Below are 118501 nucleotides of genomic sequence, written 5' to 3'. Positions count from 1 at the left end.
AACTCAGAATGTGAAGTATATATGCGTACATTTTGATATATACATTCTCTGGCAAGGGCTTTTTAGAAAATACAACTCCAGCTCAAGGTCAATAAAAAAACGAATAGTTTAGTCCAGGAGATTTATCTGCTAGTTTTTAGAGAACAGATTTTGACCCCTTTATGGAAGTTAATACATCACAATTAGCAGTGAGGTTTGGTCAGCATCAGCCAAAGATGGAGCAGAGTCCTCAGGGCCAAAAACACCACAGGAAACACACTGCTTCTTCCCTTCAAACCTGGCTGGATTATAACTGCAGACAGAAAACATGGTCAGCTAGATTTTACAATATTTAAGAATCATAAAGACTGGTATATTTGAAGATTATTTCCAAATATTGACCCATATAATAGGGCATGTTCTTGTACATGGATACACAACAGTATATATTGATACACAACAAAGTCTCAAAGAGTACTGCTGCAAATTTCCTTTTACTGAGCTTTTCAACAGTGTCTTTCAGTGTGTTAATCTCTGAGTTCACAAGTGATGTAAGGAATTTGGGTTCACGCACCTTCCTATAGTGTTGAATTTCAGTGGCTACAATGTTCTCTGTCTACTCTCAAGCACCTTAAAAACAATCTGGAAAAGCTCACACAGCTGTGGCTGGCACTGCTTTTGCTCTGCATTGTGAGACTGAGTGCTACTAACTTGTCATAGTTGCTTTTAATCTGTTGCTCCTCTTCATCTAAAAATCTGATGTTTGAGTCTTGAGGTACCTTTTTTCATTGCAATCAATACTCTGAGCCATAGTGGGCATGCTCATTGACAAGAAGAAGAAGAAGAAGAAGAAGAAGAAGAAGAAGAAGTAAATCCCCAAATAAATCTCTAGGACTGTGAGCAAGTATGATTTAAAAGCAGAATACAGCTGTATAAAAGGAAGTATATGTTATTGTGCATTAAGATAAATTTCAATAGAAATGAATTTCTTATTACTACTTTATGTTCCAAGGCAGCAGAAACTTTGAAAAATATATTATCTATATTCTTAATAACCCCTAACACTAATATTGTAAATATTAGGAATGAAAATTTAATGTCAAACAGGATAAGGATACTTCTCAGGAAGTATATGCATTTAAGGACTACTGTAGGAACTGGCACCTCTGCATTAGCTCTAGACATGTTATACTTGGCCACAGAAAATACACATTAAAGAGATAATGATGATCCTGTTTAATATTGCAATAATGAAGGAAGGTAAAATAAACCGATGGTTATCCACTTCTGGCTGGGCACTGCCTTTCCATAGCACTGTTCTCTGGAAAGGTCCCTCTTTGTCATCTGACAAATTATCTATATGTATCTATCTGTAGCTGTTGACAGCTACAGACCCCTGATACAAGCAAGATAAATTTCTAGGTTTTAGATCTACCCAACTGCCTGCTAAGATATTGTCCTGAAGCTTTGGTAGTTTAGCTAATTTAGTGTGAGTTCTATCCAACATTTTAAAAGATTAAAGCACATACTGTGAGTTCATCTATGGGGATTTTTATGCTCCCAAGTATTAACTGCTGAGGGGTACAGGAAAACCTTTCTCTGGTGCTCTATTTTCTTTCTGAATTCACTGGGAACAGCAGAAGTTCAGAATCTCTGAAAACAATCCTCTGTTATTTAAGTCAGTTAAGCTGTTGCAACTCTGAATCTTGTTGACAAAGTTCATTAATTCAAATTAGTGTAATAAGTTGTGCATTTTAGGGTTGGCCAAGGGAACATTTAGAGTCTTTTTTGCCTATAGATTCCTCAGATGCTAACCATTACAGTTTGTTTTCCTGTAAAGTAGTCTATGAATAGTACAGAAACAAGGAGGATTTGACAAGAAACAGAACTATGTAACACAAAACACCAAAATACTCATGTTCTCCCTCACCTCCACTAAGGGTTTCTTTTTCTGTTTTTCCCTACCGAAGAAAGTATAACTGTTGAGCCAGCACCCACAGCCTTTTTAGGAGCTTGTCTATAAGGGCAGCTGTTGCTTCATTTAGGACAGAGAACAGAAAGACTTCTTTCTTTCCCAGATATAGTCATAAATCTCAGTAGAAGGCATCAACTACAACTTAATGTGCCACAAGGCTGACTTTTGCATTTTCTTGGTTTCTTTGAAGTCATCTGAGCAGATCTGGGACATAGCTGTGTCCTGTGATGAAACCCATTTTTTCAGAACTCTGAAAGTATCCTCAAAGAGTGTGCAAAACAGTCACATTACTCTTCTGTTCACTTTAGCACTCATTCGTTTGAAGATATTACTAATGTCTTGAGTGATCTATTCTGAGTAGCTTTTTTTTTTTTTTTTTTTTTTTTCCCTAAAGAAAAAGGTGCAAGGCATGAAACAATTTCATGTCCACACCTCTAAAACACTGCTGTCAGCTCCATTGGAAGTAGAGTATTTATGACGATACTGTCCCATGAAAGAAAGGCAACTCTCCTTTAAAGTCTACATACAGGAACACAGAGGCATTGCTGTACTAAAGAAATAATGACATGCAAACCAACCAAGAATGCATAGCTAAAGGTCAGGGACTGTAGTAGTTTTATGCCCCGGAGATTCTCTGGAGTGTTATGGAAATTAAACCCAAATCATGTGGTGTGGATACTCATGAAGCAGAACAATTGAGACTAGGAGAGATGTACAGATCCTGAACAACCAGGAGTTTAGTCCATAAAGAAGCACCCAGAAGGCTGGTTGCTGTCTCCTAACATCCTTCTTTGATGAGCAGCAAGAGGACAAGATGCAGCACATGACCCTACTACATTCCCTGTCCTGGCAAGTAGTTAAATCCATTTAACTACTGACACAGCTTTTTAATACATAAAGCTCATACAGACATGTTTAGATAGAAAAATGAAGGAAACATTTATTCAGCCATTCAAATTATCTGTATGCTCAATGAGGAAGAAAGCTCTGCCTTCCTTCACATGAATAAATAAACATCATGTGCCTGAATTCTGTCAAAATTATAAATATTTTATATAAAAATGTTTCAAGGCAGGTGATGCTTCATCTAAAAATAAAAATAAATGCTATTTCATTTCAATGAGAAACAAAAACATAACTGAAGGCATTCAAATGAAAAAGAAAATTATTTGGGGAAGCTGCTTCAATTAGAATGACATCAAAGAGCTCATTACTGTATCTCTAGTTAAGTAAGCATGTTGTCAGTCTAGCAGACTGGTTTTAATTTGTTCGAACCACCCTGTTGTGATGATTTATACCCCAATATTTCTGGCAAACATACTTAAGAGACTTAATTATCTTTCCTGAAGGGCACAGCAGCTTGCATTGACAGACTTGAGATGCAGAATATCTATATTTATGTTCAATATAATAAAATGAGCTATTTAAATAGGTTATTCTAATTAAGTACCTCCAACCCAAATCAGAATCTAGCACTTTCAGTAAAAAAAAAAAAAAAAAAAAAAAATTTTTTCTGAATTTGCATGTGGTCTTCACTGTTTGGTTCTGGAGAAAATTTATGGGATAGACTAAGAGCCATGGTGACCACACAGCAACTCTGCTGCAGTTTGCTGTCCCCTCAGACATACCAATGCAAGTCTTTATGAGAAGGGCATTTTTGCCTTTTTTTGTTGTTGTTGTTAATAGAAAAATTTCAGTAATTAAGCTTACTGAGCAGCCCCACATGCTGTTGTTTTTGTGCAATGAGGATGAGGTTTCTCAACAGATTAAACCAATCTATACTGGCTTTACCACAATCTTCCCTCCCTTTCTCTCACATTCTCCATTCCTCTTACGCTGGCACTGATGGCTCCCAGTGACTTGGATCTGGTTCAAAGTACTTAGCAGAAACCCATCAGGGCTTTCTGTAGAGTTTCAGAGCTAGTACGAGAGGCAGTGGGGGAGCCAAAACAAAGTATTAAGATGAGACCATGGCTATGCTGACACAGATTGGCTTAATTTGCCACAGAAGTGCAACCTGAGGGTATGGCAAACACTAGCATGAGGGGTGAAAGCCACCAGGGCAGAGGAGGAGACTGGAAACTTCTGAAGCCAGCTTTTCCAGCAATGCCAACATCTTGAGTAATTTCAACCACAGGGCTAAGATCAGCATAGGTGGAGCCTGGAGCCGCTCGCAGCATGTCCTCTCACAGCTGGGCCCCCTGCATGTCCCCATGCCACTTACGGCAGAAGGCAGGGAGTGGTGGGGTGGAGAAGACCAACAGATCTGCCGCAGTTAGAAGTCTGTCCTCTAAAGGAAATCTCTATGGGTCATGTTGAGACAGTTTTTAGATTCTTTGCCTCTCTTAAGTAACACAGTTACTAAAGACACTGCCTGTTATATCACTTCACCAGCTGAGTCATTGGCTTTCTACTCTTCCACCCATTGCATCTGCAGTGTATTAACAAGTACTAACTGCTAGTCCCATTATTTGGATTCTTTCTTTGGGTGATTTCTCTCTGGGATCGTTTTTGTGCCTTGCAAGCAGAGCTGCAGATCAGAGCAAACATTCTGGACATACGCTGACCCAGTGAAGGCTGTTCATGCTCACGCAAAGAAAATACAGTCAAGCCTGCAAGGATAATGTCATATCTCATCAATGCAGGAGGACTCTGAAGTCCCTTTGCAGACATAGCAGTGCTAGAACTAATTCACAATGAGCATTTCAAACCCTCTTTTAATCCGTAAATTTAAAAAACAAGGATTGTCCCATTCTCAGAATTTATGTCTTTAGGGGTTAGTAATTTCAGAACCATTTCAGGGTTGGAAGAGATTCTTAGAAAATTCCTAGACAACTCATCAGGGACAAAATCAACAGTATCATAGAGGAATTAAATTATGTTCCATTCAAATTAATCTAAATAGCTAGGGAAGGAAAAAGAATCAAAATGATGGTACTTAAATAAGTTGCTTGTTTTGGCAAGCATCCTCCTCTATGTGATTCCATAGGAGCTGCCAGAAAGTTTATGGAAGGTTTAATATTTTTATTTCAATGCTTTTGGCCCAATTCAGAGGACAATGACCTGTGGGAAGCATTATGCATGCTTACTCAGAAAAATGTCAGAAATACCACTGTTCACTCTGGCTGTTCAAATGAGAAGGAAGAATGATTTAACTGCTGGTCATGACCAAACATGGATGACAATAGTTAATGTGGGATTCCCATCTCAGTAGAAATTTACTTCAGCATCTGCGACATTCAACAATAGAAGGAAATAGTGGAAACCAATAGCAGGATTTCCTTTGACAATTCACTTTTATTCTTTCTTCCCTTAAATCCCTTTATTCTTGCCTAGTAAAAATTGTATACATCAGTAGCAGCTGGAGGGAACGCAACTTCAGATTGAAAACACTTCAATCCATCAGCAGAGAGGTGTGGCAGCTGGTCACTCTGCTGTCACACAGGAAGGAAGCTGTAGCCTTCACTCTGAGTCACGAGAAATGGGCCAAGGAGGGAAACATCTATGCTTAAACAGTGGGTAGAGTGGGGTCAAGATCTGGAGGAAAGCTGTGGCTAAAAGGTATATCACCCTGCAAAGCTGCTTAGTCACTGGTTACCAGCAGACGCCAATGTATATATATGTTCACAATAAGAAACCAAAATACTGACTGTATTTACATTATTAAGCAGTGATTCTAGGATTAAATAGGAGCATCTCTTCAGAGAGCAAAACTTACTCCTGAAGACACAGCTTTTCTATTGCATTTTCACATCTGTGTGAACACATTATAAGCCTGGCTAGATCTCATCTTATGGTTTGAAAGCTAGCCAGTTTGGTCAATTTAGTGGTGTGCTCTTGGAGCGAACAAGCTGCAAAAAGTGGGGATAACAGGGGACTCTTTTCAGAAGTGAATTCCTGATATAATCTAAAATGATAAAACACATGCTTCTATGGCAGTGGATTTTCTCCTGATTCACTAGTGAATGAGTAGTGAGATCAGAGTCCTGATAACTAACAGAAAAGAGATATGCTGACCTTGGAAAGGAATTACCAGCAATGGTCCTTGGAAGGACTGATCCTATCACTTACCCTGGGGTCACATCAGAGGGGTGCCTTCTGATCAGGAGGTGTGAGATCACAGATAAGATACTGCTGAGAATACCCGAGCAGCTATGGCATGACACAAGCTCTCCACTATGACCAAAACCACCTGTGCAAGAGAGTATATAGCTTAAGCACATAATACATCTCCAATGAAAGCCTCTCCTATCTATCAGCTTTACAAGCTTTTTGAAGTTACTTATGAACAAAGGATTAAAAAAAAAAAAAAAAAACAGCAGAGAAGAATATTATGTTCAGAGCTGGTGAAAACTAATACTTTCTGTTCCATTTGTTGTTGAGAGCTTATCATATTGCATCATAGTAGTACAAGTGCAACCAAGAACATTTGGTTGCACAAGGCAGCCGAAAGACACTGAATCAGCTCTTAGTCGGCTGCCTGGCTTCCCCTGAATTAGCAGCAGGCTCCAAAGAAAACACTTTGAAGAGTTCCGAAAGACTACTGTGAATAAAAATATCATATGTGATACTGTTTTCTATCCACTGCCAAACAGTCCTAAACCCAAACCTTTGGAAATGCAAGTCATTTTTCTTCAGAAGACTGCAGGAAAAGTGGTGCTTTCTGGAGGAAACATGAAAAAAAAAAAATAAAAAGGGCAAAACTGATACTATGTCCCATCCTGTCAACGCATCATATAAGAAATAGAAAGAGAGACTGATCTTACACTCTGACCTGGCTATATTTGATTGTATGTTGTACAAAACATAGTTAAACACCCTATTAACAAAATATAGTTAAACAGGAATGTTATGAAAACCAGCCTGTATGTCTTGTATACAGACAGGGAAAGGAAATTTAGAATTATGGCTGAAACTCCAGTCTCCAACCATACAGTGATATTCAATGACTTCTTTTACAAAACTTGGGATGTTTGTATACTTAAGAATATGTGGACCTAGTTTATTATAAGAAATCCATCTACTACTGTAATTTCTGATTTAGCAAGCTCCTTAAGGAGCTTTTTTGTTTGTTTGTTTTCATTTCATTTGTATGTGTTTTTTTTTTTTTTCATGCAGAAAATAAGCTAACATAAACCTTAGGGGTTAGCTACTGTCATTGTTCCATTAATGAATGTATGTAAAGATGTAGATTTAAGTTCTTTATGCATCATATGGGGGAGTGGGGAGCATCAGGATCAACTGAATCCAGTATAAAAATACAAAAATACACTGATTTTACTGGAACTGAGATATTCTTGGGGTTCATTAACAGAACAGAACAGGGACTAAGAGCAGGTCTTTCTTTTATTCTTTTCTTTTTAACTTCCTGTACCAATATCTGGATATTTGACTTCCCTGGTAGTCAATTCCAATACATACCTAACTGTGTTTCTACTAACTCCCCTTTATACACTACTTAGATTTACCCAGTAGCAATGTCAGGCTTCCTAGTCAGTAGTTCTCCAGATACTTTGGAGGAAAAAGGGAAGAATACATTCCAACCAAAAAGAATTTCACTGTAGTAAAAAGCTTTATTTTAAGATTTATTTATCATTTATTATTTTTATTTATTATTTTTTGCTACTATTATTTCAGTAAAAACACATTTTGCAAAGTCTATGAAGTTGTGTAATCAATCCCTGCCTCTCCACAACTGCATGTTCCTAAAGCAATACTCACATGACCATTCTCATTGATGTTAAACAAGAAAACTTTCTCTGTAATGCTGCAGCTCTTTCTTTTGACCACTTCTACAACCAATGACTTCTGAAAATTTTCAAAGTCAGATTAAGTAACAAAAATTCTGTGAGTTTTATGTCTATTGAAAGGGACTTCTTTATGCCTTATCAGCTTCAATCTTTCCATCAGAACTTAGTGTTGGGGGAGGACAGAGGGGGACAATTTGCACACTGGGATGGAAGCATGTGTACAAACATAAGCACACACTTAGCTGTTAAGTCATCCTCTGTGTTCTGAATGTGATTAATGAAAGCCGTTTTTTTCCACCAATGATCAAAGCTTCCGTTAAAACTAAATGGCTTATGTAAAACTGAACAAAATTGCAACCCAAATCCTCAAAGAAAACTTCCAAAGCATGAGCACACGCGCAGGCTCCCACACACCACCACTTTTAAAATGTTTCTCACTTACTATATCAGAGAAGATCTGTGGATATATTGAATCTGATATAACCATGCTGCAATTGGACTCTTCATAAAGGGTTTTAGAAGAAGCAAATGGACACATGTGGCTGAACTCTCCTGTCATGCTCATATCAGTTCAAATTAAGACTAACATTGAATTAATTTTTTTGACAAATGACAGAATTTGTTTCAAAGAATCCACTTTCTAGGAAACCAAAAGCTTTTGGAATATTGTGTTTTATATGACAAAACATTTCAAACAAGTACGCATTTTTTGGCACTTTGCTCGGAAAGCATTTACAATTTGAAACTTTTATATATATACATATATATATAAAGAAAGTATAAATAAATCAAAAGTATGCCCAAACTTTGTGGACCATTCCTTTTTCATTTTTGCAAATGGGAAAATCTTACTTAAAGTTGTCAGTTCCATTTATATGGTGCAAAAAAAATATGACAAACATAATTAAATATAATTCCCAAGTCAGTTCAGTATCAACCCTTTGCACTACAGTAGTAGCGTGTTCTTGTTCCGTGGGTCAATTTTGCTCAATGCCTAAAATCAATATTTTCAGATTGTTTAATTTTACACATTAAAAATGGCATCCAGCAAATTTGATAAATTCCTTAAAGATTTCTTTCATTTAAACAAAGGAAATTACAAGGAACTTTACAGAAAATTCAGGCACCCATGAACCCCAATCAAAGACAACAGATTCCCACTTACATTGAGTAAATTTTTTCTTGCTTGAACAGCACAAAGTAGGTATACTCAGTTCATTTCTCTTTATCTACACTTTAATTAACCATCTCTGTCATAGAAAGGTGCATCAAGTGAAGTGAATCAAAACCTAAATTACGTTGCCATTTTTGCTTGCAATAACTTTTCAATAATATGATAGTGAATAATATAATAATGAAATACAGGTCAGTGCTCTCAGTTTATTTAATTTGAGACGACAACTTTCAGAGTTTTCAATCTAAATCTAGTTTGATTGGTAAGAAAAAAAAAAAAAAAAAAAAAAAAAACTTGAATCATTGGATATGATATTCTTTTGCCACTAAGCTTTTAAAAATCTTTGTAAGACTACAATTATTTCTGAATTCCAGTCTTATGTTTTTTCCTCTGTAACTCAAACCCCATTTCTGCTAAAATAAAATTTGCATACGATGACAGTTTGTTTACTGGAGACTCTGTATAAGGGCCTGGCCCTCTTAAAAATTTTAAATAAAACAAACTAAAATAAAATAATAAAGAAAAAATAAAGTGTGTACACCTAGCAGTTTACCAATAAATGATACAACATTCTTAATTACCGAGGACATGTTAACATATGAGATTGCTCCTCCATGCACACATACACACCCACTTCACCTGGTTCACTTGAGAAATCTTCAGCCCCATTATAACTACTTACTAGTATCACTGACAGCCAAGGCTGCATAACGCAGCAAGAGAGCTGATCTAGTGTCCTCTAATGGCAACATTAATCTTCCCATGCTTTAAAGGATTGCTTCATAATTTCCTTTATAAATTAAAGAAGACTTTATCTTCTATGCTTAGACTTCCCCAGCTAACAGTTTTTTTAGGGGTTAAATAGCCCCACAAACTGTAGCATGAATTGATATATTATGTTTCAAGAGCTGGTAAAATAGATGCTCTTGTGATTTTATTTTCTTAGTTATTTATCAGTCTATCTAGGTTAGACAGATAGATAGCTATCCAGATTAGACAAGTTGATATCTAGCAGGAAGGAAGGGAAAGAAAAAAAGGGGGAAGAAAAAAAAATAAATTAAAAAATAGAAAGAGACTTATTTCATTATGAGGACAAGAAGCACCAATTTCAAAGGTCAGAAAATTTAACCTCCGTAACAATATTATAGTCCTAGACAGACTGGATGGATTAAGGGCATTATTATTGGTTAAGCAGTTTAGAGATTTTCAATCACAAGAAAATCTTTTAGAAATCTCTTTCTTTGATAGAAAGGTTGAAGAATGACCATGGCTTCAAGATTCTAGATAGCTTTTACCAGACTAAGAGCCCATTGAATATTGTCATCACACTCATAAATTACTGAGAAAAAGCATGAATTAAGTCATAAGAATGAGTTCTGCACTGCCAGCTTTCATAAGGAAAAAAAGGCTACTGCCAGTCCATTGCCATTAACAAGTTCTCAGACCTTTCATGCACACTGTGAAGGACTAGGTCATTGTGTTGGAGCTGCAACGCATTTCCTTCCCAAACCTGAGACAGGAAACAGAAGCACAAGGGAACAAAAGAAGCAGCAGAAGTCCAGAGATAGTTCCATTATAACCACATGTGACACTGCAAAGTATTTCCCTTCTCCTCTTCCATAAAAATATCTATATTAAATTGAGCTATGAACCTGGACAAGAAAGAGGACTTCACTCCTCCTTGTGAAAAAAAAAAAATTAAATAAAATAAAATAATAAAAAAAAAAGTTGTCCTCTTGTACTCTGTTCAGACTTTTGACACATGATTAGTATTACCTAATCTTTCCTCTCCTGCCAAGCAAAAAGCCTGAAGTGCCTGACTAACCAGCCAGTAAAGACTGGCAAATTTGAGAAAGTCTTCTGGATTAACTTTCTCTGATTTTAAAGGGAATTTAACAGATTTATTGCTTTAAAATATAATGTTTAAAAATTGCTTTTCTTTTCCTCCTTTTCCCTGAGGAAAAAAAAAAAAATCCTCATTTTTTCCTGGAAAGATATCCAGCCTAGGCTAGCAACTGAATCAAGATTAATAAGTCAGTGTTATTGCTAAACTAAAGACACTAAAAGAATATTTTTACTCCAGGCTTCCAGAAGGCTTTGTCCCAAGATCTCTAGGGGAAACACAGTATGAGCCTAAACAGGTTTTCCAGTAATCATATTTATTCATGCTAGTGCAGTAAGACACAATGATGATAACTTATTATTAACCAAGAATATTTTTATATTTCTAAATATATTTTCCCCAATTAAATGCATAATAAAACAGCTTAAGTATATATTATCAGTTTAATAGTTTGAAAGTTTAATAGTTCCCCTCAGTATTAATCATTGAAATATACACAAAAAAAAAAACTAATTCACACTTCTACTGAAATGGTTAAATACCAATATTTAAAAAGGACCTTTACATAACAGAATCCTCTAGTATTACTTCTAGTTTAATGCATACTGTAAAGGAAATCAAAAGAGGCTGAAAAGCAAAAGTAAAAGTAGAGCTGGCTCTTACTGAGTCAATGGCAAAATTCTTTTACGCTGCAGTAAAACAAAACCAAGACCAAACAGCCTGGATTCACTACAAAGCCAAGAGATATTTTAAAACATAAGTAATAAAAATAAGGAGCAGAAAAATAACTATTAATACTAAAAAGTTAGAAATCACATTTATTAATATTTACATTAATTCTCCAAATGCACATTTTAATTTGGTTTTAGGATTAGTATGCATATTATTACTACAAAGAAGGATCTATCCTTTTAGTCTATTTGTTTTTTTCTTCACAGTATACATGCAGTATAAATGAATTCATATTTGTATATATCTGTACCATGTGTGTCTTCGGAGAGGGAAGGACCATAGTTACATGGGCAGGAAATAGAAAATGTTCCATTTTCCAAACTTATCCTTGCCTCCAAATCATTGTAATGCCAGATTTTATCAGGAACGCTTCTTTAAAAAAATTAAAGAGAATTTCAGTTCCAGATGGAGTCTACAGTGATGTTACAAAGATAATATAAGGAAGAGAAAGTGGAAACAGATGTGTCATTTTTGCAGAGATGGATTACATTAGCGTAAAACTCTCCAAATGTTATGTGAGTTGTGACATCTGCAGCAATATGTTCAGACCTGGGTAGATCTCTTCCCCTCCCCCTGTGGATTTCCTGGGTTGGATGGACACTTCTGTCTTTACAGCTTCATAGATTCTAAGGGACCATTGTAGCCTGACCACCTCACAGACTGCATGACTTCCTAAAATTAGTTCCCAAAACAGGCTTGCCTTGAATTGGCACCAGTAGACAACCCATATCTGTACTTGCTATCTGTACTATTGATCTTTCTGTTGCTAGATTGCAAAACCATTTCTTCTAAAACTTCTTTTCCCCACATATGTGTTTGCTGGGTGCAACCAAGTTCCCATTTATTCTTGTCTGCAATAATTTAAATAGCTTCTGCCATAAACTCCACTTTTCCATCATTTTCATGATGCTGAGCAGCAGTAGCAGACATGACAGAGGAACCAGGAAAGCAGCAGACCTCCCACCCAGGTGCATGGTATCATGCACTCTGCTACTTGGGACCACTCACTAGGGGATCTGTTGGTCCTTCAACCCTTTCAGGAATAAAGTCCTCAGACCTGACCTCCTGATCTTCTTCTTTATGGGCCCGGTGCATTTGGAAAGAAGAGCCATCTTCTGAGACTAATTGAAGGATTACCACTGATTTTTCACAGCCATTAGCTCCTGTGTTGTATTGCTGTTATTTTTTATTCTTAGGTAAATGACCTTCCATTTAGATACATGAAAATAGATTATCCTCTCTCTTTGCATCAGTACTCTGAGATTATTTACTTAGCATACTTTTCTCCCTATCCAGTCTTAGCACCCTCTTAAAAACCTCATCAATTTTCTTTTCTTATATCAATGATGAAGATGTATAGGTCAAGAGCAGCCCTTCCTCTGGAATTATGTTCTCCTATTGCCAGTTCCCTGAGATGTTTATAATTTGAGACCTCTTACTAGGTTTTAAACTACACCATACTACCGTTTGGCCCCTTTCATTCCTTGACCAGAATGCCAAATGTCAAATACTCTGGTGCCACTGTCCTTAGCAACAAATTTATCTCAATTTTTAAAAGATAAGATATCAAAAGCTGTTTTGTTGGTGTTTTTTGTAGACTGATGCTGAAAATCAGACCCTTCTATTTTTCACATAGAAATTGTTCAGCACCCTACCACAATTCCTCCAGCCATTGGGATCACCTTACTCTTTTAAAATATTGGTGCTGGATTAATTTATTCCCAGCTCTAGATGACAACAAATATTTAGATTGAGGTTTATCAAGCTAGCCAATTTAAAATTAAGTAGTTTGAATAACAGTGCTAAATGTCGTTCTTAAATACTGTATGACTGCTCTAACTATATTTCCTGGCTCTTTCTCTGTACTCAGGACGTGACTATTTACTGAGTAGTACTACTGCTTTGTATCATTATATACAACTATATCACATTGTATAATACTACATGTAATACTGCATATAATACATATAATACTACAATTATATGATACTATCCCTTTGTATCATCATAAACAATTCTACCAGTTTCTTTTAGCAATAGACCAATATAATCCTTAGATATGTTCTCAACATATTTCAAAACTTCCTTCTGACTCTCTAGAAGTTACCCAGAGTTCTGTGTGTGTTTTTTTTTCTCTTTCTTAACAAGTGCTGAACAAGTCCTGCCTTCTAACTTGTACTACTATCAAATTTCCTTTTCTTCCATTCTTATATAAATTCACTATTTTTTTTTAATTCTGTTTCCATTTTTCCTATGAGTCAGGGTTTTATTTTGTTTGTTTAGGTATTTTTGTTTTTGTTTTTAAACCAATGTGGCCTTGGCTCTCAATTGTGGCTTTTGGGGCATTTGGTAATATATTCCTAAGCAGCTCCCAATTATCGTTCACATTTTTCTGTTCAAAAGTTTTCTCCCAAAAGATTTAGCTCTTAATTGTTTTCAGATTTATGAAATTGCTCTTTCAAAGTACAAAGGAGGGGGGAGGAGGTGTTGAATATATATATTTTTTACAGTTTTTGCTAGTTTGAACACTGTCTTTCATATACCTAATGTAATATTGATGAAGATGCATAGCTAAACATCAGCTACAATAGTAACAGTAGGTTTCAGTTTCCCTTTTGCCTATCAAGGTAAAGTGCAGTAGAGGGCTCAATGTTCTGGAAATAAAATTTTCATAATTAACAAATAGGGAAAAAACAAAAACAAAAAACAAAAACCACTACCTTCACAGTGTTGAAAATAGCCATTTAAGTCATTTAAAGATCCAGTCATCATGTTCAGTCCTATGACTTAGTGGTGCAATATTCTTACTCAAAGAAGACCAAAATTAAAAGCAGGGTTTGATTTGTGACTTGTTACCAGATAAATAGGTAGATACTCTTACTGCAAGACTGGACAGATATTTTCAAGAGACACACTCACCACTGCACTTCAGATATCCCTTTTTTCTGAAATGTTCCTGAGGTATCTTGACTTTTGCTGAATGCTTGGTGAAAAGTCAGCCAGGCTTTATAACAGAACAACCAATCTCTTTTAAGAGCTGGGGAGAATGGGTCTTGAGAGAGCAACAGTAAATCATTTTATATATCCAAAACCAATGAAGTGTATACATTGAAAAGAAAAACACAATAAAAATTTGATTTTCATATACATGTACACTACATCTGATCAGCAGGTCAACAGTCAGGCTGTTTCATCAGGATGAGTTGTCTGATATTTCACTTTGTTCAAAAGAATTACAACTGGGCAACAACTTTTTTATAGAAACCATCCAGTCCCAAACTTCTAAATCAATTATTTGGTAACATGGTGAAAAATAAGGAACATAGACAAAGCAAAACATTCTTCTTTGTGTTCATGGTCAGAGTTAAATACATGTACATTAGAAACTGATATCCATGGCTGACCCTCTGGAGCAGTACAAGCAGAGAAATTTCTCCCAAGTGTTACATAATTCAATTATGGGCTTTGTTTAATGATTCAGAGCACACTTTAGATCATTTTTCCAATGAGCTCCTTAACTAAATAATCACTATTCTCTTCTTAACAGGATTAAAAGATATGCAGTAACTCACATGAATTACAAGAGAATTAGTTGAAGTAATCACTTGAAGAGATCCAGCGTGGAATAGGCAAAAGTAATTTGTGTGCCAGGATCAATTTCCTCATTATTGTAAGGAAGGAGGTGCTTCTGAATCTAATGACGCTGAATTGAAATACAGTCAAGATTATCCTGCCAAACTGTTATTAAATTAGTTTGAAAGGGTGCAGGATGGTCACTTATAGGAGACATGCCAAAGCAAGTAAACTTCAGGTTTGCTGACGTATCAAAGAATGGTTGCAGGCAACATTTAGGTGTATGGTATGGATTCCTCCTTTGGTATAATCAATGACTTGTCTCAACAGTGGTTTGTTTTGTCGACACCGGTCAGCAGTAACATTCATTAGGGAACCTGAGCAGCTGAGGGAGGGAGAACATCTCTTTAAAGTATAGGCATGGAGATATTTATTCTTCAGTGGCAAATGCTTTGACACAGCAACAACTCTTTGCTGAATGTTCCTAGTCCAGGGCTATTTCAACAGTTAGAGCAGGTATTCTGGTAAGTCACTTCCACTTTGTGTGCCAGAGGAAAGGCATAAATTTTTTCAAATTAGTCCTCAGTTTACTTGCCATAATAAGAGGTGAATGATTTTAGTAGGTAAGCAGAAATGTTAAAATATTTTTTTACTCAGTTTGGTGTCTGACAAGGAGAATAAAACAGTGTAGCATGGTCAGAAATAAAAATGTTGTTCTCGAAAAAAAAAAGACTTTTACAAAGAGGGCATCACTGACTGAAAGTTATGTTTTGTTTAGAGAGAGAATTTCCTTCCAAGTATTTGTAGTAAGAGACAAAGAAAGAAAATCTAGATTTAAGAATAATCAGAGGTTCCTCTAATAACTTAACAAATAAATTTATCCCTACACATATAAAGAATTTGGTCCCATTTATTAAAGAATTTTAAATCTACATCACCTAGTCCCTTAAAAAAGGTTTGAATAGCCAAGCTGTAGACTGGTATTAAAGAGCATTTGCTCATTCTCTCTTCACTTTTCCTCACTTCATATTAAAACTTGAAGTAATAATTAGAAATAATCACAGATTGGAAGTCTGTTTTCCCATTTCCCCAGGTGACGGACTTAATTTGTATGCTGATAAGTCGCTTTTCTGTGGTTCAATAAGTACTTAGATTACTTGCACAAAGCAAAATACCTCCTATAGAAGAGCACAGCCTGTATCAGGATACCTTGGAGGAAATCACTAGAGCATTCCTCTGAGTGCCGATTGTCCCTTTTGCATGTGCAATGTTAAAATGCTTTTGAATTGAAAACTGTTTAGGATCTAAATCACCCATTTTCTGTTCTCTGACTTTTGGCTATTAGTCAAAAGACTGCTTAAACTCAATAAGATAAAATGAACCTCAGCCAAACTGAAAATAGAAGAAAGATTTGAAGAAGTATCAGTGGGGAAAAAAATACAGTAAGATGTTTGAAACCATTTGATTAATGACACTTCAAACACTCAGACTAAAATCAGAAGTAAAAATCCCTTTTTAAATTAAAAGTCCTACTTAGAAAATGCTTCTCTTGGGAAAAAAAAAAAAAAAAAAGGTAACATTATAAAACTGTTCACTTTTACTTTTTATTTCCTTTAGCTGTAGGTTTTTGTTTGTTTGTTTGTTTGTTTGTTTTGGTTTTGTGAATAAAAAGCACTATCAAAAGGTATTAAAGTTTTCCTGTTCATGGAAAAATAAAATAAAATAAAATAAAATAAAATAAAATAAAATAAAATAAAATAAAATAAAATAAAATAAAATAAAATAAAATAAAATGAATTCTTAACTTCACTGAAGTGAATGGCAAAACTGTTTGTAACCATTGTAGTACAGGAATGTCATCCATGCTTTTCAGAAGGAACATTTGAAAAAAAATGTTCATCTTTTTTCATTCATTTGTTTCATTCAGAAGGAACAGATTGAAAAAAAAAATAAAATGAAGAGATCCTGATAGATTGTGCCAGTTTTGCTTCTAATTCAAAATTGTCTCTAGTGTAAATTTGAAGTTGACATGTATGGAGTAATAATGATTAGGAGAAAATAGAGAGCAAATGCCCATCTAATTTCATTCTCATTTTGTATTGTTATGAGTCAGCTGGCTCTCAAAGAAATTAGGCAGTGGGAGAGATTTAAGAGAAGTTATCTGAATGACAGCAGTTTCCCAGATTAAAGAGGAAAATCCATTTTGTTTACAAAAGCTCAGCTGTTTCAAAGTGGCAGAATGTATCTGCAAGAAGAAGCACCTATGGTGAATACAGTTAGGAGACAGTATGTATTTCAGTTGCTCTGCAACTGAAAAAGCCTCCCATCTAAATGGATAAGACAGACAGGAGCTCTCTTTCCTGTGCTGGTAATGGGCACAGACAGCACTGCAGAGCAGAGCAGAGTTGCCCCTTCCCTGTGCTAGTGACAGCAGTGATGCTGCTGATGAAGATGAGATTTCTTTGGATGTACCCAGTATCCAAAAAGCAAATAGGAAGGGACAGCATCAGTGAGTTTTTTTAAGAACATAGGAACACTGAAGAGGCTGTCAGGGAAGATAGAAAGCAGGGGTGTGGGGGGGTACAGGCTGCACTGAAGACTAAAGCTGATGTCTTGAATTGCTGCAGTCAAGGACAAAACTTCCCCTGGCATCTTTGGGGCAGAATCTTGCCCTCAATGTGTAAAACAAAAGGGAGAGAGCTTACACTGTGCTGACTGCAGAGCCCAGCCAGGCTGCTCATAATGGCTGCTCATAACAAAAACTGTTCTCCTAAGATATTCTCATTTCTGAGAGGCATGGCACATTTGCCCCAGTTCTATTTCTTAAAAAACAGTGAATTCAACTTACTACAGGAAGCAAATCATTTCCACATCAGAAATAATTTCATCAAGAAATCAGTATCCTCAATAAACCTTATATGATGATTTAAAAGCAAATCTTCTTATTGCCTGCTAATAACAATGTAAATGAAACTTAAAGGAACCATGAAAAAGAAGTGTCTTAAATTATAGAGAGCTTGATAATGACAGCATGTTAACTTGTGACAGAAGTTACTTCTCCCTAAACTGAGACATTTAAAATAAATTTCAGAGCACAGCACCAGTATGTCAGTCCTGGTATATCAAGGAAGTTGCATCCAGGGGCCAATATGGGTGAGGGTCTTACTATGATCTAGTACAATTAAATAATGTATCTGTAGCCAGCCTTTGTCAGAATGCATATATTAATCATTCAATTTTATTGAGTAACAGGAGTAACTTTATCACTGAAATAAAACATGTAAGACGGTGTTTAGGAACACCAGCAACCCAGAAAAGAATTAGCTTGGATGAAAAGCTTACATCCTAGCTTCCAAAAGCTAAAATCCACCCTAGCTTCTCCCATCACTGCTCATTTTCCTCTGCTGAAAAGTGACAGTGATTGATGTCTTCTCCCACCCAAAGTATGCCGCGGTTGTAGCTCCTTATGGTTAGAATTAAGCTAACAGCCCAGCTCAAACACTCACCCATTTAGATGAAGTATTTATTAGCCACGAATCCCTCTGTTCTTACACCACCTCAAAGTTCTCGTGTACGTCACTGAGAAAAACAAAGGGAAGGTCTCTGGCATTCAGTCGGAGAACTCCAGCACCAAACCCTCTAATAAGGCGAGCAGGCATGGAACGACTCAGAAGGCCCAGATGTTAAAACCATATAAAGCTGAAAAAGAAAATAAAGAGCAGCTGAATTACAAAGGAGGGAAGGATACAATGTTTGTCTATGGTTAAACTACTGTAAACTTTGAAATCTGTATTATGGAATCCATTATAAAACCCATAATTCTGATTTAAAAGTAATAGTCATAAGATTTTTACTTTGCCATTATTTATGGAATAATAAGAAGGTATGTTAATAGAATCCCACTAAGTAAATAGATGGATTTCATTAAAATTGTCCTGATAAAGAGTCAAATCAAAAGAAAAAGGAAGTAATGATTTTTATTTGACGTCAATTTATTTTCATAGAACACCTTGTGCCACAGAAACCTAGGAAGATGAAAAGAGACGGAAAACTTTTTCTTTTCCTCCATAGCATAAGTGGAGATTTTTAATGGCATTTGAAAGGCGGAAGTGACCTATTTCCAGTTGCTTCTATATTAAGAATCCAGCTACATATTCAATACTTGCCTGAAGAATCAAAGCAACATACAAATTCAGATCAGGATTGATTTGTCAACACGTTGGCTAAATAGAAAATTTGTTGCAAAGAATGCGCTGGAAAAATGAGTGCTTGAAATTCTGCCCCAGTAAGGTCCTTCAGGGACATACCTCAGATGTTTGCCTTGCTCCCTCCTGCTTGCCCCTCCTCTCTCGTCTCTGATGGCTGTCCCAGAGAAGCAAAAATCACAGGAGAATTATATGTTTGTGCCCCTTCTTTTGGGTTGTCCCTTCACTCCCTTCACTCCAATGGCCCACAAACCAGGTCTCTCTAAAGTGAAAACAGGACTGCTGTGGGCACCATGCTTCTCACAGGGATCCCACTCCCCACTGGATTACAGGAGCCCTTGAGGCTCCAGAACTTCTCTTGCCAGAGGGGTTTCTCACACATGACAGAGCTCTTCTATGAAGGCTACCATGACCAGATAAAAAAAAAAAAAAAAAAAAAAAAAAAAAAAAAATTGGTTTGGGTTGGAAGGAACCATAAAGTTGGAACTGCCTGGTTCCAACCCCCCCTGCCATGGGCAGGGACACCTTTACACCAGACCAGGTTGCCCAAAGCCCCATCCAGTCTGGCCTTGAACACTTTCAGGGAGGAGGCAGCCACAACTTCCTTGGGCATCACCAGCTGAAGGAGTCCTGAGGCTTGGAGGGGCTTTGTCTCCTCACTGGGAAACCAGCGCTGCACCAGTGCAGTGCTTGCAGTGGTAAGGCTGCTCTCCTCTCCCTGTTCCCCAAGAACATTATGTGGTGGTTTATCCTCCTAGTATTATGACACAGAGGATATGTCACGTAGCATCATTTCTGGGACTGCACCCACCCCATGCAGAGTGCAGACGAGAAATAAATGAATCATCCAACATTTGCATATGACTATCTCATTGCATAGAAACACAGGTAGGACACAGGCCCTACTGAACTGTTAACTCTAGTCTTGTGTTATAATTAAGGGCATTAACCACATTACATGTATATTCTGTAGTTATGGTACAAAGTGGGAATTCTGCCCCCAAACTCCATCTCTCTAGTTTCTATTTCAGTGACCACTTCCCCCCTACTGGTTCTGTGTTGCCACTTACCTACATCTTCAGTAATGTTTCTCCCGTGCTGCAGTTGGCTTCCCCAAGCGTGCCAGTGCTTTTCCACTTCCAGCCTATGCTCACCGCCTCTGAAGGTGAACAACCAGAGCTGGGTGCAGCCTTCCAGGTGAGTGCTCAGACAGCCTCAGGTCAGAGGTGCTAAAGCTCTTCTGGCTTCACAAGAAACACTTCTCCTGTTTTATTCGAGGCCATACTTACATTTTACAATGACAGCATAGCTGCAGCTCATTAGTCTACTTTCATAACTTGAGCTTTCTTCCATTCACTTGTTGCCTACTAATGCACTTCTGGCTTATTGTTCCTATATCCAAGTATTAGCATTTCATTTTAGTATTCACATCCCTTTCAGAGAGCTGGAGGCCTCACACTCATCCACCTTTGTGGCACTGCTTTGCAATCTTTACCCATATAAGCAATATTTTCCAAATCTGACACCCATTCATGTCATAATAGCCTCTGACATGTTGTGTTGAGACCCACGGCACAATGCAAGATGAAGTCTGAAAACAAATCAAATCTCACTGAATACCTGAAAAAATAAATGTTTTTGTTTGCAGCTTTTCTTTATGCAGTTGCATCCAGTGGTATGCACGTGCTTCTCAGATGTATGCCTGCGTGACCAGAATATTAGCATTAAAAGTGTGGGCTTTAAAACTGCATGGTCATTTTGCTGATTTCACAACTATTAAGCTAGTGGTCTGAGAAGCTGAATTTTCTTTGGGATGAAATGTTCTCAGGCTGTAAAATCAAATTAAGGAGAAACTTTGATGCTCCCATTTCTTGTTCCCGTTCTAACGTTTTATGCTGTTGATATTGATTTATTAGGAGTTAAATAATCACTGCAAGAAAAAAGAGCCATGAAGTCCTTTTCACGTTTATTTTTAAATCTACAGGCTTTTTGACCACCATTGCCTTACAGTGACACCTTCTGGAAAAGAGGGGAGAGAAGAGCTGCTCAGTAGAGGAACAGAGTGGGGGAGACTAGGCATTGAGACAGTTTTGGAGTCCTAATTCTTGGCAGGCTTCTGATGTTAAAACACCTGTAAAGAGCAGTGTCAGAGCCACGCGAAGGTTTCAGCTCTTTTTGTGGTGCATGGCTTCATTGCTTATGGTTTCAACACTCTTTAAGAAAAAGAATCTACCACAAAACAATCATCCTGTCTATATTCATGCTCTCTATAAAATAATACTCAAATATAGGGTGGCAGTAGTATCACATGTTGCTTAGAGTCTCATGGAAGTAAAAGTAAGCAAACAAATAGGAAAAAAATACATTTTTAATGGATAAAATATTCTTCCCTTTCAAATCCTTACTCAGAATATTGCTCTATTTTGAAAGGGGCATGTGTTAATACTAAAATTCTTTAACATAGAATAATAATTTAAGAATATGTACACTTCTAGCTAGGTTGGCAAGCAAAACAGGAAAAAAAAAAATCAAAGTTCCTTAGAAGAGTATAGCAGAAGATATAAAAATACATTTTCCATTTCTGGACTGCACTTCAGCTGCTGACAATCCACTGTCATGGCACAGCTCCCAGTTTCATCTGATGCTCCCTCAGTGTTAACTCAGAAAGAAGTTATGCCAGCAGCAACAGTAGTTTCTTAGGCCACTCGCAATACACTGTTGCAAGAGTGGCTCTGTTGTGTCTTGCTAGGTTCACAAACAAGAAGGCTTTGAAGTTGGTTGCTATTGAAGAAAATAAAAGTTTTACAAGTAAGCTCTGGGATCCTGGGATAGTGGCATCCTTTTTGTTAGCAGTGATACTCTAAATAATAGCTTCTGTCAAAATGGCATAGGGGCAAATACGGTGTACTATAAGAAGCTGAAATCTAACAGAAATCAGAGTACTGGCCCCCCCAAATAGTACAGCACTGTGATTTTCCACATTCTCAGATGTGAACATCACAAATGTTCACTCCAAAATGGCTCAGCATTCGTAACCATGCTGTCAGTGGTGACCCCCAGTGCCATGAGTCTACATTCATTTGTATAACAATACTGCCTGTAAATTTCCAGCTTATTAGTTAGTATACGTAAGCATGAAATCAGCACAGCCATACTGATTTAAACCAGATGAGGGACTGACCTTTAGTTTGGACACAGAATCATGTGAGAGAGGAAACTATTATATGGCAAAGAGCCATTACAACTATAAAAACAAAACCTTCATCAGGTGACCTCAGCTAAATGTGTAGCATCTGAACCCTATGCCCAAACCTACCAAGCTGACTGGTACTCACTCAGCCCAGAACACAACACATTGAGTGTTGTGCCCCTGAGAGATGAGGCAGGCTGGCAGTACAGTGTGACAAACCTTGACTTGCTCCATCTAGGTAAATAGCCTGTGCCCAGATGTATACCACGAAGACATCCCAGACTTCTGGTCTCCAGAGCCATTCAGGCTGCACAGTTGGCCCATCTGGTCTTACCCAATGTGGAGCCAGAACATGGTTAAAACCTTCATTCAGTCTCAAGAAACTTAAAATCACCCCAGTGCTACCAGCAACATATGACTTCCGTCCCCAAGAGTCTACTAATTTCACAATAGAGATCTTCCCAGTTGGGCTGCTTACCCCCAATTACTCATTTCCAAAAGGTCCCATTATCCTCAGCGTTTTGGTACTTTGTGCTTCTGATTCCATCTGAGAGAGGACTTCAGGTCCCTGAAATAATTCTACTTACCTTACAAAAAAGAGTAGGGTAAACTGCTATGCAGACACATGTTCCAGAAGACAAGAAGGCAAAAATCTGTAAAGCAATAAAAAAGATCCCATATAACTAGGGTTGATCACAGAGTCTAAAAATCCTGAAATTTCCAGACTTCTTATTTCCAACCACCAGAACTCATTTAGCTAGGTCTTCCAGCCTTGTCCAGAAGGTGAGGTGCTCAGGTGACAGACCAGAAACTGGAGAGTCCAAAATAACAGGTACTGTAGGATTTGCAATAAAACAAAGAGTTTGCAACCTTGGTTTTATATCTATACAAATGTAATCTGACAATTACTCACTGTAACTCACCAGAGCAAAAATGGGAAAGAGGGAAAAGTAGCAGGAATGGTCTAAGACCAGGCAAGAGATTAGCACAATGATTTAAGTAAAAGGGGCTTAGGGCTGGAATGCAAACAGATGGCTATCTTAGAATTAGATTTTCTTAATACAATACAATACAACACAATACAACACGATACAATACAATAATAAAATAAAATATAAAATAAAATAAAATAAAATAAAATAAAATAAAATAAAATAAAATAAAATAAAATAAAATAAAATAAAATAAAATAAAATAAAATAAAATCAGATTTGTCACAATAAGCTCAAACCATTTTTTGAGGACTTGCTATAGCTGCCCTCATTGAGACTCTAGAAACACCACCTCACTAGAAATGCTGGAGAAACTGTAAGAAAATGTTTTTTTAAAGATCAGCTTAAGACAGTGAATACCGGTGTTTCTTTTTTCCTTGAGATCCACTGAAAACAAAAACTATTCGAGATGCTATGGATGCATGCAGTTTTCACTGATAACTCTGAGAGTCACATGGCTATAACAAGAAATTATTTTGTCTGATATCTAATCTACTGGTCTTGAAACCACAAAACTAAAGAGAGAGGGAGGAAGAACCATGAAGAGAAATACAGAGCATGTGTATTTGCAAAAGGGCGCGATATGCCGGCTGGTATCACTCAGAAAAGGACAGTAAGCTTTCTATACTGTATATATAGTTACTATATACTGCCCCTCATAAAATATTTAGATGCAAGTTTCTTTCCCATTCAATCTCAAGGAAGGACTTGTTTACTGTAATAGCAATCCATATTAATTTACCACAACAATAACAGAAGTCAGTTTGCCAGTCGGTGTTTTGTTTATACTATAAAGCTTGAAATGGAAACTGTGGCCTTGATGAAAACTGTAAAATTCCAGTAAATGGGATTAGTCATCCTTTTGTGTGCCCCAGTTCCACGTATCAAATAACAAGCAGTGACACCCTCAGCTACCAAGTGGAAGCAAACATACTTCAAAAAGGAATAAAAAGCCACAGAGGGGATGAGTAACATTTGACATTTTCATGACCGGAATTTCTGTAAATGTCTCTCTCCCAGAGGAGAAATATCTTCCAAAATATTTAGTCCATTGTAGTATTTCTCTTTGATAGAGCACTGTGAAATCCAAAGGGGGGAAATACTTAATGAGAATGTCCTAATATTTAACTCTTTGCAACCTGTAACAATATAAGGCATTTCAAATCAGTATTATTATAGCCAATGGCAAAGGTGAGTGGATTTTGATCTAACAGATTCCTGACAGCTGTGGAGCTGTCAGGAGCACTACATGCACTACATGCTCTCTCCCCATTCAATAGTCTTGAGGCCTTTAATATGATCCTCAAGAGAAAAATTCCATCAAACAAGAAGCTGTTGATCATGCAAATATTGTATGCCTAATCCCTTTGCTTTCGACAGAATATGAATTACATCAGCCTTCAGAAAGGGTTAGCATTTCCTTGTTAGAGCTCAGTGTCCCCAGTGGAATCCTTAAATATTTGCATTCTGCACACCTTGGTCACACAGCATATTAAGCCAAATCTCGATGCATTCCATTGCTTATGCAATCCAAAACAAGGCAACTGGTTTGAAAAGGTTGCATATATGTTTTTGAATTGTCAGTTGTTACTGAGGAAAGCACCTAACTTTCATAAGATTTCAGCATACTGAATGGAGCTTAGACAGATTACCAATGCAAACTTGCTGCCAAGCACGTTTGCCTAACAGGGTTTAATTACTATTATATTCTGTGAAATTGCATGACAATAAAATCACATTTTAAAAATATAATTGCAAATTTCATAGCTTGGCTAAAAATGAAATCAGCTGTAGCAAAACTAAATCTTTGCAAGTGTTTAGTACTTCTGTTATTCTGACTGCATGCCATGCATCAGAAGAAAAAATCCCAATATAATACTGGGACATTGGTTAAATACATAACATTGGTTAAATCCTCATGAAGAATACAGGTAACACTACAGTGTTGGAATCACCCAAAGTCATTTCTCTCCATCTTCTAAGAAGGCCATGCTCCACAGCAATCCCACACTTCAGCCTGATGAACAGGGGTCTGCCTACAGAAATTCAGCCTGTATGCCTTCCCATATCTCTTCTGTGATGACAGGATATGGCAGCAGAGCATTAATGCTAAAACTGTACATCCACTCCTACTTCCAAATACCTGTGAATAGCCATGGTAAAAACACCCTCCCCAGGTGAGTCTTCACAGCTCCCATGGCAGCTGGACTGTGGGATCATACCAGGAATTTCACACTGCCGCCTTCGCATGGCTAGTGCAGAGAGTACAAATCCAGTAGGACTTAGGGGACCCTGTTGTCACCATTTGGAAATCAGCATTGTCATCACCTTCCTAAAATCAGACCACTCGAGATTTGTTTCCATCCCACAAATTAAGCTGTGAAGAGTCTGTAGGTGTGGAAAACAAACCTGCCTGTTAAAGAAATCACATGTCTGAGTTTAAAAAATAATTAAAATAAAAATTTCCACTTTACCTGATGCTTCCTACTATGTCTTGAGGCAACAGTTATGTTTGCTATTTTAGGATGTCTGTTACAGACAGCATGCATTGGAAACAGGCAGACAGTGACCTTGCCTTTTTGTTACCTGCTGCAATAATGGGCTGCCACAGAGCTGAACCCTGCAGGGCTGGCTTTGACCTGGGACATTGTGCTAAGTGTGCCTAGTGCTGCTACCTGGCAGCACCGTGAAATAAAAGGAAGAAGTCACTATCCTTATTACTCAGTTCATCCCCAATTTAGTACCATTGGCACCACTGCAACCACCTCCGTTATTGGGTTTTAGTACCGAATGTTTGGAGCTAGTCCCTGAAGCAGGCCACAGAGAGGAAGAACATAACTGAGGAGGGATGCTGTGTCACTGACCATTCATTCTCCCTGAGCTAAAACCACCTCTTCTCCTCTCAGAAAGGCATTGTGCTTTTGCTGCTGACCTAGCCACAAACCACACCACATTCCTGTCAGGAAGTATGAAATTTTGCCTTGCCTTTTAAGATGAAAAGGAGAATCCATACCACCTAACTGAGCATTTCATAGACTTTGGGTTGAAACACACAGTATTTTACTGTTTCATTTTTACAAATTTATGCTGTACACTTTCTGAATGAGTAGGAATTTGAACGAATAAAACTAAAGCACTCTTCACTGCATTCACTCACAGGCTGTGCCAGGTAATGACCATGCACAAAAAGACAGCTGACATGGGCTGGCCAAGGTAGCTGATAGCACAGAGGAGAGGGCTGAGATCCCCAGGCTCACAGCAGGGAGGGCAGAGGCAGCACACGCACACTGCACAAAGCCCAGCAAACCCAAGCAGGACTGCAGGAGAGCTGGCAGCGATGCCAGCAGAGCAGCCCTCACCCCTTCAAAGCCCTCCTTTTATGCTACAGCTGGCTGCCAACTGTTCAGCGGCTACGGGGAGGAGGAGGAGGAACAGGGAAACTTTACAATTGAACAGCGTATAGCTTTGTACAAATAAGTTCAGAAGGAAATGCAGAGAGGAAGAAAATACATTAACCACATTGCCCTCCTCCTTATTTTATAAGGAAATAAAAGACCTGCAGGAAAATGACACGGTCACTTACAAACATGAGGTTCCTACACCAGCTGAAAGACAACAGAACAGCACAGATCAAGCCATTTGCTAGCTGGGGCAGGGACTGCAGTTTAACTTCCTAAGAATATCCAGAGGAGTCTCTTTGAAGTCTACAAAATACAAATAAACAAAGCCCAGAAACTCTGGTATTTAAAGAAAACAAAGACATACAAACAGATGATTCAGGACACCTGACTCAGGGCACAGTTATGAAGCTGAGCAAGACCCATCAGTAGTTCTCTATGCCCATAGCATCTGTTGAGGAGATGTATCACCCATTAAGCTAAATTAAGATGCACACAGGAGGAGTGGCTTCTAGGAAGGAATTTCCAGTAAAGCCACACTAGCATGAACAGCACAGATCACGTAGTCTGACACAAAGCAGACTTAACGACAGAAAAAAATCAGTATCAGTGCTTCCCATTCCCCAGGCTGCCTCCTAAAGGATCCTAATAGGTATGGTGCAGGAAAGAAAACCCCAAGCAGCATGGTGCTGCTTTTCTAAACATACTGATATGGGAGATTGAAAATCATACACTGATTTTCTCACTAGAATAGCACTATTGCACTATTTGCAGACTGAATTACTATTCAGCATGTGCATTATGTCCCTAATCTGGCCCTTAATAGGAACATATTGATACACACTCCACCAGACGGAATGCATTAGACATTAAATACAAAAGTTGTTTTTGCTTTTAGAAGTCTATGTAACTTCACACACACACACACACACACACAAAAAAAATAAAAAAAAAAAATCCCACAGACTATATATTAATCATGTTTACTGATCTCTGGAGAGTATTAGCACACTTTGAAGTTAGCCTACTGTGCCAAGCCTCTGTCAGTTGAAGGCATAAATTTTCTTCTTTGCTCCTAGTGTAACATTTTCTTTCTTCCACACACACTCCCAAATGAAGTAAAGTTAGACTGGAACTAGATGCTCTATATTAGCCTGCAAGAGCTTACTAAGATGTGTGAATGGGTGGCTTCACTTTGAATGTACATGTTCTAGTACAAAAAACATCTTTTCCAACCAGAAAATATCTCAGTAAGACATTTTTTTTTGAACTGTTCTGCAGCAGAATGAATTTTTTTCAAAAATACAGCTCCATCCATTACCATGTCATTAGATAGCCAAGTTTCAAACATAAGGCAGCAAGTTATCTTTGCAAAGCAGTGATTATAAATAAAACATCTGAGATATGACTTCCTCCACATTGTGAAGTATAGTAATAACACTGAATAGGAATTCTGTGTCAAATATATATATAGGTTCCACACAGGGAAAAAAAAAAAAAAAAAAAAAAAAAGACAGCTGTAGAACATAATGAGAAGATGTGCTGATAAAACTGAGCACAATCAGATAGCAATTTCCTTCCTTAAGACACAATGCCATCTAGCAGTGGAAAAGGAGTGATCATTGATTCATGATTCAGCCATCAGATGGTGAAGGCATGTGCAGCCGTGGCATCAGCACAGCCACGGTATCAGGCAGCCAGTGTTCCTGGCTGCAGATCCTGGTAGGGTACGAATAACTCTCGAGAGTTATAACACTGAAGAGTTGCTGAGAATTATTACAGATGTCATGCATGAAAGGACTTAATGGAGACCAAAGTATAAGCACAGATTGATAGGAGTTGCTTAGGAAAGTCAGTCTAATCTACAGGTGTTTCCACCATTAACAACATCTTCAACAAAGCAAACAAGTAAATGCAATACTACAAAAACATAGTCATGTTCGTTGACTCAGAAAAGAATCACAGACTGCATACAGACAAGAAAGACACAAAAACCTCAACTTTAGCTAGCAAAGAATTCAAAGTTAAGGAAGCAAGATGGATTTTCCTTGCAATTGCATCAGCATAAGTGACTTTTTGTGGCTATACATCGTCAATATCTATACCAATCTACACTGCATTTGAAAATTTAGGCTTCTGATTTTTGCCCTGTAAACTGTACTAAAGCAGGATGACTAGAGTAGCCTGGATGCACATACATCACCCTAAGTATGTTTTTCATAGCAAAGAATGGATGTTGTCACAAGTAGCCCTGATTTCGGTCATTTAAGATCAAAGGAAGATATCTCAATTAGGAAGGACAAAATCAGACAACCTGAAGAAAGTAAATTGGGAGTCTTTCTCCTTTGCCTTCCAAAAAGACAGCCTATCCATGGCCAATCAAATAGAAATTGAAAGACAAAGCCTCTGAAGTTACTGGTAACACCAAAAATATCAAAGCTAGCAAAACACACTAGAGCATTATAACACGTTAATAGTTAGTTCTCACTTAACTTTACAGGGTTGCTTTGTGATGTTCTTTTTTTGCATGAAGAGATTTTTTTTCGCAGACCCAGCTTAAAAAGTCAATCTGTAAGAAGTCCCAGTGAACTTGCTCCTTCAGGATGGACTCTTCTGGAAGAAAGAAAGTCAATTCTCTTCGTCCTCTTGGAGCTGCCTGTTCTATACTGTGTCTGTAAGTGGTGGATGCCCAAATCTTATCCCAACCTGGGATCCTCACCATTTTCTAAATTGCTTATCTTCCAGCAGATTTCTGGGGACAAGAACCCGAGATTTTATAAAGGAGTTGTTAAAATGTTAAAGAAAAATGCTTCATTCATTTTGAAACTCTGAATAAATCTTAAATTTTCTAGCCCACTGTCTTCTCATATCACCCTAAACACACTGGGAAAAGTTATGTGAGGGGACAATCCATAATACATATTAGTGGGTCAGACTAGCAGGCATTACACTGTTGTGCCATGAAAGATCCTGCTGCTGAACCAAATGCAGAGTAAGGAAGTATAATTAAGGTAACTACAAGGTACCTGAATTCTACATTCGCACTTTGGGACTTTGTGTCTGAGTTTTAGCCTGGCAGGAGTATGATTTAGTGCATTAAACAGAACAAACTCTTGAAAGAGATATCCACCAGCACACTGCACCAATACAAGATCTCTCTCTCTAGTCCTACCATGTCCAGAGTGTACATGCTCTCATCCACAGCACAGTAAGAACAATGATAGAACATCAGAGACATCAGAGAACATTGGAGGGCTTTAGAATTTGTTTGTACTCTGAGTGGGTTAGTTATCAAGGGTACAATTCCATTCAGAGGCAGTTTTCTGACGAAGCTGAAATGGCCGCTCTCCTGGGCTGGGAAAGGATGTTACTTAAAGGGCTCCATTAGTCACCAAAGCTTTTTTCTCTTAAATTGTGCAAGTTTTTGACCTCAGAGGTCAGAAATAGACTGTGCATCTGTTGTTGGTTGGTCTTCCTGAGGTCTCATATCTAAACGCTTGGGCTGATGTTTCCCTAATTGCATTTCCTTTTCAGAACAAGCCGCCATGGCCCCATTCAAGAAGGGGCTCACCCAGGCTGGAAGTGCTTTCTGAGGCACTCAGGGACAGAGTCTGTTCCATTATTTCTGGCTGGCGCAGACCTGCCAAGCAGAGCAATCACAGATCTTCACATCCCAGCGAAATTAACCAAAGGGATCCATTCAGAGTGGGGTGGGGGAAAGGAACAGTAGTAAAACACAACAAAATCAGAGCCATCTCAGGGTCTAGTCAGCATATGCTGGGCGACAAGCCCAGCGCTTTGCTCTTTGTTTGCTCTTGACTACAGGCAGCAAGCTCTTAATTTATGAACAAGAGTATACAAAAGGAAAGATAAAAATTCCTACCTAAATCAACAAAAACTGCAGGAAAAAGAAATAAAATTATTTTCTAAATAATTTGGCAAACAGTAAAACGACAAAGAAAAAAAAATCTCTTTTCACTAGAGACAAATACATAAGAGCAGGAAGCAAGCAGTGTGACGCATCAGGGCAACTATTCTATTTTCCAGTAACTATTTTCATCTCAAATATGCTCTTCAGATGGCTTAAATAGCATATAAATAAATAAATAAATTTTAAAAGAAGCTAAAAATCTCCTGCCAAATACAGACAAACAATCATTTTTCCTTGCTTTTTCTTTCATGTTACCTGAGTCATCCTTTGTGTGAGTGTGTATTTTAAAACAAACACCTTCAAAGATCATATGCATTCATGCCAATTGTGATGTACAAGGCAAAACACTGAATATTCTGTATATACCTTCTGCCTGTGTGTAAGACCTAATGTTTTGTAGTAGACACAGTCCACATCTCTGTGCAAATATCAGGCTGTGACAGGAAAACTCAGTTTCTGTGTAACCTACCAGCTGAGCATGTAGTTAGTAGACAAGACAGTGCGTGAAGTCATTAGGACTTGTTAAAAGTCACCAAGTTGAAAAGCAGTCCCTCTAGAAACAGAAAGCAGCCCCTCAGATCACCACGGAGATGACAGATAAAACATATAGATTCATATTTCAAATCAAAATTTGAAAATTTAAAGTTCCTGTTCCTCAGTAAAAGTAAGCAAACAAATAAATAAAAAAAAAAAAAAGTCCAGCTGTACTTGATTTCCTGTTGTCATAGCCTTAAATCCTGGCAGTGAAAATATCATTCAGGACCAGCATGAAATGCATATGCTCCCCCTAGACACATAGAGAGCATTCAGCCTCATTCACTAGGTGGCACTATTAGCCCGTCCTTCATTTGCTAATGAAATTAAAGCCCATCGGCATTTACTCCTGTACGTGGTGCAGATGTCTGTCTGAAAAACAACGTTATGTTTCTAAGCCTTTTTTAAGAGTTATTCTGGGTTTTAATAGCGTGTTTTGTCATCTTCAGCATGAGAACAGTTTTTCAAAAGACTATGAGTTAAAACCTCAATACGCATCATATATTATATTTATGATGACTTGAATGGTCATGTAACCACATAAAAGATCTAGCATGGTGGGAGGGAGAAACAACTAATGTGTATCTGAAGTTTGACTTTAATGACTTATACTTAAATTTTCCATGGAGAAAATATTGGGGGAAAAAAAAAAAAAAAGAAAAAAAAAAAAAGAGAGAGAGAAAAAAAAAATAAAGGTCGGGGGGGGGGAAGAAAAACAGAAATCTGAAATGCTGAGCCACCAGAAAGTTTTACCACTTCTAGATGTTCATTTATGGATCCTGAGCTATAATAATGATATATGATGCATAGTTTATTTCTAGCCATTTGGTTGTTGCTTACTTAAGCTTAATTCAATAGACCATATAACAGAGGTTTCCTGGTCTTCACTGAGAAAACTATGTGAAAAGCAAGGGACCTGAAATTTAGAGTCTGCCTTTTCTTGATCTGCATCACTTAATAGTGCAGGACTGCAACTTGCTGCACTTTCCACCGAACACAATAAACTAGCGTGTAGGGCAGCTGTGTCAGCCAAAGCACTTCCCATCAAGGAGTGCAGCGAGACTGAACATGCAGTAAAATGTTCTGAAACCCTGCTATGAACTCCAGCATTGGTTGGGTCAGTAAATCAACAATTCACAATGCTGATTTGAAAAAAGGAAGGCAGAAAGAAAAAAAGCTGGTTTTGCTTTGAAGGCTAAAAAAAAAAAAAAAAAAAAAAAAAAGCTCATTTTTAGACCCTACTGCATGCCTGTGCTATTTCTTGAATGTGCTTAGTGGATTACCTTTCCTGGAGACCCCCACAGCTTGTCTCTGGGCCAAAGGCATGGTGGGAGCAGAGTCAGGAGATGTCATGGTCTTTTCCCAGCACCAATCCATGGTGTAGGAAAAGCCAAATAAAGGCTAAAATAAGAAATAGCTGTGGTGCTGCTAACTCCAAACAAAGGCCAGTGGTTTTCCCTGAAAGATCAGTACTCATTCCCTGTGGGAGTCTTCTCGATGCAAAGGTCACAGGCAGGTTCTGATATTTCTTTCCCTTTCTAATGGAGAAAGCCATGAGTTGTCAGAACAAAGGGGTCAGCATAGACCTCATAGCAGCCCAGATGCAAAATCTTGTGCAGACCCTACCTGGGCAGCTTTCCCCAGCCTTCGTATCCAGCCAACACACACCCATCTCCAAGCACACAAACATCGCATCCAATGCCCAACATTATCATGCAGCTGAGTTTCAAGTCATATTTAGCCAGAGCCATTAGCAAAGGTGGAGAAAACTCTAAAGTACCCATCTAAGAGGATCATTGAATGGGGCAAGTGTGCTGGTGTCCTGTTGGATGCAGCTCCTCTGGCACCTATCCTTCAGGGATGTGGCAGAAGAAAAGGGGCTTGAGGAGGGGTAGCTGGTGGCCAGATGTCAAAACTCTTGCTTACAGGGGGCTATATGCACAAAGAACAGTTTTTAAGTGTTGTTCTGTGATCTTGGCACAAAGACAGCTCACAACCAGGGCTGCTGTATGCGAGACTTGATGAGGAGAGGCCAGACCGGTAGGGCAGATCTGTCAAGTGTCCAGCACCTAGGGAGGAGGTGCACAAACATTTGCAAGTGCTTGTGAAGGCCAGGATTCACATCTAATTGTTGTGCTACAGAAAAGTCCATTCAGACATGTATCCCAGACTCCCCAGAGGACAAACTCCCCCCTTGCTCAGAGAGCAAATTGTGTACCAGGTTTCTGAATGGCCAAGAAGTCTTTAGGATCATGTTTTTGAAGGCACTTACCAGTTACTTCTGAAAATCTGGACCACAAGTGATGAAACAAGAGATACGATAAATCTGCCTAGATGGAAGTGTCAGAGTAATAAATATTAAAGCAGAAAACCCCTGCTGAATCATCTCTTCAGTCTTTCCAGCAGTTTCATGTGGAGTCATTTTTTATTGAGTCAGATATTAACATTCAGAGGAACAGTTGCTTTTAAGTAATTTCTGAGGTCCTTTAAAAGTATTTATTTGAATGTTTTCCTTCTTCCATTTTTGTCACTTGCTCACATATCAGACGTTTAGAAAAAGACACAGAGCACCACAGTGCTTGCAACCAACTCTCTGAATAGTCCCTCTGCAGCTGTAACTCAGCAGGAGAGCTGAGCTGCTCAGATGTGTTAATTAGTTGGCAGCTCTCCGCAAATTTTCAGCAGTAATGCTTGGTGTTATAGGTCTGTCTCCAGGCGAACACTTTCATTTTGCTGTTTCACCAAGCAAATCCTGTAAAAAGGAGAGCAAACATTGGGTTTAATAGGAGTTAATGCATTACTTTACAAGTTCTTCATGGCTGAGAGTCTGAAGTCTTCCCTTCAGTGATGTAATTGAGACAGCTGCAAAAAGCCACTAATGACCTCAGCTAAATGACCCTGTCGGTTGTGTCCAGCTCCTGGTAGATAAATAACCGCAGATATATCTACCCTTCAGCTATTTGGCCCAGAATTTGGGAAGGAAATGCTGTATATGAGCCTCATCCTTCTGTGGTTAGACACAAGAAGCTGTGTGTAAGTGAGCAAGGTGATTAACCCTGTAACCATGACCCTGAGGCCGCTGAGCACCTGGGTGCTGAGCACCTGGGTGCCACCAGCAGACCAGCCACTGGAGAGCACCAACAGTCTGACACGACACTCGGCTCATCAAACACAGAGCCTGGGCAACTCGTGCTGTGCTTCTTGCAGTGCTAGGGGCTCATTGCATCACCTCAGCCAAATGCATAATCACCCAAAACAGTAAGATGGAGACTTTTTCTTTAATATAAGTAGTATCTGCAATGAACAATTAGCTCAAATGGTTCTAACCACAGTGTCTTTCAAAGTAGCATTTTTAAACTGCTTTACATAGTTAAACACATTTTAGAGTATCGTGCTTGATCTCCTCAACACCAATGACATCTTCAGATTCTGGCACATAGCCAGAATCTTCCAAGTTTTGTGTACCACAGGAGGTTATCTGTTTTCAAAAACAACACTAGACAAAAACAGAGTCACCTGTGAGCACAGGAGGTGTCCAGTTTCCAAAAGACTGAGAATTTTCATTTTGTCTTTCACCAATAGGCAGTAAGTAATGGTCACTCTCAGTATTATGTCTACCTTTACTTTCTGGGTTCCATTAGGAAAAAACACATTGAAAAGATTTCTGTCATGAACAGCTTCACTTCTGCAGCTTTCCTTATTGAAGGGTAGCATGAGAAGAGGACATCAGTCAGTTTTATGTACAAATTTGAATTCAGTTGGCTTGACCTGAAGTATTGTAACCTACAATCATATATAATTATTTGAACTGTTGCCAAATAAATACATGAAATAAAAATAAAATACAACATCATTAACATATTCAAAGGTCAGCTAAGGTAAATGGAATTTGCATGATTTTGTTTGAATGATATCCTAAGCATATGAGAAATGGCTGAATAGGATAAGCTACCTCCTTAGTTTGTTTGGATGATTATGCAGCTTCCGTACAGCCTGCCTGCTCTTCCCTTACGCTTGAAGAAAAGAGTGAAAATTATTTACTCTGAATAACTTTGCATTATGATGGTATAGAAAAATTGCCATTTCAGGTGGCATTCAAGCTGTAGAAAACAACAGGTAATAAGCTTTTATTTATTCTATATGACCCTGGTATTCAAGAGCTTTCAAGGGGACGCAGAGCTGGCCACAGTGAACATCCATCCACACCACAGTCACAGTGGCTTCTCTCCTGGAGTACCAGGGACTGGCAGTGCGGACACCCCATCCCGGACCTGAATGTTGGAGCCTACTGCACTTTGCTGGAAAAGCAGACATTAATACTGTCTGCCAAATACTTAAATCTGATTTAAAAAAAATCCCAACTGTAATGCAACTCACTCATCTCGACTGCTTTTCCAAGGCCTTACCAGATGGTGGCAATCTTGTTTCATGTTTGTGCTGTTTCCACCCTGACTTGCAGGAGGCAAGAATGAAAAACCAGCGGATGTAAAATTGGCAGCTACAGGCTTGTTATAGGCACAAAATCAAAAGAAAATGAAAAGAAAAATCCTCATCTCTAGTGACAAAAAATATTACACAGGTGAGCTTCCTCACTGAAACCTGCATCTTTAAAAATTTTTCTTGTTTGGTAGAATTATTTTACAACATTGCTTTTATTTATAGCTACTATTCAGGACTGAAAATCTGATCGTAGCCCTATTTTTATAGGGAGGGCATTTTAAGCTTGCATAATGATAAGTTTTTATTTCTTTATCAAAGGTGTGTTTTTATTTAAAAAAAAAAAAAAGTAGTGCAAAGGAACTTTGTATGGGAATGACTCCATACATTTTGCTTCCTGGAAGAGCCTAGAGTAACACAAGAATAACAGGTGTCTGAGCACACAAAAAGTTGTTTGGATAGGTATTTGAAAAATGAGCACACTGCAAAGCAAAGTGGCCCTGGTTTCAGAGAAAAAAATATAGACAGATAGATATTATTATATATAATTCCCATGACTGAGAAGAAGGAGCCATTTCTTGTGCAGGGCCTAATCCCACCTGCAATACATTGCTCTGAGGAAAACTTCATGACGTAAATGGGAGATTTACCATAGCAAAGTCTGTGATCCCTTTTGAACAGGAGGTAACACAAGTCCATGATTATATTTCATGTATCAGGCCTTTCCTTTGTGTCTCATGATAATTTGGCCATTCTGTCCTTCCACAGTCAGATACAGATACAGGCAGAGGCACACTGTGCACACAGAAGTGAGGCACAGAAAAGAGTTGAAAGGGGAACTCTAGCAGGAGCCACAGCCACACGCCTGGCTATGACTTTTACCGATCTGAACGCTCTCTGGAAGGACTATGCATTTATTATTTAATTTGGTATTTTGCACCACAGAAATCTTATCGAAACAGAGGACCTCTTGAAAAAAAAAAAAAAAAAAAAAAACTAATCAGGTAGTAAGTAAATATTTAACATTTTAGAGACTTCAAAACTTTTTACTTTAGGCGAAGAGTTTATCTACAAACACCAGAAGTCACCTGCTTCTGGTCTGGTTCCTCAAGAGCATCCAACAATACACCCACTGCCAGACTTCCTATTGCTGCACTGCAGACCCAGATCGATCCAGGCTTCAGTGTGCTGGTGCACTTCTGTCCTTCAGGGCTGAGGCAGGCTGTTTTCTCCAAGACCCAGCCCTTGTGGTAGAAGCTTAAGTAAAATTACAATATTTCTTGTCCTTTAAGGCATCGCCCATTCAAGTCATGCTCTTCAATCAGAGAAGCCTTCATCCCCTGGCTCTGACAATACTGGATTAGTTGTTGACATGTAGAGGATGTGTTTATGCTGGTGTCTGTTAGAGTATCAAGCTCTCCATTGGCTGTGAGTGCTTGTGGGCATCAGTACAGCAGGATAACTGTAAAGGATTGAAAGCAAGTATAAGGCCAAAACTCCTGTGTGCCAAAACACAACAATCATTATGTTACACACAGACATTCACAGTCAGCTTAATGAAGCGAGAGTGAAGGCCCAAGACCAAAGGGTGTGGAAACATTCAATCTCCTGCAGACATGTAACAGCAGCAACCACCCATCTCAACATAGGGCCAAAATAAATCACTAAGATAAGAGAAGATTTCTGCAGGAGACTGAAAAATATGGGAACATCTGGACAGGAAAAAAAAAAAGTTGAATGTGTGTTTTGGATGCTTTGTAGGAAAAATATCTGCAAGAGACTGTCTTGTCTGTAAGCACTGAACACTGAGACCGAGGACATTTCCTGAGGATTAATAACTACCTAGGAGAGTTAATGACCCAGAGGAAAGCTGAGGGTCATTTAAACCAGTCAGTCATCAGCTCGTTGGGAAATACCCTCCACTGAAGTTTGTTACCCTTGCTGCTTGAACTCCTCCCTCTCAATAAATACCAAAAAAAAAAAAAAAAAAAGAAAAGAAAAGAAAAGAAAAGAAAAAAGATCATACTGCTTTCTGCATAGCCAGAAAGCTCTACAGCTATGCCTCTGCACAGAGAACAAAAAGTCTTCCTTTGAATTTACATTACATCACTTAGAAAATTAAAACAAATAAAATAACATTTGTTATTTGACTAACAAGCATTTGACTAACAAGGTACCTGATGAGTTGTGGAGGGGAGAACATCACTGAGGAGTGCAGCACGTCAGCGTGGGGCAGCAGCTGTGCTGCTGCTACAGGACAAGCACCGCATTATGGGCACCGGGGAAGGGATGGAGAAAACTTTCTTCCAGCCTGACTGACATTATGGAGGAGTTTAAAGCAAACCACAGAGATGTTTCTAAAGATGAGAACGACTTCTCCCTTCTGTATCTTTTGCTCACTGTGGGATTACAGCACATATCTGAAGTGAAGACCTGCTGCCGTGTGGACTAAGCACAGAGCACTGCCAGCCACAGACCCAAGCCTAATCTGGCCTGTAGATAAAGTAGGGAGAAGGAAGAGTAAAAGCGTGACCTAGAATATATGGTAGCAGCATATGTTTCTTGCAAAGTTTAATGAAGATAACACTTTTTTGTGATATTCCCTTAAGGCTGGGGCATAGAGATGCACCAGAGCAAAGGTATTGCATTATGAAAGAGTGAATAGACCAAAGTAAGCAGCGACACAAATCCTTGAGAGAAAAAAAAAAAAAAAAAAAAAAAAAAGTATTTCATCTTTAAAATGAGATCTGCATGGTAGTCATATATCAAGGCATTTCACAACCTTATAGTTTGGGAACATAATGTGTGTGTGTTTCTAACATGAAAAACAGTATTACTGCATCATATCCCAGTGGCTTAACATTAGGCAAAGTTGTGCCTGGAAAGCCTCAGCCCTCTTTTCACTAAATACTAGATATCTGTTAGTTTAAGTATTACTTATTTAAAAAGTTCTTTACATAAAATATTAACTTATTAATAAGTGCACTTGTGGTTATTAATAGCACTTTTATCTGAACAAAGAAAGAACAGGTTTATGTCCTAAGGCACTTAGGTTACTTGATCTCCCTGATTTGGCAGTGAATACTGGGAGAAACTCACTTATCTGAACTTTAGATTTGTCTGAATGCTCACCAGTAACAAGGGCAGGTAGGTACAAGAGAGGCAACAAATACAGGCACCTATTTCCTGCCTCTTTTATACTCCATGGTAGTGCTGCAGGAGCTGGTGGATAAAGTCAGGATCACTCTGGAAAAGCACTTCCAGGGAAACGCATATGCCTTTAAGTTAAGGCACTTGAGACAACAAAGTTGCTTTTAACAAGTAGAAGATCTGGTAATGAAGCACATCTGATCTAAGCTGTTTAATTTTACCCTGAGCATAAGCAGTAACCAGGTAGGAGAAGAAATGGTACTGCTGGTGCTCCAGTCCCCTTTGTTAGGAGGGCCAGCCTGAAAGTTGAGCATCTTTAACTGTCTTTTGCAAGGCAGCTTTAGCAAAGACAGCTTGAACAAACAACAGTTGGCAGTTGCAGCCATTGAAGGACCTTCAACACTTATTTTATTTCTCAGCCATGCAGAAAGGTCCAAGTGGGCACTGACAGACAGTCACGACAAGGGCAGCCCTGAGGAGCTCTCACCCTGCTCTCTGACCTGCTGGCAGAATAGAACCCCAGGCATGTGGCGCCTGTGTTGTCTCCTTGTCTTGACTGTCGAACTGCTAACTGCTCAGCAGCAGAGACCTAAGATAATTTTGCAGCTCTGGAAAGGTCTACTGAGTGTTTCTCCCACCATGCTGGGGTGGGCAGTGGAGCTGTGTGAGCAATTTAGGAAACACAGGGAAGGAGTTGTTCATCTCAGGCAGAAATACATACACACACACACACATTTATATATTGACATTGAAGTACCTATATAGTATGGATATTCTGTAACAGAGAGTCTGTTCTTTTACAAGCCTCATTTTATTGATTTATTTGTGTAAATTATTCCTAGTTGGTAGAATGTCTATTTTTTTTTTCTGTATGAAATCTTGATGCATTTTCAACTATGAAACTTTCTTGCTTCTCTTGACTGAAGCTGTTTGGCTCTGGTCAAGAGGAATGTTCCACCAAATTTCTCTTCCTCCCCCTCCTGCACAGGAAGAGGATGCCAGGAAGAGGATGCACTGCTTCTCATGACAAACTTTGTTTGGACGTTACCCCTCATGAATTTTCAAGATGTGCTGGGGATGAAATACTCAGGATAGCAACTTCTCTTTTACTACAGGAAAGGGAGAAGACTTATTTTCAAGTGGTCTTACTTTTGAGCCAAATGTCTTAGTTTTTTTCTTTCCTTTTTTATTTGTGTTACAGAATTTCTCTGCACTTTGAAAAACAAAAGTTCATCAGGAGACAGAATGATCTTTGGACATTCAATCCATCCAGCTCTCACCAGTGCTGATTTCCCAAGTGTTTATTTTCCTTCCAAGCTTCATTTTTATTTCTTGTATCTCAGTGTGACAATCTTAGGCTGCACCATCCTCTATGAGATCAAATGGAAGAGAAATTCAGCTGCCTGCACAGATGAATCCTCTCATATGGGAGTTCTACCAGACATTCCTGTCATCACTGATAGGCTAACAAGTACAATAAGTATTTACTGTGTCAGCCCTGTGATACCTTTCTGAAGGGACAGGGTTCAACATGAGGGTTGAAATAAACATGGAAAGGCAAGGCAAGGGAGAAGGAAGGCTGCCAGCAGTTCCCGTGCTTGCTCCAACTTTTTATGTAAACCTTTCACTTTCTGAGTTAACTGAATATCTTTCAAGATAGAGCCCTATCACGAGCACATTTTTGACTCAGAATTGTGGCAATCAGCACAAAGTGTGTGGAAATACAAGAAAATAAATAAGTCAACTAATGGTTCTACAGTGGCATACCTGCAAGAGCAGAAGATAAGAAAAAGATTGAGATTCAAAATGCAGAAACTTCCTTTTTTAAAATATTTTTGTCAAATACCAGGGGCTACATGTAAAGCAGATGTCAGCAAAACAAACCTTTCTCACATGGCAGATGGACCTGTCACAGCACCCTGGGGTGCCCAGGAAGGCAGCACCAGGTCCCTCACCAGCAGCAACAGATGGGCTTGCCAAGAGGAGAATTTGCTGTATATAGATAGTAGATCTAAGAGAATTATAAAGAAGTACAGCTGCGAGAGACCCTTTCAAGGAGACACCCTTAAAAAAGTCTCCTGCAAATCAAAATGAGTAAGTGATTCTCCTAATATATGGCAAAAACTGGCAAAGATGACTTTTTCGACTTTGTTTAGGGATCTCTCTGTAGTTTAATTTCTCCTGTTAGGATTACTGTTTCTACAAGTTCTAGGCACGTATTGTGACAGCAGCCATGGCATGAAAGCAGAATGATAATAGCTTAAGTCAAAAATATGTTCTTTGTGACAGCACTCTGAAGAGATAAGATTACACTTACCAAGACCTGGAGAAAAAGCAAGCTACAGTAACCTATACAGTGATAACCTTGCAATGAGGTAAGGTTCGAGCTTCGAGCAATAGCTGGCTGTGACAAGACTGACTTTTCTAAAGATTCATCTTTCATCATCACGTGTAAGCCGAGACTACCTACAAACCAAGACCTAAAGATTACATGGCTGTTTCTTCTCAAACAACTGTCCCACAGCCATGGAGTACATGCAGGGAGAGGGTAACATTCTAATACATCAGCTCTCTAGCACACCAGAAGCTTTTAAAGAAATGTGGAAACAAGAAACCTATAGAGAAGAGCAAGAAGGAACAATATACAGTTTTGGAGGGTAGAAAAAGTTTCCAAAACCTCTGTATACCCCTGAGACCCAGCAGGACTGACAGATAGCCACAGCTTCGTCAGGACTTTGACCTCCCAGCTACAAAACCCTGTGCCTGATGCCTGCTCTGCCAACACCATCTGCAACCACAGAGCACATTGACCAGAACTGCTTCTGAACAAAATGTTTTTCAAACAAAATATTTTCCCACAAAGGCATACACACCAAAAAATAATAAATAAAAGACGACAACAGAACAACTAAAAACACTCCTCAGTTTAGTAGCATTCATTTTCAGAAATATGTTTTCGATCTGATATAATCTGATTTATTATTCAAAGACAACAAGACAACTGCTAACATTCACTCCCTGGAACACTTTATGGAAAGTATGGACAGGAAAATAAACTATCATTTAATATAGGAAATATACTATGATACAGGGCTTTTCCCAAATTACAACTGCAAAATTTGGTAACAGAAGTCATACCTTTGCAATAATAATAGCAAACTAGTAATAGTGATGCTGAACAGTGAGTTTATCAGGATGGAAATATGCTGAGTTTGCAGGTGTCAGTGGTAGTCAGAGCTAGCAATTTAGATTAGCTTCTGTAGAATAAATTAACAGCCTATTTCATAACATGCACCACTACATATGAATTCTGTCATTTTTAGAAATTCATAGAGCTGACAGAAGAGATGAAACATTTGCTCAGGGAGAACAGGGTTGGGCAATTTTCTTTTTTGACCTGGAACACCCAGATCCTCTCCAAAGGAAGCTCTGGAGATAACACTTTGCTTCTGTATCTTGCAAATTCATCATCCTCCAGTCTGTCTGTTAACTTTGCCAGACAGCCATGCATCCATCTTCTTTTTGAAGATAGCTGTTAAGGAGAGGAAGGATTAAGCTATCATAGCCTGAGGTCCAAGAAATTAAATTTGCTACTTCACTGAACGTCACTTGGGGACTGCCTTAAACTTTTCTGGGGCACAGGGGTGTGGATGTTGGATTTCTCCAGACCCGCTGTTTTTGTGTGTCTGCACATTGGAGGGAAGAACGCAACCCCGACACGTGATGCATCCACAGCCTGATTGCCAGGCAGCCTGCCCTTCTGCAAATACCATTAGGAACTTCTTTGCTCAAAAAACAAACTTAAATCAACATTAGCATTGTAATTATTGTAACGCTGCTGAATGGGCCACTCTGTTACCAAAAGTCTGTTCTAATCCCAAAACAACATAGTTAGGATGGGAGACTTTTTAAAAGTATTTGAAATATGCATACCCCATTTCAGGTCCCGAGAATCAAATTACCAGCTTGTAAGTGAGATAAGGCAGCAAGAGAGTGCTGAGACCCTGCACGTCCCCCAGACCCAGTGATTTGCTGGGCTTGGTCCTCAGACTGAGCTAAGCCCCGATAACACCAGCTGGAACGTGTGCTCTGCAGCCCTGGACAGCTGGGAGGAGAAAAGGGCAGCCACAAATTAAATTAGGAGGTGTAATATGCTGTGAGAAGAAAAACAAATTGAGATTGTGAAAACAGGTGCCAACTGACATTTACTCAATACTCAGTCACACTTTCCTTTCTCTATATGTGATTAGCAGCTAAACCGAATTAGGATAGATTTCATGCTTCTGTGACCTTCCAGAACCCCCATACAGAAAAAGAAAAACACCTGTAGCTAAATTTTTTTTTTTTTTTTATTTTTTTTTTGCTAAGGGGTAAAAGTGCCCGACTACTGCAGAGCTGGGTTGGCAGGACTGACACATTAAGGGCAAAATCTGCCAGTCATCTTTCTCTGAGTAGTCATTACTAAATCTCAGCATAATGTAAAAAGGCAAAGGTTCAAGATAAAAAGGACAAATAACAAATATTAAATATAGTGGTAGGTTGGTAAATATTTAGAAATGCAGTCTAATAGTCTAAATACGATGGATGTACAAGCTGTCAGCATAACCTTCCCACGGGACCTCTGACAATGCTGCTATGCTTTCCATAGCCCCAGGGTAATGCAGTTCAACCCAAACATTTGGGGGACCACAATCAGAGTAAATTTGAATTATTATTTTTTAAATTAGTCCAAGCAATAAGTAGCAGTAAACACAGTGCTTAAAAGTGGCACCAGACTGGCATACTAATGGATTTAGTTATCATTCAAGCCCATCTTAGTAGCTGTCACTTGGAGAACAAGCTGAAACCTTTGGGTGCAGTCCTGATGTAGCCCTTGAGGACAGCAGTGACATTTGATGGGCCACTAATCCCCAAGGAGCCCCATGATGATCCTGTTCCTCTGCGAGCAGGATTGCTGTCTCCTGTCAGCTCCATGTGGGGTTCTGTGAGTGAGAGGCCTGAGCTGGGCCTGAGGAGGTTGCTGTCAGCAAATAGATGTGCAAACAAAACGCCCTTCTCTAAACGACCTGGCACAGATGCCAAGGAGGTCCCTGGCTCAACAAGCCCTCCCAGGGGGATGACGTGATGTAAAAGATCACAGCCAGGCCTACCTGTTGAAGCCAGGGTGATCTCCTTGCATATCCCCACCCCCAGTCATTTCAGAGAAGTTCCATCGAAAGAAAGGGATCTACACATCTGTTAGGCACAGTCTGTGGTCACAGAGCAACTTTCAAAGCAGGCATTTCCCTCTTCCCCAAAACCACCAGAAATATCAGAAGAAATTATTTTGATGTTGCTTTCCATCACCAACATAAGGATATACCATCCAAGAACTGGCTTGCAGCATAAGTTCAGCCCCATCCTGCAGGGCTCAGTCCCACATTCACCCCTGAACTCAACTATAAAACATAAACCACCCCCACACAACCCCAAATATGCTATGATGCATAGATCTTAAATGCTTCAGTGGAAAATACTTCAAGCTACACCTTTCACTCATTTTCATTTTTTAAGGTAACTTTTACACAATAACATGAAGTTTTGGGTCTCTTAACTAGAGAAGCATTTCATTAACATCTTTTCCTCAGCACTCCCCACAGCTGAACACATGATGGCAAGCACATACCGTAAGACCACTTGAAAAACGTCAGGGGCCTTAGAAATAGTTCACATTCTCTGGCCTTCAGTTTCATGATCATTCGCGTAATAAAATGTTTTTGCTTATTTCTTGCACACCTGCTGTGTGTCAGTTCCCTGTTATCACAGCTATGTCACCACAAGGCACTGCCGAGACCAACACACTCCATCACCTTCTTTGTACCAAACAGATCTCAGGCAGTGCTGGCCCATCACACTGATCACAAAGCATTTTATGTGCTGTGTTTTTTTATGAGAGGAATGTAGTCTGTGGATGTGATTCAGGATTAGATTAAATGAGAACAGAGTTCTGGAACTCTGTCATCAAGTTTTGGATCAAAATTCATAAATATTTCTGAGGTATTTGTTTTTGTCTCATATGACCAACTCTTCCTGTGAAATGTCAGCAGCAAACCAAGCCAATAGGTGCACTCCTTGAGTTTTGAAGCCATAAACCATAAACCAAACCCTCTGTAGGGAGTAGCAAGGATGGATGGGAGGGTGGAGATCCAGGATCTCCTGCCTGGCTTCTTTCTTAACCCTGCTATTAGAACTGCAGGAGGGAGAAGGTACATTAGGAGATTCAGCTTCTCTTTGCTCTCGGTACCTCAGTACCTACTTTACTTCCTCTTTGCTCTCAGTACCTTCACAGCCGGTCCCTGGGTACCTTATCCCACGTGTCATTCAACCCCCCAACACCCGCAATTTGCAATCTCCTTCAAAATGAATTTGCTTTTAGAAGCACGTTACCCATGTTGTGCTTGTAACAAAGCAACCCAAGAAATAAGAAATGGTTAAATATTGACTTTATAACTGAAAGAGAACATATTCTAAATAACATTTGGATCTGATTTAAATGAACTGTTAGAATTTGTAAGTGTTTTTTATTGCAAGTTTAAAAAAAAAAAACAAAACACAAAACAACAGTCTCATGAATATTCCTACACTGACTAAAGAATAGCTGATGAAGAAAAACCTACTAAGCACAAACAAGACTGCTCTACTTCAAACACTACTTAAAAATAATTAAAAAAAAAAAAAAAAAAGAGAATCAATAGCATTTTTTCCTTAAACATATTAAGCAAATGTTGAAAATACCTCAGATAAGTATCTTTGTAAGATTTTCTTCTTAGGTCTTGTGAATTAAAGACTCAAAAGATACAGCAGACTACTAATGTTAAGAATGGAATTGATCTTGCATGGGGAATTGTTGGTAGCAAAGAGAAGTTTCTTTTAAATTATATTATTCCTGGCCCACAAAACACAGATCCAGAAATGAGTCCTAAATGTGATTTTTCCCTCAAATTATAGAGAAACTGCTACGATGCAGGAGGGAAAAGCACACATGGTCAAATCAGCTTCAAAGACAGCAAACTTACTAATTTAGCATTCATATTGGCATTTTGTTCCAACTTCTTTTAACCAAGATTTCATTCCATGTCCTTACCTTTATTTATAAATAAAAAGCTTTTGTTACTGTTCTTTTTTTTTTTTTTTTTCTTAAAAAATAAAAACAACAAAAAAAAAAAACCACTTGGATATTTCCATGCTCTAAACATCTGCAATTCCAACAACACAGGATTCCTTGCTCATACCTTCTCCACAGATACAACCCCTCTGACTTGAAGCCAGGCCAGTGCTGTTTGAGAAATGGATGAATCCACACCACCACTTAGCCACAAAGATGTTTACATTGTCCATACTTCAAGGGCAGTTATAAAGAAAACTATTGAGAACAGTTTTACATATAAATTCTACAAATGGTAGTGAATTAGACTTTAAGTAGTTTTTTTCTGTTCACTCTTCTAATTAGCTAGTAAACAGCAAATCATTTTAAGCATTGCTCAATCAATATTGGCAGCTACAGAACCAAGAAAAGTTTTTTGATATGAAGATTCAGATTTTTGACAGTGGCACCTCTTTATGTACCTCTCTTAATCAGTTTTGTTGTTGGTGGTAGTTTTTCTTTGTTTTGGTGAGTTGGATGAAGACACAGAAGATATGAAGCACTGTAACATCAAAAATTAAACTTGAGAAACCAAATGACTGCTCAAATCATTCTATTTAATATTCTTAGTTTAATAAATTACTGGATTAGTTGGAAAGACAACTTAATATCCTACATGGCATCACCCATGAATTTTAGTTTTGTCCCCGATACCAGCAGCTGAAAGAGTCCAAACAGCTATCTACTGATTATTAGTGTGCTTCATGTGGTTCAAGATAACATCCTTTAGAGAATACATTCTTGGTAGTCTCAGTAGTCTCGAGGAGGAAAAAAAATAGCACGGATTCTGTAGCAAGTGAAGAATTTAGCACAAATGTTAATACATGGAATCATTTTTAATAGCTCAGGTACTTCAGCAAGGTTTTTTTCTGGTACGAGAACAAGCCTGCACCTTGGTCCTAAAGCATCCTTATCACTGAAATTCAGCTTTGCAAGCTGTATTTATATCCTGTCCTGATAAGTAAGGATGTATTTAAAAGACATTTAACACAGCTGTTAACTGGAAGCCTCAGCAGCACTTAGAACCTAAACATAAAAATAACTTCGGTGTTTTTTTTGTTGTTGTTTTTAAATATGTGATATACAGGAGAATCTGGACCCATGTTTCCTTTCCCAGCACTGCAGAATGTCAGCAAAATTAATGAACTCCAAGCTGAGTGATACTGAAGTTCCACATTGCATTGATGTGATTACCCAAGACTGCAGAACAGAGTTCTGCACTCCTATCCTCTTCTCCCCCAAATACCTCTTAATGTTCTTACGTTAGGTATAAGCACACCTTGTTTGTTTGCAATATTTTGTATGAAGTCCTTGAAAACCAAGAGGAAAATGTTTTCCTTCAAAATCCACCTTAACTTCACTTTCAAACTGAAAAATAAGAAACCTATAGCTTGCTAACATGAGGTGGCTTGTGCAAAGGAAGCTTTGTACTTATCCTAATACTTGTTAAAAGAACAAGTTTTTTAATTCCTAGCTATTTTGTGCATGGAATAACTGGCTCACTTACACAACAATCTTCCACATGTTCTGAATGAACAAATGTTCCCAATTCCCACAAGTTTCTCAGAAGCTCCTAAGATTCCAGTGCTAATTGAAAATTCTGTGTCTATTAATTCAATGCAGAATTACCGCATTTCTCAACCTCAAGCTGAGAAAATCCAGGACACAGTGACTGAAAAGATTACTTGGAATTTGCCTTTTAAAAATGTTACACTAAGAAAGACCAAGGACATTTTTGAAAACTATATTCCTTCCTCCTAATAAATAGCTCTTAATTTCCAGTAAATTCAGAATAATCTAGTTCTGTAGTTAAACCCAACCTCAGAATTAACTTATGTACCAGCTCAGTTTTAAAATGTCAAACAAGAATTCCAGTTAGCTCTTTCTAAACTAAATGTCAAATGATTTAACATGCAGATTTCCCCCATCCCAACCCCAACATGCCAGAGTAATTTAAAGAGACACAGCATGGGAAACAGTTATGTGAGATACTTACACAGAAATACTTACACACAGAAATATTCCAGCATCTTGCTGTGTCCATGGTGGGGGAATTGCAGTGGCATAAATGTTTCAAAGTGTTCATGAAAAGAAAGCTTACTTTCTTTTTAAATCCTTAACAGAAGTAAACTTGTTGTTTCCATTATATAATTTCCTTACTTCCAAGAGAAAAAACATGAAAATTGTAGTTAAATAAATCAAATGTAGAGTGATGCTGATTACCAAACACCAAACATTATGAAATCTTCAGCAATCCTCACACATACACTAAACATCACAAACAATATAAACCAGATAATGTGATAGACTGGAGAATTAAATAAGCCACAGAGCCACAGGCACATATGACCCACATTTAACAAATGGCAGATACTTCTAAGAATTCATAAAAAAAATAATATAATGGAGTGAATTTCCTGCCATGAGATTATCCTCGGATAACAGCCTTAATAAATATGAATTTGCAAGCAGTTAATGAAATTCTTGACATGTGTCTATATCCTGTAGCAACATCGTGCAAATTAGTGAAAACAGTAAACACTTTACCCTAGGGTCAAAGAACTAACATCTCTGTAGCTCAGGACATCTTTTTGATGAATGTGAAACAGCTGGAATAAATATATCAAGGGTAACAATTGTGCTCTCCCATGGCAGATCCAGCTGCTGCAAAAATAAACCCAGAGGGGAAAAAAAAGCCAAATAGTTAAAAAAAAAAAAAAAAAAAAAGCACGCCCCATATAATTACACAGTTTCTGTATATATTCTTTTAGAATACAGGACACCGGAAATGCTGATTGAAAATTAGTGTAGTGATACATTTGTTAAAAGTAAAACCAGTTTATAAAGCATTTTAAAATCAAGAAATTACTTTTTTTTTTTAAGCACCAAGTAACAGCAATATTTACCTTCAGTGATTTTTTCTTCTAGATCCGAGAAACATTCATACCTGCTAGTGAGAAAGTTATGTTTTTGGTTGTTTTTTTTTGTTTTGTTTGTTTTTTCCAAATAAACAGTGAGACTCACAATAATCCTGTTAATACTTTATTAGTGTATTTTTATTTTTATTTTTTTTTTTAGCTTTGGACAGAACATAAATGCAAACTCCAAAAAAAAAAAAAAAACAGAGTCCTCAGCCTTCTAGTACAAGTGACCCTGGCAGTCTGTTTCACGTTCATTCTTTGTTACGGAAACGAGAGGATGGGGAAGGGAGGGAAAAAGCATCAATAGAACAATTAGGCACACAGCTGACACTTACTGTACAATGATATGCACAAGTAATTTATAACAGCTATATTCATGAGATGTGCTCTTCAGATTTTTCCCTTGTAATGTATGAGCTATGCTCACATGAGCAATGATCATTAAGAACAAGGGAATTAACAAAGGAGTAACAAATAAGACTTTTAAAACAAGTCTTTAAATAAACTAACGCAACAACAGAATGCAAAATTGTTTAGCTGAGAAGACATTTTTAACCTAGACTTCAAAACATTAAAAATTCATTTATTTTACAGTTATTCAAATACACATGCATTTAATGAAAATATTGCACAAAATTAAAATTTAGATTGTGGAATTCATATATTTTTATTTTGGTACACATTCTGGTAGCACTTAAAATTTACTGTTTAGTTCTAGCAAACACCAGCAGCACAAGCTTGAGGATGAACCAAATGAAAAATTGAATTGCTCATTTTCTCTTAAAAGTAATTAAGGCTAAAACAAGTGCATTTGTTGACGATGGCACAATTTTCAGCGGCCAGTCACAGCACCCAAAGGCCAGAAGATACACCCATAAACTTAAGTGCTGTATATTAACATTCAGTTTTGGAGACTTTATAGGATAACAGGCTGCATGGGTTGACAGGGCAGGTATTTTAAATCCTCAACAGGAAAACCACTTAAATAAAGATGCATACAAACTTTTAAACAAAAAGTATTCATTTCTGATCATTCTTGCCAGCTAACAGGCACCACTGAATTAGGAAGCCACATTCTGTAATTAAATACAGAAGACAAAACTTTAGTACATATATACATATGCACACACATGTATATAAATGTGTGTATAAGTATATATATGTAATAAATTCATTAAGTAAAATGACTAACAAACACATTGTATTATGTTCAGTTCACATTCCTAGAGATATTATTTTATTTTTTTGTACAGAAATGTACCAGACAATTAAGAAAATCCTGAATTTGCACACGATTGCTATTCTCTTCATTTTTTTCATGGTACCTGCAGATAGAAAAGAGGCTCCACAGATTTGACAAAACAGTATTTAAACTTCCCATTTTCATACTGTATAACTAATTCAGTGATTTAAAAGATATAAATTAGGTTTGGTAGTATCAATGATATATTTACTATATCACCAAGAACAACTACTGAATGATCTTTATCAGTCAGATATCAGGTATAACGGAGCATACCCTGACATCAGAGGAAGATACAGGCATGTAAACAATAGTAGCTGGCTATGTTGATTACTTCACACAGGAACTCAAGAATTTTGTTAAATTCAACAGCACTTAATCATCACACTTCTACAAAACCTGCAGAGAGGAAGGGGGAAGGATTCATACATATTTGCCAACTTGTCTTCCTAGAAATTATAAAAGAAAGGGATTTAATTTACAGTATTTAGTTCTGCAATAGAGAAAAAAACAAGTGCACTTGAGCCCATGCATACTGTATGAGAATGTTAACAGTACAATATGATCACCATTAAGTAGTATGATAAAAGGCTACATTGTGTGAATAGAGTCCATAAGAAAAAAATATCTATATAGAGGCTTCAGTCAATTTAACTAGGTCCTTTAAGAGCTTTCTATCTTCTCTTAGAACACTTCCATAAAAAGTCTGTGTTCCCTCCTTGCATAAAAGGATCATTTGTTCCCATTTCGACACAAATTGCTATAAAGATCCTTGATCAATAGCTGTATCTTACCCTGTATTTAGTGTTCAGAAAAAAAATGGACTCTGCAGGATCTTTCTATTCACCTGAATAGTGGTGCTCATAAACAGCAGGGGACTATGAAAAAGAAAACACAAACTGAGAAATGCTGTGGCCAAACAGGATTACTCATGTTACTTTATTTTTAGTTGGACATAAATTATTTGATGAAACTAAACAGATGGATGTGGGGCCTTGATGTCAAATTTTTATTAAAATTTTACACTATGCAAAAAAATAAAAAAAATATTTAAAAAAATATTGTAGTTTTATCTCCTTTTTATTTTCATATATACACTGAGATGCATTCAGGAATTTCCAAATGTTTGCATATGACTAGTGAAATCTTTTATCTGTAAGGAACCAACTAATTCTAACATTTTTCCATGAGGCTTGCACACCCAAAGGTAAAGAATCCTTCAAGTGGGTAGGACAGTCTTTTACACCCAAAGTGTTTCAGATTTTAAGAGGGGAGTTGTGTGAGAACTGCTTCTTCATGCCATTTCCTCTTCTTCTAACATGAGATGTCTATCCTCTTTGAAACATGTACCCCCTTCCTTCTACAACTATCATCTTGACATATGTTCAAATACACCAATTGAACATAAATATGATGCCCCTTCTCCACTGAAGTCACATGCAAAATGTATGCCAGGTGCTGTAAGAGCAGAGCATGGCCCTTAGAGCTACAGAATAATCAGAATAAAGGGTTTATTTCTACTGCACCTCTGCCTTTACTAAACCCCCCGATAGATGTTAGTTTATTTTTCAAAACATAAAAGGTACACTTTATGTGGCATAAAAACCACATTACCTCAACTTTTCTTTAATAAATATACTTTTATGATGGGGGCGTAACTATATCTCCCCTCCCCGATGAACCTGCTGTTCCAGAGACTGCTTTTCATGTTAGCTCAGCCTTTACAGGAATGTTAAATAAGCCCTACGGAGTCTCAACAGCCATAAGGTAGAACAATTCCACCTGATTCTCACACATTGCACTATCTCCCAGTGCCAAAATATTATTTTCCTCCACTGTATCGCCATAGCTGTTGTGCTTCACTCAAACAGTCTGGCACTTTTCATTGCTGGCAAACATCAACTCAGGAACGGAAGGAATCAGCATTCTTATACAATGGGCCAGTATTCTTCTCAATGTTGCATGAAGACGCACCAAATCATTTAAGACACACGAACCCTTCTGGTAGTGGTTGAATTACAAGTGAAGATGAGAAGATCCACAGGTCTTACAGATGCATTAATAATCTAATATGTGACACTAAAAGACTGGTGCAGAAGTAACAGCATGTGAGTTTGAAGCCCCAGAGAATCTGCCCAAGTAATTAGTCCTGGACAAACATACACCAGCTTAATAGGTTTGAAGTGTCACCTTTTCTGCAAGGAAGGCGCTTGAGTAGTGTGTAGTCTCTGTTTGTACCTCTGCATCTGCTTTGACCGTGAATGCAGTTTGTTGAAGAGCTCATGGAACTTATTTTGTGGAAATAAGGTTTCTAAGAATCTCTCCAGAAAGACATACACCATTCTCTTATTCAGTTGAGTGTGCTGGAACATTTCAAAGACCCGAAGAATGCCTTTTCGAGTTGTCTCAGCGCCTATGATGTGCTTCAGCTCATCTACAAAAATAAAAATTACACATAAGTTTAAATCAAATTCTACCTGTTAACAACAAATTTAAACTGAATGTTAAGTCTTTTGAATAATTTGTCTGGACTTTTCAAAAATTATGTCGCTTGAATTTTGAAGTGACAGTACCTCTGTTATAAACAGCATGAAAATACTAAAAGTTCTCTTATAGCTGAATTGATCTCCGAAAATTACTTCTTTCACAGTGCATATGTGGAAAATATGCAAAAAATATGTATGCTTTTTTATAGTGAAATCATGCTGCATTGGAATACATATTTTTAACGTACTAAGCTTAAATCCTCTAGTGAAACTAAGTACAGGGTTGGTTCTAAGAACTACAGTTGCAAAGGTACCACATGTGAAGATTTTCAGTGCATTAATAATTAAAACCACTTTCATTTGGTGGTTTTAAATCAACATTTCAGTAAATCAACAAGAATACTAACATTAACACCAGTATCACTAGATGGTAAGGATTATTTGGCTTCAAACACAAACCCACTTACCTGGCATTACCTCCAGTAATTTGGTCTTCCCTGCTACTCTTGTTCTCATTCTAATAGCTTTGTCTCTCCGCGGAACAGTCTCTGCTAAAATGCCATTGGGCCAAAAAGCATCTCTGTAACAAAAGCAAATCTGTCAAAATACATTAACATTTTAATCAAGTGAAAGGTTCTTTTTAATCCCTTCCAAGCTATCTCATAAGATAAATACAAGAAAGTAATTTATACAGAACTTCATACACTTTAAATATCAGAGCAGGAAGAAGAAAAGTGAAAAAGGAATAATCCAAAGTAGGAAGTATGATACACTCAATCTATTTGTGGTTAACTTCATGCTACTTTCAGTACAGGAACATCCAAATACCACATACTTGTTGCATAAAATATATGTAAAATTTGCTTTTACCAATCAGTCTCCATTGCCACTGACAAACTGTAGCCTCAGGTCTATTAACTGTTTCAACAGATCTCTGACAGAAGTTAGCCTATGAACATGCTAACCCTGAGATGAGGTCATTTCATTATACTGTAATGCCCCATGCAAAACACATACCTCTGTCTGAAAAGCTATTTTTTCCTCAGTGAATGACGCATTCTTTTTCTGAGTAAGACACACGTGTTTTTACTCAACTTTATTAAAGAATAACAGAGTATCTCTAAAGTATGACCCTTTGGCTAATAGGTTATCCTACTGTACATCTTTCACCCCACCCCACGCCCCAAGAAAAAGGCAAGGGGAGGGGTGCTATTGCTCAACAGATTTTGCAGAAGCCATTAAAACTTCTAGAAAGAATACAATGTAACATACAGATTGTTCTACGAAGATCTCCGACAAATTCAAAGTCAGACTTTAGTTCAATTGTTCCATCTTGTATGGAACATGTATTAGCATAGAGCTAGGGTTTTTAGTAGTAACAACTGCTTGCCTTTTAAGACTGGGCATGCACATGCCTTCATCAAGGTAAACAAGACACTTCATCCAGTCATATCCTGAATTCAGAGATATAACAATATCACAGCTGTTCAGGGCCAGTTAAAAAATAATTTTAAGGAAAAGGAGAAAACTGTAAAACATTTTTCTCCACATGACAAATACTTTCACTCACTTAAAACAATTAAGAAGCAGGACTTACTCAAACTGTATTTCTGTACAGTAATTTCCTCACACAAAGCAAATGGAAGGGATACACAGATATTAGATATCAATTGACAAGCATTTTGTATTTAACATATGTCATAAAAGACATACCTGAAGCGTTTTACAGCATCTGCTACTTGTTCAGGAGATGTCATCCAGTCAACATGATCAACTATTTTCCTAAAATCAAAGCAACAAAGTCTCATTTTGTTGTTACAACAGAGAAAAAAAAAAAAAAGCATAGCATTTTGATAAGCATTCTGGTGCAAACCAAGCATAACTTCAGCTCTTTTCCAACTCCATACATAAGTTCTATAAAGCTGCACATCAGGAAGGCAAACACCAATTCTCAAGATAAAAATCTAAGCTCACTGATCACTCTTTGAACACTGCTAAAATTACAGCCTTTTTCCATTTGAGCAAATACATGATGACTAAGGAGGTTGGAAAATTGACATTACATCTTCAGTGTTATATAAATGTTCTGCTTGCAGAGTTCTCTTCATGAAGTGTTCTTCGAATTCTGTTTCTGTAAGCAAAGAACTTACTTAAAATTTCAAATTATCCCACTTATGTATGAAGTTACTTCATAATCTTGAATACAAATTTACTGATCACGAAGTTTGACCTTCCTTCACCAACATATACACACAGCTCAATATTCAGATTTTGCATGTTTACAGAAATGCTATAAATATCTGTGCATCCCAGGACTGATTTCCTAAACAAAATTTGTTTTTAAAAAAAAGTAAAAGCAGAACTTTGTTGCAGAATGCCATTACACTTTAAGGATCTGCAAACACAAGGTCTGACTGCTGAACCAGAAGAAGCTGTAAGCATCTGGAACAGTCCCAAATGCACACATCTCTGCACTAAGAAAGCTGCCGTCTGTGTACAAGCTCAGCTAGTTTGTTATATCACAATCTGAAAGCAGCAAAATTGTTCACAGAGCTGTTCAATAGGGTAGAATGATTTTGGAAGCACAGGTCTCAAGATAATTATCATCTTCCCACTAGGAAGTATTTGAAAGCAATCCAATGCTATATTATTACAACGAATCACCACTACTGGTACCATGAAAACTATCTGAAATAGTGATAATGAAAACACTACAAATATACTCATGAATGGTACAAAGTACTCTTTCAGTAATTTCCTCATCGTAATAGAAAGATCCTTCTCACTGACAGAAATCAAAGTCTTGATTCATGGCCCCACACCAAATCAACAATTTAATGTCAATTAAATTGTTTCTAGAAGACTTTGTTCTTTATTTTTACTTACTTTCCAGAAACAAAGGATTAGAATGGAAAACGTGGAAGCAGTAGAATTCTAAGTTTGTATATTAACAATAAACATTAATTGTTTAGCACTACCAATAGCATGTGAATGAAAGGGGTATGTCTGAATTACAGAGACACAATCATGGGATCCCACAGCATTGTTTTACTTTTCTCTCCTCTGTCCTTTACAGTGAGAGGAAAATGTTAACATACCAACTAAGTACAAGTTCACCCAACTTGATAGTGCTAGTGTATCATTTGTAAACCAAACAGATGAAACGAGAAACGGGGCAGAAAATAATGAAGAGTATTAACAGCAAAAAGTATAACGTTAAAACATGGGTGAAAAAAAAAAATGTATACCATCAGTATTAAGTTGCATTCACAAAAGCCATGAACTCTTGTGGATATGTGAAAACTTTTGTGGAAGTACTCTGGCATGTAAGAGTGACCAGAACTGGCCTTTCAGCAACATTGTGTGTATCACCTTTTTACAGTACCTTTGCACTTCCTTTACCAATCCTCTTTAAAGGGGAAGGCAAGAAGATATAAAACACGGTAGTTGAGCAATACCATAAAGGATTTCTAGACACATTCTACATAGCTTTACTTAGACAATAGCTCTCTAAAAGAAAAACAGTACCTGTTAATTGTGTCACCATATGTCGCTCTAATAAGCTGTTGAAGCAGATTTTTTATATTTCTTCTTAACCACTGATTCCTTTCCTTTAAATCAAAGACTTCATCCATCAGGAGGAGCATTACTCTAAGTGGGATATTGTCATCCACCTGACCGAGTAAAAACAGGATCAATCAGTACACTCATTTCAGCTCAAGAAAGGTTTGTTTTTTTTCCATGGGACAAAAAAAATGCTGAATCCCCTATATTAGGATTTCAATAACTATGTGATTTTTTTTAAAGATGGATAGTGTACATTTGCAGTAATAGTCAACATCTACATTATTTTTTAAATATTAAAGTTTGAGGAAGTTTACTCAATTTTAGTAAGAGTATTAATTTTTCCTCTGTTATTACGTTTTATCCTACAGTAGCTGCTAATATTAGCTGCTAGCAACAAAGCCTGCTTATATGCCAAACTACAGCAATCTAAACTTTATGTCAATAGAATATCTTAAACTATTAGATAAAAATATAGCATTTGGAGTTAATGTATTGCACAGTACTGCACAAAGGACCACAGTTGTTTATCTCAAATACAATGAATGTGATTTTTTGGCTCAGTCATTACCTAAACTTTAAATTCATTATTAAAACTTTATAGAATAGCAAATTAAAAATTAAAATTATTTTACATCCTCAGAAAAACAAAGACTCAATACCTTTTCTGTGGTTTTGGATTAGATTTTTACATTCCACATATAACCTTCATGGTTTCGTGTTCTGTTTTAAATCTGAAATGCTCTAACTAGAAGACTGGTTTCAGCAAGTGGTGCAACTTCACCTGCATTTTACTCATGTTTGCACTACATTCTTAATGCTACCATTGAAGAATTAGCAAGACCTCACTACTACCAGAGAATTTTTATTTTACTTGGTGGGCTACACAGGTACATCTCACTTCAGAGTGAGTTTCTAAGGCTGGAACTGTGATTAAGAGTACCAAGAACATTTTTATATACAAATGGAACACAGTGGATTCATCATTCATTCAGCTAGAGGTGCCATGGATCCATACCTCACTTTTACAGTATTGTTTCCCCTAGCTTAAAAAATAAGAAATGTAAAATCCTATTCAAATTGACATATTTTTGTCTGATTTAGTGACCGTAGTTTGTGTAGAATTCATAGCAGTTCAGAACTGAAGGGTTTTAAAACATTTGAAATCTGCCTTTCAGAAACACATGATATGTTAACTTAGAAGCTATCAAGAATCGAAGCTTCTATTCACTTTACAGAGGATCAAAGTAGTATTTGCGGAGATGCTGCTCATATATTTGAACTATATTATTTTTTCCCATGCAAAAATAGCAGCTTCAGGAGCATTAGAAGATACACATTTGTAATTACAGATTTACAGATAAATACTCTGATACAGTGAAAAACAAAGTAAAAAGAAAGCCTAGAAGAACAAATCTATGTTATTTGAGTAAAAATACATCTACCAAGCCATCATAGCAGTTATGTACAGGAAGACAAACTGGAATGCTTTGATGTGACTAAAATACATGAAACATGAAAGGCGGAACAGGTGCAGACATATGACCATAGCAAATTGCATATAATCACTGGTAATCTTATGGCCTTTCTGTCCTACTTAAAGATGAAGGTTTCTTTTTTTTTTTTCTCTCCCATTGTTTTCACATATATGATCAATGTTTCAATCAAAACAATACCAAAATACCATAGTTATGATAACATCAAGAGCTTAGACTTCACCATCAAGTTTCCTAATATTATTACCTCATACATTCAAAGTATCACATACTGAAAGTTTATTATTCAGGAATATATGAAGTCGTGTTATTTTTTTTCTCCCCTCTCTTCAAGACATACCAAACACTACTTCTGATCCATTAAATGAATGCTCCCTAAAAGGTCACCTCAGAAATCAGACCCTATAAAAAGACAACTGTAATAACGTAACATAACATAACAGTTTGGTATCATACTACCATTGAACAGAAAGAAACAGGAAGAATACCAAAAAAAAAAAAAAGCACATATATATAAAAAAATACAAAACACCAAAGCAGTGTCATGTGAATTTTAAGTTACTGCACTGTCATGAAAGCTATTTTAGTACTAAAAAATGATAATTTTAAAAGGGAGCATATCAGTTTCTTTTTACAAAAATTAGTAGTTTTTAAGTGTTTATTTATCCAAAGATAAATACATTGCTTAACAAAGTAACTAAATCTTTAATTTGGTTTTAGAAGACTCATCTTTGAAGGGACAAGTGTCAGACTCACATTGTCATCAATTGGTGCTGCAACACGGCAGTGGTCAGGATCTGAATAGGTTTTCTGGATCAAAGGAGGCACCTGCAATGAAATCAAAAATGTAATGCTTATGAAGGAAAATACTGTATGAAAATAAATCTGATTTATTGCTATTCTAACCCCAAAACAATTATCATAATGAAAACCAAACTGGCCAAAAGTCAGTTATATACTGAAGTGGATAAACATAAAGCAGACCTTTTGTCTTCCAACAAATCAAGTCTTGCATGTATTCCCCAGTAGCTGCTGAAGTTATCAATACCATTCAGACAGTCCACATATTTTCCCAAGTGCCTAGCGCTTCAACTGAAAAACATCTATAAATCCATATCAGACTGACATTTCTTTAGATAATTCCTCTTTATCACAAGAATTCCCATTGAGTATATCTGCAGATGTACACACCAGGGAAGCTACCAGCAATAAGAAAGTCCAGAGGCGGTCATTCTCTCACAAGTAACATTTAAAAAAAACAAACAAACAAAAAAACAAAAACAACAAAACCATACATCACAGATTTGTTCTTCCCTTTGATAGTGTAAGGGTTAACTCATGTTGGTTACAGTTCTACATCTACCATAAATAACTGTTTTATTAATATAAAAATGTCCTGACCACAGGACCTTAGAGCAAGACAAGTAAAAGGGTAAGGGAAAAGAGGGTAAGATTACTACTTTACAGGACTTCTGGATATCATGCCTTGCTACTACTCCACACCATTAAGGTGTTGCATTTAAGGAATACAAAAGGTAAGAAAAGATAACAGCTGTAGATGACAGGACAGGCAGAAAAGAAAATTTGATTAAAAACAGAGTTCAGCAAGGAATAAGCAGAAAAGAAGCTCTCTCCTTATTCTAAGTTTCAATACGTATGTTCTTTTGCTGTTGAAAGAGGCAAATGCTGCAACCTAGTCTTATGAGAATGGAGGAGTATTCAATTTTTACCAACATTATTCTTGCCCTGAATTAAAGGGTACCTGCATAAATTTCATCTTCAAATATGTTACGTAATACCAAAGAGAACTCTACATTTGTGTTATAATGACTGCTAAACCTTATTAGAAGTGCATAGGTATAAAACAAATTACTTTCCTGTCTATTGATGTAACTTTTCATTATAGCACACAACTTGAGTTCAAGTGACTTGATAGCTAGTCTCCTATTAATTCACTAGTACACATTAACTACCAAATATTTTCTTACCTTGAAAAATGATTGCTTTATGTCTTGTCCCAATCTCTCTGACATTTTACCCATGTTGTCTGACATTTTAGTCATTCCCTCTGCCAGGCTGTCAGGGAGAGACTTGACTGCATTTGATACATTTCTCATAGAGTTACGCAGTGGGTTTACAAATGTGTCCATCTGAAGGGGAAGATGTTTAACCAGAATAGTATAATGTGTGAGGACACTAGTAAATTAATACACTATGAGAAGTATCACATTGTTCTAAAGAACAATAATATAAGGAACAACTCCAGTTGCTTAAGTTCATTACAAAATGCAGCAAAATGCAGAGACTAGCCAACAGTTCTCTGAATATTTCTGGTAGCTTAACAAAAAGGATGGACAGCTCAGAGCTCTGAATATGATCAATGGCTCTGAATGTTTACAACAATTAAACACACAGCAGCTGCTTCTGAAGGGAAATGCATTTCATCTTTTTGGCTGAAGAGTGGACAGCATGGTAACAACAGCAAATACAGAGCAAAGATTTGAAAAAGGATATTAGAAGGAATGAGACTAACAAAAAAAATCACAGATGTCACTGACAAAGTAATTTGCAACAAAAACACGTTTTATAAACTCTTAGCGTAATACATGGTCCCCAATTCAAAATTTTGATTTTGTTGTCATACAAATAAATGTACCTGCTATAGAAATGGTACATTTTTGGTTCTGTGTACCCTGAAATACTACATTAATCACAAATATTGAAACAGCTCACTTGAAATCTTTTTTTGAAAGTTCCATAAAGCTGCTTAATATTGGTTAAATACCTCCATTTAATGCAGTCATCACACTAATAAATGCTCTACTAAAGTTTCCCTAATAGTGCAAAACATTCTTACCTTCCGTGCAAAATCTCCCTTCCCTTTGCTGTAAGCTTTATTCTCCAGGAAGTCATACACATAATGGGCTAGAGCTGGAGAAGCTTTCATCATTTCAGGATTTAACAGGAGCTGAGTAAAATATTGTTGAAAGGCACTTTTTAGTTAATTATGAAAAAGGTCATGCTGTTTAGTAAAAGTTCACCATGCCTAAAAACACCGTATCTTGCAATGTATTTTTTCATTTATTCTCTGAATTTTATTCCAACATTACTCTAAAGATGAAAACAATCTGCTGCCTGGTAATTTCTATAATTTTATCTTATATGTTAATTATCACATCTCACGGAAAAATACGTTTTCATTATTTATTAACATGTCCATCAAGTCAGTCAACGGAAAGTCCCTGTGAAGTCATAGCTAGGCCTTATCTGAATGGAGAAGTTGTGTGGTTCTGCTACAGAGCAGAGTGGGTGCTGTGCCTATCCTACGCAATGGCACAGGAGAAAGTAACCACAGAAATGAGTGCAATGAAAGAAAGTTAAGTGGTGTAGTGCTCAAAAAAACAAACAAAAAAAAAAAACAACACACAACACAATGGGAACCTCACCAGCTCAAAGGGAATGAGGACAGAAACAGCTGAGAATAAACCAAAAGAGCATAGAGATGGGCAACTGACTAGATAATAAGTTTAAACTTCTCATGGTATACTGTTGAGTATTTATCTCCATTATTTATTTGGATGAATTCTGTTAGAGAATTATCTGAATTTTTATCTGAACCTTCCTGTACTAATATCAGGAAGTACTGATGACGTTTCTATGAAATTTCTGTTTATTCAAAATTAAATTTGGCATTTAGTTTCAGCTGGAACACTTACAACAGCATTTTGTTTCGTGCTTTAAAAAAAAAAAAAACAAAAAAACACACACCACCAACAAAAAATGCTAGCAAGTTACCTACCTTAGGAAAAAAAAAAAAAAAAAGAATGTCAACCAAAAGATGTAACAGCTTACCTGCAAATATGCATTTAAATCTTTTTTCCTCTTTTCCAAGAATTCTCTGTCCATATTGTTAAATGTCTTTTTGCCAGGAAGTTTCAGTATATTTGCCAGATTTTCAAACTAGAAAAAAAAAAAGATTTTCATTCTGTGTTCAAAGGAGGTTCTAATCACCATGTAACCTCAGAAATTATAGGGGTCATTATTTCATATCACCTGTTCTCATCTACCATATAATACCTGGCAAATAATTTCTGCATCAAGACCAGAACTCAGGCACCCTGGAGATGCCAAAATGAAGGTAGGCTGTCAAGAACAAGTACATGCAAACTCTTAGGACAGTCAAGTGCAAAATTTAATTTCCAAACATACCAAGTGATATTGAGCTTCAAAATACAGACATATGCTAGATTAGTCTACAAGTAATTCATATGTCATCACACCTGCTCAAAAACACCAGATTCAAGATTTATCATTATTATTTGGGCAGAAGTTGGTAAGATTATGACTATACATCAAGATAACTTGTACATCTTCCTAAAAGATCTCCCTGTGAGTCTTCACGGGAGCTTTTCAATACTAAAAGGTGGCTTATAAAAAAGATGATGAGCAACGTTTTGCTCGGGCAGATAGCGATTGGACAAGGGAATGGTTTTAAACTAAAAGAGGGCAGATTTAGATTGTGTGTTTGGAGGAAATTCTTCACCGAGAGGGTGGTGAGGCACTGGAACAGGCTGCCCAAAGAAACTGCAGATACCCCATCCCTGGAGGTGTTCAAGGCCACATTGGACAAGGACCTGGGCAATCTGATCAAGTGGGTGGTGTCTCTACACCACCACGGCAGGGGGGGTTGAAACTAGGTGATCTTTAAGGTCCTTTCTAATTCAAGTCATTCTATGATTCTGTGAATTCAGTGCTTTAAAAAGAACTTCAATTTAATTTTAGATTGGGTGCCTATTTCTCACCCCACAAAAAAAAATAAATAAATAATTCTTGCCCTTTCTATTAATTTTATATAAAAGATTCTAACATTCATCCTTAAGATGTCAATAAAAGCATCTCAGACACACACACAAGAAAGTTCAACATACTGGTGAAACTGTTGTGTCTGCAAACTCAATAAGAAATTCGATTTTACTTTCAAAACAAAGCAATATTGTTGGGAGTTTCGGAGATGCTACAACGAAGCACAAAAATAAGATCACGTAACCCTTACCTGTTTCACCAGGTCAGGGATTATTATTAATTTTAATTCAGTTTTGAAAAAAAAAAATCAAGAGAAATACAAAATCTTAGGTTTTACTTTGTAATTCAGCGAATTACAAGCATCTTGCATATTTTTTTTCTTTCATTTAAGGATAAGTTAAGAACATGAGCGTACAAGTATATCAAATAAAAGAATGTCTAGCAGTACACTGAAATGCCAACATCTGTCCCTTCTGAAACCCACCAACCCTTAACATTTTGCTTAAAACCTAAATATGTATTTTCCAAGCTGAGTTTTTATTTCTTAATCTCTGTGACAAATATAACAGATGAACTGTGCCACTGTTCCAGACCAATAGCACAAACATTTCACAGTAAAACTTAGGAAAGGGAAGAAAAAAAAACAAGTTTATTTAGTACCATATCCTTTTATTAAAGCAATCTAATGCCTCAGCATCAGGAACTATACAGGTGTACCTGTAAACTGCTTTGTACAAATAGCTTATTATATTAATGACTTAAAAGTATACCTTAATGCAAAAATAATGTAGAACTGGAACTCTTAATCTTAACTCATTTTGAGAAAGCCAATACTTATGCCATACCATCACACAGGAAAAAAAAACAAAAACAAATACCTTTCAAAGAAACCTTCAAGGATTTCTGTGAGACAAATTACCTGCTCAGTGATCCTCATATGAAAGTCGTGAAAGTCACTGTAACGCCGATATGTCTTCCATGTCTCTTCACTGTTTTGATTTCGTCGATGGACTGTGATAGCATACAGTGCGTATGTCTTGCCATGGTCATTACACACGCCTGCCACAGCATATGGGTCATAGTCAGCATAGACTAGTAGTTTGAAAACAAAAACAAAAAAAAGGAACAAACAGAAAGAAGGAAGACGAGAGGACACAAACGTGAAGTAAAGAAATGTCTGAAATGACAGACTTGAGAGACTAAAATGGACGTGCAAGCAGAAGAGTAAGCCATCCCTTTATTCAAAACATCGCATAAGTGGTACCCCTCCAGAAACTTACGTTTAATTTATAGACACTAAGTAGCCTTAAAGATTGGAGCTTGTCTATCACATGCAAAACATGAAAAAAGAAAAAAAGAAAAAAAGAAAAGAACAGCAAAGGTTTCAACACTACAGAATCGAGAACAAATCTTTTAAAAATAATTTTAACCTAAAGAATTCAAGATATAGGTGAAAGACAACTATGAAACCGAATGAAATTCCAGTCTAAAAAGTACTCTCTAATTATATTTTTTTAAAGTCTGCAAATACAGAAAGTACTAACACTGTAAGCATTCAGTTCTGTTACTAACATCAGCAGTTATTAGCTACAAGACAGAAAATAAACTCCCCACACTATTTCTCAGTCAAAAGGAACTATATACACACAAATATACACAAATGCATGCCTTCTGCATGTATGTGTACACATGCACACTCAATTTGATTTCTCCATAAAATAAATCGAAAGAAGAGACCCTTATCTGAAATAGAAAGAAACATCTTTTTTTCTCATTGAGTATTTAAATTCTCTCCCACATTCCTCCCATTCCCATACAGAATGTTTCAAAAACTTCAGTTTAAACTACAGACTAACCTAAAACCAACACTGCATACACTGCACACATTTAAATTAATGTGCTGTAACTCTAATTATTGAGCCAACAGCTCGTTGAAAATACTTCTTGATTAAGTTCTGTGAGTTTGTTAATGCATTTGTGCTCCATAAAATACACTTTTCTGCCAAATCATCAACTCTAACCTCGTGACATCTTTGAAAAGCAAGGCTGATGCATAAGCAGCCAGTGAGTATCCCTAGAGTAGGGGCAGCTGCTGACAATGCAAGAGTTACATGTTAACAAAATGGAAGCCAGTAATGTAGCATCATCAGCCTTTTCTTTGGTATCTACCCTCTAGAAGAATGATGAGCACTGAAACCCAAGAGAAAAGAGATAAGAAGCCACGGCCCCATAAGCACTGAGCAAAACTTATCTTCTAAGCTTACACTGACCACTCTGCCATGCAGCCACCGCACCACAGCTCAGGGACACTGCAAAGCCAGGAGTGGTAGAAAAAGAAAGAAGCAGCTCTGAGAAGCCCCTACATTGTTTCTTCTAAATCAGTACTTATTTTACAGCACAAAGCAAACTGAATGCTCAAAAATTAAGGAGAAGATCTCACGTACTACCAACAAGCACAGTGAAAGGTAGTGAACAGCATATGAATGCTGCCTGTAACATCCAGAAGGCAAGGACTTCTTTCTTGCTCAAATACAAGGTGAAAAGAAAGGAGACATCCACTTTAATCCTATCTTACAGTATGAACCTGTACAAAACCCACAGTTCAACTGGAATATTATGGACTGACAGTAAGGCTCATAGTTATCAGTATGTGCTGCTAGCAGATAATAAATTTTAAATAATTTCTGTGGGGTTAGGTTATCTTTTTTATATTTTTTTTTAGATCAAAACAATGAAACTTTTAAGTTTAATTCAGAAAATAAGTAATGTTTGCAATTTTAATTAAAAAATTGTGATTCTTAACTTTTAAAATATTTTTCCTTTTTTCTGAGGGCTGACTACACTGCATGGATTGCACCATGTTTTTGCACTGGGTTTGAATAATAGAGTTTAATTAAAATGTCAATGAGTTGAATTCACAGCTTATGTCCACTATATAAATGCAAAGTTTTAAAAGTCTATTGCATAATAAACTCTACAAAACAGTTATCTGAACTGACAAATTAATTTCCTAGTGGAATCTTGTTGAAGTAGAATATTTGTAAATAATACCTGACGTTTATTATTTGCTCTCATGTAATACATTTTTTACCTTAGTTCTAAGCAAAAGTTTGCTAAAACCAACCACCACTGTAAAAACTGAAGTCACTACCTTAAATTAAGCTAAGTCACTCACAAATCAGAGAGAATTATGGGGTGACATAGCAAGAGAAGTAAAAACAGTCAACAATTCAAATGATATGACTAGAAAAGGAGTTCACTTTTAGAATTTGTTCTTTAAATAACTGTAAAAATAAATACTACTCAGTATTAAATTTAACAATTATTCACAAACAGGAAAAATAATAATGCTGCAAACAGTAAGAATTAAATCTCATTTTAGGTATGGATATACCATTTACGAGCTAAACACACTAATTCTGTATGGAGTTCCATTACATGGACTTAATGGGAAATATGAATTCAAATGTTTTATGATGTTAAAAAAAAAGTTTCAGATTTCAAAGGCCTATAATACTAAAAAACTCAAAATGTTGGAAAAAAGCAGACATTGTAATGGATTAACTTACCAGTATCTGAGATGTATGCATGGAGTTGAACTGTCTCATCAGAAGGGACATTTGAAAGGTCATCTAAGGACTGCATGGTGGGGGAGAGAAGGGAGAAGGAAGAGAATAAGAGAGAATAAGATCATGGACACATCTCATTTGAGAGATGTTTTTTGATCATTTTAATCAATTTTCAAACTTTCAGTTCAGCATACACTAATAACTTAATGCCCTGTAATAATGAAGCTAAGTTCTTATTACCTGGCTACCAAACCCTTTTTTTTTTTTTTCCCCCACAGCCAATAGGGCCCTTCATTTCCCTCCCTCCTCAGTTTCATGTAGTTTGGGGACCACTCTAATATATTTACTACTTTCACTTGATATCTCAGTTTTAATAGAAGTACAGAAACAAACAGTCTTTCATTGAACATTTCATTAAAAAAATGAAAAAAAGAACAGCTAGGGGGATACAAATGTGTTATAACAGATCTTTTGGTTTTATCTTTATACTGTTCTGTTTCTTTCAAATTACACAAAAGCTACAGCGCAGTAGAAGTTTAAAAATTTCTCTACTCTACGTAAAAAACAGCAGTTTCCTCAGGAATATTTTCCCATGTGACAAATAAACATGCACACCCTTAGGTTAACATCTCTCTCCCTGTTCAGCAATTATTTGTGTGCCCACAAGGCCAAGAAGGCCAATGTCATCCTGGTCTGCATCAGAAATAGTATGGCCAATGGGAAATGTTGTCCCTCAGGACTCAGGACCGGTGAGACCACACATTGAATATTGCATTCAGTTTTAGGCCTCTCACTACAAGAAGGATATTGAGTTGCTCAAGTGCGTGCAGAAGAGAGCAACAAACCTTGTGAAGGGACTAGAAAACAACACTTATGAGGAGCAGCTGAGGGCACTGGAGTTTAGTCTTAAAAAAAAAAAAAAAAAAAAAAAGAAAAAAAAAAAAAAGGAGGCTGAGGCCTCATCACTCTCTACAGCTGCCTGAAAGGAGATTGCAATGAGGACAGTGTCTGTCTTAAATGAAAGGACACAAGGAAACTGTCTCAACTTGCAACAACGGAGGTTTCAATTGGATATTACGAAGAATTTCTTCACAGAGAGTGTGGCCAAGGAAATGGGCAGCCCAGGGAAGTGGTGGAGCACCCACCCATGGAGGTTTTTAAGAGACATGTGGACATTGCACTAAGGGACATGGTTTAGTGGTGGGACTTGGTAGGTCAGGTTGACAGTTGGATGTGATGATCTCACATGTTTTTCCAACCTAGATAATTCTCTGATTCTATAACATGGAGGAGTTATTACAGAAGGTAAATAATAGTCAACTGCTCTAATACTTTGCTTGCTATGAAATATTAACGTTAAACTACTTTTATATGGTTTTGTTTTGTTTTTAAAGCATCATTGATTATTGTTTTCCTGCCTCCCTACATTACCAACCCGACTTTTTTTCCTTAAAACTGCATAGGGTTCAAGCTAATTAATGACCTCCAGAAGTTCAACCCAGACATTTCTGCTGCCATTCAGGGTCTTGGGTGTAATACCTGTGTAACTGCTTTTATTTGTTCAATGCACAAAGAATACATAAAGTTCACATTATGGATCCATTTAGATGAAATCTGCAAGAGCAAATATTCTACATTTTTTTATATATATATTTATAAGTGTATATACTAGTCTAGCTTAGTAGATGAATGTGTCAAATTAAAGGCAGAAATTAAGATGATACTTTTAAACTTTTTTCCTCAAAACAGCCTCTTTCAAATGCATTCCTCAATGAAGGTACAGGAGATAAATTTTAAAATGGAAACTTTAGCAAACACTCAACTTCTGTAGCAAAGCATTATACAGAAGAAAAAATCTGCAAATAATTGAAATAGTTGAGACTTTTTTTTTGAGATAAAGTAACAGACAGTTTGCATTTAGTGTACCCCAATATCTTTGACATGAGGTACATTTGCAGGAACAATTTAATTAAAAATGCACATATATGAAACACACACAAATTAAATTAAATTAAAATGCAAAAATATCACACCACCACCTAATCTTTTTTAATGCATTGTCATTAGGTGAAAGTACAGACATTCCCTGACCTTTAAAGTAACCTTTCCAAGGTCTATTTTTCTTCATGTAACTAACTAACACAAGGGAGCTATACTATTTGTACAGAAGTTTACTTTTGATGTGGAATTCAGCCAGGAAAAACTAATCTACCAGTATTCAAACACCTGTAAAAGCACTGAAAACCCCAAACAGCCCTAAAGAATAAGAACTACAGAAAGCAAAAGTTCTGCATAAACAGAGCTTCGTTAGGCACTTCTGCTAGAATGTTTTTCACTCTTTATAAAAATAATAAATGTTGCATTAGGCAACTATACTTTTCAGAACAATAACAACAAAAATCAAGTCTTGGAAGCATCTTATGCAAATACCTACTTATATTGCAACAGTACTTGATAAAGGCTTTAAGACTTTCTAGTTTAGTTTGGTAAAGCCAAAAACTTAAGCAGGACAAAAGCGCTTGCTAGATGTGCTATAACAAAGAGAAATCCCTACCCATAATATAGCATTCTGATATGTCAGGCTAGTTTTAGAAAAAATATTTGAGACGTTTGAAAGATCTTTTTCAGAGAACAATCCATTGAAAGAATCTCTTCTGGAATGTTATCAGCATTGTATGCAAATTTATAAAAAATTAAAAAACATAAGTTTTACTTCTGCATCAAGAGGATTTTGTGTAAGTTCCATCTGCTGAATCTTATCTTGTTTGTGTTTTTGAAATATAAAGAGAAAAACAATAGAAAATATCCCAGCTTAAAAAAAAAAAAAACAACACTACATTGAAACATGTTTAGATTGAGAGTAAATGTATTCAAACTGTATCACAAAATTAATTATATTCCTCTGCATGCTAAGCATGATCTGGCTAATGCACAGGAACTCTTAAGGAGCTACATAATCCTCCAAGAACGAATTAGAAGGACCTATGAATTACATAAGCCAGGAAATTGCATGCAGATTGCAAGCCTTTCTAAAACTATAAGACTTTGAAAAATACTCTCACATGCACCATCGAGCCTTGCTTATCTTGTGGCTCAGTTAAGAAGAAACAAGTAAGAGGGAGGGAAGGAAACGCTTAAAAAATTGTTTAAAAAGTTAATACCAAAATGCAAACTTGAAAATGGTCAGAATAGGAAACAAAGATTCATATTTTGAATAGGTAAAATCCAGATACTTGGATGTTTCTAAATCAAGTCCTAATTCAAAAAATTATTAAAAATGCAATTAAATGTCTTGTTTTAGGGTCTGTTGGAATTTAATCCCTTGAGATTTCAGTATTAAAGGATTTGTTTTCACCTATTATTACCCAACTCTAAAATTCATGTCTATTTATAAAAAGAATAAGGAAGTACATTTTGCTTAAGTTTACTGTAGTCTACAGTTGTTCTGTGAGAAACTATGTGAGAAATTCATTAAATTCAGGGAAAAGTACAAAGAGGACAGTTTTATCTTATGGATTAATTGATCCCTGATGTGTCTTTCAATTTGATTCAAGCGCAAGCCAATTTTTTTCAGAAAACAAACTGCAACAAAGTAACCCCCCTAACAGTAACATAATTTAAACTATTTTATAATACTTTCTTTACTATTGGGAAGAGGAAAAAAAGTACGTACCAGATTTATGCTGCCAGTAGGAGACCCATTAAAGGATTCTAAGAGCAGTGAGGAAAGGGAGAAAAAAAAAGTAAAAACAGGTTAGAAAATTTTCTCCAATACAGGGCCCATATAGAAGAAATAAAAATGTGAAGCCAAAACCTTACAGAAAATTAAACAAGTGCACAACAGTTGTACCTGACATATAAATACCTTCAGTTTCCCAAAATGACATCTAAATAGAGATGTATGGAAGTTTATACAACTACAGATATGAAATAAACACTCCAGAGAACATTTCTTTTTTACTTTAAGCTTGTATCACCACATGAAATTGCTTCACTAAGGAGTCAGTGTAATAGCTGAACGTTTTCCATCAGATTGATGTTTCAGTTAATGAAAAAACTATTTTAGTTGCTGACTTCTTTGGGACCACACTACACTCAAATACTCCCTACCGCCACTAAAAAGAAGTCTGGAGTGACAAAATGGTTCCTAGCTTTGTTAGAAATCAGATTTAAAAAATAGTAATAATTCATGCTGGATATTAAAATGTTCTTCTATTAAACTGATTTTTAAAATAAAATAAAAAAATACCATACTTCAATTCAATATGCTCTGTAACCTGGTAGCAATTTGACACAAAAGTGTTCATAAGAAAAAGCATTAAGACTTGAGAGTGCTTAAGGAAACAGAACAAAAAAAGGTCAAGAGTTAAGCTAACTGTAGTAACAAGATATACAAAAACAATTTAATTAACATAAGACCACTAAATAATTTGCTCAGAAAGGATGTATTCTATGTCTTGTCCACTATGTCTAATAAAAACAGACAGCATAGTAATTCAAAAGACACAGAAACTTTTGAGAAAATGAGGATACCTGACCTTAACAACAACAAACTTAGAGAAAAACTCTTCTCCCCTTCCAGGATAATATGGATAGAAAGGATAAGCCATGTTAACATTCTCAAAGTCAAATAGAGCTAGTATTTCTATCATTCTCACCCTAACAGGGCGAAAAATAGCTAAAGCTAGTGGTTTGTGTTGTCAGCAGTGCTCTTAAGATTACTAGCAAGCAGCCAAATGCTGGTAAATGATGTTAGCAGCAAATTCCAAAATACCACCAGGCAGCCTGTATGGTTTCTTTAATTCATCATGCAGTTTGCCTAATCTCAAAAAACAAACAAACAAACAAAAAAATGCCCATGCTCTCTGATGGACAGATGCAGGGAAAATCTGCTTTCATCCTTTCATCCCTACTCGCTTTTAGAGTGAATTAGTTTTTTATTCCGTTATACGATTTACACAGCTTCTTGTTTCTAGTAGAAGGACTGCATCCAATATATTAACTACTTCATTAAATTACACATTCAAAGGTATTAATTTGTGAATAACCTGACCTGTATCTGATCCAAGACAGATTTTGTCAGAGTTCTCTGGGAATTGTTAAAGAACTTAGAAGACCAAAAAAATCCCAACACACAGGAAGAAATTAAACATTACAGAACAAAACTAACACGTGAAAATTAATAGTTATATTCACAAAAGTTGCTTAAAATAACTACAGAGAATAAAACCGCTAAACAAAAAGAAGGCAAAAGAACAAGTAGATAAGAAAAACTTGGGAACAAATAAAGCAGACTGTAGAAGTGTTATTAGATATTTTGTATATTAATGTAGGTTTTGCAGGGACACTGGAGGCAGTTCCATCAACAGGACTGTTTCAAAACTTAAAGAATATGGTGTAGTAAATACACATCATATTGAAAGTAACTTAAGTGAGAAGAACAAAGGTGATCTTTACAGTTCTAATTCTTCAGGTGTTAACAAAACGTATCGCTAGAGCGTAGTAAAGAACACAATCCTCCTTCCATCTTCTAAATTATTAGTAAGAATAATTAAGTTCATATATAACTGTGCTTTAAAGAGGAAAAAACATTTATAAAGGGTTCTGTGTTAAAATTACTCTTGATGCACAATGTTACTTTAAACGAGTAAAAAAGAAGGAAAGTTCTTATAAGAGATTTCAGAGGAGCTGATAAAAAATCATGGAGAAAAATGTATAAAATGAAACTTCCAAAAGTGAAGGCTCCTTAGTTCCAAGGGGGCGGGGAGATGATAGATAATGACATCACAACCACACATCTTGAAGTTTCAAGGTTGATTCTTAACAACAAAAAGACTTCACTGACTTTCAGTTTTCCAGAAAGCTTTAAAAATCCACATCGCCTATGTACTTCTAATTTCTATTTCCAGGTGAAGAATATAAAATTTTTTTTTGAGAAAATTGCAAGTGAAAGAGTTGCACACTTATTTTAGTGACACACTCGTGACTAAGACTTGGAAAAAAAAAATTACACAAAGTTAATAAAGTTAAGAAAAACTTGTTTAACTCCCAGAACAATTTACATAAAAACACAAAGAAACAAAAAAAACACCACTAATTTAAAATCCTGTACAAACCTTTTGATATTATCAAAAACTGTGGACAATGTTCTTCATTTCATTTTAAAGGAGAAAAAAGAATACACTCAGAAAATCTCCTTTACAGGTAGAGAGCTCACCTCCTTCCCCATCATCTGATCCTCTGAAACTAGGATCCTTCAGCATATCCAGCTCAGCTAACATGCGCACATACAATACATTCTGTTTGAATGAAGGGTAGAATCTTTCATCTCGCAGCATCAATTCGTAAACCTTATTGAAATAAAAATAACATTAAAATATATATATAAAATACATATATATATTTCTTAATTAGACAAGCTTTCATCAATAATACAGAAAAGGCAGGAAGACATCACATATTGCTTTCCTGAAGATTTCCAGTTCAGCCAACACTGTGTAATCCTACATCACAAAGATTTAATCACATCATCTCAAAAATTTGTCTGTGTAGCCTGAACAGTAACATACTGCTTTCCTGCTATATTGACATGTTCTTTTTTTTCAGTGTCATCATATCCAATCCCCAAACTACCTACCCAACCAGTTACAAAAACAACCTTTATCATGAAGATAACTAGCAATTTAAGTACATATGAATTTCAAAAGGAGAAATACATAGAACATGGTATCTTAATTCCCTACAAAATTGTCTTCAGTGACTATGATCTTCACTCACTATTTTTTAAGCAGTACTTTGCAGCAGTCAATGTATATATATATATACACACATATACAGAAATATTTGTGCGTGGTAGGAACAAATTTGTACAAGTCCAATCACCTGGTAAAAATGCCAAAAAAAAAATCATGCGGGTTTGAGGATGTCAATTTTGTAATACATGAAAATTTTACATTCTCTTCAGCAGATATCACATGCAAGGCCCTTATAATAATCTACTTTGAGCAATGTAGTTTTAACAACATGTTTTCATTATTATTAAATGAAGTACAAAGTGATTCTAAGTTCTACAGCTCATATCATTAATTTTTAATAGAAATGAGTATATGAAGTTAATGACCTAAAAATCGTAAAAACCTCTCAGACTGGATATGTAATTTACTGAAAGAACATCAATTATTTACTTGTTAATATCTATATATACTAGACTTGAGTGATAAAGTCCGTGTATGAAGGTATTGATAAGATTTTATCTTCAATACTTGCTGCTGCTTCTGAGTGTTAAACTGTGTAGCCTGGCAGAAACAGAGCAGTCAAATTTCTTAAAAGAAATAAAACCAAATACAGTAATACACTTATACCCCCTTTGAAAAAGAAAGCTTTTTCAAAGCAGACCAAAATTGTACCACTTAGCTATTATTCTGCATAGGCACATTTTCTTAGATTGGTGCACATTTTCTTAGATTAGTGCATAAACACAAATCAACCCATAATTTTTAACCTGCCCATTACTTTGAAAATCACAGGCTACATAAGGCCAAGCAAAAGATGACAACTTAGAATATTATTTTATAGAATATGAAAGTAGTTAAGCGGGTTTTAGGTTTCTGATGACGTTGAGTTTCTTGATCCTCTTGAATGGCTGTAGTGAAGTTTAATGCATTGTAGCCTTAACAACTCCTATGAAATACAGGAAAAATAGAGTATACCTTTCTTTGAATATCATCAAAGATTTCAGGTGTTGGATCCTCATGGTTCAGTGTTTCTGCCAGTTTTGCTACTAAGTTGTCATCAATATTAACTCTTGGAGATGCCTGTCAAGAGATCTAAATCAACTTTCACAGAATAAAAATAAGCATTTTTTCCCCCACAAACAAAATCCAATGCAATTCTGCAATTCTCTAGGCAAAATGCGTTTCTGCTAGATGAGTATATCCAGGTCATGACCCGTCTAGAACACAAACCAGGAGTCAGAATAAAAAAAAGATGAAATTCGGACTGTGTGTTGAAACTCAGAACTTTCAGAGCACTAACAGACATTTCAAAAACCAATTTATCCACATCCCAGCTGTGCATCCCAATTGTTCAAAGCAATATCCCAGCTAGATTTACTCAGACTTAAACACAAGTTCTATTTATTCATGATCAGAAAGATCCAGATTCAGAAATGAAGAACAACCCAGAAAAAAAAAAAAGAAGGTAAATGGATGAAGTCCTAAAGAGTCTAAGGAAAAAACTAACAGCTTGCCAGTTCTACTAATTCCTGCAGACTACTAGGAACAGTAAGCACAGTAGCTTCTTATACAGACTGTATTACAGCTACCAGAAGAGATAACATATTAGCGTCCATCATATTTGCAGTCGTCCTTTGATATGACGCATTTCACACTAGTGCCTACTGAGCATTCATTTAGGTAGGCCCAAGCTCACATACTTTCTCATTTTCTGCAACAGACACAGAAGCCAACACTGAACCAGACCCAACATAGCTAGCTGCTCACTTGATCTATTTAGCACACCTGAGAGGCCTAGTTTGTTGGCTTTAGAATAAACTCTGGGATTAGGAACTTCTGACTTTGAACTGGTATGTGTTCAGTCAGCTCACAAAAACAGTAGAGCAAGCTCTGGATAGTCCATAGAAGACCCTGCTGATATTCTATTGAGGCGAAAAAACAAAGTGAAAGAAAAGATGCAGAAAGGGAAACATTACAACAGATTTAAGGGATAATTTGCTGAGGGAAGCTTCTAAAATGAGCTGAACAGTGATTTTTATGCATACACAAATTCAGAAAAAAGATGCTTTGTTCATAGAAGTTGACAAGTATTTTATTCCACTGAACACTTCATTGGGAACATTAAAGCTTTGCCTATCAAAAGGTATTTAACAGGGTGGTATTTGTGCAACATATACAGGCATTTGCAGAGGCACAGGAATTTATTTTGTTTCAAAGCCCAACCTGAATCTGTGTTTGTACACATACGAAATGGCTTTTTTTTTTTTAATTTCTTTTATTTATTTTTTCTTAATCTAGGGAAAACGGGGGCAGCAGGGTGAGAGAAAACGTACTGTAAAAGGAAGGGAAGGGGAAAAGGGAAACATACACTATGGGAATTTATCTTCTATTTTGTCTTCACACTTTCTTTAGTTTTTCCTCTATATTGTCCCTCAAAAGCATACTTTCTTGAATACAATGCATTTATAAGATAGCCAAAAAAAGGAAGACTTTGACTGCTTGACATAAGAAAAGAGAAGATACGCAGGTAACACCCTAAGTGTTAGTTTGTAAAGAAACTACTACATCAAATCCATTTCACATTAACGTAGCCAGACAACTATTTGTACAAAAAGTTTCAAACAATTCAGAAATACATTATTCCTACCTTTTCTGATAAATATTGCTCATAAACTCCAACCGCAGCTGCTCTTAACAGACCCTTGGTTTGATTAGTTTGATGCTTTCCATCTTTTTGCCGGCTTTGAAGTACCTCCAGCTGTTGCTGTGCCGTAACCCTGTATCCTTCCACTGTCATCCAGAAAAACAGATGTGCTTGGCCACCAGTCTGCTGCATGTAATCTACACGAACACAGAAAATAGGCAACATACAAGCATAGTTATAATTTTACACCTTAAAGGAAAAATTCTCTAAGATGTGAACTAAATTCTGGACTCCAGGATCTCGTTATACATCTAGAATAGTTGTCACCTGGAGTGAAAAAAACAAAAGTACTATATAGATTATACTGGTGATAATAATTTAAAAAAAAAAAGGGAACAGAGTCTAAAACTAAGCAGCTAGTAAAAACTGAATCAATCACTACCATGTGGATATAACAGGCTTGTACAGCATGACAGGAGTTGAGACGAAATTCAAAATGGAATTCTAATCAATCACATACATCTACTACATTAAAAGGACTATCAGCAACAAAAAAAGACAATTGACACTCTCAGAAATGACCATCAGCAGCATTATTCATTTAGAGAAAAGCATCAAGCACTACAAAATAACAAATATGAATTACACAACCTTTAAGCCATCTATCAATTTCTTTTTTATATGGTTAAAAAGTACATTGATTACAAGGCTACTGAGTTCTCTGAGAACTTAAAATACAGCAGTAATTTAACTTCAGTCTTGTCATTAGTTCCATTAGCTTCACTAAGGCCAGTGAAAGGCAAAAAATAGCAATTAAGATTCAGAATCATTCCAAATATGAAATTGAGCAATTCTTGCAGTGATTCTTTTCTAAACAGAACAAATTTCTTCACTAACAGACCAAGAATGATTGCAGATCAGTCTTAAGGAGAGATCAGTACTGAAATAAGCTTAATGGAAGTATTCAGAAGCACTGAGCATGGTGCTATGAACAGATAATTACAGAACCATTTGCAAAAAAGGTTTTGTGTTTCCTCTGTCTTACATATAGCTTTCAGTAGATACTTATTATTTAGGTACAAGTAAATAAACCTGTGAGTAAGGATAGTCTTTCTAAATAGAAGAATCAGAAAAAAATTAATACTTACCCATAAAAAATTGTAGTGCAACATTGTCTACCAGAATATGGTCCAGAGGGACTGTGCAAAGTTTTCCAAAGTTTGCTGCCAGTTTCACAGTATCTATTTCCTGTAAGACACAGTTCAGCATGTTCATTGTTTTTAAATTAGCTTACCATAAATCAGACATAATAAAAAACTTATTTATGTTGTAGACAATAAAGCAGCCTCTCAAAGCTTAATTATTTTTACAGTCACCAATAAGAAGGTCATCTTCTCATAACTATTTTACTTCTCATAATTCAAACATGGAAGACTGCTGCTGTATGAGGGGCTGGCTTTTAACACATTCATGTAACATTCATGTAATGCTATACAAGTCAAATTAACCCCAAATATCTCCCTACTGGTTACGGTAGAATGAAAATGAACTGAGATTAATTAATATCAGAATTTGATGGGGTGCAGGTCACCACAACTTAAACTCATCTCTGTCCAACTTTCTTCTGCTAATTAGACATTTCTTGGTATTGCAGTAGCACTTCAGGGTCCAACCATAAAATATTTTAAACATTTTAACAGTCAATATGCACAAGATTACATTATCACAGAGCCACACTGAGGTCCAATTAAGAGAGTCAAGAAACTAGGCAAAGTCAAACATACCGACTCTGTAATAAATACAAAACAAAACAAACAAGTAAGCAGAACAAGATCAGGTTCTGAAATTTTACATCCAATTCTGATAAAATATTTCAAGTATGACAAAATACAATACGTAATAAGGCACCACAAAATAATCACCAAGTGGTACCTTTATCAACAAGTTAAGAGAACTTTGCCAGAGACTAAACTTGAGACACAATAGGTATGCACTGAAGCAGCAAAAAAGAACTAAATATAGGTGTAGAAATACAAAGATTTACCATCTATACACCATTTCAGTTCATCTCTTATACTGAATATATGGGAATAGTATAATTTGTACTGGTATATCTAAACTACTAAATCCAGAATCTAAAACTCTCTAAACATATGAACCTTTAGAAAATGTCTCCACGTTAAAATTGCAAATCAAAAAAAAAAAAAAAGTGAGTTTTACAATGTATGCATGCTTCAAGCCATGTCTCAAAAAGCAGGAATCCAAAAGCAAAAAGCCAGACTGAACTGGTAAGTCATCTGCAACATCACACTTTCAGAATCAAAAATCATTCTAAAATACTTACTTTTCCTGACTGCAACCTCTGAATTCTTGAATCACATACTTTAATAACATATAATAAACTGTTTATTTGATTTTTTATAGTGTTGATATCTGAAAAAAAAAAAAAAAAGTAGTAATGCAGATGAGTACGCAAACTCTTGTCCTGAAATACTTAAAATACTTTCATAATACTTAATAATACTTTCATAATACTTTCATAATACTTAAAATTCAGGCTGGGGCTTCGAGAAACCTGGCCTAGTGGAAGGTGTCCCTGACCATGGCAGGAAGCTGGAACTAGATGATATTTAAGGGTCTCTTCCAACCCAAGCCATTCTGTGATTCTATGATACTACTTTAAAAAAAATCAGAGCAATGACACCACATACAAAACACATCAGCTTTGCAGAGAAAGTTTCAGTTTAACTATTTTACCAACAGAAACAAACAACAATTCTTCTCTTCCCATTTTCAGATTAACTGTTAAGTGACTACCCATTAATAACCAAAGTATTACTGAAATTTAGAACCAACTGTAAGTTTTAATTCAGCAGAAGTATACATATAACTAATTTAACTAATTTATAACTACATTAAAAGAAGAAAAAAGAAAACAAACCAAAAACAAATGAAAAAAATAGCTACAAGCTAATTCCTACAAAAATAAAATCCAGATGGTAAGAGACTTATTTTTAAACACATAGCATCCAAGATTTACCACTTTTATATATATACATATATATAAAACAATTTAACAACGAACTATTTTATACTATATTTTATCAGTTTGCATTTTCTGAAATTTTGGAATATTCTTCAGGTTTCACACTGGTAAACACACTCAATATTTTGTTAAATAATACAGTACTAACCATCTCCCGCTGTATCTAGAGATCGAAGATATTGCAGTTCTTCACTTGCTTTATCTTTCACTGCTTCCAACTCTCCTATATTATCACTTAATTTAATAATATTCATAAAGGCCTCATAGTTACAGTTGGAATCACGAATCTGGAAAAAAAAATCAGTGTGAATAATGTAAAACCGGTGAAAGCACAACATTAACATTACAAATTATTTCACTGAAACACTGCAAAGTGGAATTTTGAAGGCATTTTGATGCTTTTAAATCTTCCTTTGGTGCTAAAATTTTACGTATTTCAAAATTAGATAAACTCTGAGAGAAGCACAATTTTTTCATAAGTTCAAATGATAAATGAGACTGGACATTTGTAAGCTACCTACATATTTTTACCCTCTACTTTTGTGGGTCCATGGTTATCATTCTGTCTCACAGAGCAGCCCTGCCTTGCAAACACAACCAACCTTCCTCTAAGTGAGAGTCAGCACCACTAGATGACTCCCTCCTGCACTATATAATATGATCCCAAACCTCACATGCCCTTCATTCCGCTGTTCTGTAACCAGTTTTAGGATACAATCACCTAGGCACCTGACTGCTTTTTCCTAATACACAGAAAAAAGTTATCAAAATATTAAAAAAAAATCAGCTTGAAGTTATCTCTGGCAGACATCTAAGTCCTGCTCAAAGCAGGATTCAATTCAGAGCCTTCCCATTAAACAGTGTAAAAGCTTGAATGTAACCTGCTTCACTTTTTTCCATGACTCACAGGTAAGCTGCTTTTTAAAATTGATGGACGAGGAAAGAATGTAAAAAGAAATTGGAAAAAAAAGAATGAAATAAAGGTAGTCAAGGACACGATAAAAATGTTGGCAAGGTAGGGATAAATTAGAAGGAACAGGGCAAAAGAATCATGCTTGGTAGAATAAATGGACCGAGAAAGAAGAAACATGCATACAGCCAAAATCTGTTTCACTCCTCTAATTTTCAAGAGGTACAGCAAAGCCACCTGGAAAGCGTCATTGTACTTAAAGATCTGCCCCAAACCCGTTAACCTTCTTCTGCTATTTCCCATCTCCCATAAAAAAAAAAAAAAAAAAAGTAGGCAGAAACTGACCAGAACACTGAAAAGGTTTCAACTTTGCCAAGGGCCCCTGCAACTGTATGTGTTCCCCATGTAAGGGTTTCTTTAGATACAGAATTACAAAAGCAATTAAAACATTCTACTATGTAACCACAACCTAGTGGAATAAAAATTAGGAAATGTCTGAACTAATAAGCCCTCAGAAACCCTAATTCTGATACCCTTGTAAATACTATTAAGCTATTTTAATGCTTAACCTTTAATCATGTCCAGGATTGCAGTCCTAGTATTGGCATAAGATGAACCTAGCCTGCTCTAGGGACTCTCAGGAATTTGTGGAAGTGCAGGAAGCCTGCTGCGCTGCTCACATCATTGGAAACTGCCTTATGAATGCAGCATGGGGATCTCAGGATGGCTGGCAGCTTTACAGCATGCATACACAGGTGGAGACGGCTGAAGTCCAATGCTGCATTTAGTATCTAAAGAGGGGTGGCTGAAATCACATTACCCATCTTTCATAAATGCTCATTTTGGCATGGAAATGTTGCACCTGGTCTGCACTGCCAAAGTGCATTGACATGAGCTGCACAGAGAAAAGAGAATGTAGTGCAGATATCTTTCGTTTAAGTTAATGGAAAAACTTCTAAGAAATATATTTTTCTAAAGTAACAGTACAAATAGTAGAACTTTAAACATTATTTTTTTAATGAATATAATGACAAAGAGAACTTGTATTTAACTTCTAATATTATAGTTTTATGGGTTTTTTGTTGTTTTTTTGTTTGTTTGTTTGTTTGTTTTTTAAGAGAAATAGTATCAGACTATGTATGGTACGCATAGAAATGTAGTATTAAACATCTCATTCTCAATAATATTTTTTTTTATTTGTTTGAGTCTGATTTTATGTCAAAAGTTCCCATATGAATTAGAATTTCAGTCATATCAACTCCTGACCTTAATTTTCTACAATCATCTTCATTCTTTAAGGCTTGTACTAAATTTTTGGAAGTGTTTATTCTTCCTTTTATTCCCTGAATATTTACTTCCCCATCTCAAAGAAATAATGAAAAGTAATATTTGGGCCATCATCATAACAGAAAAACTTTATAAAAGCTTCAGAATTCTATCTTTGGATACAGTCGGGGGCAGTGCTCAGTAAATAAAGAAAGAGGCCAAGTTACAAAAAAAGAATATGTGTAGGAGGATAGGGGAAACAAAAATTGAAATGCTTGGTGCACATGAGCAGCAGTAATTTTTCCATTTCACGTTCCTGCAGAAGCAACGTGAAAACTTTTACATAAAACAGAGGTGGCCAGACCAAAGGAACATTGTACATGTACACCTGAAGCAATTTCATGTTAAGAATTTTTAGTCTGAAATCCAGGGGTGTTTTCAGCATAGTCACTGAATGCACACGTTAAGAGTAAGATACACAAAAGTACAGAGATCTTGGAGAAAGTTTAGAAAAAACTTGACTAATGACATAACAAGGGACAATGAATTTTAAGTGCAAATTTTAACTTGCATTATCAGACAATAACATTAACTAAAATGTAAACGCTCTATTTACATTATTTTAGTATATACTTTTTTTTCTGCAGGTCTATTTAGAGAGATGTCAAAGTAAAGATTTTGTTTCTTCCCATTCAGTTAAATTATTAATAATTAAGGATAATAATAATAATAATACCCGCCACGATCACAGGGAACAACGTAAGTAAAGGCTTATATAAAAATATTCTGGAAATGTGAAGTCATGATAAATCTTACCATCCATATGACATACTGATTAATATAATCAGGATCACTGAGCTGGTTTATTAATGGAAGAAGAATCCCTCGGGAGAGGATTTCCTGAAAAAAAAAATATAATTAATCACTTTAATGTATTTACTCATAAAATTACTAAGTGCGACAATCTAAAAATCACTGTTATCAATGCTAAAGAAAATGCATGTAATAGCAATTATCATTTAATGGGAAGATATTAATACCTCAAGAAAAACAACATACATTTTTACATGCTTTTCTAGTGTTGCTAGAGCTGAAAAAAACTTGGGAAACATATCAGACAAACCATTCCCTGCTATTAAATACTTTTCAAAATTGTTCACTTAAAATAATCTAATGTTAACTTAAAACAATTAAAAAATAAAGTAAAAAAGGAGCAGCTTTAAAAATTCTTATGGCATTAAAGCAAAGAATTAGGATGACTATTTACCCTGACAAAGTATCGCATGATCTTGTTCTGGAAGTCTCCAGGAGGTAGCAATATATACAGTAAAACCTCACACAGATCCCTTAGGAATCCTAGTCAGGGAGAACAAAACAAACACAAAATTCTCAGCATAATTGCGCATTATATTGTTTTTCATCCTACCTGATAACATAAATACCAACTGATAAATCCTTAAAACAAAATTCAAACATACAGCTATATATGTTCTTATAGTCCAAGCATTATAGTTACACCTTTCAGACTGAATATAAGCATCACTGACATAAAATCAAACTGAGGCAGTTCTACAGAGTCAAAAAGCCATGAAAAAAGAGCCATATTACAAGAACCAAACAAGGAATTCCAATATATTTTCTTTCATTAACATACATAGATTGTTTTTCCGTCCTGCATACTTTGCCAATAAACTGATTTCCCATGAAATTAAGATTATGGAGTGGTAAAATGGATGAGATATCTAACAAAAAAAAAAAAAAGCAAAACAAATATCTTCAAAGCCACCCTTCCCTGTCAGAAAACATTTTGAAAGTATTTTTTTCTAATGAAAAGATGGATAGCTCCATATATACACACTTAAAATACTAATATGCACAAATCAGAGGAAATAAGACATTGTAAATAATCATGCTTTGAAAGTCACATGCTAAGGCTTCAGTATTTTTTCATATTTGTAACCTCATAGTATTTTAATTCAGTCTGCTATACTAAAATAGCTTCAGAAGAATATTGAAAGACCTTCTTCATCTTTGGGAGAAGTGCAGACTAGGTCACGACAGACTTCTTTTTCCATTTCAACTTCAACCTCAAAGAACGTATCTACAAGTTCCTCAGCTTGGTCTACACAAAAGAAAATAGAAGAAAAATTTTTATGTAAAGATCAGAAATTTGAGAGTAAACGATTAATAAAAAAGACAAATATTTCACACATGTAAGATGCTTGCCAACTTAATACTCAAAGTAAAAATATATTTCCATCATTATGTTACCTTTCATCTGATCACCTTTCTCTGCTATTCTTTGCTGAGCTTTTCTGAAAACTCGAAGATGAGTGCCAAAGTCATCAACAAGTCGTGTAGTGAAATAAGGCTGCCAGTCTGTTTCCTTTGACCTATCAGAAAAGGAGTGCCATGCAAATTAATTAGTTTATCCTGAATACCAAAAGCAATTATAAATTTCTTACTTCTCCCTGCCAAGAGCCAGAGTGATAGTAAACATGGAGAAACAAAGAGAAAAAAGCCTCCTGATCTATTCACTGAAAACAAATCAAACGTTGTGAAATACCATTTTAAAACTCACATTTACACATTATTTATGTTTGAATTACTTTAAAAAGTTAACACTGATATCCAGTATTGTATTCTGATTCTCATCATTAGTTTAAAATATCCGTGAAAATAAATAAATAAATAAATAAATAATAATAATAATAAACTCACACAAACTGTCTACGAGCATCTACAACCTAAATGCTCCCCAGTTCTTTTTCTCCCATAGTTTCTGTCATTTTGGAAGGCACATAAAATCATTTTATTCCAAATTTGCAGGATATGCACAAGTAAGAAAACACACATTTCATTTGAAACTACCAACAACCTAATATTATCAGTAATTGATTCCATAGCTTACATGAGAAGTAGTTGGCATTAATCTCTAAAACAACAGTGCACAGTATTGGAAAATAGTCACAGTTAGATTTGCATAAAACCATTTAATTATTGGTCTAAGAAAGATGCAGAAATACTGATGTGTTGTCCATGCTTTCCTAAGCAGAGCTGTCTCAAAAGGCCTGTCTCAAAACCCGTTAATCATCGACAATCCAGGTCCCCAACCCGCACAACAAATAAATCACACAAAAACACTAGGTGGCAGCCTTGCAGCATTCTTCCGTAAGATCAACTCCAAAAGAAAAAAGAAAAACCTGCAGTACTCGTTCTCTATAGAAATTCACATGCTAGATGAAATTAGAGATTATGGAACTAATCTAAGACTATTACAGCTATAACCAATTGCAGTCATTTTAAATGCACTATATCATTTTCCCTCAATAATAATAATAAGTTACTGCAGGTCAATGGAAATGATATGATTTGTACAGGAAGAAAAAACAATTGCACGGGAATAGTGGCTATTTTTGAAGAGCTGTAATACCGGAGGAAAAAAAATAAATTAGTTATAACTTGTCCTGCTTTGACACAAAACCAGTGCTTGATAATGCTCAACAAAGTTAACTTCATGAAACAGACAAAAACATTGCAAACGAACAGCCAAATCAATTTCAGGTAAGCACAGTATTGCTTCCCATATGGTATTATTCAGCCTATCTTTTATGATTTCCAAGTTTATGACATAATGGAAAACCTAGGAAACAGTCAGTAAGATTTTGTTATCACATACTTCTCCTAGCATTAAACCTAGCTCTACATCTTTGATATTTCCTGCCAGAAAAGCATACTAATATACATTTTCAAGGTCAGAAGAAGGGGATGACAACACTTCAAAACTTGCTAAGAAGTTTATTATTATTATTTAGGTTACCCACAACTGCTTCTCAAGAGAAAACAGATGATCACTACAGTGGGATGAACGCTTGAAATCACTGCTTATACCCATATACTTCTTCACTAAGTACACATGGTTTCCTAGGCTGAGAAATCAGCCATGCTAAAGATAAACAATTTCCTAAATTTCCTGCTACTTGATTAAGCAACAACTGAAATATATTGGACAATTAACAAACTATCCATTTGTTCTGAACCATGTAAGCTCGTTTTTTAAAGAAGAATTACATGAAATCAATATTTTAATTCCCCAGATTACTACCCCTCTGGAAATATTCATTGCTCTTACATATTGAGGAGCAACACCATTTTTTAAAACTTATCCAAGTTGATACAGATATTTGAATTAAGGTTTTCAAACTGATTTGTCTTGGGAATTGCTCTGCTGTTTATATGAAACAGACCTGCACAGAAGAAGGTGATGACTCATGCAGCTCAGTGCCTAAACTGCAGAAAAATACTATTTGCTAATCTTAGGCATTAATCGAAATCTTGAAAAGACTATTTTGAAAAGACCGTGACTATAAACTTCACCTCCTTTTATTCCTTAAGGGATCAACAAGACTGCAGCTCTCTTGGATTATAACCTTAAAGTACATTAATGTTCTTTCTGTAAAATACAGTGAACTGTACCAACATATACATTAAAAATTGTTTAGCTATTACCATACAACCAACAGAGAAAACTGTCCACTTGTTTAGTCAGTGTATTGATAAAAATACAAATAAACTTACCTGGCAGAAAACTGAACAAGTGCATACTGAAGAGCCTGCCTGATTTCCAGAAGAAATGATTCATCATCGCTTAGTGTGTAATACCAATACTGCACATAGTCTCTCAGGGAAAACTGGATTACCTGAAATTGAACAGGGAAAACAAAGACAAACTAATGAACAAAACAGAACAAAATACAAAACAGCTTCTTGTGCCTAGTAATGCAACAGTAGTCTTCTTAAAAGGTTCACATAGTGAACTCTACCATTACAAAATTGGGAGTGAAACAATAAAAACTCCCATGCTAAAACCTCTCCCATATTGATTCATGTGAATTCACCACTGCTATGCTGAGTAACTGCAAGATACAGAAAACAGACAAGTATTGCCCAATATCCTAGTCCATCCTGGACATTTTTCACTTACCACTCTCAACTGTAATTTCTCAACTTCTTTTTGTCTTACAACTACTTAGCTATTACACATTCAATACTTGGAAAAATAAAAATAATAAATTAAATAGTCCTAGTTATAACTTACCTGTTGCAAAGGCTCATCAATTATATTTGCACCTGTCAGTCTTCTGTCAATCTTAATAGGTCTGGCTTCACGTTTCATTTCTTCTATGCACTTGAAAGAGATTAGGAAATTTTAACTTTGCAGATTTAAGTACAGCTGGATTCTAAGTATAGCTGCTCATGATACTTGTATACTTCCAATAGATTATAATCAAAAAGTCTTACAGATTTGCTATGTAGTGCACAAGATCTAATATCCACATTTCTTTATATGGTAAATAACGACAAAAAAAAAATGACCTGCATTACTTCCTGCTTACTGTTTAAAGGATGTTTGCTAAAATAACAGATCAGAAGGAAATAAAACTCAAATGGCAGTAAAAGGACAGGGAAGAACAGCAGCACAAGATAATTTATGGGTAAGACTCCATCTTAATACTTGATGATGAGCTTCCTGTGCAGCCTCTGGCAAGTAATTGTACAGGATGTCCCCCCTATCCCCTTTGTTTCTTTATACATCTCAGGGTATTATATATGCCTGTAGAGAAACTATTCTTTGGTACCATCACAACTGGACAGACAAGTCTTAGAAAAGTAATTGATGAGGATGTAAAAAATTGCTTTATAGAAGGACTTGCAACTTTGAGCAGTTAACTCCAGGTATTACTTCATCAGAGCCAACTTGCAGCAAGCAACATACTGAAAGAAATACTTGTTGACAGTATTTCATTGAGTGGACTAATATGGTGTCCTTCTATAAACTTCTGGTGAAACCTGCAATTAGCCCCTTTATTTTCTGGAAAATAACAACACAACAACCTACACTACTGTTCAAAAAAAAAAGGGGGGGGTGGGTTCCCCATTTTCTCTAGAGAACAGAATGAGTTATGGCTGTACTGGGACATAGAATTATCAAAAAAACATAAATGTAAAAATGATAAACAATACACCCAGTGTTCCTATTCTACTTGATTTCTCCTAAGTATCTCTCATTCAAACAAGTTCACATTCAGTGAATGGTGGTGAAATACAAGGCCAGAAAGCATTTCTGTTTTCAACTAACATGGAAGTATTTGCTGTTGCAAAGTTCTACATACTTTTAAGGGCAAGGGAACAGTTTGACACTACTTCAATATGTAAAAAGTTGACTCATATTCAAACAATATTCCAGCTATATATTTATGAATTTGCAAAACATTTTTGTCTTGACAGTATCAAAAACGCCAAAACAGTGTAGAATGGAATGATTATATATTGCTACTAAATGGTTAAAATTGCCAAAATAGTTTAAAAAGTGAAGTCTGAAATTTGAGGATTGCATGCACAAAACCACATTTGGAAAACAGAGAAAACAGCCAAAAGGGAAGTGGAAAAAAAGAGAAACAGAATATGCAAGGTTAGTTGGTAAAATCTGAATGCTTATAGGCGCTTAAGATTCATGTTTGGGTCTTGTCCTCCGAAATTCATCTTGTCCAACCTTCTGCTCAAACCAGAGCCAACAACAAGGTTAGACCATTCTTACACATTCTTTTTTCTCCAGTGAAAGTTTTATGTATTTGCAATACTAAGTAAATAATCTTCCATCAAACTTACATTATTTCCCTTTAATGCACAGCATTCATTATATATATTAACAAGCAGCATCCATGCAAACATATCTGTACTAAATCCTGTGTTGTAAGTTTTCTAGAGCTTGCTGCATTCTACACATTACTTTATTCACTCTACACATTACTTCATTCACATTTTGGTGCTCTGAATTGTAACCTCTTTCTTTAAAATAAAGCATTTGAACATTTATTTTCAATTAAAGAAAAACAAAACAGAACAAAAAAACAGCACCAAAATCACAGAATCACGGAATGGTTGAGGTTGGAAGGGACCTCTGAAGGTCATCTAGTCCAACCCACCTGCCAAGCTCGGTCACCTAGCACATGTTGCACAGGATGGCATCCAGGTGGGTTTTGAATATCTCCAGAGAAGGAGACTCCACAGCCTCTCTGGGCAACCTGTGCCAGTGCTCTGTCACCCTCACAGTAGAGACGTTCCCCCTCAAATTCATCCAGAACTTCCTGTGCTTCAGTTCGTGCCCGTTGCCTCCTGTCCTGTCATTGGGAAAAACTGAAAAGAGACCGGTTCCATCCTCTTGACACCCTCCCCTCTGATATTTATACACATTGATGAGGTCTCCCCTCACTCTTCTCTTTTCCAGGATAAATGGGCCCAGTTCTTTCAGCCTGTCCTCATACGACAGGTATTCCAGTCCCCTGATCACCTTCGTAGCCCTCCTCTGGACTTGCTCCAGTTGTTTCACGTCCCTCTTGTACTGGGGAGCCCAGAACTGGGCACAATACTCCAGGTGTGGCCTCACCAGGGCTGAGTAGTGGGGCAGATTCATTGCCCTTGTTGATTTCGTGAGGTTCCTTGCAGCCCAACCCTCCAGCCTGTTGAGGTCCCTCTGAATGACAGCACAGCCCTCGGGGTATCAGCCATTCCTCCCAGTTTTGTGTCATCAGCAAACTTGCTGAGGGTGCACTGGATTCCATCCTCCAGGTCAGTGATAAATAAATTGAACAGGACTGGACCTAGTACTGAGCCCTGGGGGACACCACTAGCTTCAGGCCTCCAACTAGACTCTGTGCTGCTGAGCACAACCCTCTGAGCTCTGCCATCCAGCCAATTCTCAATCCTCCTCACTGTCCACTCATCCATCCCACACTTCCTGAGCTTGTCTATGAGGATGTTATGGGAGACAGTGCTGAAAGCCTTCCTGACTGCCTTTGAGAAAAAGAGCTTCCTATAAAGAATCCACATCTTCAGATTACTCTTCCAACTGAAAAGCTCAACTAAAATAGCTAATGCTGTTTTGTCACTGTTAATAAACAGTGACAAAAAAGAGATGCAGAACGCTACTTTAGCTTAGGGATATGGTTTAGTGGGGACTGTTAGTGTTAGGTCAGAGGTTGGACTCGATGATCTTGAGGTCTTTTCCAACCTAGAAATTCTGTGATTCTGTGATACTGTAGAAGATAAATAAATATTAACTGGAGGACAACTTCAAATAGCATTTAGTATGAAGGTTTGAGATTTTTTTTTTTTTTTTTCCTGACTTACTACAAAAAAAATCCATAGATTGGTCAGCATTGGTACATTAAGAAAAGTGACATACGTGCACCAATAATCCACACTCAAAACCAGAAGTACTAAGTTTGCAATCATTGTACAAAATAAAAAAAAAGACATTTTATTCTTTCATAAAGCAACTAGAGCATACATACATATAGGGATCAAAAATCATTAAAAAAGATTCAGACACAAAGTCTAAAAGACAGAAAAAAAAACTGTAAATCTGCTCTCAAAAAATGTTAGACATAAACAACACTTCACAGTCACTATAAGCACTGTAAGCCATATAGCACCAAGAACTTTAGTCTCCTAAAATCAGGTTTCATTAATGGAGCCAAATCATTAGTTTGCTGACTCCTTTCTCAATAGTGGCAATAAAGCCTTAAATTTTTCATTTGGACCAATAAATTTACTCTCAGCTTAGAATATACTTCAGTCCCAGACATCTCAGTTACAAGCACACACAAATTGTGATTAGAAAACATACTGCTGAATAACAAAGCACATTTCTTTACACGTGCTGCTGATAAGAAAGTTGAAACCTCATCACAGACAACATGAAGTGTAGTGACCAACTGTCTGACAGCTGAAAGATGTTTCAACAAACATCTTAGTGTAACTAGCAATTTTTAGGTTTGTTTTCTCTATACTAATGAGTTCAAACCAATTAGGCCAAGATCCACCTGCCAAGACATATAGATTCATAAACCAGGAATTGCTACGAATTCCACATGTTGGCTATTAGGAACTTATTCTGTACTACAGAGATGCAGATTTAGCCAATTAGGATGTCTGAATTTAGGTCTATCTACCTGGTAGATAGAAAAGAAGATGACAAAGTTGGAAAGTGGATCACGCTGCTCCTCCATTTGTGTATGCATTTCCATGATTTTTGCTTGGCCTTACATAAAACATTGGTCAAAGAGCTTCTCCCTCCCTTAAGTACTCTAAATCTGGACTTTATCAAGGAACTCACTGACCACAAAGAATTAAAACTGGCAAAACTACAGACCCAAGGATGGAAGAATCATAAGTGGTCACAAAAATCTTGCAAGAAAAAGCTGGAAGGAGCCACCACCGCCACTCCCCCTCCCGCCCCAAAAAAAAAAAAGTCTAGAAAATAATAGTTTAGTAATTTCTAACATATAGCATTAGACAGTTGCACCTTACTCTTTTTGCATAATGAGTAACAATAATTGAAACAAACTTGCTATAAATGCTTTAAAAGCCTGTATTTCAAAAAGGAAAAATCTTGCATTGCAATTTCATACACAGTTTAATAGCAGAATCAAAACATAAAAGCAGGATCATTTATTTTGGGAAATGGGTAAATTTTTAATTTTTAGAATAACGCTGCTAATTAGTTTGAATCTAAGTTTCAAAGCTATAAAGCCTGATTTACAAGTTAAGGTTAGTAAAGTCTCCTTACCTTAGGGATCCCAACCGATGTACAGGGAAGAAATGAATGTTCACACTGCTCAAGGTATTTTTCTGAGTTGCTTTTTCCAAATAAAAGAGTAACCACAAAACCCCTAAAATTGAAAAAGAAAGACAAGCTAGAACGATCTTTCCAATTCCCACCCTTTAGAAAACATTGCACAGTGAGGTACAAAATGAATGAATACTTGAATCTCACCACTGACTACCATAGGACAGGGCTCTTTCAGTGTAGTATGCTACTCAAATTAACTGACACAATACAGTATGAAGTTTTCCAGTCTTCTTTTTGCATTCTTAACATCATGGTATCACTTAGCAAATATTTATAGTCTATACTACAGAGCCTGCTACCTAAGAAGAACCTTTAAGATTCTGCCTATGCTCACAAATATTAGAAGAGTGAAAAAGGGGTACATGTACAGGCTGCTCTGGCTGCATTTGTACTACTTCAACACTGTGCAGAAATAACCTCTTTACAGAGATATTTAGACCATGACATTGTGGTAATAGTCACAAAAGCACCAGAAAGAAACCGATGTAGTAAGTGTAGAAAGTAACTACTGATTACATATATTATTACATATATTTAAATAAGAAGTATAAAGTTTTCGATCTGGAATTCACATTAAGCTGAAAAATAAAGTAAAAATCAATAGTCCTATCAAGCTACCTAAGAACAGAGAGGCAAAGTTCTCCTAGAAGAAAAAGTAAGTTAAACACAAGGTATTGAGGTTTTGTTATTTAATTCAGCATATAAATTCTAAAAACAAGCATACTCCTGGGCCATTTATTTAAAAAAAAATGTTATATTAGAAATTCATTACCTTTTTCCCCCTCACAATTCCTCAATACTATTTAAGTTATGACTTGTAACAGGACAGCAGCTACTTTTATTAATGTTTTCTTTGTAATATAATGAAAGCACAGTGGAAAATAACCACTATAAGAAGCTCAATTTTTCTGCAACAGGAATAATTTATGGCTTATGACACAGGGCACAAAAACAAAAACAAAGCTAGTTTTAGGAAGAAATAGGTGAAAACCTAAAGACTGTGCCAATTATAGCATAACTGAAGGAGGGAGCCTTTGAAAAGCTGAGCATGAAAAACAATGAGAAGCTACTATTGCTCAAGACTAGTCTTGGGATGGCTAAACATGCACAGCAAGCAAATATCAAAGTATTCCATTTAAACGACAACTGACCAATGCTTGTGGCCACAGGATCTCACAAGGCTGTTCCAGGCTAGAAACATGCTGAAATCATATTTTCTTTTAATATAGGTTGCTCTTGATAAATTATATTCTTACTCTTATGATAAGAATCTAGTTCCTAACCAACACATCTGAATTCACCAGAAGTATTCCATTTGAAAGTTTTAATTCCCAAGCTGGGAACCATTCTTTTCAAGTACTCTAGTGCTCAATAATTCAGAAGTAGGGAAGTGGTCATTTATATTGTAACAACTCCAGGACGGGGAAAAAAAATATTATTATGGGTAATTTGATAATGTAGAAGAAAATTTCACTTGATATTCTGATTCCCTTACAGCCTACAGCACCATCTTTATCTGCCAATCCCAAATACTTTCTACATCTACATGTGAATGAAGGACAACAAATTAAAAAGAAATAATAATTAAAAGCTCTAATTGCTTTTCTGCTCCAGATGCTTCCAGATTGCTTTAAAATCGTAACACCAACATTGCTTTTAGCATCATAATTCAGTTCAAGGACAAAAGCTTGTTTTAAAACTTAACAACTTAGCATAGTGAAACTAATATTGTGTTGTTGTTGTTGTGTTTTTTTTTTTTTTAAATGTTTGGGTTTGTTTTATTTATAATCTATCATTTTTCCATTAGAAACCTCAGTCTGCTTTTAAAGAAGACAGTACTCCCAAAATGCTTTTCCCCCCCCCCCCCAAAAAAAAATGGTTTTAACTTCAACCATATAGTAGTAACTTGTAGGAGAAAGGAGGGGAGAAGTACTTCCTTTAATTCAAAAGGATCAAAACCTTGCAAGTAACTAGCTGTAGACTATGACCATTCAGTATAGCTGTTAGTTAATCAGAAGCTTCCAGTGCAAATGCTCATCCAATTCATCAAGAGGATATTCAATCCAGTAAATGAAAAATCAGCATAGTCTTTTCTAAAATTGAATAGAACAGAAAAAGAACAAGACTAATTTATTTAAAGTTATTTTTTTCCAAAGATTATTGGAAGACCAGCTTTTCACAGGGATGGATTAACAACAGAACAATGGTGAAAGGCAGAAAAGTGAGGACTACAGATTTATCTTTTTCCTATCAAGTCTGAAAAGTAACAACGTCAGCTGAATGGCTTTGTGGAAGTCAATAAGCAGCTAGCTTCAGAACCAGTCTGTTAGGAATTAGAATAATCAATGTAGGCAGCCAGACATATACATAGATATTATTAAAAAAAAAAAAAAGTGTAATTATCAATACTTAACACAATGGAGCAAATTCCTTAAATGTCATAGTGATTGCTGGTCCAAGAAATGTTAGTTATGACAGTATCAGAAGCTTAAAGCTGCTGGCAGAGCCACAGATCACATAATTTCTATTTTACTTCTTTAGGATGCAAAGAGGGAAGTAGACAGAGTAAGGTAAGAAACACACATGAAACATACATGGTACAAAGAAAAGATGGGTAAAAGACAGGCCCAGCATCAGGTTAACAGATTTGCACCTATACTTGAAGTAGAGGCAACAAATATTTTATGAAGCTTAACACTTTGTAATAGTCTTGGCTACACAGGTTAAAGAAACGGTATCTATCTCTTGCCTCCTGTTTGGGGTGGAAAGATCCCAATTGCCTTAGTGATGAGTTATCAAACCCCAAACTTTAGCTTTTTTTGTTATCTTTTGTAAATCAATCCTAAATCAAAACAACATTAAACAAAGAAGACTTTTGATTTAAAGCTTTTGTATAGACACACAAGTATCCTTCTATGCATACAAACACATGCTTACTACAGGCTAACTGTGCAGGAGAAAATACACATTAAAAAAAAACAAAACAACTAGATAGCACACAAAAGAAGTGAAACAGTAGAAACAGGTAACATTGATACAGCTGTGGCATCATCGTTTTCCTTCACAACTCACTGGCACATAGTATAAACATTAAGGTCATTATTAAGGATGCAACCAACTATAGTCCAATGTCTCCTGTTTGAACTGCAAAATGGGACAAAAGTAGGCTCCCAGCTAGCGTAACTCTGAAACCATTGATATAAGCCACCATTTGTGAACAAGTGTAACCAGCTAGAAAACTGTGTGCCAAACTGGATAACAATTCAAAGTATTAAGATAAAGTTACAGTATGAAAAGCCACATCCAAAATTGTTACTTTGCTCCACATAAGGGTATAGTAGTTTCCTTAATGCTGGTGCTAAACATGAACCAAAATTAGATTTTTTTTTTCTTAATTTACATAACTGACGTTATATCATTGCTAATCATAGGTGAAAAAGCTATAAACAAATATTAAAGTTATAAGGTAAGAGGAATAGGACCAAGTGTTTTGCATAACTTTGCATGGGAATTAACTCACAAAGAAAAGCAGGCAAGAATACCTTTAAAATAAATCTATTTGACCTAGTTGGTACTTCTGATTCTGTATGTTGACTGTTACAGGATGCGTCACACATCTGACAAGATTAACGGCGTAAAAAAAGGACTGACTACAGCCTTAGCCGAGAAGACATGCATTTTCAGATAAACCTCTACTAGAAGGGCTAAGACTTCATATCTGTCTACTTACATAAACATGTAATAGGAAAATGGATACAAATTTTGCTTTAACAAGATTTAACAGTAAGACAAGATGATTTTAGTTTTAAAATCAATGTTCAGTAACTAGCTACAAAAATGAACCAAGTTGCATTGATGGACAAACAGCCAGCAAAATATGCCAGTCATACATGTATCAAGATTCGAGAAGACAAAAGCATTTACTTAAAAACTAATTTAAGTTTAACTCACCAATCTTGTAAACTGACTACTCTGCATTCTCAGACAGGGAATTCCAAGTTTAACCCAAGTTCAAAACCCAAGCATAGCATCTCCAATTCTAGACACTAAACTGTATTGCACTTTTTGGAATGACAGAAGTGTACTAATATTATTTACCGTATCCAGTAAGAAAGCTAAAAAGGTGTTTCAAAGAGAAGGAAAAAAAAAAAAAAAAAAAGATAGCTCAAACACTCTCATTAGAAGTCAAGCAGGTTGTGGAAAACCAAGAAATACTGCTGTCCTGCAGAAGAGACGGATGAATGAGAGAAGGGAGGAATATCTCACCTCTCATTTAGACCTGGTATTAAAAATAAAGGTTATAAGGCAGACATATACAATGTAAAAATAGTGCTACGGACAATAAAAATACATTCTGTTTGCTCCCTTCCTGTCCATAGGATAAAGTATCTGCAGTTACTAATCTGATTTACTTGATGAAGGTGTTGCAAGACATGTCAATAAACCCAGAAAAACACCCGCTCACTGTCCTCATGAATGAAATAATAGTGGTGTGAAGTGAATATTTGTCCTCTTAATATCTCTTATATATAGCTCTTTTGCTTTTATTATTATTATTATTATTAAATTAGTCACCTTTTCTGCCTTGGCAAATGTATCATAAGCAATATTCAACAGGAAAAAAAAAATCAAGAGTAAAATTTAAGATCAAGAAAAACAACTTAGGTCACAAAGAGATGCTTAAATGTGGATGTAATTACATAGAAGTCACTACAGATTTTCAGAGCAAACTGCTAATACATGCATTAAAATTTAATCTCACTTATAAAAAAGCAGTAAGTAGTCTACTTACCCACCCACGAAGCAGAGGATATAAAATGCAAAGTAAAATATAGCAAAGGGTCCAAAAGTTATTAGAAAAAGCACAACACCAAGACTTCCCCATCCCCATATGGAAAGACTGGTCTGTAAAGAAGAACACATAGAAAAAGTATTATTAATATTTTTTACAACTTTAAAGTCTCCAGAGCAATATTTGTAGTTTATGAAAAACTTGATACATTTTAACTGTGTAGGAAATGACACTTTGCTTGATAAAATGAAAACACTGAGTAAGAAGTGCATATTGCTACCAACTTACATTGCGAGCCAGCAGTCTGCTTTAGCCAACATTAGAGCCTTTTTCCTCATATCTACTGTTGGGCATCTCTCACTTCACATGCAACTGTTACCACAAGAAAGTGTCAACTTTCTTCTCTACATTTATTTTTTACACACTTGTTTCTTGAAATACTTTCTTCATGTGAAATTCTCCACCACTTCCAAGAAAAATACAGACTTCACAACAGAAGAGGAAAATATCAATACAATCACATTTACATGACTAAACGTGTAATTTTCACAGCCAAGCAATGCTGTATCTTCATTAGATGATGTACTGGTCAGCTAGCGCATCAAATACTGGGTATAAGCTTACTTTTTTCTTCAAAAAAGAGAAGGAAACTTAAACTGATTATTATACTGACAATTCTTGTTAGCAGAGAAATCAAGAGCATTCAAACAATTCTCTAGTATCTAAGAAGGATTTTGCTTTAAAATAGTGAAATTTAATATAAAAGAGAAGAGAGACCCCATGGCAGGACAGATTCTTTGGCACCGGGGGTAGACAAAAGCTGTTTTGAAAGCACCCAGTGCAGCTGAAGTCAACCACAAGAGCAGCTGTGGATTTGGTAGTTTCTTAGGGCTGGTGCCTCCCATAACTCCGCAGACAAAACTCACCCTGCAGTGAGATGTGGGACATTGTGCAAGTACATGCACATACATATGTATATGCACACACTTAATCTCTCTCTATATATATATGTATAGATGTATACCTGTAAAAACATGTATGCACGTGCGTGTATACGTCCAAAACTCAAGGTAGCGAAAACCAACTGCACGGAGCTACAACGGCTTTGGACCCTCACGGTACTGCAATGTAGCCAGGGAGTGTATAAACTTAATTCAGCCTAGTCTACAGTTCAGTATGGAAAGCATGTTTCAGCCAAGGCTCAGAAGTGTGAAACTGATGATGACAAGTATTTATAGGCCACCAAAACTGTTCCAGCTCTATGGTTCTCAACTTTTCTTTTTTTGCTGGTGTCTAATTTACGCCTTTCCTACCCGTGATCAAATGACACCCTGATGGAAACTCAGACAACTGCTATGTCAACAAGTAACACTAAGAAAGCACTTAAATAAACTCGTCTTGCAGTTTGACATTTAGAAAACAAGCAGAAATTGAACACCAGATTTGCAGAGAGCCCTTTTTTAAAGCTTTCAATAGGAGGGATGAGGGGTGCTTGCCTACATTTCTTATTTCTCCTAAGACTATTTAGATTTCACCTTTCCCTCTTAGGCACAGAATTCAGAAAAAAACAACTTCCTGACACACACACACAAAAAAGTTTTTGGAATCCTATAAACAATGAACAGTAATAAAAAATAAGGTTCCTACATAAAGCAGTCTCAGTTCTTTTCTGAAAGGAAGACATCGGGCTGCCCAAAAGCAAAATCATAGCTCTATAGACAGATTGTTTCATGGATATACACAGTAATCACCAGAATTATCTAATTCTTCCTGTTTTGTTACAAGTTTAATAGAAAGTTGAGATTGGATTCTGTTTTCTTCCTAGTTAAAGCTTTTTAGCAAGAGATGGAGAAGTTATATTGGCTTTTTGTTTGGAATTTGGGACTGGAAAAATACTACACTCACCTACTTACTTATTTGTTTAAATTAAAGTGTCGCAGCTCAAAAACTGAATTGAAAGCGATTCAATTCTCTTTCAGCTGAAAAAGTGCATTGACTTTTTTAAGTGATATTAACCATCCAACTCAAACAGCGAAAACACTGAAGAACAGCATTACAATAAAATAAAAAAAAAATATCTTGGCCACAGCTGAGTAGAAGATTCTTTCAACTTCTAAGAAGTAAATGCAGCAGTATTTTGAGAAGATAAAGAAAACAAAAGGGACACCAATACAAAAAAAATGGCAAATACAACAGAAGTGCCATGAGCTCTCATCATACATTCTCATTATGCATCTACATTCTAATACACAAAGACGATTCCTCCAATTGATGCCCTCAGAAATATGTACATCCTAAAACTTCTGCAGAGCACTACCCACCACAGGAAGATATGCATGCAGAAGATAACATTTAATCATGATTTTTTTATATATCAAAATATCAGTATGCTTAATGGCATTATTCAAAAAAGCTGAAGTACCAAATATGGGATAAGCACTCTAAATGACTTAACAAAACTTAATTAAACTAGATAGCAGGGTGCGTATTCAGGGCTGGATGAATGCATAATTAACAAAGAAAGTTCTCTAACTCTAATAGATAGAACAGTGACCTTTTGTCCTACACCCTAGCTTTGCAATTTAGCATATGGCTACAGAGATTCAAATCTCATTTGGTATTTTAATAGGATTTCTTAAAACTCGTACAACTCAGTACACTGCAGTAAGTACAACAGATACTGGCCCAATTCTTATATACTTTAGACACGTGGTGTATAGTCTTGAATGTCTCTCTCAGAAATCCACAAAAGGATGCAGCGATGAGAAAGGTTCCATTCAGGCTGACTGCAAATAAAGGTTCCTATAACCTCACACTTCTTAAAGGGCCATTAGCAGCATGACTCCCAAAGAAAACTGAAATCTAAATTTACTTTACCACATCGAAAGCAACTATGAAAAGCAAAGAAAGTCCTAATATTACTCAAATATGACTATGCAGCTGGTACTACCTTAGTAGAATCACAGAATTTCTAGGTTGGAAGAGACCTCAAGATCATCGAGTCCAACCTCTAATAGAAAGTAAGGTGAAACTAGCTGGGGTATTAAAAAAATAAGAAGTCATACCCCCATACGTAGAACTTCTTTCCAAATAAGCTGTATTTATAAAAAATATATATATATATTAAAAAAACTAACAAATTGAATGAAGCTTTGTCTAGTCCTACTGAAGCTAGCTGTAGGGTGAGTATTTATCACTCTTGACAGAAAGAGCACACTAATCTCATGAAGATGCCATAACACTGGCATTTAAGTAGCAGCTCCCCAAAACCCTTTAAAAGAAGCAGAAATGTCCCCTGCTGGGAGCACACCCTTCCAAACCAAACTGTCAAAGTTGCAGCTACTGCATTTCAAGCAACTCTGGTCAACTGCCTAGGGCTGAAGAGATAGTATCGGCCTTAATCCTGTGGGATGCACATACACGTGCACACTGTGTGAGCGCACAGGCACACGTAGACAAAGACTCTTTGTTCCAAATGAATAATGCTTCCACCTCATCAGCTGGACATGCACTGGTTTACCATCCCTACAAGATGCCATATGTTCACCCCACCATCACAGCTCCCTCTCTTGCGTGTCTTAACTCTTACAAAGAAAGACTTCTGCAGCGTATTTGTAAGGTCATACCCATGCTAATGCAGCACTACAGAAGATACAGTCGTGTTCTTCCATGGACTGGAATTGCTTCAGCAAAATAAATATCAAATGCAGTAAAGGGCTGTCTGCAAGTCAAAACTGTGCACCAGAAAGCCTCATTAGTTACAAGCCAGGTGAATATTCACAACCTTGATTCAGGCAACGCAGATAACAACACTATCAATGACACCTGGCTTTTTTTGGACTAAGCTTTGTTCATTCCCCCTCCCCCCCAAAAAAAAAAAATACAGACACCTACTAAAACAAGTACTTAAACTTGCTTTCTTATATACCTCTGCTTTTCCTCTGTTTGGCTTCTGCTTTCTAATTAACGTAGCATTTTGATAGCTCCTGTTGCACACCTATAGCTGATACAACTGAGCCCAGACTGACTATGTCACCATCCATGCAGGACTTTGTGTATATCCATAAGATTCACTGCCTAGAAATTACGTACAGTTTACAGACTAGACAGACAGTCTTAAAAAAAACAGTTTAAGAGAAGAAATATCCCACTGTAATTTAGTATGCAAGTAGTTATGCACCTGATAGTCCACTACTTACGAATTAGCTAGATTATTTTGCAAGCAAGTCAAGCAGGAGCGTAGCAAGGTTTTCATGTACCAGCCACAGCAGCAATGAGTTACTACAACAGCATACGTAACTACTATGCTTTTTTTTTAAAACTATACTTTAAAGTAGCTTCAGTGGGTTTCTTGTTCATTTAGACCAGTAGACAAGCTTTCAGAGCTTTGCTTCTAACCCACCTTTAAGCAAAACCCTCAGCCCTGATACAGCTTTCACTGAATATTTGCTAAGGAAAGTACAGCTGTGCTCATTTTGCATTTAAACTGGTGTGGTCAATTTTTGTCTGCAACTGCCACTGACAGATACCTAAGTGCTTCTTCTTTCATGCAAAAACAGCTCCAGATGTCCAGCGGACAGATGCTCCTTTTCTTCTCGCCTTCCCCTTTGCCACCAAGCAGCAGACACTTTTGTGTCTTTCAGAACAGACAGACAAAATGGCTGGAAAGGCTGGGCTCGGGAAACACCTACTTGTCCATCTACAGCTTTGGCAGAAGACTACTCATATGGCACAGCTGTAGCATCCAAAAGGCCTGTACCACTGCCGATTGCCTCTGTGAGTGCTTTCAAATTGAAGGCTTGCAACAGAATAGACTGAACTTTGAAAGAACATGGTCATTTAAAAACAAAAACACTTCCTTGCCATTCTTTTACTGTGCATATCTGATTATATCTGTGTATATCCGATTAGTGTTTTTTAAATGGCAGTAGGTGACAAGTACCTAGCTAGATAAGCAAACTAGTCTTTGCTATTTTAGTACTTTTTCAATATGATGATTTGCCAAATGTATTCAACGCCACCTGTGGGCTCACATTAAAAAAATGTCAAAGACTGCATATACAGTAGATGTCAAGTTTAATTTTCTGTTAATTCTCCACATCTGCGTTTTCACTCAACTTCCATTTTAAGTGTAAATGGAATGTGTTCATGTATAAACCTTTCTATAATTAAGGCAAGTGTCATTTTTGTCAAGTGATTAAAAACATTATTTTAGGATTCAAATTACTGTGTCTTCACAAGCATGACAAGTAGAATTGGAAAGCAGTACCAACTGGAGTACCAATTTCATCTGCAGTGAAATTGTTATGTTACACTACCAGGAGAAACATTTAACAAGTGCAAAATAAACCATTAATAACTTTGTAGTTACATTCCTAATACATGCCAAATCTACAGCAATCAAAGTGAAAGACACGTTAAGTGGGGTTTTGAAAAGAGGTCTGTGTATCCCTATTTCCTAACATCACTAAAGGTCTCTTCTTTTAACCTCTTCTGTGTCATCCTTTTGCCCTTTCCTGCCTTAAGCCAAAAGGCTTTCTCAGACTACGTAAAAATTACAGTGAAATCTATACAACACTTTACTGCTGCAGTACTCAGAAGAAAACTCTTGGGAAAATTTTGAAGGGAAGGATTTTCATATACTCTTCTCCTCTTGTTGATCCAGGTTTATTTTTTTTCCCCTCCCCCCCCCCAAGTAAGCCTAAAATATTAGAGGATGTAAACATAAACAAATCATCTTTTAAATAAAGAACATTACACGATGTTAAGTTTTGGAAAGTTAGGCCCATAAAAATGTCTTCTGGGTAAGTGCAGTACTCCTGATCCCTCCTGGTTACACAGGCTGGAAACTCCCTTCTTCTGTACTAAGCAGGAATCCATCTGTCCCTGCTCCACCTCAGCTCATCCTGTTCTGCTTACGGCATGCTTTTTATGTCAAATGGTTTAATTGGTTAACAGTTGGATTAATCCAAGAGCAGCCATGCCTAGCTCTGCTTAGCTCAGATTTTCCTGCTGCTTCTCATACTGCCTGAGCCAGGAAAGCTTTGGGGATCATGTTCCCCTACCTATCCCCCCCCAGCTACACCAGTTGGTCTAGCAAAGCACTCCAGGACAGGTAATAACTTCTGCTGCATCCTAAAACCACAATCACTGCGCTCATTCTGTGATTTGTGACATTCATTTTCAAAAGTGCAAACCTTTAAATGAAAATATATGCTAACATCACCTTAAAGTACACAACAATACAACAGAAACACAGTATGTAATAAAAAGTTTAAAAGCTGTCATGTATGTTATTGCAATTCATTTTTATCAGAAAAAAATAATAAAATAAAAACTGCCTTCTTGCTGGTTAAAATAGCAAAATAATGTTGTATGTTTTGATTAAATTTGTGCATGTAAGACGATGAAGAAAAAGAACAGTCTTCTGATTAACACTGCTTCTACAAGAAAGAATAAATATTTATCCCAAAACTTTCTTTTCAAGTGAAAAATCAAAGTGAAACAGCCTGGATTAATGAGTCAAGGGGCTTTATTGCTTTTTGTTTGTTTGTTTTCTCACACCTGCTCTACCAGCATTTCTGATGACAACATGAAATTAGGAAGTGGATTTTTTTAATTATTTTAAATGAACCAACCTTCATTTCTCTAACATTTATTCTCTGGGCTAACAGCTACTTTATCTAAGCAGAAGTAACTACAAAGGACAGAAAGCCTTGTTTCACATAATCAAATTTTGAAAGTAGAATAAATATTTATCATGTAACTAGGAAAACCAAGAGGCCACCTTCACACACACAGACACACACTTTCTGATCACAGGCTTGCAGTAAAAACCTAATTCTAAACCACATTCTAATCCAAAAGGACACGGAGTAACAGGTTTAAAAGAAGCAATTCAGCATTTTGGATAATGATGAGAAATAGGAGATGCAAGCCCACTTTCAGACAGTTTCTTAAATCTAAGAAGAAACGACATACACAAAGTCATTTTTAGCTTAATTTCCAAAAAGTGATCCTTAGTGACTTGTATCTAGCTTAGTTTGGCCAGAAGGAAAACAGACAGGAAGGATCCAACAGGACCAGACAAACAGGACCAGGCTTATCACTTGACACGATCACCTTAGGTGATCCAACGTGAGAACAAAGTAATCCCTCTAACCCAAGCTTGAATTCAAACCAGTGAGATAATCTACACTGTTTTACGTTCAGCCTCTGGATAAACAGATTACATCTATTTCAGGTCTTGCTAGTGCAAAACTCTGGAGAAGAAAAATAGGGAGAACTGGAATCTCTTATCAAGTAACATTTAATATTTTTTTTAAATACAAAAATGACACAGGATGTGGCTTTCTGTTCAAAGGCCATTCTTGTCTGAGATCTTTAGAAATGGAGAAGAAAGTGGAAAGAAACGGATTATAAGAGATCAAATGAACACTAATTATTTTTCTCAAAATAAATCCAGTATTTCTTCCCTGGAATTATCACAGTTTCACAACAGTGCCTACATGAAAATATTTTGCATAATCTTAGGCAAAATTGGCTTCAAAAAGTTTATATGCAATTGATACTTCAGGAAACCTCAAAAACTTTATAAACAATAGCCCATAAAAATGGGAAGCGAAACAAAGTGAAAGTGTTTTTTTTTTTCCCCACAAATGCAGAATTTGTCAACAACATGGAAGGATAAAATAAGCTCAATTCCATAAGATGACAAACATTTTGGAACTATACACCTCAGCATCGACTGTGCTTTTTCTGTTTTGCTCTTTCCTAAATAACTCCTGAAAAATGTCCTAGAAACATCAAGTGTGAAACACAGCATGGACAATACCTTCAATTTTACAGAAGCATCTTTAAGCAATATAATTATTGTCCAGTAAACCCCATACAACAAGTAGATCACTAATAAACCATGTTTTAATGACCTATCTTTAGGTATGTATGATTTTAACCAATAAATTGTATATATAACATATATATAAACATATATTTATATATACACACACACAATCCAGAATGGTTTAGTTATTAGGACTCTGACTATAAAATTAGTCATCCAAGTTTTTTGTTTGTTTCTTTAACCTACTGGTAATATATTAAATCTGTTATTTGATACTTGGAGCACAATTATCAAGAGTCCCCTGAACTACGCTCATTTACAACTCTTACTGTAAGACGAAGCTGCTCTGGATGCACTGTAGTATTTCACTGTCCAGTTGTGTTTTTTCTTAACTTTAAAGTTACATAACACAATCTAATGGTTCCCAAATAATCAACACTCCTTATCTAGATAAAAAGTTACTTTAAAATATTAAATTAGCAGTGTAACTTCACAGTATTTTACCTGAGACTGGGCTAAATATAATAAGATACTCTAATTGCCTTAGTGGGTCAGGCTATAGATGTGAAGGAATATAAGCAAAAAAAAAAGCTAATTCACATTAGCTACCATAATTGCCAGAAGGGTTCCTCTAGAAATAGACACCTCAATGAGACCAAATATTAATTTCCACATTGTCCCTAGTGGTCAAGTCTGTCATCTCTAACTATTGCCATTCACGTCACATCTTTGTGGACTTATTTTGTGGTTAAAAGACACCCCACCACCATTACAAAAAAAGTCATTTTTCCTTTATTAAAAAGGAGGAAAACTATAAACAATAATGTAAGGCTCAGAAAAGAAACCTTTGAGTTTCTGAGCTGTGATGTCAAACTGCACCTTAACTACAGGCAGTACTGGATCAGGAAAGTCAGAGCTCAGCTGAAGGCCAACACAGACACTCTCTCAAATCATACTGGCAGCAAAAGGGCATCTTCAAGAAGGTCCGTCCAGGCCAAGAGAGAAGATATAAGCCCATCAGCCTCATCACGGTCCCCGGGAAGGCTGCAAGCAACCAACATGGATTTAGCAAGGGCAGATCATGCCTGACAACCCCATTCCTTTTTATGATGCCGGGAACAAGAAAAGGGCCTCAAATGTTGCGCATCTACCCTTTAGCATGGCATAATACCTCAGTCTCCTTATCACCTAACTGGTGAGCTATGGGTTGATAAGTGGATGATAATCAAAGAAAAAAAAAAAAAAAAGACTGGATGATGGGATGCAAAAACTTCATCAGTGGTGCCAAGTTCAGTAGGCAGCCAGTAACTATGCAGGGACCTTCAGGGACCAATATAGGAACCACCACTGTTTAATATCCTCATTAACTACCTGGATGATGGGACAGGGTACTCTCTCAGTAAGTCTGCATACAACACCAGATGAGGGCACAGCTGCCATTCAGAGAGATGTTGACAGGCTAGAGAAATGGGTTGACAAAGCCTGATAACATTCAACAAAAACAACTGTAGGCTTGCCAGGATGAAATAACCCCATGCCATAACACAGGCCAGGGGCCAGCACTCTGGGAAGGAGCTCTACAGAAAGGGATATAGGGGTCCTTGCGGACAGTAACGCAAGTTGGCAGACAGCCCTTATGGAAAAAAAAAGCCAACTTCTGCCCTTTATCAGCAGAAGTGTTGCCAGCAGGTCCAGGGAAGAGATCCTCTATCTGGACATGAGATCACATCTGGAGTACTCTGTACTATTTTGGCCTCTCCATTACAATACAAATTAACCTGGAAACCAACACACAATATTTAATTCAACCATAAGGGATTTTCTGCCAAAACAAAGTACATCCATGTACTGAAGCCACATACTCGCTCTACCAGCCATTGTGGGATTGGTAGATTTAAAAGTTTATTGGTGATCCTAATTAATATTCTGACCCCTATTTGTATGACTGGGAAGTAATACAACCTTTGAAAGTACTGAATCTAGTTCCAGTTTAGACTTCTGCTTGCGATGATCTCCCCTTCACTATGTCTAATTGCTGTTCCCAAAAAATTACTAACAGTCCCCCAACATTTGAGTGCCATCACATGGCACATAAAGGGCAACCAGGTGATCAGGCCCAGTCAGCATGGGTTTATCAAAGGCAGGCCCTGCTTGATGAACCTGATCTCCTTCTACGACAAGGTGACGCACTCAGTGGACAAGGGAAGGGCTGCGGATGTGGTCTCCCTAGACTTCAATAGGGCTTTTGACCCAGTAAGGCTTCCCACAGCATTCTCCTGAAGAAGCTGGCTGCTCAAGGCCTGTACGGGCATACGCTTCACTGGTAAAAATCTGTCTGCGTGGTCTGGGCCAAAAAGTTGTGGTGACTGGAGTTAAACCCAGACGGAGGCCGGTCAGTAGTGGTATCCCCCAGGGCTCAGTATCGGGGCCAGTCCTCTTCAAACAGTGATCTGGACAAAGGGATCAAGTGCACCCTCAGTAAGTTTGCAGACAACACCAAGTTGGGCACAAGTATTGACCTGGTCAAGTGTAGAAGGGCTTTGCAGAGGGATCTGGATAGGCTGGACCGATGGGCTGAGGCCAACTGTATGACGCTCAACAAGGCTGAATGCTGGGTCCTGCACCTGGGGCACAACAACGCCATGCAATGCTACAGGCTGGGGAAAGAGTGGCTGGAAAGCTGTCTGGCACAAAGGAACCTGGGGGTGTTCATGGATAGCCGGCTAAATATAAGCCAGCAGTGTGCTCAGGTGGCCATGAAGGCCAACAGCACCCTGGCTTGTATCAGGAATAGCGTAGCCAGCAGGACCAGGGACGTGATTGTCCCTCTGTAGTCGGCTCCAGTGAGGCCAAACCTCAAATACTGTGTTCAGCTTTGGACACCTCACTACAAGAAGGACACTGAGGTGCTGGGATGTGCCCAAGGAAAGGCAATGAAGTTTGTGAAGGGTCTAGAAAACAACTCACGAGAAGCAGCTGAGGGAACTGGAGTTGTTTAGCCTAGAGAAAAGGCAGCTCAGGAGAGACCTCTCTACAACTACCCCAAAGGAGGTTTATAGTGGGGGTCACTCTCTTCTCCCAACCAAGAAGTGATAGGACAAGAAGTTCTCAAGTGATAGGACAAGAGGTCTCAAGTCGCATCAGGGGAGGTTTAGGTTGGATATTAGGAAAGTTTTCTTCACTGAAAGGGTTGTGAGCCATTGGAAAATGCTGCCCAGGGAAGCAGTTGAGTCACCATCCTTGGAGTTATTCAAAAGACATGTACATGTGGTGCTTAGGGACATGGTTTGGTGGTAGACTTGGTAGTGCTAGGTTAACGGTTGGACTCGATGATCTTAGAGGTCTTTTCCAACCTAAATTATTTTTTCTTTTTTAATATGTAGTGCTTTTTAACCACGATGATAATTAGCTTCTACTACAAAACTAAATGGATGTGAAAAGAGGAACCTCAAAGAAGCAGTTTCCAGTAGCCAATTAACAGATCCAGGCTGCAAATGTAGTGCATTGTAAGCAGCAGCTCAAATCCACTAAAGGAATACTAGAACCTTTCTCTGACTATTATGCTGCTACTCCACTATTCCCTTCTTATGTTTAAACTTACTTTAGTTCTTTAAATGCACTGTTTTCTTGCCAAGATACCAAAAATAAACTGATACAAACACTTTCACTACAAGTTCTCACTAGTCATTACATCTGAGCTCTCATAAAGCCAAATTTTATACAAAGGATGCTTCTAGATGAAGACAAACATGAAAAATGATGTTATACAAAATGACAAAAACCTTTACAAAGCTACAGCAATCCTCTAAACTTCCAGTTCATTGCAACTATTTTTCTGGACAGAATACCATCCAGCTGCATTAAGAAAATAAAATAAAAAATGAGATCAGCATGTCCAAATTATCCAGTAGTCCAACATCAAAAGATTCCAATTTCTTTAAGCAGCAGCTGATGTCTAATTCTTTGCAGAATGGACAGTGCCTGACCAAAAAAAAAAGTCCCTATTTAACAGTGGGAAAAGAATTGATGAATCCTATGGCCTTTTCAGTGGGATAAATGTAAGGGGAATATCGATTACAAATATTCCTAATCTTTCCCCCTCCTGCGTTTAAAATTCCCTTTCCCAATCCCTCCTTCAATCCTTATGGCTTGCCTGCTTTACCCACTGACTTCTAAGTCCCATTTGATTCACCATTTCTTTTGGTAAATGTGGTTACTTTCAGCATTTCTTCCCTGGTCTTCTGTGCACTTTTCACTTTTTCCTGAGTGCTGACTGTTATCAACAGACCCATTTTGCCCACTGCATCTGAAGTGCTTAAACTTCACAGGGTTCAGCTTACTGATTTGCTACTTAACACTGCTCGTGGGCTGCTGTGCATAGCTCAGAAACCAAGGTACGTGTAAGCAGGGAGAAACCTCCTGTAATTTCTTCTCAGTCTCTGCCTCTGTCCACTTGGCCTCTATGTACGCACAGAGCCTGTTGAGTATTCTGATAAATATTTCAGCCTCAGCAGCCTCCTCTCCTTTCTCAGGCACAATCTGGGCCCAGAGTTACTGTGCCAGCTACATCCTGGACAGCTCCATGGTGCACACACTGCCCACTGTGGCACTGAAGGGGACAGCAAGCACGAATATCTGTAAATAAAATTTACAGATGAATAGTTTTATGAACTCCCTGGAACACTTCATTCTCAAACAAGCATTTCCAGCACCTGAGCATGGAATATTTCCAACGGATGAAATCGAGTAATTTGAGTATCCAGCTCTTGGTGCAAGCTTACAGAAGAGATCTAAAAACCTCAGCCATTATCAACATCAAGAACACCAGAAAAAATAATAATAAAAATCCTTGCTAAAGTGGATGTTACCTCACTCGTAATTATGTTAGAGGCACAGATGTTTTCAGAAGTCACAGAAGGAACAAGGATGATCCCCATTTTCAAAAAGACAGGAATTATTTTGGGTATTAGTTGTATTTTAGATCTACAGAGAAGTAAATGCAGGAAGGCACTTGCACTGGATCACACAGCTATTGATTGGGGAGCCAATTTCTGTGTTCCCATTGACTCCTCATTCGGCTGATGAAAAATTCCTCACGTGGTTCCTGCACAGCTGCTAGACCTGACACGAGAAGCAGCATCACACCAGCTGGACCAGGTGGGACTGGGAAAACCCCCTTTAGCGGCAGCCCAGACTAGATCCACTCAACTCTAACATGAAACGGCACTCAGTACCTTAAATTCCTTTATGCATGCAATACATTTAGAGAAAAATGTATGCCCTGCCCCGTGACATCAGCAGGAAAACAGATAAACATTTAAGGAAGAAGAATAAAGAGGAAGGAAACACATGAGAGTGATAAGTAATAAATAAAGAGCCACACAGATAGCAAAGTGGCAGCACTCACAGACCAACTCATACTACTCCACATGACAGCAGCATGGTTACTTTGATCCTTGGAAATCAGAAAAATACCTTGCATAATGCATCAAAAAATGGAGAACAAGAAAAAACACAGTTACGGCTTAATCTCTAGAATTCAAGAGAAAAATTAAGAAGAGCACAAGCAAAACATATTGAGATTATTACAGGAAAACAATTTCAAATAGAAAACAAGAGAAAAAGGTATCAGTAAACTAAAGCAAAAATAAAAGAAAGTGATAGGCAAGAGAAGACCATCAATAATTGTTTGTTTGTTTTTTTTTTCCTTTACTATATTCTCAAATAAAGTAGGGAAGAGCTTTGGAGCATTTATATAAACAAAGTTTGCCTTTGGTCTCTATTTCTAACTCATCATCTTCTCAAGAATTCTTTAAAAAGCTGTAGTAGGGCAACTGCCAACTGAAAGACAAAACCAATACTATCCAAAGTCCAGATAGTGTAAATACATAAAACTTATTTCATCATTAACACAAGAAAGTCAAATTAACACAAGCATGAGGTAGAAGAGAGATAACGTCATGCCATAAAAAAGGCACTAGTTATACAAGCACTCAGTGCTAGTACACAAACAGTGCAAGTAAATTATGTCTAGCACAACTACTGAGTACTCAATTTAGAAAAAAAGGAATTAAAATTTAAAATAAAGACTTACTCTCCCTGCAGCCTAGCATTATAAAGACACATCTTTGTATCAAAACAATGACAGTTACATTCACACAAAACAATCTCTCCCCAATAATCTTAAAATTATATATAAGCAACAGATGAACCATAATAGGTAAGTAAGCCCCCTTTTAGTTGTTCTGCAGTGTACCCTAAGATGTAATCTGTAAATGAGATGTTAAATCCCAAGCTTTAAGATCACCATATTAAAAGATTTTTCTTTACATAAGTGAATAAAATTCCAATTTGTTAGCACTGTGATCAGAAATGCTTGTTTGAATACACAGAATAAAGAACATATTTCTTCAAATTATGTTAAAAGAAGTTAGCTACCTCAAACAGGTAGGGATATTAAAAAAATAAAGTAAAAATTTTTAACAAATATGCCAACATATGCTAGAAAAAATGCTCAGCATAGCATTTGAGGAAAAAATTGCACACAAAAATACAGGTGCAATTTCAAGCACATCCACTTTCCTCATCTACCAAACGAACTAGCAGTATTACCAATCACATTATTTTCAAGACATCACAAGAATCATTAGATATGCTTCAGAAAAGATGCTATATGATGCCATAATACAACACTCAGGAAAACTCTGAAAATAAACAAAGTCTGGACTTGTTATAATGAAATACAGAGGTGTAAGTGAAGAGGTGTCAGCCTCACAAAGAAGAAAGGACCCAAGGCGACTCAGGTATCTCTGGTCAGCCTGCAGCAGCTGTTCCTTGAACAGCAATGAGCAAGGCTTCACTGTGCCCTTAAGTCAAACAGTCCCAAGATCATTTTTATGATCAGCAATACTTTAAAACAAACATTCTTTCTACAGTTACACAGGCTGGATACTTCTTTCCTCAAGCACCAGATTTTCAGCTCATCCCTGTGGTCTGGGGTGCCAGATTCTGACCATAGGATGACCAGGAACATCAGGCACGTTCCTCCCATGCCTTCAGTGCTGATTAAGAGCTATGACAGAAGCTATGCCAAGTCTGAGGCACTGTTTCATAACCAGTTGGTTAGCTGTAACAAGAATCTCACGATGAACTTCAAGAGTATTTTCGGCTTGGCCCTAGCCTGACAGCATCAGCAGGAAGAGTGGAAGCGCGGAGCATCCCACAGGATGTGTAGCAATGCAAACTTCCTGCCCGAGCCTAACCTAGAGTGCCTTATATGGCACCAGCAGAAGTGCGGAGCAGAGCTAGCCCTCAGGGTTGCAAACATATATGGATGGACAGAAATACATGATCCTAAAATAGCAATATTTATGAAATAATAACATTTTGACACCAACAGATTTGGATAAAATGGAACTCAGACCACACCGTTCCTCCCAGAAACAGAGAACTGAGGCAAGAAAGGCTGAGGAAGGGCCACGATAAATATGAATCACATGGTAATAAAAGCAGCTAATTCTCTACAAATCCAGACCCCAAATTCATGAATATTCTTGGAAAGAAAACATTTGTAGCTCATCTTCTGACCCAAAACTTAGACTGAAATACTTAACTGAATGCTCTAGACACCAGCGTTATCAACAGGTACCGGTGAACCTTTAGCTAGGCCATATCACCCTTCTCTTGAAAAAAAAAATAAAAATCATAGCACTACTCCCACCCATGAAACAAAGATCAATTCTTGATAGCTAATAGTTCGAAATACCAAGAGTTCTTCTAGCCAAGCCAAGCTGCAGTATGTTTGCCATTATGTTTGCCATCTGATGCAAGAAGGGCCTTCAATGGAAAGTGAACAAGCAGAAATGGGTTCCTCTTCTTCTGCTGGCACCTGGCAGACTGACTCCTACTGAGGTTCAAACAGGTCTTAAATCTCATGCTCACTGTCTGAGGAACTATGCAAACCTGCAAGAGTCTAGAAGTTTCAGGGCCACTGATGAAATGACCTCAGACTAAAATACTACTGAAGTAACCACCGCAGTCAAACTCGTATTCTGTTTTATGAAGCACTTTTAGAAAATCCTCCTTGAACAAACCCCGTTGAAAATTTGTGGAGCTTTTAAAATGCCAATTGATTCAATTCACAAGTAAAATTGTCTTATAGAGCTTTCACTGAGATCACATTCCCTGCAATATCTAAAACACCAAGCAACGCTAAGTCCTCCAGAAATCTACTTCCCTTCTCTAAAGATTTCAGAGCTATTTCTGCTTCTCAGCAAGAGTAAAATGCTTGACAGATACTACTGAACTCTAGCAGGATAGAAATTGATTTATTTCCAAAATAAATAACAGTTATAAAAGAAGTCAACTAGCTGAACATACCCACCAACCATGCTTACTCATGTTATAAGCCAATGTCTATTTCTTCTCATACCCATAATCAAAATTACACAGTTAAAGTATAATACAATAGAAATCATGTAAACAAGGTTAGTGATCTTGTCAAAATATTCCAATATGGCTACATCATGAAATAATGCCCCATTTTTTCAGTTCAGAAATGAAAGATTACTGATTACTTATGGAATAATAATTAAAAAAAAAGAGAACAAGCAATTAAGCCCAAGATCATGATGTCCTGCGCTTCTTGAAGTTTCTCCCTCATGTAACTGAAAGTGCCAATTACAATTGATTTTTCTATTATTCCAGCCTTAGTGCTTTCAGCCAAGTGACAGTGAAAGGTGTTAATGGGACTTGAAAATATTAGTTCTTAAAAGTGTTGCCAATAGCCTGCACACAACTCCAGTGGCTTCTCATTTCTAATAATAGCAATGCTCCTCATGTTAGTTCAGATGAAAACCTGCTTTGTCATCTCCGTAAGGGTGGGGATAAAGGGACAAACATATTTAAACCAGAGATAATTCGCTAGAGCACTACCAAACAGAGGAAATCAACTTTTAAGCTCCTTAAGCTATCTAACCAGGCAAGCCATTACAATTTTTACTGAATTAAGGAGCTTCACACTTTTCCTCTTCCACACTGTTTTGGGGAATTGCACAGAATGACATTTTAGAACTGATGCAAAACTCCATTAAACCTAATCACTTTACGACCACCTATGTAAGAATAGCCATAGAATCACAGAATGGTTTGGGTTGGAAGCGGCCTTAAAGACCACCTAATTCCAACCCCCTGCCATGGGCAGGGACACCTCCACCAGACCAGGCTGCCCAAAGCCCCATCCAGCCTGGCCTTGAACACCTCCAGGGATGGGGCACCCACAGCTTCTCTGGGCAGCCTGTTCCAGTGCCTCACCACTCAGTAAAGAATTTCCTCCTTATATCTGATCTACATCTACCCTCTTTCAGTTTAAAGCCATTAGCCTTGTCCTATTCTTACACTCCCTGACCATGAGTCCCTTGCCAGCTTTCCTGTAGGCCCCCGTTAGGTACCAGAAGGCCACTATGAAGTCCAAAGGGTTTAGATGTTAACAGCCTTTAGCTGTTTAGCAGTTAACTGTGTCCTGCATCTTTCAGGGCTGGAGGAACATATACATTACAATGCGCTACTGTTTCAGTAAGGCTAATTCATTATTATTCTAAAGGAAGTTAAAACAAGCTGCTAAGTCAATCTTTATTCTTAAAGTCAGGCTAATTTCCTTGGTTTTCCCCAAAAACAGCTCTAAGTGGTTAGTACCCATCAAAATCCAACAACAATAAAAGTTTGTTATACATACTTTTTATTTATAAAGTAGTTTAACTATCGTTATCGTTTACCTGTAGTTAATGAATTATCTTGTCTGGTTGCAATAAAATGAGCTCTGATTTGTTAGTATTTACATTGCTTATTTTCAGTTGCAGACAAGAAAAAGTAACTTTTCCTACTTTGTCAAATTTCAGAAAGCTTCTCAACTGTCACTAGTTAGTGACTGCAAAGTCTCTCTGCTAAAATGAGAACTGAACTGTTGAAAATTTAGCTGCTGATAAATTCAGAAGGATGCCATCACTAAGAATCTCAAACCACTTTAATAAGAAAAACATCGGAGAAGAAGCTGTAGAAAAACTGAGGAGCATGCTTATGCTTCCAGAGAGGCAATACTGACTGCAAACTCAGTTGCAGGTTGTCAGTTTTAAATAAGCTCTGAAACTTCCCATAAATGAAATCCTATTTTGCCCCCATTTGAATTTAAGATAAAATTAAGCAGCATAAGCCACAGTTGTTAAACACCTGCCGCCTTGCTGTGCCAAGGGCTGTATAGTTGCCACTGCACAGAAGTCAAGAACAGTGAAGGCAGCCACCTGAAAACACAGGGATGGATAAGGGCAACTCATGTCCATCACGGCTTCATCAGAGGAGAAAACCAGTGCTGAGTGCTGAAGCAGTAAGTCGCGTGGGAACAGGCCACACTGAGTCTTGAACGGCAAAGGAGACATCTGATGAGCAAGAAAAAGGGAACAAGTGAAAAGACACAGAAAGGTCAACCAGAGAAACAGCTGTTGCAGCAGCACTCTGAACACCCACAGATAGAACGCATCAACACGACCACAGAAGTGAGTTCCAATGCCCAAAAAGACGACAAAAAGTTGGGGAACAGCCTTTGCTAGGTAGGTAAATAAGCATGTGTCTGGCATCCAACAATATGATCTGTGATGCAACTAAAATAAGACTGGCAGTAATGGAAAAAAAATCCAACCAACTACCCAGCATTTTTTTCCTGACAGGAAGCGCGATCTTCCCCTGAAATTACTGATTACAAGGCCCTAATTCTAACCGCATCAGAACTGGCCTGAATCTGCTGCAGTCTGCATATATGGATACAGTCAAAGGATGCAGGAAGCTGATTCTGAGAAACTAAGTTACATTTTAATCGTACGATAACAGCACATGCAGAACCAGATCCTGCCTCTTCTTCACACTTAGAAATGCAAACTTAAATATTTTGCTTAATTATATTGAATTTATAAAAGTAGCAGCTATAGCAGGATTTTTTTTCCAAGTTTTTAATGACCCAAAAATCGACGGTGATCTTGGCCATTTTAGGCAGTAGCAAACTACCCACGTCCACAAAAATCCACCAAATTGGCTTTTTTTTTTTTTTTTTTTTAAATCTTTTTCTCATCTCGCTTCACTGTATGCTTTTAAATAAACAGTTACTCTGTGACATAAAAAGAGACCTACTGGCTGTCTGGTATTCACCCACCCTAAAGTCAGTTAGTACAGCCTTCGTATTTTAGGAAATACCACATCCAGATATTAAGATAAATTTAGGCAGCCTAAAGATGCATGCAGTTCTCCCTATTGTCCTACTCTAATGCCAGTCCACCATATATTCCAATATTTAACTTTTCATTAATAAAGTGTTTTTGTTTTTTTTAAAAAGGATACTTAAGTGTTTATAGAAAACTGTATATGCATCAGTAGGCTTGAGGCAATCTGCATCTTCCTGCCAAGTGTGAAACAGCTCGCAGGCGTGCACACAGTTTTCACAAGGTGATTTAGTTACCAAGTCACTCAAGTCACCATCAGAGCAGCCAAAAAAAGCACACTGAGAAGGACTCCTTCCAGTTTGTATGTCAGAAGAGTTTTCTTGTTTGCTTCTAAATTGCAAACACTGCTGTTGCCATTCCAGAGCTGTCTGGTCATTTAAAGAACTCCTCCCCACGACTGCTGTTCAGGCAAGCAATCAAAGCCTGCCTACAACTTTGCTAGACGCCCCCAAAATTTTAAAAAATTGTTTTCTTGGAAGACACCAAGCCTGCAATGCTTCAAAACATCTTGTCTACAAAGATTTTGTAATGAGAACAAGAAGTAGAACACATCAGAACCCAGTCCTCCAGATACCAAGGCTAAGTATCCTAATCGGTCATAACAAACACAAGCTTCAGGTTTTACCTCCAAAAGCCAATGGAATAAGTGGCACTGGTATAGCAGCATGGGTGATACTAAACCAGATTTTTCAAACCTAAGACAATAAAGTGTCCTGAAATAGGCACACACAGCCATCACCAAACAGAACAAAAAGTCAGGTGTGAGGCACCAACCCAGAACATTCTATGACACCCTTAAAATAATCTAAATTACAAGTATTAATGCTTGTACACATCATCCCTACCAGCGCTATTTCATGCAGACCATTAACCCTGACTACCCACCACATACCCCGTGTGCAAAAATAGGTCGTGTATTTTTACATGTTTAAGTCACTTAGCAGATGTTACCCTCCTGGGGAGATTTGATAGCTCATCACTCCACAGAGCCACATTTCTAATGCCCTGAAACTCAGATGCACATTCAAAGCTTCAGTGTACTTCCTTAGCTATCGCTGAGGAAAGCAAAGCTAAATTTTCCAGGTGTCAGAAGGCAAGTCTTCATCCTGTAAGATGCTTAAGTTTTAAGACAATTTATTTTTGGACAAATAACCTTCACCGCAGGATCAAGCGATAAATTACAAAACACATAACACACGTAACGCAGTCATCACGTTTGGGAGGCGTCTGTGTGCCAGACACCTTGTTGACTGATTAAAAATAGAAAATCAATCCGTCTTTGGAGAGAAAACCAAGTACAGAGGTGAGTCTCACTTAATGAGACTGACATGAAACGCCAGCCTCCCCTTTGGGCAGCACATTTGGCACGGGAGCCCCTCCTGACCCACGCAGACCCTCAGATACAGACTTGTCTCACATCTGTCTGTCTGATCTGGGGCTGAGACCCCCAAGCAGGGAGAGGCAGCCAGGAACTCCAGCCAGGGCAGCACTGCTCGGCTTCAGCCTTGGGAAGGGGAAAGCAAACGCGGAGCCTTGACTAAGCAAAGCCACCGCAGCGGGGCGGGTCGCGGGGGCTTCGGCGGGGGCCGGGCGGCGCATCCCCCGGCGCGGCCTAGGCAGGCCTCCCGGCCAGGTGCGGCTATCCCTGCCCGAGCCGCCGCCCCGCGGCCTCTCGCCGGGCAGGGTGAAGGGGCCCGGGAGGGCCCTGCCGGCTCCCGGCGGAGCAGAGGGGCGGAGGCAGGGTGTGAAGAGGGGCCCGGCGCTGCCCGGTTCGAGCAGCAGAGGCCCCGGCCGCCAGCAGCCCCTCGCCCCCCGGGGGCCGCGGCGCGGTGCTGCCCGCCCGGCCGCGCCGAGAGCCGCTCCCTGCCCTCCCGTCCCCCCCGCGCCCCGGCGGGCCGGGGCAGGGCTCTTACCTCTGCTAACATTATTACCCCGCTGCGGCGTCCCCGCGGCTCTAGCCCCGCAGCATGGTGAAGGCCGGCGGCCGCGCGGAAAGCTCCCCCCACCCTGCGGCCAGGCGAGCCCCCGGCCGCCTCCCTCAGCGGCCGCCCGCCGCCCCCAGCCCCGCAGCCGCCCCGGTAGCTCGGCCCCGAGCGGCCGCCATCTTGAGAGGGCTCCGTGCGCCGCCGCCGCCCGCCCATGGGGGCCGCCCCCGGCCGGGCCCGGTCCCTCCTCCCTCCCCTCCTTTCCTCCGTCTTCGGCCCGCTGCTGTCCCTACCTGGGCCGGGGGGGCCATGGGCAGCCCGGCTCCGCCGCCAGGGACCGGGGCAAGCCGGTGAATGCGGGGCAGGGCAGCGCCTCCGCGGCGGTGGGAGCCCGGCCTCGGCTGCTCCGGCCTCAAGTAGTCAGCAGCCCAAGGGAGAAGTTGAGGGCAGCAGAACTTGAGGTGTTGTTTCCAAAAGCGCTTTGCAGTTTTTGTGCCCCGTCCCCGACGAGATGCGGTTCTACTTTTCCTCTGAGCTCTCCGGTGCCAAGCAGCAGTCACCAATTAAAACGCTTTTTCACGTTTCTGACCAAGCAGCACTCCAGTAGGGCATGCGGCATTGCATGTCCTTTCCCTGCACTAGATGTTACAAAATAAACCTCTATATGTTTGCTACCGATGTTATCGTTAAGTAGAGACAAAAATTGTGGAACTGAAACACAGCAGAACCTGCGCCTCACGTACTGCTGGCATAGTTCCTTCTGCTCCTGTGAGAGCATACTCTCGCAGCTCGGTATTCAAATACATGTGAAGGAAGGTTCCTGTGTGAAATCTGTAGCTTTTCCATTAAACACTTTTCTGATGGTCTTTCTGGTTTTGTTTAACTAGGTTTCAGAGCTGCTAAGCTAATCTCAGGTGCGCTAGCTTGATAGGAATACAAATGAGATACGTGTTTGATTTCTTCTGTACTGCCAGTAAGAGAAAATGCATACAAAACAAATAGTAATGAATTACCAGAAAGGATGAAAGAAAAGCAACAACACTGCTCTAATGTGGGAAAGAAGAAGGAAAAAAAAAAAAACAAAAAAAAACTTTCAATTACAGTTGCTTTTCTCACCAAGTAAAAGCAAAGGCCCTGCGTTGTTTATTGCAGAGGTGGAAAGGGGGACAGGGTGCCCTTATGGCTGCTGGGCTTTGTAAAAGTTTTCACAGGGATTTTTAAATACTTAGCAGCTCAAGGTTGCCCACTTCTTGCTTTTATTCATGAGTATTACCAAGTTTCAGTTTTACTCATACAAGTGTTTTTCCCCTGCAGAGACCCAGCTGTTAGTCATGTGAATTGAACTTTAAAAAAAAAAAAAAAGTCTCCTGATATTTATTGTGGTTTATTTGCCTTTTCTAAATAATCCGAAATATTAACCATTTAAAGTATTTTTAAGCTATGTACTTCTGAAATTCTTCTGCATGTTTGAATGTTTGGTGTTAGCATTAGTCTTCTTCAAGTGTATTCCTTAGAGAAAATCCAAATCTCACAGCACACAGAAATCTCTTTTCAAGAATATGTTTAACAATAACAGAACCATGCAGTGGCCTTGCATATGGTATTTCACCATCTTGATAAATTAAAAATTGTTCAAAACCATTGAGCAACGAGAGTTATGAAATATCTACTTTATTGCTTTAGACCCATAGCACTTATTTACATGCAGAAATAAAGCATGCTGTAGATGTTTATTTGGAAGACACTTACGTATATAACTATGGTTCTCTATTCACAGCTTTCATCACACTCCAGTTCAGCCAAATAATGCCCTGTGCTCTGGTCTGTGGTAGAGGAAACCCCAAAGGGACTCATAATATAGCAGAGTGCTCAGTAAATCATCAGTTGTGTAATCATGCAAAACCACGTTTAGGTACAAATAGAATTAAAATACTTAAAACACTGTTTGCTATGTCACTTAGTCATAACTGCATTCTCTGGGCAAGGAACAGTGATAAGATAAATTACCTAGCTTATAAAATGTAAGGGGTAAACAGGATGTGAAAGTCTCATGACTTAACATGAATATAAATAAAAGATAGCTTTTCTGTAGTTGAACCAAGATGATGGTCTAGCAAAACGAAGTGTCTCTTACCTTGTATGTTTAAGCACATAAGGTGAGTTATTCAGAAGGAACTTAACCCCCTTTTACAACTTACTGCAAAACTGTATGTATCCCAAGTGTGGTAGATGCTGGAAGAGGACGGTCTTATGCA

General features: G+C 37.2%; 1 protein-coding gene and 1 long non-coding RNA gene across 7 annotated transcripts; both read right to left on the bottom strand.

Moving 5' to 3' along the window:
• Positions 1-3224: 3224 nt before the first annotated feature.
• LOC110351882 (uncharacterized) lies at positions 3225-27294 on the bottom strand. Its single transcript, XR_005264014.2, has 6 exons — positions 26997-27294; positions 23009-23074; positions 20302-22012; positions 19334-19388; positions 18533-18725; positions 3225-6146 (listed from the first exon to the last, which is right to left on the bottom strand). It is a non-coding gene; the product is annotated as an uncharacterized lncRNA (long non-coding RNA).
• Positions 27295-49075: 21781 nt separating this feature from the next.
• Positions 49076-116949, bottom strand: SNX13 (sorting nexin 13). Of its 6 annotated transcripts, none has more exons than XM_038174623.2 (26): positions 116540-116949; positions 95215-95327; positions 90360-90462; positions 85827-85916; positions 85307-85428; positions 83000-83121; positions 82749-82850; positions 81996-82084; positions 81545-81628; positions 78701-78839; positions 77851-77939; positions 76655-76754; positions 75510-75703; positions 73838-73942; positions 72346-72478; positions 69802-69839; positions 66129-66198; positions 63479-63651; positions 61609-61716; positions 60614-60724; positions 59745-59906; positions 58513-58584; positions 56225-56370; positions 54410-54478; positions 53164-53276; positions 49076-52644 (listed from the first exon to the last, which is right to left on the bottom strand). In XM_038174623.2, the coding sequence occupies exons 1-26, from the start codon at positions 116555-116557 to the stop codon at positions 52397-52399; spliced, it is 2913 nt and encodes a 970-aa protein (XP_038030551.1). In that variant the 5' UTR covers positions 116558-116949; the 3' UTR covers positions 49076-52396. The 6 variants fall into 6 exon arrangements, 5 of the variants coding, with proteins under 5 accessions (XP_038030551.1, XP_038030549.1, XP_038030548.1 ...); XM_038174621.2 differs by lacking the exon at positions 116540-116949 and adding an exon at positions 116235-116268; XM_038174620.2 differs by lacking the exon at positions 116540-116949 and having other exon boundaries at positions 63479-63618.
• Between the last annotated feature and the right edge of the window lie 1552 nt (positions 116950-118501).

This window comes from Anas platyrhynchos, chromosome 2 (genome assembly GCF_047663525.1).
Source record: "Anas platyrhynchos isolate ZD024472 breed Pekin duck chromosome 2, IASCAAS_PekinDuck_T2T, whole genome shotgun sequence".
In the NCBI taxonomy this organism is placed as follows: domain Eukaryota; kingdom Metazoa; phylum Chordata; class Aves; order Anseriformes; family Anatidae; genus Anas; species Anas platyrhynchos.
Note: the sequence above shows the minus strand (reverse complement) of the source record. Positions and strands in the feature narration are given on the sequence as shown.

Excerpts from the sequence above, each read along its gene's own strand:
- SNX13 (XM_038174623.2), bottom strand. Across the intron at positions 69,840-72,345 it reads ATCAGATGATGGGGAAGGAG|AATCCTTTAATGGGTCTCCT; the intron begins GTGAGCTCTCTA and ends CACTGCTCTTAG. Across the intron at positions 53,277-54,409 it reads GATGCTGTAAAACGCTTCAG|AGATGCTTTTTGGCCCAATG; the intron begins GTATGTCTTTTA and ends CTTTTGTTACAG.